The following is a 112,524-nucleotide window of genomic DNA, read 5'->3' as shown; positions in this document are numbered from 1 at the left end:
CGGCGGGCACCATGGTGCGCATGGGCATCACATTAGGGACCACTGATCTGGGCCGTTGGCACCTGGGGTGGGATGAGAGGCCGTTTGGCATAGCTGGAGATTTCAGAAAAAGATCAGCAGTGAAAGCATTGACAATGCTGAATTCAGTAGGAAGAGAACCTAAGATATAAGCCCTGGTATGAGGCCTGAGCTAAAGTAGTGGGCAAGCTTTGCTGATATAAAGCAAAGTTAGTAGAAGTCAGGCTGTGAGCAAACATCATGCTCTACCTGCTTGCAAGCTCACAGAATCTGACAAGAACAGGGCTAATATTGCAGAAACACAAATTCCTAAGATATAAGTGCTAGGTGCAGAGTACTCACCCAAAGACATTCCAGAGGAGTGGTACCAGAACATCCCCAATATCAAGGATGGTACCAAAACATTCCCCAAGGATAACAGGAACACACTGACCTCTTCTAAAAGATAAGGTCAGGAGGACAGTGTAATAAATAAAGATATTTTAATCAAACCAGTATGTACAAGGAAATGGGTAATAACTAGCTATGTCAGGGGGCAGTAACTAACTATGTCAGAGGGGCAGTACGTAATTTGTTTGTATCAGGGTATAAAGATGCATCTCTGAGAGAGTGTCTTGGTCCAGCCGAGGGGGCAATGGAATGTCCCGCCATTCACTGAACCGCATCCATTATCACAGGCATATATGTCTTCGTATCTTCATAAAGTCTGCCAGGTGCCATTACCATGCTTTGTCGACAATAAACCTGGCCTGGTGCCTTCATCCCTTAATGGATCTTGTGGTAACTGGGCAGTTCGCTTGAGGTCTGCTGTGCCGGCTGTCTGCGCAGAGCTGGGGCAGCACACAGGGAGTACACACACATGCGGCTGAACATCTAACCAGACCCATCTTTATGTTTGAGTTAAAAACCCACTGAACTCCATGAGAGAGTCCATATTTCTCAGAGCAATTGGAGGTAGGGGGAGGTAGGGAAGGAAGGAGAGAAGACCAAAGAGGGGGGAACCTGAAGAGAAGGGAGAAAACGAATCATTTCCAAGTTTGAAGATTTAGTTTTTTTAAGGAAATGGGTTTGACCTTTTCAGGATTCACAAAATTGACAGTGTTAAAGTGTCTCAGTAGCTCAAAAAGGCTCTTTTGGGGCTGGGTGTGAGTTTTATTGATTTGTTTGTCGTTTTTCTGTTGGGTGAAATAATTAACAATGCCATCCTTAGGTTTCAGAGTACCCAGTTGATATCAGTGGTACAGGCTACATTTCTCCGAGCAATGGGATTGTCGTTGGGGACCCCATGGAGAGGGGAGCGCAGATGGTGGGACTGGAGTGGCAACCTGAAGATGGTGGAGAAAATTATTAATCTCCCTATCTGAAGAGTATTTCACAGGGTTCTATAGAGAGAGACAAGGCAGGGGAGGGGATATCTTTCATTGGACCAACTTCTGTTGGTGAAAGAGACAAGCTCTGGAGCTTGCACAGAGCTCTTCTTCGGGTCAGTTTATTTCAAGATTTCATTTATTTATTAAGGAAATGGATTTGACATTTTTATGATCCACCCCGACCTCAGGAATGCCTTCCTCTGTGTGTGTGTGTGTGTGTGTGTGTGTGTGAGAGAGAGAGAGAGAGAGAGAGAGAGAGAGAGAGATGTACAGGAGCTCTCGAATCCCTTTTATAAACTGGGAATGCTTTTTTTGCCGGCGTCTTTGTAACCACTGAGATGAGTTACACTGAATGGGAGCTACACCAGCCCCTTGCTCCTTCTCAGTGATATGCTGCATCTAAATGTGCAAGCCTGGCTGGGTCAGATGCTCATATGCTACCAAGATAAAGGCACATAATAAATTAGAGAGCTTAGCATGGCCTCCCCAAGACTGAAACATTTATTCTTCGAATAGAGAATGCACATTCTGAGAATTTACAAACAAATCGGTTAGTTGGCTTAGATGTTAAAAATGGAGCCTGTCAGAACTTTATCACCCCGTGTCAGACCACTTTTTGGATCATGATGAGCTTACGGAAGACTGCAGACTCCTCAGGCATCCCACATTTCACTGATCTCTAATCACAGGCTACATTTGAAGTTTTCTTGTCCTTTTTTTAAAAGGGAGAATAGTAATTTTTTGCCATTATTAATAGATTTTAGGCCCAGAAGGAATGATTATGATAATCTAGTCTGACCCGCATAACACAGACCAGTACAATTTACCTAGTGATTTCTGCATCAAGCCCATACCTTGTGGCTGAGCTAATGAATAGGTCCATCAATAGCTATTAGCCAAGATGGTCAAGGATGCAAGCCCATGCTCTGGGGCCTGATTTAAAGGCCTCAAAGCATGGAGAATTTGCCATATTCCTAGGAGGGTTGTTCCATCAGTTACTTATCACCACCATTAAAGATGTGTATTTTAGTTCTAATCGGAATTTGTCCAGTTTCATCTTCCGGCCACTGGATCTTGTTATGTCTTTTTTTCTGCTAGATTGAAAAGCCATCGGCTATCAGAAATTCCTTTCAAATAATTGGTTCAGTGACAAAAGAAAAACCAAAATGCCAGTGAAACCAGAGAAGAGAAGCAAACAAAAGTTAGCAATAAAAACACTGAAATGAAGGAAAAGAAATCAAACTAAGCTCTTTCTCCCAGCCCCACCCCCAGAAGCCTCTTCTTCACTCCCGGGGTAAAAAATGATGCATTCTTAACCTGCATTTAAATCCTAATGAAGACAAGCTTTACCTTGCAGTAACTGGTCTGGGTAAATCCTCTGGGGGAAGTGGAGTGGGGTCAGATCTGAACCTGGGAAACTCCACTGTCAAGGCCCAAAGCCAGCCAGGCAGCAGTGTGGAGGGAGCCTCCAGGATTGGGGCTTAAATTTAACTCAGATACTCGCTAGTGGCAGGACCGGCTGTAGGCACCAGCCCTCCAAGCATGTGCTTGGGGGGGCACTTTCAAAGGGGTGGCACTTCGCGCCCCTACCCCCCTCCCCCTTTTTTTTTTTGTTTGTGATGGCAAAAAGCCGCAGGCAGCACTGGCCAGAGCCACTCGCCTTGTCAGCACGAGAGCAGGGATCCGTGCCCCCTGCCCAGCCCGGCAGCGCCCTGCACAGCCCACTCGGGCGGGGAAATGCGGCGCCGCCCTGGGGAGACTCAGAGCAGAGCAGCAAGACGCCTCCATCCTCTCTGCATCCTAGGCCCTGCTTCCCTCCCTCCTCGGCTCCTCAAACACGCTGGGAGTCTGTCTCGCCGCTGCTGCAGCCCATGCTCGGCTCCAGAGGCTGCCTGGGAGAATCAGACCCAGGGGGGCACCCGGGAGGTGCAGAGATCCAGCCACTCATGCCCAGGGGGCCACCCGGGAGGTGCAGAGACCCAGCCACTCATGCCCAGAGGGCCGCTAGTGACAAGCCTGGAGAGGCTTTCGAACCAGGTGGCGAGCCGGAGTCTCGCTTGATTCTGCGTTCCAGTTCCCAGGCTGCCTCGGCTCCAGCAGAGGGCCAGTCAATAAAACAAAACACAAAGTGCGTTGCGGAGCAAACCCGGACCAGTTCGGAGCCTGGCCTACGAGGCTGCCTTATGCAGGGCTTTCTAGCATGTGGCTGGCTGCGGGCTGGGGCTAGGCACCATCTGTCTTCCCCCCACCCCACATGCTCGGGAGAGCAGATGCTGACTTTGGGAGTTCCTCCTATTCCTTGTATGGAAAGCGGCTCCCCGCAGGGCTCGCGAAGACTCATCTAACACCCTCCCCCGCTGTGACTTTCCCCAGCTCCCTTTTCTTCTTGCTCATAGCAGAGAAGCAAAGAAGAAATCTCCCAGACTCCGCTGCTTCCCACAACTCACCCCGGGCCGGCTTTAGGCCGATTCAGCCGATTCCCCGGACTCGGGCCCCGCGCCTAAGAGGGCCCCGAGCCTTAAGCACCTTTTAAACTTTTTTTACTTACCCCGGCTGCGGTCTGCTCCAGGGTCTTCCATGGGCCCGCTCCTCTGACCAAAGCGCCGGCGGGAGCGCGGCTGCCCCACAGCCCGGCTCTCCCAGCTGGAGCCCTGACTGGAGTGCGGCAAACCCCGCAGCCCTGCGGTCCCTGCTGGAGCCCCGGCCGGAGCGCGGCAAGCCGCGCTATAACCCCGCTCTCCCGGCCGGAGCGCGGCAAGCCGCGCTGCAATCCCGCTCTCCCGGCCGGAGCGGGACAAGCCGCGCTGTAACCCCGCTCTCCCGGCCGGAGCGGGGCAAGCCGCGCTGCAATCCCGCTCTCCCGGCCGGAGCGGGGCAAGCCGCGCTATAACCCCGCTCTCCCGGCTGGAGCGGGGCAAGCCGCGCTGCAATCCCGCTCTCCCGGCCGGAGCGGGACAAGCCGCGCTGTAACCCCGCTCTCCCGGCCGGAGCGGGGCAAGCCGCGCTGTAACCCCGCTCTCCCGGCCGGAGCGGGGCAAGCCGCGCTGCAACCCCGCTCTCCCGGCCGGAGCCCCGGCCAGAGCGCAAGACGTACCCTACACCCCTGCTCTCCCAGCTGGAGCTCTGGGCCCTTTAAATAGCCCCCAAAGCGCTGGGATAGCGGGGCTCGGGGGGCTATTTAAAGGGCCGGGGCTCCAGCTGCCTCTGCCACCCAGTCCTTTAAATGACCACCGGAGCCCTTCCACCCCCATGTATTCTCCAGGGCTCCCGCGACTATTTAAAAGGTCGGGGGGGGGGGGTAGAAGCAGGGGAGCCCCAGGCCCTTTGAATAACCCCCAGAGCCCTGGAATAGCGGGAGCCTTGGGGGCTATTTAAAGGGTGGGGGCTCCAGCTGCCTCTGCTGCACCCCCTGCCCTGCCCGCACCAGCCCTGCCCCTCCTGTCTGCAGCCAGCTCTGCACCCCGTGCCCACAGCCAGCCCCTGCCAAACCCCCTGCCCTGTCTCCAGCCAACCCCTGCCACACACCTCTGTGGCCCTGCTCAAAGCCAGCCAGCCCCACACACAGCCCTGCCTGCACCAGCCCTGCACACCCTGCCCGCCCTGTCCACACCCAGCCTTGCACCCCCTGCCCGCCCTGTCCACACCCAGCCTCGCACTCCTTGCCCTGTCTCCAGCCATTCCCTGCTGCACCCCCCTGCCTGAAGCCAGCCTGTTCCGCACTCCTCTGTCTCCAGCCCTCTCAACCCCTGCTGCATCCCCCTGCGGCCCTGTCTGAAGCCAGCCTGCCTCACACCCCCGTCTCCAGCCAGCCCCACACCCCTTGCCCTGCCTGCAGCCAGACCCTACCTCCAGTCAGCCCCTGCCCTGCCTCCAACCAGTTTCATGTCCACTGCTGCCCTGCAGTTCCCAGGGCAGTAACCCTGCACACCTGCTTCAATGAGGGGGGCAGGGAGCAGCTGGGACCCACACATATGCACACCTGCAGGGAGTGACAGGGACCCACACATGTGAAATGGTGGTCATTAATAAGTAATCAACAGCGTATATGATGCAATGTACATAATATATAATTATATTATTTATATAGTTTTGGAAAGTAAATAATACATGGAAGAAATAAAAGGCTTTTTTAAAAAAAATTTTTTTTTTTTTTAGTCCTCCCTGCCAGGGCCCCACTGAAAATATTCGAATTGGGCCCCGCACATCCTAAAGCCGGCCCTGCCTCTTCAACACCCCCATGCTCGCCTCCTCCCGCAACACTCCTGATACCCACTATCCTCCTCCTCCACCCTCCTCCATGAATACATCACACCCCGCTTCTCTGCCAGTGTAGAGCCCCCAAGCACCCCCATGCCTGCTCCTCTGCCTGAACCCTCTTTTCTAGATCCCCATCCCTTTCCGGGTACAAGGTTTGAGGGTTAGTCCCTATGCCTTCCATGTGCATTTGGAGCACTAAAGATGGGGTTGCGGTGGACGAGGGGCGAGATTTATGCGAAAGTGAAATAAAAATAGGAAAAACTGTTTGATCCCCAGGGCAAGTGTAAACAGGGATTGCTGCGGTGAACAAGGAGGTCACTTGGGGTGGGGAGTCCAGTGCTGGGGCAGAAGGGGGGGCACTGGTGGGCGAGTAGCGGGAGCCCAGGGCTGGGGTGGGGGGCAACCAAAATCTTTTTTGCTTGGTGCCGCAAAAAACCTTGAGCCGGCCCTATTAGGAGAGCATCCCAACACTGAGAAATCAGATCTGCTGCAATGAACAAAGCCCCGCCCAACAAAGGATGTGTGGATTTGGGAGTCAAATAATAGAATTCAAGTCAACTGTTCACTTTTTTGAAAACAGTGACATTCCCCCTAATCTGACTCTGCTTTTCCCCCTGAGCACTCTTCCCAGCAGAGAGAGGGTCACCTTTCTCATCAGAGCCCCCAGGGGCTGGGAGAACTCACAGACACAGACACAGATACAGCTGATTCTAGCTCAGCCAATGAGACAGAGCCAGGAAGGGAGACACCCAATTTCTGTCCCAGAGAGCTGGAAACTGAGAGTAACTTTTTGTTACTTTTCCCGCCAGAAGCCATGGCTGCAGAGAGCCCTGCAGAAAGTCTCCGGGATGAGCTTTCTTGTCCCATCTGCCTGGAGTATTTCACAGACCCGGTGACTATTGAGTGTGGGCACAACTTCTGCTGGGCCTGCATCAGGCAGTGCTGGGGGGAGTCGGAGACAAACTTCTCCTGCCCCCAGTGCAGAGAAACTGCCCAGCAGAGAAACCTGCGGCCCAACAGGCAGCTGGGGAATGTGGTGGAGTTAGTGAAACGACTGAGGTTCCAGGCGGTGACAGAGCCCGAGGGAGAGAGAGTGTGTGAGCTGCACCAGGAGGCTTTGAAACTCTTTTGTGGGGAGGATCAAACCCCCATCTGTGTGGTGTGTGATAAATCCAAGGCTCACAGATCTCACACGGTGGTTCCCATAGAGGAGGCTGCCCAGGAGTACAAGGTAGGAAACCTCCGCCCAGCATCAGTATTTGCACCTAGGGGGTTTTCAGATCTGTTTCCAGGCCCAAAGTACAGCTACTTATGCAGACATCATGTAGCCTGCGGCCATAACTGTGGGTTCCCAGACTTCCAATGTTTGGGTTTCCTTCTACTGTCACAGGACTCCTATGTCCTGCTGTCATAAAGGATGGGGTGTTTTTTTTTTGCTAACTACAGTGTTGTGATAAAAATTTAGAATGTTACACATGGATCTCTGCTCTGACTTGAGGACTAATTTCCAGGTGTGGGTGGGGGAAAATATTCATTCTCTCGTGATGCCCTTTTCCTGAGCTAATATTTATGTTCCAACCCACGTTCCTGCTGAGCGGGATACACCCTCGCCAGCACTGCCAGCCCCCACTGTTCTAAAATCCTGAGATCTTTGAAAAGATTCAGTCAGACTCTGGGAATTTATCCTCCCACCCTCTGCTTCATTCATTTCAAACTAACGGAGAAATAACTTGATTCTTGGTCCCAAAAAGATGCTGAGGGATGTGAGGTGAGGCAGTGGTGTAGTCAGAGCTCCTGACTGGTGGACAGATGATGAAACCCAGTTTGTGCTCCTAGCCCCCAGGTGTCAGAATGAACTAGGTCTCCTTTGCTACCTGCTGTTTTCCCCCAGATCCTGCAGCATCCGTGGCCTGGCCTGTGAGTTGCCATGTGGGTGCTCTCCTGGCCTGCTGCTGTAAATAAGCTGGAAACGTAAATCCCTGCAGCAACATTATTGCAGGGGGAGAGGGGAAATCATTGTTTCTCAAGCTCCAAAAGAAAAAAAAATTAACAACCCCCCCCCCCGCTCCTCCAATTTGTCTTTGCCCAGGAACAATTTCAGACCCGACTGCAGGCTCTGAAAAAAGAGAGAGAAAAGCTCCTGGTATGGAAACTGACCGGAGGGAAGAGCAGCTCGGAGTACCTGGTAGGAGGGTCATGGAGATGAATGTGTGGGAGGATTGTGTGTCTCTGGGGCCGTGTGCTTCTGGTTTGGGATTGTGTGTGTCTCTCTCTGTTCCCCTCTATGGGCTGGAGTGGGACTGGGACTCCTTGCCTGGCTCTGGGGCTAGGACAGATTCCCCATGAGCTCTAGGCAGCTTGAGACAGGGCAGATGCTGATCGAATCCAGCAGCAGGTGCAGCCTGTGCTCCCCTCTGACTATGATGGAGGGGATGTGGGGTCATGACCCGACCTCCTCCCTGCTGCTCTGGCAGTGCCAAGGCTGCGTTCATGGTCCATCCCCAGCCATCAGAGAGGCCTGTTCGGCTCAGCTTCAGGCTTGATCTTTGTCTGTGTCTGCACACGCTGTCTGTTTCGCTGTATGCCAGGGGTGGGCAAACCGGCCCTCGGGTTGGATTTGGCCTGTCAGGGCTTTGGATCTGACCCATGGGCCTGAGGGACCATGGGCCTGTGGCCAGTGTGTGTGTGTGTGGGGGGGGGGGGGGGGGGCTAGAGGGTTCTGTGTACTGCCTTCACCTGTGGGCACTGCCACCTGCAGCTCCCATTGGCCAGGAACAGGGAACCGCTGCCAATAAGAGCTTCGCGGGAGGTACCTGCAGGCGAGGGCAGCGTGTGGAGCCCTCTGCCCCCCGCTTCTCCAGGGAGTGCAGGGATGTGGTGCCAGCTGCTTCCTGCCCTGGCGCTGGTGCACGCCACTGCCACCCTGGAGCTGCTCCAAGTAAGTGACATCGGGCTGGACCCCGAATCCCAAACCCCTCCTGCACCCCGCAACACACCCCCCTGCCTTGAGCCCCCTCCTGCACTCCGCACCCCGTCCTTCACCCCAACCCCCTGCCCTGAGCCCCCTTGTACACCCCGCACCCCTCCTGAGCCCCAGCCCCTTGCTCTGAGCCCCTTCCTGCACACTGCACCTCCTCCCACACCCTACGTGGCCTCCTGCACCCCAACTTCTTGCCTCAGCCCTACATTCATGACCCTGCATGCAATTTCCCCACCCAGATGTGGCCCTAGGGATGAAAAGTTTGCCCACCCCTGTGCTATAAGGTGCAGTTGAAGCTGTGTCAGTCCCAGAATATTGGAGAGACAGGAGGGAGAGGTGAGATCTTTGATTACACCAATTTCTGTTGGTGAGAGGGACAAGCTTGCACACTGCCCAGAGCTCTTCTTCAAGTCTGGGCTGGAGACCTCTGGGTGGCTCAAAAGCTTCTCTCTCTCTCCAACGGAAGTTGCTCCAATCAAAAATATCACCTCAATCCCTTGTCTCTCTTTCTCTATTATAGATGAGCACTAGAGAGATAATAGCTGAGCGACAGCCAAGTTCTCCTGCTAAGCGCTGATGGTTTCACAGGGCTCTAAAACCCAACTGCATCCTGACGTTGTCTTGGGAAATCACTGTGCCTCATCTGGGCCTGAGACAGGGTTATTGGACTGAATCAGAGTCATGTGGCCTATGGGACGCAGAGATGAAGGGCTCAGAGGAAAAGAACCAGACAGACATTCAATTTGCCTTCCATTCTGATAACTTTTCTGAGCCCGCCTATGGCTCAGATCATAGCACCGATCAGCCCCAAACTGAGCTGGGTCTGATTGGATTGGGCCACACCAGGGAAGCAGCATCTTAGATGTTATTAGAGGGTCTTTCAGTCTCTGTAAATACGCATACATCTCGGATATGCACATGGGAAAGTGATGTGAGCACGCTCCAGGAGACAGTTGCACCTCAAGCCAGAGTGTGGAGTGGTAGCAGTCAGCTGTGGAAAAGGGGCAGAGTTAAGGTTGGGTGGCAGTGTGCTGTGGGAGGCGCGACCTTAACTCTGCATTCCCTTGATTTCAGAGCTGTGTTTGTCTTCGCTTCATTCTTGATTTCATGGTACAAGTTTATGGCCTGGGGCTGCACGAGAGATCCTGAGCTCTGCACTAATACAGTTAGCTTTTAGGCACTGAATTCTCATGTCTTTCCAGAGGTGTGGCTGAGCATCCTTCCAGGGCATGTGAATATCAGGAGCTTCCTCATTGAAACTTGGGAGTTTTGGTTTGTTTTCTTATTTTAATTTGTCTTTTCTTTCCCCCGTTCAGTCTCTCTCAGGAGTCTCTGCTCATGTACTTTGGAGTCCTGTCATTTCTACTGCTGGCAGGACTGAGATTGTCAGAGGTCACTGGTCACAACAGAAACAAACCATGTCAGATGGGAAGAGAATTTAGGGCAAGTTGGGACTTTCTAGGAAAATCTTCTCTCTGGTCAAATGGGGAAAGTTTCTGTCTGTTTTTGAGGTGCTGAATACTTAAAGGTTGCAATGAAATTCCCCCTCCTGCTGACATAGGGCTGTGTGAAATCTCCCTTGCCTGTTGGTGTGTCCGTGATGTGCCCTTTCCCTGTTTGTCCCTCTTCTTTACAGGGAAAGATAGAAGCTGAGAGAGAGAAAATTGTGTCTCAGTTTAAGCAGCTGCACCAGTTTCTGGAGGAAGAAGAGCGACTCCCGCTGGCCCAGCTGGGAGAGCTGGAGAAGGAGATTGTGAAGCTGCAGGATGAAAATATCACCAAAATCGCCATGGAGATTTCACGTCTCAGCGAGCTGATCAGCGAGATGGAGGGGAAGTGCCAGCAGCCAACGAGTGAATTCCTGCAGGTGAGACCTCAGAACCTTGGAGATATTTGGGAAATGGATGAATGGGGAGATCCATATGGCTTGGAGTGCAGAATCCTAACACTACAATGAAATTCACTGTTTCTAGTTTTTACACAGGAATCCGCTCTCGCTTAATGTTACCTCATTTTATTGTTAGGAACTGTACTGTTAAAATGTGAATTCTCTGGTTCATGATCACTTCCACTTGCTTCTGTTTTATTATTCTCTTTTCTATTATTAATAATTTGATTAGGGGCTCCAACAGCTTCTATATCACTTGTAACTGAGCTCTTGTTCTTCTGTCTCCCCCACTCTAGGATGTCAGAAGCACCTTGAGTAGGTACGTGGCTCCATCTCGCTTTCAGGGAGATGTCACTATGCAGGGGAGGGGCTTGAACCCCATTTGAGGCCCACATCTCTTCAGGGCACCACGGCCAACTGTGTGGGGCAGGGTCACCCCTCAGATCCAAATCTCCCCTCTGCTGACTTTACTCCTGGGATTGCAGCAGAGTCCTGTGGCACCTTATAGGCTAACAGACGTGTTGGAGTATGAGGTTTCGTGGGTGAATACCCACTTCGTTGGATGCATGTAGTGGAAATTTCCAGAAACTCCTGGGATTGATGCTTTTCAAGACGCTGAGATGAGGCAGCATGAGGGCAAGTTAACAGGTCCATTAAATCTCTTATGTCCTGGGGAACGGCAATATGGACGCTTCCAGAGCAGCAGTAGTCAAATATGTCCAGCTTGTGTCTGTTTGGAGCCCTGTGTGAGGTGATTTGGGGTTAGTGGTCTCCATCCATTTCTGACTGGGCAGGTGTGCACGCTAAAAAGCTTAGCGGAGTCAATGCAGCTTGTTGGCCCATCTGCCTGCTCCACTTCCCCTCAATGTCATCTCTCGCCAGGTCATGCTGGAAACAAACTGGGCTGCTGCGGGTGAAACTTGTGCTGCCATTGCCTGAGTGGTACCTGCTCTGAGGCCAGGATATATAGAACAATCCAGCCTCCAGGTCCTGCAGTCCAGCAGCTTTCACTGGCATGAAATTAATTTGAAATGAGGATAAACTCATGATTTACAATCAATCAGTTAGAGAATTCTGTTTCTCTCCAGGTGCCAGCAGGGGAAATTCCAGCAGCCAATGGCGATTTCTCCTGATCTGGCAAAGCAACTTGGTGATTTTACCCAGAAAAACATTGTATTAAAGGAGGCTCTGAAGAAATTCCAAGGTACTGAGCAGAGACTGAAAAAGGAAAATGGAGTCTGATCTCTGTGAATGTTGGAGGAAACGGGCTGTGTCCAATTAGCTGCAAATGTAAAACCCAATATAAAAACATGGAAGAAATATAGACGAAGTCTTGAATTAACTAAGCAATTTTTTTCAAGACACAAGATATTTATGCAAAAACAAGCATAGTCTGAATGTGATTCATTGTCACCTTGTTTGCCTTAATTCTTGAGGACTGCAAAGACCTTGGTTGAGATAAATTCTGTGCTAATGCAAAGGGCTCCATCTTCTCTTCCTGAGTCTGTTTCATTCTGGTCTGACCTGTCAAGGACTTTTCTCTTGTAGAAAGGCAAGAAACACTAAATGCCACATAGGCCATGTTTATAACCATGTTATTAGTGCAGAAAGGGGTCCATAAGCCTGATACTAGCCCATCTCCATATGGGCACATTTTCCACTATGTCTCTCTCTGTATTTCTCTCTCTGGGTCTCCCTGCCTTTTTCCCTCTGTTCATGGCCCAGAACTAAAGCACACAGTTGTTCTGATTAATTGTAAAAATCCTGCATGAAACCTAATTTTGATACCATGTAATCTCTTTTTCTCTCCCTCTCCTCTCTAGACATTCTGATGTTTGAACTGCAGACAGCAAGTAAGTGGACCTCTGGCAAAAGGGGGTAGTGGAATGGGTGGGGTTTTAGATAGATTGAGAGAAAAGGACAATTTATGTTTGTGGTGCAGGATTCATTTGAGGAAGAAGCTTCTGAGATTGAACAAAACAGAGGCTCCCTTCTATAGAGTGAGCATTGCAGGGGAGGGGGCTGGAGCACTCCAATCTATTATTAACTCCTTAATTGCTGTGCAGTGAACTGCCTGAGTGAAGGCCCTGACTCCTCTGTTATGCTGAGGAGGTCGGTGCCTGGTCTGACTCTCCCTCGGTGTCCCCTAGGACATCACCCCTTTCTCTGTCTCTCCCTGTAGGTTCCACCTCTCCCTTCTCCCTGGGCTCTAGTGTTGCCAACGTGGCCCCTCCATCCTCTCTATCTTTGGGAGGTCTCCCCTGGTGCTGCCTCCTTCTTGTCTATTCCCCATGGGCTGGGGGCCCCCCTCTTTCCACCCAGGGCTGCTACCTCCTCCTCCCACCCCACCTGGACTAGGGTGTGTGCTCCTCTCTCTGCTGCCTCCTTGATTCCTGCTGACTGCAGTTGTCTCCCCAACAGCTGAGGCTGATGCCCCTTCGGTCCCATCCCAGGCTCAGCTGCCTGCCCCGCCCTGTCCCTGCTGCTGGGAGTGGGTCAGCCCCAGGAGGGGGAGCAGGGAAACGCAGCCAAAACTGTAGCAATTATGGCACCTCTAGGGCCTGGGAGGAAGGAGACCTTGTGAAATCCTGGCTCAGCCCCAGCACAGAGGCAGCTCCTTGGGACCCAGCCAGAACAACCCTCCCCAGGGCCAAGCCCTGCCCCTAACGCTCTGATTCTCTCTCCCCCTCCCCAGTGAATGTGCCTCTGGATCCAGCCACGGTTCCTCCCTGTTCCTATCTGTCTGCGGTTCAGAAAAGTTTGAGACGGCGAAACACACGGCAGCTAGGGCTGCCCTTAGGCATCCGGGCCATATGCAACATGAGCAGCTGTGTAAGGCCCCCCAATATTTGGGGCACCCCTGGGTCGTAGTGTCCACTGTCCGCCTCTTCCTATCCCTGTTCTGACCCTTCCTGCAGGCTCCCACCACAGCTGACTGCTGCAGCCTGGTGAGTCTTTCTCTGGGGGTGATCTAGTATCTTAGGCTTTGTCTACACTGCCAATTGAAGGGCAAACATTTTGTCGTTCATAGGTGCTTAAAGAAGCCTCCCCTTCCCTCCCCCCAGACAAAAAGTTTTGCCTTGGCAAGTGGCAGTGTAAATGGCTCCTTGTCGGCAGGCGCGCTCTCCTGTCCACAACAAGAACCCTGCTCGTAGCAGGTGGAAGTATTTTGTCCGCAAGAGTGCTGACAAACAGGGTTTAGGCTGCCCAGCTCTTAGCGACACGACCATGTCAGCATGGCTGTGTTCCAAAAGCTGTGTAGTGTAGAAAAAGCCTTAAAAATGAAAAGGCCTCTAGTCTGCCAGACCTATTATCACAACATTGAAACTGTTAAAGAGCCATTCAAGTGGTAATGAAGCCATTTAACAGGCATTTGCCAACCCCCTGGTATGTACTGTTCGTTTCTCGATTTACTGACACAAACAGTTGTGCATGATTGTATCACTTCTTGGCCTTTTGGCTAGATGGGTGAAAACATTTATCTAAGGCCATGGCTACACTAGAGAGTTGCAGCGCTGGTGAGGGGGTTACAGCGCTGCAACTTAGGATGTGGCCACACTTGCAAAGCACGGCCAGCGCTGCAACTCCCTGGGTGCAGCGCTGGCTGTACACCCGGTCGAGCCTCGGGTGTAGGGATTCCAGCACTGGTGATCCAGCGCTGGTCAGCAAGTGTGGATGCCCACTAGCGCTCTTATTGACCTCCGGGGTATAAGGAGGTATCCCAGAATTCCTGTCCACAGCAAACCGGAAGAAAGGGAGAGCTCGGAGTTCAGCCAAACTGCTTATTTAAAAAACAAACACAGCTCCTGTTTGCTGAGCGAGCGGAGTCAGGCAGGGGAATTACTTTGGAATGTTCACAGCTGTTTGCTTGAAGAGAGAAACAGCACTCTCACACGGCAGAGAGGGAGGGGGAAGTCCGTGTTCAGCAGTTGCTGATCTGGTCTGACGGGTATTTAGCAGTACATAATTTGCAATTAGTGAATGAGAGAGGAGTGGGGGAAGAGAGTTAGAACTTTTAAAATGATTGAAGGTAGGCACAGTCCTTAGAACTTGCAAGGCAGGGAGCTGAGAACAGTGTTAACTCCAAAAATCCATTCTGTCTCCTCCACGCTCCCTGTCACATTCCACCCCACTCCCCTCTTTTGAAAAGCACGTTGCAGCCACTTGAATGCTGGGATAGCTGCCCACAATGCACCACTCCCAACAGCGCTGCAAGTGCTGCAAATGTGGCCACACTGCAGCGCTGGTAGCTGTCAGTGTGGCCACACTGCAGCGCTTGTCCTACACAGCTGTACAAACACAGCTGTAACTATCAGCACTGCAAAACTGTAAGTGTAGCCATACCCTAAGTTTACTCAGAATATGTCAGTCTACAAGACCTTTGTTTAACATTTTGCTTTAAAAATATCTCATTAGTGAGTTAGTGAAGATTATAAAATCACATCTCTAAAAAATCCCTGAATAGATGTTTAGATGCACAATCATCTTTAGCCTTAAATGCTTGCATCTTCAGACATATCGTTTTTAAATAAATCATTCAAGACCACCCTTATCTAAAATACACATTTTAATTTTAATTACTATACTACAGAAAACTTGCTTCCACAGTCTTCCTGGCCTTTCTGTCCATTCCTTTCTCCCTTCACCCACCCGTTGAAGAAAGCCCTTAAAGGGACAACACCCCTTTCCTTCCAGATAGGGAAACTCATTTGTCCAGCTTTCTTTACTTCTGACTATTTGATGAACTAGTTTTAAGAGAACCCTCCAGCAAAATCAGTACCTTAGTAAGATACAAAATCCTTTGTTATGGCTAAAATCTTTGGAAACATATTTTTGAAAGTTGGTGAAATTTCATAAACATATATATTGTTATGGAGATCACACAACGTAAATTACTGTTCCCTTTTTCTAAAAGCAATGAACATTGTTATGAACACATTAAACTTCTGTGACTGATTAATTTAAAATAATGTCTTTTGTTTCAGTGTGTTAAATATGTAGTGATCTGGAATGAAGGCTTAAGAATGCATTTAAAATATAAAATCAGCTTAGAAATACTGATTAAGAAAATGTAAAACAGAGAAGAGCTGCATCATGTATTCCATACTATTTAATGTTGTATTCAGCAGGACAGATGACTCGCCCTTACCATAGGTGCCAACTTTCCTCGGCGCTGGTGGGTACTCGTGCCTGCCCGCCCCGAATCCAGCCCTGCCCCACCCCATTCCAACACCTTTCCCAAAGTCCCTGCCCCAACTCCACCCCCTCCCTGCCTCTATTGTACCCCTCCCCAAATCCCTGCCCCAGCCCCACCTCTTCCTCGAGAGCATCATGTTCCCCCTCCCTCCCAGCGCTTGCTGCATGAAACAGCTGGGGGGGTAAAAGCGGGCACGTGGCGTGCTTACGGAGGAGGCAGAGGCGAGCTGGGGCAGAGGGGTGGGTCGAGGAGCTGCCAGTGGGTGCAGAGCACCCACCAATTTTTCCCCATGGGTGCTCCAGCCGTGGAGTTTTTGCAAATAAATCTCTGACAAACTTCAGGGCATATCAAAAAACCTGTGGCTGACATTTTTTATTCCCAAGTTTAGTGCTTTTAATTAGGTACCTTCTGCATGTCCAATCTTCACCATGTGGCATGCAGTGGAAAACATGCTCCATTTTCTTTAGAAAGAAACTGTAGAAGAGTGGGTTTTTTTCAAATGTCATTTGCATCATTTGGGTTCATGGATTTGGCTGGAAGGGTGCAGGAGGGAAGAGAGGAAGGAGACAGTGGGGAGAGGGTGGGGCCTGGGTGGAGTGGGGCGGGGCCTGGAGTGGAGCGGGAGTGGAGTAAGAGCGGGGCCACAGGCGGAAGAGGTGGGCTGGGGAGTTGACCTCCCCAAGGGGCAGCTTCACCCACTTCCCATGACAGTAGGTAAGAGCAGGTCGGCTCCCACTCACTCAGCGCGTGCTGCAGTCTCTTTAGGCAGAGGCCGTCTTCACAGAGCCGAATGCGCCAGCACAGCAGGGAGACGGGTACGAGGGTCTGCGGGAGCTGTTACTCTCTGCCGCCGTGAAGCTGGGCGTCTTAGTATCCTTTGCTGCCTCATCTCTCCCCGCCCCCACACTGCGAGGCCTGGCTGCCGCTGGGCACAGGGGCACCAGTTCAATAATATCGTATAGGGCCCCATAAATCCTAAGGGAGGTCCTGCTGGCAGCATCTGCCTGACAACCCTGAGAGATTTGGCACTTAGTTCTGCATGCTGGGCTGTGAGGGATTCACCTCGGGGAGACATGGCTGAGAGGTGGAGGTGTGCGGATGGGCAATTCTAGACTGTGGGGGTGGCCAGAGAGTCTGTGAGTAGAAAGGGACAGATCTGTTTTAACCCTGAGGAGGGGATCTGGGTTGTGGAGCAGCAGCGTGAGGGTCAAATTATCATGCTTTCACTTTCCCTAAGACCACAGTGTCACTGGGCCGGGTCCCCAGCAGGTCTGGGTTTGTCTGGACTATGACCAGGGACAGGTGGCATTTTTCTGTGCTGACAACAAGTCCTTGATCTTCACTTTCCCCCAAGACTCTTTTAATGGGGAGAGAATCCACTCTTGTCTCAGTGTCCGGTACAGAGAAACCCAGTTGAGACTCTAGCCTCTGGTTGTGTTTTATTGTTTCCACAATCATTGGCTGCTGCAGGCGTTTTTGTTCTTTCACCAAGTGGATTCTGTATCTTCAGCTGCAAAGATGCTGAAATTTTTGTGGCTCACAATGGATTATCTTGTCTCTCTTGTTGAGTAAAATACAGCAATAAACCCAGGAGCCATCAGAACTACTTGATAAACTGGTGAGGGGTTTGTTTGCTTTTTCCTGACCTCCTCAGTGGGATTGAGGTGGGTTATAGGCCATTGGACTTGCAAATAAAGCAACCCCTCTGGAATCGCAACAACAGTAATGATCATGTCTCTGCTAGGCCATATTCAGGTGCTTTCACCCAGTGTCTATTGGATCCGAATTTCCCAGCCTGGGCGCATCAAGCATTCAGACAAACAGTGATGTGTAGCTAGTTCCTGGTCCAAAGTTTTCAGTGACCAGGGTCACATGCGTAGATTTGCAACACCTCTACTGGCTGCGTTCAAAAACAAAAGGGCATCATCGTCAGTTCAATGTGACCTTGCACGTATAGTGTGTGCAAGGTTATGCTGTGCAGATGATGCCATTTTACTCTACAAAATAGCGTCTGGACCCTGTTAGTACTGTGTTTTTGAGATTATGACCTCATTCCTATGGTGTATGAGAGGTTGCGCTGTGCAGAGGACACCATTTTGTAGAGCTGGTCTGCTGCGGGCAGGGCCGGCTTTAGGAAGTGCAGAGCTCAATTCGAACAGTTTCGATGGGGCCCTAGCAGGGATGACTAAAACAAAAAAACACTTAAAAAAACCCCTTTCATTTCTTCCATGTATTATTTACTTTCCATGATTATATAAATAATAACAATTATATATTACATACATTGCATCATATATTAATTAGCTGATTTGCACTTTCATATTACGAAAATAATTTGTTTTTTGATAGTTGTACAACTGATTTTCTTCACTAATGTTTATTTTATTAAAATTTATAAAATATTTCCTTATTAATATAAAATTGCCCCCTCCTTCCCCCTCCAGCACCGCCTGGCCCTGTGGAAACAAACCCTCCTTCCCCAGCTCCGCTCCGTCGAAACGAGGTTGAGGGGGGTGGGCAGGAAGAAACGGAACACATGGGGTGACCAGATCACAGCAGTAAAATAGGACCTGCCCCCTCCCTGCTCAGCCCCACCATCACACCCCTCTTCACCACCTAGCCCCCTGCTGGCTTGCTGCATCCCTCCTAGTCAGTCCCCCACCCACCACTTGCCTCCTTTTCACCTTCTCCCTCCTGCCCGAAACCCCCATGCCCGCCCCTAGAACTCCTGCTGGCTCAGTGCTTGCCTCTTTGCCCACCTGCCACTTGCCCCCTCACCTCCCCACCAAGTATAAAGCCTCATTCAAAGACCCAGGGGTCACTATATTACTGCACACAGCAGTCAGTCAATGCAGTTGTAGATAAATCTCTGCATTATGCATTTTTGTATAACTTATATATGACTTTGTATTGAACCTTGGTAATATGTTATAGCAGGCCCCAAAGGTAGTGTAATTAAGGTAAAAAAAATGTCTTTTTGCTAGGAGTAGAATAAGATCTTCCCCCCACTTTGTAATCAGTTGCCCTGTTGAATGAATGAGGTGTGAATTAAGAAGGTGTGGAAGGCAGCACCTCCAGACAGCTGCAACTCTTGGAGAGGGGCTGGGAGCCAGACCAAGGAGAGCTTTGCCCAGGCTGAGTGGGATGGAGTTTGGGTGCTGGGTGCAGGCTCCGGGCTGGGGCACGGGGTGGGGTGCAGGAAGGGTGGAGGGGTGCAGGCTCTGTGACAGAGTTTGGGGGCCGGAGGGGGGTGGTTGGTGCTGGGGGGACAGGAGGGGAGGGGACTGCCATCACATGTGGCTTCCTTCCTCCTCTGTTGCCCCTCACCATAGCCTCGATGGGGAATGGGGCTGCCCCTTGCCCAATGTTTGCAGGAGTGGTGGCTGGGGGGAAACTCAGTGAAACTCTGGTTTTACTCTTTTGTTGATGGGTCACTTTAACCCCTTACACACCCTTTCCCTGCCTCTCTCACCCCCCCTTTTCTACTGGGCTTGTTTGATCTTTTTGGTGGAACCAGATGAAAACCACAAACCCCAGTGAGAGCAACAGGCTGGAAGACTAGACTGAACCCACCACCCAGCCTAGTCCATCCCAGAGCCCAGGACTGAGGGCAATGTCCCCCCATGCCCAGGCCACCTGTTTCCACTCCTGGCCTCTCCCAGCACTGCCAGTGATTCTGTATGGCTACATCAGCCGGGATTTCAACTGGACCCAGCCCCCTGCTAAATTCACCCCTGTTTTGCAACCACTCTGCACCAAGAGCACCTTCCTTCCCTGCCCTAGAGCTGCTGGATGGCTAGAAAGCTGAGCTGGGCATTTGATTGATCTGGAATATTATCATGCCCCCCCCTCAAAATAAACCTTAATATCCACACAGCTTTGGGGGGGGGGAATAGCCCCCCCCCCAAGCCGGTCTAATTTATTGTTGTAGGGCAAACGAAGGAGCCATAATATAATGGAAATATTCAGCCCCTACAGCGGTCTTGCAGCAGGGAAAGCAGAGTTGATGGGAAGGGAACTGGTTCGGATAGGAGCCCCAGTCCCCTTCCTTTGCAAAATAATTTGGAGAGGGGAATCAGATCACTCCGTGCCTCAATTTCCTCTCTTGTAGGGGTGGGGAGATAAGTCTCAGCCTGCCGTGTTGCAGACCTTTTGCATTCTCCTCTCTTGCTGTATTTGATTTCCTCCTCCAAACCTCCCTCTCTCTCTCACTTAGAGTTCACAGCACTAAGTACTGGCTGGGGGCTTTTTTCCTGGGTTACATTACATGATCCTAACTTTAGTTCTGAAATAGACCCAGGCAGGCACAAACTCACCCACCCTCAAACAGCAACACCACGAAAACCACAAAACCAACCCAATATTACGAACCTGCGGGGAATCACAGGGTCAAACACTCGCCGCTGGAAGCCCCAGCAGCTGCTCAGGTGACTGAGGTCTACTGCAGAGATTCCAGTCTCTCACCTGACCAGAAGCTCCCTCCGCGTCTCCTCCAGATAAGTTCTGGGGGGAGGGGAGGGGAAGGAAGGCTGCAAAGCACATATGCCTTCTCCCCCCTGCCCCTTCCCCACTCCTGACCTGCAACACCCACGCAGCTGCCTCTGCCTCAGCCCTCTGCCAGCCAGCGTCTCATTGCCTAGCAGCAACAGCTGCTGCTTCTGGGAGAGACGCTGCCGGCGCGGGGCCCTCTCAGGCGCGGGGCCCAATTCGGGGGAATCGGGCAAATCGGCCTAAAGCCGGCCCTGGCTGTGGGGACAGATACGTTCGAGGACCAGACAGAATGGCCCATGAATCTGGCCCATGGTCCTGTGGGTGAATCTGGCAGATACACAGATGTCAAAGTTACGAGTGGGGCTCTAAAGTGGGAGCTTCAGCCCTGAATTCACAAGCCCACCCCCTTGCCTTAAACTAGTGACTCCTTTGAGCCATCATCGGTGGGAGCCAAATTTAAGTGAAGACACTTCCATACCTTGGACACTGAGCCCTGTGCGCTGGGCTGTGAGGGCTTCACCCTGGGGAGATGTTACTGGGAGGTGGCGGTGTAGGGGTGGGCGATATTGGGCTGGGGGCTGGCCAGAGAGTTTGTGAGGAGAAAGGGATGGATCAGGTTTAACCCTGCAGGGTGGATCTGGGCTCTGCGGCAGTGCAAGGTTAAGTATTTTGCTCTCACCTCCCCTGAGACCTGCCTGCATCTGAATACAACCCCGGTAACATCCTGTTTCTCTGAACTATGAAGGGAGGCAGGTGGCATTTTATGATTCTTATAGTGAGGCTCCGATCCTCACTTTGTCCCTGGCCTCTTTCACTGGGAGAGAATCCTCCCTTGGCTCCAGGTGGGGCCAGGATCCCAGCTCCGATTGTAGGCATGTAGGCGTTGCTAACTGCACCGGAGCAAGTGTGGCCTAGCACAAAAGGCTGTTGAGTTACTGCTGCATGTGCTCACTGCGGTCATGTTGACTGGAGTGAAGGGGAAGGCAGAGATGACCCATGCTTGTCAATTGTGGGGGGGACACAGTGAGGGCGGCCGGCTTCAGCAGCGTTACTGTGTGTGCTCACCCCGGGTGAGCATGTTCAGTACAAGCTGAACAGGTAATTGCGGGGGGAGGAGACACATGACCCCACATGCTCCCCCCCCGACCACGTTGCCTCTAGGTGGGGGCATATCCCTTGGTTCTCAGCACTGCACTATTCCAAGCCACTGCTCCCCAACTCTCATTAGTAGGGTTGCCAAGTTTGTAATATATAAAAACCGGACACACTAGTAGGAGTATTGGAACCTTCCCTGCTTCCCCCCTTCCCTCCAGGCTTCGCCCCTGCCCTGCTCCTTCCTCCTGAGGCCACATCACCTGTTCACTCCTCTTTCCCCTTCCCCTCCTTGTACACTGCTCTTCCCCTCTCCCACCTTCCTGATTCACCTGCAGCCGCCTGATGCAGGTAGGAGGCAGCTTTGGCTGAGTAGGGGCTGGTGTGGGTGATGACTCAGTGCCTCCCCTGCCTGCAGTAACTGGACTTCAGGTGTCCAGTTAGTAGATCTGACCGGACACAGTCGGGTCCCCTTTTTGGCTGGACTTTCCAGTCGAAAACCAGACACCTGGTCACCCTACCTCGCAGTGCATTTTGGGAAAATATTTTGGGCCTTTATGGTTATGTGCCCAGAAGTGGAGTTGCACATGGAGAATTTTGCAGCAGGCCATTTCTGGCTGCACTCTGTTGGGGAGTCACGGATTCTCCCCCCGCCATTTTCTCCCCCGTCCCCTTGTGTGAATGAAGAAGGTTGCAAAATCCTGACATTAATGCCGCTGTGATTTCAGCGAAGGGCGTCATGTCCCAGGGATGAAACACGCTGAAGGGCCTTTTGCTGGTGTCATTCCAACAGGAGGAGGCGGAGGTAGCTCTCATGAGGAGATGGGCAAAGAGTGGAAAGAAGATACAAAATGCAGAGCTTGATCTTTATGCTATTCCTCGCTGGTTGGGCTGTTTTTCCAGTGAGATGCTACCAGCAACCCAGCAGCTCCTAGTGGATGAGAGATCCATTTGTCAATTCCTTGGGTGTGACCACTTCCATAAGAAAGTCCTAGGAGCTGGAGGGAGGGGTGCAGAGGTCTGATGGGGACAGAGAGAATTCTCCATTTCAGTGGGGTTTACGTGGCAATCCTGTCACCAGTTCAGCTTCAGATGTATTTCTCCTATTACAATAAGATGCAGTGGCTGGAACGCTGTCCCCCCTTCCAGGTCCTGGAGTTAGCATCTGCAGCCAGAACCTGCTTCTCCACGGCAACTGCATTTCCTCTTCCAGGTGCAGTTTCACCAGCCCCCCTAGAGCAGTGGCTCTCAACCCTTCCATACTCCTGTACCCTTTTGAAGAGTCTGATTTGTCCTGCATACCCCCAAGCATACCATGTAAAAACGTACAAAATCAGACATAAAAACACAAAAGTGTCATAGCCACACTATTACTGAAAAAGTGCCAACTTTCTCATTTTTACTATATAATTATAAACTAAATCAATTGGAATATAAAATATTATACTTACATTGCTGTGTATAGTCTATAGAGCAGTATAAAGAAGTCACTGTATGAAATTTTAGTTTGCACTGACTTTGCTAGTGCTTTTCCTGTAGCCTGTTGTAAAAGGAGGCAAATAGCTAGAGGAATTGATGTACCCCCGGAAGACCTCTGAGTACCCCCAGGGATACACAAACCCCTGATTGAGAACCACTGGGCTAAAGTACCAGAGAGATGTATTCTCCTCTCTAGGACTGAACGGGGTTGTCCACCAGCACAGTCACACAGCTCCCAGCGCAGCCAGGGTCACCAGAGCAGAGCCCCCAGGGGCTGGGAGTCTCAGATGCAGCTCAGCCAATGAGAGGGCTCCAGGAAATGAAACCTGCAGCTGGGCTGTACCAGAGAAGTGAAACTAACCTGGTCCCACACATCTGCAGTGCAGGGAGCGATGGCTGCTGTGCAGAAACTCCAGGATGAAGCCACGTGTTCCATCTGCCTGGAGTATTTCAAAGCCCCAGTGTCTATCCACTGCGGGCACAACTTCTGCCGGGCCTGCATCAACCAGTACTGGGGGGAGTCGAAGCCAAATTTCTCCTGCCCCCAGTGCAGAGAAACCGCCCAGCAGAGAAACTTCAGGCCCAACAGGGAGCTGGCGAACATGGTGGAGCTAGTGAAACAGCTAAAGTTACAAGCAGGGAAAGAGCCAGGGGGGGAGCGAGTGTGTGAGAAACACAGGGAGCCTCTGAAACTCTTCTGTGAGGAGGATCAAAGCCCCATCTGCGTGGTGTGTGACAGATCCAAGGCTCACCGAGACCACCCTGTGATTCCCATCGAGGAGGCTGCCCAGGAGTACAAGGTAGGAAAACACCATCAAGGATCTGAAACCCAGATGGCAGGAATTGGATAAAATCTGACTTTAGAATTACTAATCTGTGTTCTTTCCTGTAAAGGATTTATTTTTGGTGTACGGGGTCTGTTAGGGTGACCAGATGGCAAGTGTGAAAAAGCAGGGTGGGGAGTAATAGAGTCCTATGTAAGACAAAGCCCTAATATCAGGACAGTCCCTATAAAATGGAGACATCTGGTCACCCTAGAGTCTGTGAATTAGACCTAAATCATGCTGCCTTTTGCCTGTTTAACAGCTCGCTCTCTAACCAGGTTCTGTAGGAGCAGGACAGATTAAAACATTTATTAAAGCTAATTTTAACAAATTTCATAGTACACAGGTTAAGAAAAGCATGTCTGTACATCTGGATATAGTGCTTAGATTATCCACAAATACAGAGTTTGTTTTAAAAGTCATACCATACATATAGCACATAATCCAGCAATAATCCAAATTTAGGTGAATAAATTTAACAACACAGTTTAGATGTTAGCATCCAAGTATTTGGGTGCATCACTCATGAAGAGATATACAGAGAGTGGGTTGTGGAAAGCAAATATATCAATGAGTGAAGATTGTCCCTCAAGAATTGAGAATTTGGGGTAGGTTGTCCATTAGAAACTAGAACCATCAGGGAAGTATTTCAGTCACACCCAAGGAAAAGAAGAATGAATCTCTCATCTGCTAGTAGCTGCTCAGCTGCTGGTAGCTTCTCACTGGAAAAAGAAAAACAGCCCAACCAGAGAGGAATGTATTCTGCCTCTGTCTGTGCGAGTCATTTCAGGCTCCAAAGAGTAATAACCCAATTCTTCCTTCCAAAACATCCTGGCCAATCATAAACCAGCACAGCGGACTATTCAGAGCCTCTCAGTTACATGGATTATCCAGACCAGGGTTGTTATAATGCTGACCAATAAAGCAATCCAGTAAATTGTAAAATGCAAATCTGGTTACGTTCAAAAGTTCCAGGAAGTGAGTTTTCCTACAGACAGCACCAGCAACTCCTATAAAGTTGAATACATTGTGTAAATTATTTCTAAAGTCTGAATCGGATCCATAGGTTTTATTTAAATTATTTTCCGTGAAGAAGACACCCAGGATGCCCCTCCTAGCAGAACAGATCACATACCATGTTTCTTTGCTCAGGAACAAATCTGGACACAACTGCAGACCCTGAAGGAAGAGAAAGAAAAACTCCTCAAATACAGACAGGCCGAGGAGGGGAAAAGCCAGGAATACCTGGTAGGTGCCTGTTATGAATCTGGTGGTATGCTGTGTGGTGTGGTGAAAGGGCAGAATAACATGACTACTGCTTACTGACTAGGGGTGTCTCTGAAGCCCCCCCCTCCATTTTTCCCTCTCTTCAGGGTCCTTTAAGAACTCACACAGGCTTTCTCTGGTAAATGGTACCCCTAGTTTCATACCAGAAGCAGTTTACAATAAGCCAGAGTCCCAAACTAAAGTCCATTAGAACAACACAAAGAAAAAGTCCACACTTAGCTCGAGAGAGAGAGAGAGAGAGAGAGAAAGTGGATGAGGTAATATCTTTTATTAGACCAACTTCTGTTGGTGCAACATACAAGCTTTTGAGAATCTGGTCCACTAAAAAATGTCACCTCACCTACTATGTCTGTCTAATAACCTGACCAGCTATGGAAGATATTTAGCTCGGGCACTTTCTCTCACCCCCCCAGGGCTCTTCTTCCATTCTGGTCAGATCTCCCAAACGTTTCCCCTCACTGGAGCTCTGACACCCACTCCCAAACACAGTCAGCGTTTCCCAGCGCCCTGAGCCTCCTGCTCACTGGGCTTTACTCTCCTAGCTTCCTGGTGTCATGGTCCTGCCAGAGCCTTCCTCTGCAGCTATGTCTACACTGCCGCCTAGGGTCAACAAAACTTTTTTCGCTCTGGGGGGTGAATATTCCACCCCCCTGAGAGACGTTAGTTATACTGACATGTTCACAGCACTTCTCCCACCGACATAGCTTGTGCTGCTTGTGGGGCTGCTTTTCTTATGCCGACAGGAGAGCATAGAGCGCTGTTCATGTAGACGTGGCCTTCCTCTTTGCATTAGCCATTCCCTGAGCACAGCAACCTCTATCTGCTCTTTGTTGGCAATTGCCTGATTCCCCTCAGGTGGGGCTTCTTCCCAAATCTGGATTGGCTTAGCCCAGTGGTCCCCAAACTTTTGAGGGTCATGCCCCCCCCTTATCCCTGTCCATGCCTGCCCCTGCCCAGAGTGGGGCCGTGGCTCTGGGTGGTGGGGAAGAGAGGACGGGTAAGGGGGCGGAGGCTGGGGCCACAGCTGGGGCTGAAGCCGCTGCCAGGGCCTAGGGGTGTGGCCAGAAACAGAGCTGCACTGAAGCTGGGGGCCAGGTGTGGGGCTGGGAGCTGGGGCCGCGGCTGCAGGTGGGACTGGAGCACAGCTGGGGGCAGGGAGGGGCTGAGTGGCACTCCCTGCCCCCCATGGGGGCCAGCCCACGCCATGCTGTGCCCCTGAAGGGTCCTCCCTGCCGCCCCGGGGAGTGTCCCATAGGTTGGAGACCTCTGGCTTAGCCTCACACTCTTCAGCTCATGTGGCAAGTGGCCCTGTTCTGAGGTGTTTCTTGGGTTTGCACAACTGCTCTGTTCCTCTCTTTCTCTTTGCATGCATGTTGGCAGCCGTGTATGTGTCACAGTTGCCCACTTTCACGTGGTAAATAAGCACCCCGACTTTCACAGTAAGCCAAAAATCAAGCTAATCCCATTTCAAAACAAGGTCAAAACAAGCCAATCCCTAAGGACCCAAACCCTCTGTGTGACTAGATCCCCCCCCCCGGCCTGCAGTCTGGGACTGTGGTGGATGTGCTGTGCACCCCTGACTCCCTCCTCCCCTTGCCCCGGCTTGCCGGGAGTTGATCCAAAAAACAGAAACAACAAGCTACAAGCCAAAAACTAGCCAACAAGCAACTCACAAGCCAATTAACAAGCCCAATGTCTGCATTTTTCCCCGCGGGTTTGGCATGTTTGGTGCGTGTGTCTCCTTCATCGTGATTCTCCTGAGTTGTTTGTTTTGATTTATACTGATTTTCACTCCTTCCTTCGGCTTCTGTCCCAGTAAGCCATTGCCCTTGTAGCTCTGAAACCTGCTCTTGGAAGAATCTGGATTGTTGGAGGCCATTGATCAGATGATACATGAAAAGGTAGCAGAAAGGCAAATTAAGGCCCACACAACATTAAGAGACATTATGACCAAAGCGGGAAGCTTTAGGGGAAAACACTGATCTAGTGGCGTGAGGGGAGTTTCTGTCAAAAGGCAGTGAAATTCTCCTGAATGTGCACACCTGGCCACGGAGGTCAATCAAAATATGTTCATTTTAGGGCTGTCAATTAATTGCACTTAACTCAAACGATTAATTTGTTTTGAGTTACCTTGATTAAAAAAATTAATCACAATTAATCGCAGCTTTAATCGTCCTGTTAAACAATAATAGCAATAATACCAATTTAAATGTATTATAAATACTTTTGGATGTTTCCTACATTTTCAAATGTATTGATTTCAATTACAACGCAGAATACAAAGTGTACAGGGCTCATTTTATATTATAATTTTTATTACAAATATTTGCACTGTAAAGAAGATAAAGAATAGTATTTCAGTTCACCTTATACAAATACTGTAGTGCAATCTCTTTATCATGAAGGCGCAACTTACAAATGTAGAATTTTTTTTTACATAACTGCACTCAAATATAAAACAATGTAAAACTTCAGAGCCTAAAAGTCCACTTCTTGTTCAGCCAATCGCTAAGACAAACAAATTTGTTTATCTTTATGAGCGATAATGCTGCTTGCTTCTTATTTTGTAGCCAGTGTTGCAAGGTATTTACATGTCAGTTATGCTAACCATTCGTATGCCCCTTCATGCTTCGACTTCTAGATTACACTATCTTTTGTTAATCTTTTTTTACAGTGCAAATATGTGTAATTAAAAAAACAATGTAAAGTGAGCCCTGTACACTTTGTATTCTGTGTTGTAATTGAAATCAATATATTTGAAAATATAGAAAAACATCCAAAAATATGTATAATAAATGTAAATTGGTATTCTATTATTGTCTTAACAGTGTGATTAAAAGTGCGATTCATTTTTTTAATCTCGCAATTTAATTTTTTGAATCGTTTGACAGCCCTAGTTAATTTACATCTGTGCAAGGTATCCCGCGACATGTCCCCTGCCCTTAGGGTGACCAGATGTCCCGATTTTATAGGGATAGTCCCGATTTTTGGGTCTTTTTCTTGTATAGGCTCCTATTACCCCCCACCCCCGTCCCGATTTTTCACATTTGCTGTCTGGTCACCCTACCTGCCCTACTTTTTCCTTATTTGTGTCTGTCCGTTACAGGAGAAGACAGATGTTGAGAGACGGAAAATCATATCTGAAATTCAGCAATTGCGACAATTCTTGGAGGAACAAGAGCGACTCCTGCTGGCCCAATTGGGAGGCCTGGACAAGGAGATTGTGAAGATGCAGAATGAAAATGTCACCAAACTCTCATTGGAGATTTCCCATCTCAGCGAGCTGATCAGTGAGATGGAGGGGAAGTGCCAGCAGCCAGCGAGTGAATTCCTGAAGGTGAGACCTCTGATTCTTGCAAGGCATTTGGGGAAGGGGTAAAAGATGAAACTCACGAGTCATGGAGTGCAAAATTCAAACCTCAGTGTAGAACTCATAGTGTGTATTTTTAAAACAAATTCTCTATGTTGCTATTAATGAATTTTCCTCCTCCTGTGAGTAGGGAACTGAGACCCAGAGAGATTAAGGGTATGTCTCTGCTGCCAGGAAGGGTGTGACTGCAGCTCAGGTAGACGTGCCTGAGCCAGCTTTGATCTCGCTAGCTCCAATAACAATCGCCATGAAGCCAGAGCAGTGCAGGTGGCACCATGGACTTACTGCTCAAGTACATACTCAGGATCCCGGCTGGGGTGTATAATCCGTGCTGCTGCAGCAGCTTCACTGCTGTTTTGATTGGAGCTAGCTCAATCGAAGCCAGCCCAAGTACGTCTCCACATGCCACTGTGTCTGTGCCCAAGAGCTGAATGGAGATTTCCTGCACCTCAGTCATGTGCTTTGCCCCAAGGCCAAACGTCCTCTCCTCCAAACATCATTGCCCTCTGCTGGCTGGGTAAAGAACCCAGAAGAAGGGCTTAGAAGGCAGATCTGCTAACCGCTACAACACCAACTCAGCAGCATTGGGATGGTGTCTAGCCAGATACCCAGTCCTGTGTGACTACTTCATTCAAACACAGATCTGGGCTGAGGATGATAATTATTAATTACTGTTACATTTATTTGTGTTCCAAAGGGATTGTGACAGGGAAGTACAGTTAACTAAGCAGTTAGGTACAGAGGATATCCCTGAGATTACACTGTTAAATAGAATCATAGAAAGTAGGACTGGAGGGGACCTCGAGAGGGCATATAGTCCTGTCCCCTGCATGGAGGCAGGGCCATGTCTTATCTAGGCTGTCCCTGACAGGTGTTTGTTTAAACTGGCCTTAAAAACCTCCAGTGATGGAGATTCTACAGCCTCCCTAGGTAATTTGTTCCAGAGCTTAACCACCCTGCCAGTTAGGAAGTTTTTCCTAATGTCCAACCTAAAGCTCCCTTGCTGCAATTTAAGCCCATTGCTTCCTGTCCTGTCCTCGATGGTTAAGAAAAATGTATCACCCTTCTCTTCATAACAACCTTCTACATACTTGAAGACGGTTATCATGTCCCCCCCTCAGTCTTCTCTTCTACAGACTAAACAAACCCATTTTTTTTTCAATCTTCCCTCATAGGTCATGTTTTCTAGATCTTTAATCATTTTTGTTGCTCCTCTCTGGACTTTCTCCAATTTGTCTACCTCTTTTCTGAAGTATGTTATCCAGAACTGGACACAGTACTCCAGTTGGGGCCTAATCAGCGCGGAGTAGAGCAGAAGAATTACTTCTCATGTCTTGCTTACAACACTCCAGCTGTTACATCCCAGAATGCTGTTTGCTTTTTTTGCAACAGCATTACACTGTTGACTCATATTTAGGTTGTGGTCCACTATGACCACCAGATCCCTTTCTGCAGTGCTCCTTCCTGGGCAGTCATTTCCCATTTTTTATGTGTGCAACTGATTGTTCCTTTGTAAATGGAGTACTTTGTATTTGTCCTTATTGAATTTCATCCTATTTAATTCAGACCATTTCTCCAGTTTGTCCAGATCATTTTGTATTCTAATCCCGTCCTCCAAAGTGCTTGCAACCCCTCCCAGCTTGGTATCATTCACAAACTTTATAAGTATACTCTCTATGCCATTGTCCAAATAATTTATGAAGATACTGAATAGAGCTGGATCCAGGAGAGATCCCTGTGGGTCCCCACTTGATATGCCCTTCCAGCTCAAGTATGAACTATTGATAACTCCTCTCTGAGTACGGTTTTTCAGACAGTTGTGGATGAATCTTAGAATAGGTTTGTCTAGGCCAGGGTCCCCAACGCGGTGCCCGCAGAGGTATCTAAATGTGCCTGTGTCCTGGCCGGCGGTCGAGCATCTGCTGAAATGCCACCGAATTTCTGTGGCATTTCGGCGGTGACACCTCTCGATGACACCGCTTGCCACCGACAAGCTATGTCATTGAGAGGCTTCACCACCGAAATGCCACAGAAATTTGGCAGCATTTTGGTGTATGCTCGACTGCCGCCACGGTCCTTTGTCTGGCAGCCGCCAGATGAAAAGGTTGGGGACCACTGGGCTAGGCTCTGTTGCTCTAGTTTACTTATGGGATAAATAAAAAAAGTAATGGGCACCAAGATAATTTATTAGCTCTGATTCATGTCACTGTGACACTGAGCTCCTTTTTTCTCTCTCTCTCCCCCCCTAGGATATCAGAAGCATCTTGAGCAGGTACGTGGCTCCTCACTCCCTCTGATCTCTTGCTATGCTTGGAAGGGGCTTGCACCCGCATCTTCCCAGCCACTAACCTTCCCTGCTTAAAAACGTGATGGGTAGAGTTGATTGGGAGGCAGGGAATGGATCACTTGATGGTTACCTGTTCTGTTCATTCCCTCTGAAGCACCTGGCTTTGGCTCCCTCGGAAGACAGGACACTGGGCTAGATGGACCTTTCGTCTGACCCTGTATGACTGTTTCTATGATTAAAAAAAAAAAAAAAGAGAGGGGAATACAAACATGGAAAAGTCATTTTCGTTCCACAAGCTTCAAAAAACAGTGTTTCATTTTCTTTACTTCACCCATTGTCATTTATTTACTTAGGTTTCAAGAGATTTATTCTGCTTTTTTTCCAGTTGAAAAAAAAAGTTGCAAACAAAAGATTGACGAAACCGTTTTCAAAAGTGCCCAAGTGACTTAGGAGCCTGAATAGCACCAGACTTAGACTCCTGGGGCCTGGAACCTCAAAGGTATTTAGGGCCCTAACTCCCATTGATTTCACTGGAAGATAGGCACCTAAATATGTTTGACAGTCTGGGCCTAACCCTTTCCCCCTCTCAGCTGGAGGGAGTACTTGAACTGAGGGTTTCCAATATCCCAGGTGACTACTGTAATCATTGGGCTAGAAGTTCTGAAGGCATCTCTTCTCCCTGCAGCCATTTTGTGTAAGTTCTCCAATAAGCATGGGTGGTGCGTATAAGAGGCCAGGGAAGGCTGAGCCTCCCAAAAAGGCTGGCCATGCAGGGGGGAAGTGGCATGGATGCAGCATGGGTCACCCGTTCGGAGGCGCGCTGGCCAGCCACTGCCTTTGGAGAACCAGAAGCAAAGCTCCATAGAAGTGTGGAGGGCTCCCCCATTGGTGCCTGGATTGTGGCCCTGCCTGCACTCCACCCCAGCCCCACTCGGCCTCTTCCCCCATGGCCCTGCCCTTGCTCTGCCTCTTTCCACCCCTGCTGTGTCTCTCTTCCCCGGAGACCTCACCCTGCCCACCGCTTGCTCCTCTCTTCCCCTCTCCCCCCAACCCTGGATCACTCGCCTAAGGCAGGAAAAAGTGATGGGGCCATGGCAGAGCCAGGGTGGGGCCTTGTTGCGAAGAGGCCAAATAGGAGTGGGGACTCAGGGGCATGGTCTCAAGGGTGGGGCCATGGTCCAGCTGTCAATGGCCCCTGCCCCACTTCTAGGCAGCTTCCGGCAGTCACATGTGAGCCTCTCCAAATGGAAAACTCATGTGCCACCTATGCCAATAGGGACCTGATCTGGCAGAGGTGATGTCTGAGCAAAGTTACCAAATCGGGCCTCATAAGGTTCTTAGGCAGACAAATGCATCTCTTCCCCCAGTTAGTGGATTGCTCTGGGGCTTGGACATCTGAGCACCTGGTGAGAAGCAAGAACATAGGCACCTTCAAAAATGGCAGTGCTGAGCAAATTTAGGTGCCTGTAGGGTTTGGCAGCAACTGGGGCAGGTGGATTGTGGCACCTAAAATCGGGATGTGGACACCAAAATCTGGGATTTGGTTGCTCAAGTAACTTTGTGGATCTGGGCCTACTTGCCCCGAGTAGAGCAAGTTATCCAGCAGGCTGCCCAACTCCACGGCTTTCACTTCCAGGATGATCAGAACATAACGAATGCGAAGGAGTCATGCCTAAAAGAAATAATTACACTGCAAACTGTGATTCTGTAGCAAAGCCTGTTTCTTTCTAGGTGTGAGAAAGGGAAGGCCCAGGCGGTGGGGGAGAGTCTTTCCAAGCTGGAAAACAGAATTGGTGATTTCTCTGAGAAAAGGATTGTTCTGGAGATGATTCTGAGGGAATTCAAAGGTATCATAGAATATCAAGGTTGGAAGGGACCTCATCTAGTCCAACTGCCTGCTCAAAGCAGGACTAATCCCCAGATTGAGTTTTACCCTGGATCCCTAAATGGCCTCCTCAAGGATTGAACTCACAACCCTAGGTTTAGCAGGTTAATGCTCAAACCACTGAGCTATCTCTCCCCCCAAGAAAGGCAAATCAAAATGTCACCATGGGAGGACGTGGGTTCTGGATAAACAGTGTTGATATCAAGCCCAACTCAATAAGAGTAAAAGAATAGGTTATACATTCCCGGGAAGGGCCAAGGGAAGAGAAAATACAATAGAGAACCAACAACAATAAGAGTGACATTTATTATTCACGCTCTCTTCCTTTGTTTCTCTCTCTGGGTATCTGAGCTCCCTTCCCCTATGTTTGTGTCACAGAAATAAAGCACGTCACTTGTAGGAAACCTTGGCATAATTATGAGCATATGAAAACACATCTCTTCTCCCCGTCTTCTCTCTAGACACGCTGGTATTTGAGCTGGAGGTGAAAGGGAGTCAATTTTTGGCAAAGGAGATGGAAAACGTAGGTGAAAAGGGTAAGTTTTCCCAGGGATATTGTAACAATGAGAAGAACCAAAGAGGAGACAGGTTTGTGGATCTGGATTCACTTGCAGAAGAAAAATCTGAGATCAAACAGAGCCAGTTTCCCACCTCATGGCAGTTTCCCACCTCTGGAGATTTGTAGGAAAGGGGCTGGGTGGAGAGGCCATTACTGCTCTAAACAGTAGATGTGATGTACAGATGGGCTGCGAGTCAGTGGTGGGATGTGTCTGCTCTCTTTTGGGACGGGGCGGGGACTGGCCAGCCTGATCAGCCCCCAGTGTCTCCTTGGGGCATGATTCCCATCATTCTCTCTCCTCTAGTCCCATTGCTTTCCTGTCTTTTCCTTCTGGACTCCGATGCCGTATTCCCACACTTCCCATCCTTCCATGGGGTAGGTGCTCTTCTACAGGGTTCCCACTGTCTTCCTTCCCCATAGGTGGTGGGTCTCTCCATCCACCCAGTGTCACTTCCATTTCCCCATGCTGCCCCTCCTCTCCCCTTCCCTCTGGGCTAGCCAGAGGGTTTCCCCAGTGGACAGCTGAAAACACTCCCTCTTTCACTCAACTTTGCCCCCACTCCCATCCTAGTTGTGAGAGTGCAGCAGCCCCAGTAGGAGCAGAAGCAGAGTCGATTCTTACAGCACCTCCGCATGGCAGAAGGGAGCTGCCTTGAAATGGCCGCTCAGCCCCCAGCAGGAGCAGTTCCTTGGGACCTGAGAGAGGCAGGAAATCAGGGAAGGTCCCAGCCAGGACAGTGCTACTGGAGAGTGTGAGAAATGGTCCCAGCCTCCCCCAGGGCTGAGCAGGGCCACCCAGAGGGGGGGGCAAGAGGGGCAATTTGCCCCAGGCCCCGGGCTCCGCAGGGCCCCCCACGAGAGTTTTTCGGGGCCCCTGGAGCGGAGTCCTTCACTCGCTCGGGGGCCCTAGAAAACTCTTGCGGGGCCGGGTCCCGGAGCTTCTTCCACTCCTGGTCTTTGCTGGTGGGGGAGTCCTTCCGCTCCGGGGTGGAAGGACCCCCCACCATCGCATTACCGCCGAAGCGGGACCTACTGCCGAAGTGCAACCCGGTCTTTGGTGATAATTCGGCGGCGGGGGGCCCTTCCGTTCAGGGACCCGCTGCCGAAGTGCCCCGACGACCCGTGGTGGGGGCTCCCCGCCACCAAATTACCGCCAAAGAGCGGGCTGCACTTCGGCGGCGGGTCCTGCTTCGGCGATAATTTGCCGGCGGGGGGTCCCCGCCGCGGGTCTTCGGGGCACTTCAGCGGCGGGTCCCAGAACGGAAGGGTCCCCCGCTGCCGAACAGGGCCGGCTCTAGACATTTCGCTGCACGGGGGGGCTGCCTGCTGCTTGCTGGTCCCACGTCTCTGGTGGACCTCCCGCAGGCATGGCTGCGGAGGGTCCGCTGGTCCCGCAGCTCCCGTGGACCTCCCACAGGTGTGCCTGCGGATGCTCCACCGGAGCCGCGGGACCAGTGGACCCTCCGCAGGCACGCCTGCGGGAGGTCCACCAGAGCCGCCTGCCGCCGATGGCCCCAGGCCCCCGGAATCCTCTGGGCGGCCCTGGGGCTGAGCTCTGCCCCTAACGCTCTGATTCTCTCTCTCCCCCCCAGTGAATGTGACTCTGGATCCAGACACAGCTCATCCCAAACTCGTCCTGTCTGAGGACTGGAAACATGTGAAATATGGAGATGCCTGGCAGGATCTGCCCCACAATCCCAAGAGATTTGATTCTTCTCTCTGCGTGCTGGGCTGTGAGGGATTCACCTCGGGGAGACGTTATTGGGATCTGGAGGTGGGCGAAGGGGGAGGCTGGGCCGTGGGGGTAGCCAAAGAGTCAGTGAAGAGGAAGGGACCGGTCAAATATAGTCCTGAGGAAGGGATCTGCGCTGTAGCTCTGCGCAGAGGTGAGTACTGGGCACTCACCTCGCCTGAAGAAATCCCTCTGTCTCTGAGCTGGGTCCCCCAGAGGATCCGGGTTTCTCTGGATTATGAAGAAGGGCAGGTGGCATTTTTCGATGCTGATCGCAAGTCCCTCATCTTCCACTACCTAATGGCCTCTTTCACTGAGGAGAGAGTCTTCCCTTTCTTCTGGGTGGTAGGAAAGATGTCCTGGCTCAGACTGGCTCCTTCAGAAATGAGGTTTCAAAGCCACGTCTCCAACCGTCATTTTCCCCTAAAAGGTCACAGTCACGTCCGCGTTGCACCCCCAGGGATTCTCCACAGTCCAGAAAGAATGAGCAGCACTGAACCAAACCTAGCTGCTGCCTCAGCAGAGCATGCAACCCCCGCCTCCGGCAACTTGTGGCCCAGTACCTTCCAACAAAGGAAACCAAAACCAAACACTTGTCGCCCACGGAGGTGGGTCCACTGCAATCCAGCCCGTGCCACCTACCCTGTAAGGGGAACAGAGCCCCATTCAGCCCAGGGAGCCACCCCGCAGCCCACAAAAAGGGATAATTTTTATTCCTGGCCCGACTTCCTGAAAAGATATAAATAGTTTCCAGCTGCCCTGCTCCTCACTGTCCCTGTGCCCCGAGGTAATGATCTCGAGTCCCCAGCCGCTCTGCTCCTCTTTGCCTGCTAGAAACTGTCTCCCAGTGAGAGCCCAGAACGAGCCACTTTCTCTCCCTGGAGAGAAGCTGGGAGCTGCAGCGGGATCTAGGCCCATGTGGGCCCTGGCAGCTGGGAGTGGCCAGCCAGGGAGGAGCTGGAATTCTGTTCCTCGCCTTCCAGCTGAAGAATTAGCCTCTCCCCTGCTGCCCTAGGGTCACTCCTTGGGTTACGGGAGTGGTCAATAGCGCTGGGCAGGCTGGGAAGTTGTGTAACTGGAGGGGAGCAGAGAGGGCAGAGCCCCCTGGAGTGGGAGGCTTTGGAGTATCAGTCACATCGTGAACAAGGCTGAGGTTTCTGTAACGTACAGATTAGTCTGCTTATTTTAGGAGCAAGGGGCCAGGTCGCGGCTGTGCAGTGGCTGCTTATTGTGCTAAACATGCTGATTCCTGAGTCCATCCTACTTTGTGTCCACCTGCTTTTTCTCCTTGTCTACAAGACTGTGAACTCTTCAGGGCAGGTGATGTCTTGAAATACAGCACCAGGGGCCCCAGAGCCCAGACTTGTACTGGCACATGCTACCACAGTTCCAGTACTACACAATAACATCAGTGAATGACTTGCCACTTGAAGCATTTCTCTTTCTTTACAGCACCGTTTTGTATTTTACGGGATTTCCCAACCATTAGAAATTAAGAATCCACAGCTACAAAGAGGTTTGGTGGACAATAGCCAGGTTTATTTTCGCAAATTCTCTCTCTCTCTCGCTTTTCTAAATGATTCACACAATCTGGGCCCAAAGAGTTTTTAGAACAGAGTCTCTAGGGGATGCTAAAGGGCTCTCTTGTCTGGGCCATGTAGCATTAAATACAGAAATAAATTCGGAAGTGATCAGAAAAAGAGTTGCTTCTTCTTTGTTTGCCTTTTTTTTTTTAATTGAAACATTCTTTACTCTCAAGATAGGGAATGGTAGCTGCAGCTTGCCAAACAGTGTCCCTCTTTGTCAGTTTAGAAATGGGAGATGTGGACAAACCCTCTTTAAATGGAAAATGAGGCAAACGCCTGTATGCGACTGGTCACCGGGCCCAAGCGATAGAACACGTCATATCTGAATGTCCCCTTCGTTCTTTTGCCTGGGGGCCTGAAGGACATTCATCAGCTCACTGCTACAGCGATGTGCTAGCCATCAAACTTAGACATACCTTTGTAGTTGTTGCTTCCTACCCAAGCCATATAAAAGAAGCAGCTTAGGAAGTATCCTGCCCTGTTGTGCTCTGTTTAGCCTGCTAGATCCAAATCTCGAAGTCTCGATGGACCATAGTCAAGGCCCCGTGTATGGGCCTCAGGACAGACATGGTTATTAATAGGGATCCAAACTAGGACCTTCAGCCCCCAAATTACTTGCTTGTACCCCTGGGGATAAAAGAGTTAGGCCCAGATCCTCAAAGGTGCCTAACTCCCTTTGGTTTCAATGGGAGTTAGGTGTTTAAATACCTTGTGGGCCTTACTCCTTTATGGGTATGTTTGTAACTCCACTACCCAAAATCTGAGCAGATGTGGGGTAGAGGAAGATGTGTTGAGATTCTCCCCTCAAATTGCATCAGGGATAGAGAGGAGAGGGGCTGGGGTCACTCCCACAAGATACCTTCAACCTGTACACCTCTCCCTTCTCCTCTACTGTGACCACAGGACTAGCTGGGAGCTTGCAGCAATCACTCAGGTTGTCTCAGAGCTCCTGCTCCAGCATCCTCAAAAGTCCATCAGTGCCTAAATCATATAGGAGTTAGGCACCTAAATATCTTGGGCCCTGGAGTCTTTCTGTAGACCTCAGCTGGCTGCAGTTCAGATCCCCAGACTGTCCAGGAGTGGGGAAGGTGACTGTCTTGAAGTGAGAAATATTTGAATGGCAGAGATTAGGAGATACGCTTATCGCAGTCTGATTTGCCTCCAGCAGATCTTGCTTCTGATGTTTTTTACTGTCAAGATACTATGCTTTAACCACATTGATCCAAAGCGCTGGTTGGGCAGAGCTCCCACTTCCACAGTGGATTCCAAGTTCCCTCATCAGTTGGGGAAGGAACCGTCTATTGTGCAGAGCCAAGAATATGCTCCAGGCTCAAGGAGAAATAACAATCAGGGCATTTCCCTGTGATGTAGGTTGTATTTTCAACTACGGATTAACAGGACGTTGACCCATTTATAGATAATACGGGTTATAGTCTCACCAGTTCATCTGATCAGAAGATAATAAGGTTCTTGGCCCAGAATCTGGCTACACAGAATTTCCAAGGACCCTCTATAATAAACCTATTGTAATAATAAAGAACATACTTCTAATGTAACAAATGGTCAAACTCATAAGAAAAGATATATGGGCAAGCAATCAGAATAGCCCTATAGGCTACAAGCCCGAATGGGATTAATTACATAACTCAGTAAAGCATTACTGAGTGGGAAATGTGCTAGAAATGAAGACACTTTGGTTTATTTTTGAGGGAAATCTCCAAGATTTCCTAGTATTGGGTAGCAGTACCAGGAAATGCTGGTGAAGACTGACAATCCCGGAGGGGGATTTAGTCCTGTAGGGACCAGATTCTCAAAGGTGCCTAAATCCCTTGATCTGGGCCTATGTTCCTAAAGGGAATGCTTAGATCCTGTCTTTCCCGCAAGCTGACTCCATGCCCACCAGCCAGGCCCATTCTATTCTATTCTATTTAATTTGTCTGAATGAATTTCCCGGTAGCGAAAGGCTGTCAAACCCTGGGAATCCTTATTGGTCTATACCACAGACCCAACACAGGCAGCTCTATACACTCAGTACCTCCTTCAAACTCCAAGCTGGAGTGAGTGAAGGACATGCTGCTGAAGACTTGGAGGTGGAGCCCCGTCCGGTGAGTACAAGCCCCATGTGTTTTTTACATGCAGTTTTTTTTTTAAGTCATCCCTGCCGGGGCCCCATCGAAACTCTTTGAATTGGGCCCCGCACTTCCTAAGGCCGGTCCTGTTGACATACTCTGAGTGCATGGGCGGCGCGTGAACTGCTGGCTGGAGGAGGCTAGCCCCTCCAGCCCCACCCCTTCCACACCCCCCAGAACCCAGAGCCTCCGCACTGCAGCCGTTGGCCCCCGCCCCAGGCTGGCTAGTGCCTACAGCCTCCTCAGCCCCAGAGCGCTGGGAGGGAGAGTGCACAGTGCTGTTGCAGTGCTCTGCATCCCCCAACCCCAGGAAGGTGGGCAGCGTGCCCTCCAGCCCCTGGAGCCCAGAGGCACAGTCAAAGCCGGGGTCTGGGGGCAGAGTGTGAGAGGGGTCACGCCTGGCTGTTTGGGGACACAGCCTCCCTTACCCGCTGCCCCAGTCTCCCTTACCCGCTGCCCTTGCCTGGGTGCTATAAAGTCTGCATGCTTCCTCGGATCGTCTGTGCCTCCTGTGGGTGTGTGAGTGAGGTGCCAGCGTCCAGCTGCCAGGGAACAGCAGGGGCACGGGGGAGCCACTTGGGAACGAAGTAGCCAGTTCATGTTACAGTCAATCCTTCCACAGTGTGTTTAAACAGCGGCAACATCCTCTTCAGCGACCCTCTGATCTCTACTGTCATGAGATGTCCCCATTGCCTTCAGTTACTCACAGGAGTAAAGTTAAGCCCCTGTGTGCAAGTGTCTGCAGGATCAGGGCCTTAGAGAGCTGCTGGCAAGGGGCAGTAAGCCCCAGAGCCCCAAAGGTATTTAGGCACCTCACCCATGGGAGTTAGATGCCTAAATACTTAGGATAATCTGAGGCCTAAAGGTATCCTTTCCAAGGTAGCAGTAACTGCACTCCTTGCCCCCCCCCCCCATCTCTATACTATACCAGAAGGGAGCAGGGCAGGAATTGTTTCTCTCAGAGGGGCTGTCCCCACAATCACACCCCTCCCAGGCCTACTCCAGATGTGGGACAGATCACGCACCAGCTGAGTCTTAGGCGGGAGAGACACAGTGGTGCAGAATTGGGGTTCCCGTCGCTGATACCCCCCCCTCCCCCCGGGGTATCGAGGATGTTCCTGAACCCATAACACTTGACGGCTGGCAGCATACAATGCGCAGCCTTATGGAGTACCCAGGGCTGCACCCTTGAAAGGGGGACAATCCCAGGAAAGCCTGGAGAACTAGTAACCCCATTCAGAGCAGCCACAGTCCTGCAGCAGGGAGCGAGGACCTGGCAGTGCCTGCCCTCTGCAGCTGCTGCAACTGGCTCTGCTCCCTCCTGCAGATCAGCCACTGGCACAGCAACTTCTCCATTGTCTCCCCAGTACTGAGATCTAGGGCACTTCTCCTGGGGTCCCTAGCCTCTGTCTGCCAGGCGCTGGGAGTGAGCGACAGGTAGGGTGACCAGAAAGCAAATGTGAAAAATCGGGATGGGGGTAATAGGAGCTCATATAAGAAAAAGCCCCAAATATCGGGCCTGTCCCTATAAAATCAGGACATCTGGTGACCCTAGCAACAGGGGATGGATCACTTGATGATCCCCTGTTCTGTTCACTCTCTCTGGGGCGCCTGGCATTGGCCACTGCTGGAAGACAGGACAGTGGGCTGGATGGCCCATTAGTCTGACCCTGTATGGCCGCTCCCATGGAACTGGGGGAGGCGGGGCGACGTGCTGGGGGCGAGGACTCGGCGGTGCGGCGTTCGGCCAGGGCGGGCTTCAGCGGCACGATGCTCGGGGGGCGGGGACTTGGGCGACGCGATGCTCGGGGGGCGGGGACTTGGGAGAAGCGACGCTCGGGGGGCGGGGACTTAGGCGACGCGAGGCTTGGGGGCGGGAGTGGGGAGACGGGACGCTGGGGGGCGGGGCGATGCTCGGGTGGGGGGTGACGCACTTTGTTTTCGCTTGGGGCCCAGCAATGTTAGCGCCGGCCGGCCCTGCCCCCTGCACACAGATGGAGTCACGGTTCTCCCCAGACTAGAGCCCTCCCCGGACTGAAACTCTCAGCCGCCGCTCGCAGGAACAGCAGCGAATCAGCGGATCAAAGGGAAACGCCCCACAGGCTGGCGAGAGGCCAAGCCCGAGGAAATGACACTGCGCCTGTCTAGCAGCCATGGCCGCGCGCAGCTCTGTGCTGAGTCTCCAGGATGAGCTCTCCTGTTCCATCTGCCTGGAGTATTTCACAGACCCGGTGTCTATCCACTGCGGGCACAACTTCTGCCGGGCCTGCATCAACCAGTGCTGGGGGGAGACAGGTACCAACTTCTCCTGCCCCCAGTGCAGAGAAACCGCCCGGGAGAAGCTTCTCAGGCCCAACAGGGAGCTGGGGAAAGTTGTGGAGATAACCCGGCAGCTGAGTTTCCAGGTCACAGTAACCGCAGGAGGGGAGCAAGGGTGTGAGACGCACCGGGAGGCCCTGAAACTCTTCTGCGACACGGATCAGCAGCTCATTTGTGTGATCTGCAGAGAGTCGCAGGCTCACCGAGCGCACTCTGTGCTCCCCGCAGAGGAGGCGGCCCAGCAGTACAAGGTAAGGCCTGGGTGTCTTGTGTTGGCATGTAAAATAGTTTTGTTTTGACGATCGTTGTTGTCTATATTTTGGCTGCTGTAGCGCCCCAGTAAGTCCCCACCCGAGACTGTCCCCAGAGTGGGCAGCAGCCGGGCCGCGCTGGACGCTTGGCGTGACGTGAAAAACCAGCTGCCTAGTGACTGAACCCTGACAGCGTCGCTGAAGACAGGGTCTAGGTCAGAGGTGGGCAAACTATGGCCCGCGGGCCACATCCAGCCTGCCCGGGCCCTCCCCTGCAGCCTCAGCAGGCCGCTCTGCCAGTGGTCCGACTCCTGCTGGGCGGCGTGGCTGGCTCCGGCGGGGCTGCGGGCTCCTGCTGCTCTGAGCAGCATGGGAAGGGGGTTGGGTATGGGGCAGGGGTCCCGCGGGGGCAGGGGGCGGTTGGATGGGATGGAGGTCCTGGTGGGGGCAGTTAGGGGATGGGGAACAGGGGGCACTGGATAGGCGTGGGAGTCCCGGTGGGGGCCTGTCTGGGGGTGGAGAGGGGGTGGGGCAGTCAAGGGACAGGGAATGGGGGGGAGGGTTGGATAGGGGGTGGAGTTCTTCTAGGGGGTGGTTAGGGGACAAGGAGCAGAGGGAGTTGGATGGGTTGGGGGCTCTGAGAGGGGCAATCAGGGAGGGGGAAGTGGGAACGGATGGGGGTTGGGGCCAGGCTGTTTGGGGAGGCACAGCCTTCCCTACCTGGCCTTCCATATAGTTTCTCAACACTGATGGCTAAAGGTTTTCCCACCCCTGGTCTAGGTAATGCATATTCCTGGGTCCTGAGGCCAACTAGCAGAGTAGCACTGGTGGTGTAGCACTTAACATGGCTGATTTCCAAGCAGTCTGGCTGGGGTCAATGCCAAATGGGTGTGGTGTTTGCCTCAGCTCTTCCCCTGCTTTTACCACAGCAAAGCAGTGTTGCCGAGGAGAGGAGCTCCTTTACTCTACTGTGGCTCAATGGATAGTGTGTTAGCCTTATAAGAAGCACTTCTTGGCCTTCCTGTATTAGTACAGTCATTCAAAGGGTGTGGGTTCAAATCCCACCAGAGTCAGTTTTAGCTGCTGCCATTGTGGCTTTTACACAATAGATAGGGCCCTACCAATTTCATAGTCTCAGGATTTTAAAAGTTGTAAGTGTCATTATTTCAGCTATTTAAATCTGAAATGTCACGGTGTTGTAACTGTAGGGGTCCTGACCCAAAAAGGAGTTGGGGCGAGGGGTCACAAGGTTATTGTGTGTTGGGGGGGAGGAGGGGGTTGAGGTACTGTTACCCTTACTTCTGTGCTGCTGCTGGTGGCACTGCCTTCAGAGCTGGGCAGCTGGAGAGGTGGCTGCTGGCCAGGAGCCCAGCTCTGAAGGCAGAGCCACTGCCAGCAGCAGTGCCTGGTATGATATGCTATTGCCACCCTTAAATCTGTGCTGCTGCCTTCTGAGCTGGGCCCTCAGTCAGCAGCCGCCACCCTTTGGCCACCCAGTTCTGAACTCAGTGCAGAATTAAGGATGGCAATACTGCTCCCCCCTAAAATAACCCTGCAACTTCCTTCGAGTCAGGACCCCCAATTTGAGAAATGCTGGTCTCCCCCGTGAAATCTGTATAGTACAGGGCAAAAACACACAAAAGACCAGATTTCACAGGGGGAGACCAGATTTCACAGTCCATGACACATTTTTTATGGCTTTAAATTTGGTAGGGCCTTAGCAATAATCAGCCACTTGAGTTCAGCCAAATGGGGTCAAGACAAGGGCCGAAAGGTGCGCCTGGCTACCAGTAGGTAGAAGCTTCTGCCAGCATTTCTGCTGTGCAGGGAAATGTGTTTAACCCCCTCGAGAATTAAGGAAGAAATGGGAAGGAGAAAAAGAAACAAAAGCCTCTTCCAGTGGCTGAGGCCTGGTACAAGCCTTCTGCGGCTGCTCCTTTGCAGCCCATCTGGGTGTCCCCTTCTGGCCTTAGTGGGGTTGAGGTGCTGCCATTGAGCAGTGGGCAGCTGGGGTCCAGCAATCCCTGGCCTCACACTGAAGAGACAAGCGTTTAAGCATCTCCACTAATGTAGGTGTCAACTCTTAAGCTGTCCCACTTTGTGCTGCAGCCCTAGTATTTAGCCTTCTTGTGTGGGTTCTCCTGCTGGGGACAATGGGCCCTGCTGGGCTCCATTTGAGGAGGAAACATGGGCCGGAAAGAATTGCGGCCGGCAGGTCAAGCTCATGTGTCCAGAGGGCTGAGCTGGTGGCCCCAGAAGCTCAGGCCGGTGCTCCGACAAGTAAGGGAGGCAGCTGAGGAGGGTGGCAGGCCTGTGGCCTGGAGTCTCAGGCCCATTCATTCACCTGCTCTTCTCAGGACCCCAGAGAGGTGAAAAGAGGAGGTGGCCAGACACTCGTCCTGGCAGGCTCACCCTACTCTCCTTCTCCCCTCAGAATGGCCACGCTCACCTCTGGCACCTTGATCCTCCCCCCCGGGATCACTCTCCCCACATCCCGAGCAGGGAAGTCCCCTGCGCCAGGCGCTGCGGGGCCCTTTCCCAATTTGTTGGAGGGCTCTGCCCTGGAGCGCAGGTCTTGGGGGAAAAGGCCAAGGCTTGGCTTAAAGGCTGATTTTCCAGAGATGGCAGCCAGGGAGCTGCTTTGCTTGGCACCCAGGCTCTGCTTTCACCCCCTCTATTAAAGTGAAGATGAAGATTAAACCACCTTTAGCCCTTCGGCTCTACAGAAGGTTTCTGTCCATCCTGAGCTGGCTGTAAGACACCTGGGCGAGGATGTGACTGATGTAGCATCTAGTGAATGTCCCCACCTGAGACTGTCCCTGGGGCGGGCAGCAGCTGGTCTGTACTAGACTTTTGGAGCCAGCCACCAGAATCCCTTGCGGGGGCTTGCACCCGGCCTCAGGAGGGAAGTGAAAAAAACATCAGTGTAGACGACTGAACCCTGCCAGTGTCATTTTGGCTGCAGTCTGGCTGAAGACAGGTTCTGGGTAATGCATAGTCATGGGTTTTAAGGGCCATTAACAAGGCAGCATTGGGGGTGTAGTGCTTAGCATGGCTGACTTCTAAATAGTTGGTCTGGGTTTAATTCCCAGCCAATGCTATGTTTGCTTTCATGTTTTCTTCATATCTTCTCCTGCTTTTACCACAGCATTTGCAGTGTTGCAAAGTAGAGAGAGGAGATGAGGTAATCAACTCATCCATGGGCTCTGTGGTGCAATGGAAAGCATGTTGGACCTCTAATGAGCAGTGTATAGTACGGTTTGAGACAGTCTTGGGGTTGGGGGTTCAAATCTCACCGCAGTCTCTTTAGCTGGCTGCCAGTGTGGCTTTTACGGAATAGGCAATCACTTGAGCGCAGCCAACTGGGGCCAAGACGAGGACAGAAAGGCGGACCAGGCTAGCAGGAGGTAGAAGTCTTGGCAGTGCGGGGAGGCATGCTTTCACCCTTAGCACTGGTGTCTTCTGTTGAGCTCAGGGTAGACAAAACCTTTGGGGCTAAAGGTGGCTTAATCTTCGTCTTCACTCGGAATAGAGGGGGTGAAAGCAAGGCCTAGGTGCCAAGCTGAGAAGCTCCCTGGCTGCCATCTCCAGAAAATCAGCCTTTGAGACAAGCCTTTCCCTTTTCCCCCAAGACCTGCACTTTAGGGGGGTCCTCCAGCAGGCTGGGAAAGGACCTCACAGCACCTGGCACCGGGGGCTTCCCTGCTTGGGAGTTGGGGATCCCAGCGGGAGGGTTCAGGTGCCAGAAATGGGCTTGGCCACTCTGAGGGGAGGAGGATCCAGGTGCCAGAGGGAGGCCCTGTCTTGTGTCCTGGGTTCTGTAGAGAGGACAGACTCCTTGATCCCTGCTGAGGAAACTGCCCACAAAAAGTCAATTCCAGCCATGCTATTTTTCTTTGCTCAGAAACAATTCCAGACCCAGCTGCAGACTCTGAAGGAGGAGAGAGAAAAGCTCCTGGGGTTGAAAGTATCAGCAGAAGGGAGAAGCCGGGAGTATCTGGTACATGTCCAATGTTATCAGCCAGCAGAGACACAGGGTGGGAATCTGTTTCCCTGGATGAGTGTGGGGATGGGTGTGTGTGTGTCTCGGACCACTCTGGTGGGATTGCGGGGAACCAATACACAAGTCAGTTTGTGCCTGGGGATGGTCTCACATGGCTTAAACTGACCTTTGGCCTCCCTGAATTCTGGGCCCTACACGCAAATTAGATCAGTCTCGGACCGCACAAGTTGGCTCTGGCTGCCCAAAGGGCCTGAGTAACAGAGACCAGCTGGGATGCAGTGGGATTTTTCCACATGCTGTTGCACCTCTTATCCCATGGGCCGGGAGCAGGACTATTGTGGAATGCCATTCTCTCCTGGTCGAGGCAACCCACAGTACAGGGTTATTCTCAGTGCAGTTTAAGGGTATGGCTACACTTGAAATTTCAAAGCGCTGCCGCAGCAGCGCTGCGAAGTGTGAGTGTGGTCGGAGTGCCAGCGCTGGGAGAGAGCTCTCCAAGCGCTGCACGTAAACCACATCCTCTATGGGTGTAGCTTGCAGCGCTGGGAACCATGCTCCCAGCGCTGTGGCACTGATTACACCGAGGCTTTACAGCTCTGTATTTTGCAGTGCTCGGGGGGTGTTTTTTCACACCCCTGAGCGCGAAAGTTTCAGCGCTGTAAAGTGCCAGTGTAGCCAAGGCCTGAAAAGGCCTGAGAATCGGGCTTCCCGTGTCTGTGCATGTTGCCCTCTGGGGATATCCCTGTCTCTCCATAGGCTCGATTGTGCCAGTGATTTCTGCCCTTCAGTGGGGCTGGACCAGATCCCCAGGATCTCAGAACAGCCCTGAAGGAGTGCAGCAGCTGCTACAGCCATGGGAGCAATGCAATTGCTTCTCTGGCCAGTGCAGGCTGTTGGGTCATGGCCCTGCCTCCTCCCTTCCCAGACATCAGAGAAAGTAGGGCCAATATGGATGTTCTGGGCAAAATCTTCTCTCTGACAACTTGGAGAAAGTTTTTCTCTAAATGGCAAGTGTTGAAGTTTGGATCTGTAATGAAATTCGCCCCACTGCACACTCAGGGCCATGGGAAATATCCCTGACCTGCCTTTTCACTTTTTTTGTCTGTTCATGGCAGGAGAAGACAGACGCCCAGAGGCAGAAGATCGTGTCTGAATTTGAGCAGCTGCGCCAGTTCCTGGAGGAACAAGAGCGACTCCTGCTGGCCCGGCTGGCAGAGCTAGAGAAGGGGATGACAAAGATGCGGGATGAAAATGTCACCAAACTCTGCGAGGAGATTTCCCGACTCAGCGAGCTGATCCATGAGATGGAGGGAAAGTGCCGGCAGCCAGCAAGTGAATTCCTGCAGGTGAGGTCTTGGCTCCTGGTATAGAATTTTGGAAAACAACATAGAAGTGAGACTTGTGAGGTGGGGGTCCAGGATTCAAACCTCCCCCTGTAACTCACTGTATATATTGCTTATATGGAAATCTTCGTTATCACTTCCCTTTGGTCTTCATTTTATTTGTTCTGAATTTGATGACTCATAAGATCGGGGAAAAGGCGCTGCTTAGTTTATAGAGATTTTATTTCTTCATGCACATGTATCTAGAAATGTTTATGGCCCACATCGCTGCGGAGTCTAAGCACTTGAATAGTGAAGGAATTTATCCTGCACTTGGAAGCCTGGGAAATATTGTGTGAATCACACTATTGCACCCATTATAAATCTGGGGAACTGAGACACAGCCAGATGATGTAACTTGCCCAAGTCACTAGGGGTGTCTAGGGCAGTTCAAGGAACAGAGCCTAGATCTCCTGCATCCAAGTTCAGTGCTTTAACCGCAAGGCTGCTGGCTGGAACAGGAGCTTGGGCCCTGTCTTTGCAATGCGACGGTGCTAACTGTGACACCACTGACACACCTCCCTGAGAACGTGGTATGTGCCCCCTCCTCCCGTGGGACATAGAAACAGGTTCCATGATTATGCATTATTCATTCTCGCTGTTATCACTGTGAGACTGAACTTCCTTTCTTCTCTCTAGGACTTCAGAAACACCCTGAGCAGGTACGTGGGATCTTCTCAGTCCCCTCTCACGCTTCACTGTGCTTGGGCCCTTGTCCAATCCCCCTCTCCTTCACAGACAACAGCAAAGCATGCAGGGCAGGATGTGCAGGCTTGGGCTTGATGCTCTTTAATGATTAATCTGAATATAGGAACGTGCTATAAAAACTCCATTGTCCACCTGGCACTCCCTACACTAGGGTTTAGGTCAGGGGTGTGGATATTTCCCACCCCTGAGTGAGGGAGTTACACCCATGTAAGTTTATAGTGTAGACCTGGAATTAATCCAAAAGTGACGGAGCTGTAGTGATCTGTCAACTCAAAGTGTATGTCAGGGTGGACCCAAAGTGCGTTTCAGGATTCTGGCTCTGTCAGATATCAGACGGCAAAGAGATGGAAAATTTTCCTGTGACATTGCTTTATTTCCATCCTTCAGCTTCCAAGCCCACAGGACTGAGCTTTCTTGCAGGTAGCATTTCCAAGGTGCAATAAGGCGTTAACCAATCCTTTGTATTGTGATGTTTCTTGATGGCCCATCAGATTTTGACAATTCTTCTGTGTAGGCTGGGAGGACGATTCCCATGCCTGGGTTCTCAAATTCACAGCAAACATTCTCAAAGTTAGAGAGCAAAAGCTACATGTTTTTATAGCATGGAATATTGACATTACAAGTGAGATTAATGCATGCAGCAACTTACCAGCATTTCACAGAATCAAAATACTAAATACATTCTTGTAAGACTAATAGCTATTCTGAGCAAAACTAACACGCAAGTGAACTGGTCTGGTCTGAAGCTATGAGTTAGCCAGTTCTTTGCTAGTGCTGGGCAACAGCTGGCATCTGGCCTGCCAGTATCACAGGGGTCACTGTGACCATTGGTTGGGCTGGACCTGGTCTGAGGTTGGGTCACACAGAGGGTACGTCTACACTGCGAGATAATTCCGATTTTACATAAACTGGTTTTATAAAACAGATTGTATAAAGTCGTGCACACGGCCACACTAAGCACATTAATTCGGCGCTGTGCGTCCATGGTCCGAGGCTAGCGTCGATTTCCGGAGCGTTGCACTGTGGGTAGCTATCCCATAGTTCCCGCAGTCTCCCCTGCCCCTTAGAATTCTGGGTTGAGAGCCCAGTGGCTGATGGGGCAAAAATCATTGTCGCGGGTGGTTCTGGGTAAATTTCATAAGTCATTCCTTCCTCCGGGAAAGCAACGGCAGACAATCATTTCACGCCCTTTTTCCCTGGATTGTCCTGGCAGACGCCATAGCATGGCACCATGGAGCCCGTTCAGCTTTTTTTTTTTTTACAGTCACCGTATGTATACTGGATGCCGCGGACAGAGGCGATACTCCAGTGCTACACAGCAGCATTCATTTGCTTTTGCATGATAGCAGAGATGGTTACCAGTTTATGGTTTCTAAAAATAGTCAGTCCTGCCTAGAATTTGGGGCAAGTGTACTAGAGAAGCAGTGTATCAGAGAGTACAGCTGCTCTGTGTGAGATCCTGCAGAAATGATGAACTACATGCCATTCACGGGGGGTGCCCCTGCAACAACCCCACCCATTGCTTCCCTCCTCCCCCAATCTTCCTGGGCTACCATGGCAGTGTCCCCCCCATTTGTGTCATGACATTATAAAGGATGCAGGAATAAGAAACAGTGACTTGTTAGTGAGATAAAATGAGAGGGAGGCAGCCTCCCCATGCTATGACAGTCCAGGCAGGACATTAAGCGGCGTGGGGGAGAGGAACCCAGCATCCCGCTGCTATGATAGTCCAGGCAGTACAGAATCTTTTCTTTACACCAGAAAGGGAGGGGGCTGATGGAGCTCATCCCGCCGTGGCTATGATGAAGACAGTTACCAGCCGTTCTGTACCATCTACTAGGAATGACCAGGAATCATTCCTATTTTTACCCAGGCGCCCCTGAGGCCAGCCAGGGGTATTCAGCAGTTATCAAGCATGTACCGTCTGCCACCAGGGAGGGGAGAGGAGCAGATACTGCTCTTCACTGCTGCAGCATCGCGTCTACCAGCAGCATTCAGTAGACAGAGGGTGACATTGAAAAAAGTCAAGAAACGATTTCTTTCCTTTTTCTGTCACGTGGGGTGGGGGAGGGAGTAAATTGACGAGCTATTCCCTGAACCACGCCGGACAATGTGTTTGACCCTACAGGCATTGGGAGCTCAGCCAAGAATGCAAATACTTTTCGGAGACTGCTGGGGACTGTGGGATAGCTGGAGTCCTCAGTACCTCCTCCCTCCCTCCATGAGCGTCCGTTTGAGTCTCTAGCTTCCCGTTACGCTTGTTACGCAGCACTGTGTAGCCTGTAGATTTTTTTTTCAAATGCTTTGGCATTTCGTCTTCTGTAATGGAGCTCTGATAGAACAGATTTGTTTCCCCATACAGCGATCAGATTCAGTATCTCCCGTACGGTCCATGCTGGAGCTCTTTTTGGATTTGGGACTGCATTGCCACCCGTGCTGATCAGAGCTCCACGCTGGGCAAACAGGAAATGAAAATCAAAATTTCACGGGGCTTTTCCTGTTTACCTGGCCACTGCATCTGAGCTGAGATTGCTGTCCAGAGTGGTCACAGTGGTGCACTATGGGATACCGCCCGGAGGCCAATACCGTTGATTTGCGGCCACACTAACCCTAATCCGATATGGTAATACCGATTTTAGCGCTACTCCTCTCATTGGGTAGGAGTACAGAAACCGATATAAAGAGCCCTTTATATCGATATAAAGGGCCTCGTAGTGTGGACAGGTACAGCGTTAAATCGGTTTAACGCTGCTAAAATCGGTTTAAACGCGTAGTGTAGACCAGGCCAGAGAAATGTGCTCAACTTAATAGCTTCCACAGCCCATCGGCTTCCACTGACATGCGACTGATATTAAATAATGAATGCCAAAGTAATGAAGAATAGCGATTAAGTAATCAAATGATGAATCAGAACAGCTTATCTCCTAGGTGCGAGAAGGGGCAGTTTCAGCAGCCAGTGGAGATTTCTCCTGAGCTGGAGAAGAGACTCAGTGATTTCTGTCCGAAAATCTTTGTTCTAAAGGAGACTCTGAAGAAATTGAAAGGTACAACCAGGAAGGGATCTGGGAAAGGAAATAAAAACTTGTCTCTAGAATTGTGGGACTTGCTGAGCAGTGACCAATCAACTGCTAATTAAAAAATAACAAAAAAGAGATAAATCAAAATTCTTGAATGAGGGGACTGAGCTGGAGAATTTTTTAGGGCAAATGAAATTCTGATTTAGAAACAACCATAATATGAATATGAATAATTGTCACCGTAACTCATTTGCCTGAATTATAGAGGAATGCAATCTGTTTGGATGAAGCAAGCATTACGGCCATACAGAGTGCTCTGATCATGTTCCTGCCTAGGTTCAGTTTCAGTCTGGCCTCAGTAGAAATTCTCTACAGATAAATAAAGTTCATGACTTTATTTATGAGAGGACAAGTCTGATGCACGAAGTTGTCATGGAGTTTCTGGGCGATGCTTTGGAACTGCTCCCACAAAGCCAATCAGGACTTTGGGGAGCCTCCTCTCCCTTGGAGCAGACTGTCTTCAGGGCAAGAAGCTTACATGGCTTCACCTTCCTGGGTCTGACCTTGGAGCATTCAGCGTATGCCACTCTGTGCGCTTCCACAGCGAGTCCACCCAGGCAGGGGTCCGCCCAGTGCAGAGGGTGCTGCACACAGCCTGCACTTTGCAGTCAGATGTGACTCTCAGCCAGCCAGTAAAACAGACGTTTATGAGATGACAGGAACATGGTCTAAAACAGAGCTTGTAGGTACAGAGAACGGGACCTCTCAGTCAGTCATTTTGGGGCCCAGCAAAGCAGACAACCCCATCTGCCCTCACTTCCCGTCCCCAGCCAGCTCCAAACTGAAACCCCCTCCAGCCCCTCCTTCTCTGCTGTGTTCCTTTCCTGGGCCAAGAGGTCACCTGACCTCTTTGTTTTCCCACACTTTTAGCACCCCTTTGCAGGGGAGATGAGCCCAGTCCATTAGTTGCCAAGAGAAAGAGTGTTGGCCAGAAACTGAGGCACCCACACAGTATTCAGAGGGAACATTAAGAACAGTCCCACTTTGTCACATCAGTCCTCCTTACGCTATATTAAGTGGACTTAAGTCATGCATAGGTTGGTCATTCCACATGGAAGAGGGGAGACATTTCACATTCACTCTTAGGCCTTGTCTACACTACCACTTTATAGTGCTGCAGATTTCTAGCTCTGGGGCTGTGAACCTCCCTCGAGAGCTGCACATTTCAGCACTGTAAAGTGGCAGTGCAGACAGTGCTCCAGCACTGGGAGTTACTCCCCTCATGGAGGTGGGTTTTTTAGAGCACTGGGAGAGCTCATTCCCGGTGCTGACATACCCAGACAGAAAGAGAAACTAAGGGTATCTCTGTCCCTTTCCTTCTGCGTTTGGCCCAGTCCTCGAGCTCATGTATCCTGATTATTTGTTAAACCGTGACACCAGTATTAAAACTGGTCAAAACATTTCATTCAAAAAAAGTTTGATGGAAAATCCCCTCTGCTCAAAAAAACCCTTCCAAATCCACAAAAAAAACAAACAGAAACAACCAAACAAACCCTCCTGATTTTGTTTGTTTTTTCCCCAAAAAAGAATTATCTAATTTTTGATTTTCCAGGTTCCCCCCACCCTTTTTTTTTTTTTTGGCACTGAATACAAGGGGGGTATTTTTGTTTTGTTTTTTCACTTTTACGTTTTTCTTTTCCTTTTGCCTCTGGGTAATATTTCAACACTTCTCACCGTGTCCCCAAATTCATCCCAGCTCTGGCTATGGACGGCAGAAATCACACCATAATGTGACAGCATGACATCTCCTCTTTCTCCTCTCTCTCTAGATACCCTGCCCTCCAAACTGGAGAGAGAATGGGGTGAGTCTCTGGGAAAGGAGGGGCCAGGGAAGAAGGCTGCAAATGGGAGGAGATCATAACAGTTAGTGTTGGTGACCCTGGATTCACTTGCAGAAGAAGCTTCTGAGATCAAACAAAGCAGAAGCTGTTGTGACTAGAGAATGGGCATTCCAGAGAGGGGGATGGCTTTAAACGCTCCAGTATATTAACTCCTTAACTAGTCGGACCGAGCCCCTTGCTGTCTCCAGTCATCCTCTTCGATCTCTCTTCTTCTTGCTGGGTTGTGGGGTCTCCCTTCACCCTGACCTTGGGGACTCCTGGGTGCTGCCCCATCTTGTCCACCCTCTCCAGCTGGTGCCGCCTCCTCTTCCTCCCCTTGTGGACTGGGGGCTTTTTCTTGTCCTTGCCATCTGTCCCCCGTTCGCTGGGGTGGGGTGTGTGTGTCTCCTCATCCCCTCTTCCGTCTTCCACGTGCTGCTGACCCCTCCCTCTGTCCCACGCTGAGTGTCAATCCCAAGCCCCTTCCTTCTGGAGTGGGGTTTGCACACCGTCCCTCCTGTGTAGAGTCCTACTGAATTCACAGTCACAGACTGTGAAATCTGATCTCCCCCGTGAAATCTGGCTATGACAGGGGAGGAGCAGGCCTGGGGGTGCCCCAGCCTTGGGCTCCCACTGTGGGTCAGGCTCCAGTGTCTAGTCTCAGTCCAGGCTGGGGACGGGCAGGACTTCCTCTTCTCCTGCAGGGGCTGCACTAAGAGGTGGGTCAGACCCACCTCTGGGAACCTCCCCCAGCTGCAGGAAGCTCTGCAGATGCTGGCTGGGACAGCTCCTGACCCAGTCAGGAGGCTGCAGCTCTAGCTTTCAGCCTCTGACCCAGGCAGGGAGGCTGTGGAGAAAACCCAGATGGATGATAACTCACCCCATTCCATACCCTGTGACCCTCACTTCTGCGCTGCTGCTAATGGTGGCACTGGTGGTGGTGCCCAGCCAGCAGCCGCTGCTTTCCAGCTGCCCAGCTCTGAAGGCAGCACTGCCGCCAGCTGCAGCGCAGAAGTAAGGGTGGCAATCCCACAACTCCCCTGCAATAGCCTTGTGACCCTCCATGACCTCCTTTTGGGTTGGGACCCCCACAGTTACAACACTGTCAAATTTCAGATGTAAACACCTGAAACTGTGAAAATCCCATGACTGTGACATTGACCAGAGTAGGGCTCTACCAAATTTATGGTCCATTTATGTGCCATCTCCTGCTTCCTCCCTCCTGGCTGGCAGGGATGAGGAGGCATCTCCCAGCAGCCCTCCCTATAGGCGCCAACTCTGTGGGTGCTCTGGGGCTGAAGCACTCACAGGAAAGCAGGAGATGGCACATAAATGGACCATAAATTTGGTAGGGCCCTAACGCTCTGATTCACCCCCCCACCCAGCGAATGTGACTCTGGATCCAGACACGGCTCATCCCGAACTCGTCCTGTTTGAGGAACGGAAAGGCGTGAGGCGGGGACACACGCGGCAGCATCTTCCCTACAATCCAGAGAGATTTGACGCTGAGCTCTGCGTGCTGGGCTGTGTGGGGTTCACTTCGGGGCGACATTGCTGGGAGGTGGAGGTGGGAGATGAAGGGGGCTGGGCTGTGGGGGTGGCCAGAGAGTCTGTGAGGAGGAAGGGAGAGTTCATCTTTCAACCCGAGAAGGGGATCTGGGCTGTGGGGCTGTGGAGGACTCGGTACTTGGTTCTCACCTCTCCTGCGACACCCCTGTCCCTGAGCTGGGTGCCCAGGAGGATCCGGGTATTTCTGGACTATACACAGGGGCAGGTGGCATTTTTTGATGCTGATAGTGAAGCTCTGATCTTCACTTTCCCACCGGCCTCATTCATGGGGGAGCGAGTCCACCCCTGGCTCTGGGTGGAGATGGGATCGCAGCTCAGGCTGTGCCCCTGAGACGCAGGATGAAATTCACCACAGCATCTTTCCTCTAGGCAGAGGCTCCCTCGGCACCTGGCTCCTCATCGCTGGGACTCTGGTCAAGTGTAGGAAGCCTCTGAACTGACGTTGCTGGGTGTGATTAGGGCAGAGAGCCCAATCCTATTGTCCAGTCTGGTCCTATCCACTCTGATTCTCCATGATTCTGGAGAGCTCGGGCAGTCTGTTGGGCAGATGGAGGGAGAGGAAGCCTGAGGGTAGGGATAAAGGTGAGGGCTGGAGAGCAGTTTTACTCCAGTGACTTCACTCCTGATTTACACTAGGGTGGGGGAGGGGAATCAGCCCCAGTGACTCCTGAGGGGGTCACTCCTGATTCACACGGGAGTGAATGAGGCCAGGAGGGAATCACCTCCAATGGGAGTGACTCCTGATTGACACTGCTGTGAATGAGAGGGGAATCAGTCCCAATTATTCCAATGGGAAACATGGCTAGAAAAGGTTAAACATCCCATGGTTTTTTGTATTTACATATGTATGAGTAGGGTCTACAATGAAATCAACAGTCCCTGTCTATGCTGTATTCTGAAAATTCAGAGGTCAAAAGAAGATCCTATCACTTAAATGAATTGTAAACATGGGGTATCTCAGTATTCATCTCTCTGTGAAATGTACTGCGAATGGTGGAGGAACAAGCAAATGGCCTTGTGTTAATTCGTATAGCTAAATACAGGTGATGGACCTCCTTCAAAGTCATCCTAATTACTTCCTGTTCCCTGAGGAATTCCAACTTGTCAGAAGACATGAAATTGTAAAAAAGATCCTTGGATCCTGATTCTGTCATCTCAGATCTGCTTAGACTTCATCAGGGGACGTTTGAGTCGCAGGATTGAGGTCCCAGTTTTGCTGACACTCACTGAAGGTGATATTGGACACTGGACTATAATCCTTGGACTCTTTGCAACCACAGAGCTCACCATCTCTGCCATGAATCTGCACCTCAATAAGTTGAACTCATGTCTGTATGTATATTGATCTTTTAACCATACTCTCTCTCTCTTGTTTTTTTTAATAAATTTTAGTTTAATTAATAAGAATTGGCTGTAGTGTGTATTTGGGTAAGATCTGAAACATGCATTAACCTGGGAGGTAACGTGTCCAATCCTTTGGGATTGGCAGAACCTTTTCTTTTATATGATGAAATAAGATTTACAGAAATTTTCATCGTATTTGATATGGGTACCTGGATGGAGGCCTGAGGCTGGATCACGTTAAGATAACTGTGTTGTTTGGACATCTGAGTAACCAGTGAGGTAATGAAGCTGTTTTATGCTCTCTTGGTAAATCTAAGTATTGGAATATCCACCAGTTTTATGGGGATTGTCTGCGCCATTCTTTGCAGTTCACCCTAATCGAGTGACCACAGCTGGCCCCCACTAGGACCCGGGTCACACTACTCCTGATTGACACTGGTGTGAGTGAGAGGGGAATCAGCCCCGGTGACTCCAATGGGAGAGACACTTGATTGATACTGGTGTGAATGAGAGGGGAATCAGGCCATGTATCTTGTATCCTGCCATGAGTTACTGGGCATCGCTTTATGTGAAGTCAATAAATAATGCTAGCACAGGTGAGTTCAATGGCAGATGCATTCACTGTATGCCAGTGCTGCTCCTGGCCCAGCATGTCTTGGCAAGGGTGACTACAGCTGTGGAACGGGAGAGACTGGCCCAGTTTGTCTTGTCCGGGTTAGTGTGATCTGAGTCGAGGACTCTGAACAGGATTCCCCTTTCTGTGCCTGTGTGTTTCTGTGGTGCCAGCTGCCCCTGTCCCAAACCTACATGGGCTGTAGCTGCATTCAACCCTGCAGCAGCTGCCATGATGGTCTTTATTCGGTCAAGTCTGTGCAAGGACAGGCTGCCTCCAATGTGACCCCACAGGGTGTGATACTGTGAGACGGTTACAATGAAGAAAGGCATCCTAGCTCAGGGCAGGCTCCCCCAACGAGCAGGCTTCCAATCGGGGTCACTGGAACAGGAGGGGCAGGTGACCGTGGCCCCATCACTTTTATAAGTGGAGGGAGTCTGTGGGAACTAGAACCACGAGCACCAGAAGCTCCCTAGAAGTGGGGTGGCCACCGACACCTGGACCACCCCTACCCCCGTTCCAGTGTCCCTGGCTAGAACCCAGGTCTGTGGGCCAGCCGGCCTCTCTGTACCTCTACAATAGGACTGTGTGCATTATCCCATTGCCACTGTGGAGAGAAACACCAGGAGGAGTTCCAGGAACCGTCAGCACAGCAAGCAGGACTTCCCTGCCAGCTGTAGTGATGAACCCGCCTCTTTGCCTCCTCTTGGATGCCTGACCTTGGCTCTGACGTCTGGTGCCTGACTTTGGCTCTGACCTTTGGTGCTGTTCTTGGCCTCTGACCGCCACTGCTGTCACTGCTAGGCCTGACTTCCACTGCTCTGACCATTAGGCCATGAGCACCCAGGCCCTGGTCATGAGACTAGCTCCTGCCTCTCAGAGAGGTGCCTAAGCTACAGCAACAGAAAACCCCCTTCCATGGCTGTAGGAAGCATCTGCATGACACCACTGCAGGGGCCCAGCTACAGCGCTGTAGCTGCGCCACAGTGATCCCGCAGTGTAGACGTGGCCAGTCTCCTGGAGGAATGGACCACTAGCAGGTACAGGAGTAAAACCCAGAGCAACTCAGATTGTTTCTGGGGGTGGGGCAGGGGGGCGACACTGGGGTCCAGCAGCATTTAGCTGGGTGTGCAGCCTGCCCACTACTAAGCTGCACCCAGAGAGTGAGGCTGTACTTTTCTACCTTCTCCTGTTCTTCCCTGAGCGCCCTCCACCCACTTTTGTGGTCATTTGTCTTGCTTTGTGCGATTAGTGAGAGAAAAAGGGATGAAGCAACAGAGGGAATAGAGTTTCTTTAATTTTCTGCCTAGCTGGAAATGTCTGCTTCATGAACATTCCAGACATGTGGGCCTTTGGTTTGCGCAAGCAGAGGCCACGTCTACCCTACAAAATTAAGTCAACCTAATTCACATTGGTGTACAGCCCCCACAGCAATTACACTGCGTCTTGGTCCTCGTGTCAGCAATGCGCGTCCTCACCGGGAGCAGTTGTACCGATTGTACTGTTGGCGTGGGGCATTGTCGGACGGCTCCTGGAGGCCAGTAGCAGTCGATGGAAGCAATGCAGTGTCTGCACTAACACTGCATTAACCTAAGTACATCAGCCATGACTCTATGCTGCCCATGGAGGTGGAGTTATTAAGTCACCATAGCAGGGCAGTTTAATCAGCGGGAGCGAAATTTAGTGTAGACACTTTCATACTTAGGTCAACATAAGCTGCCTTACGTAAACTGCCCAGATGGAATGACCAGATTAGAGAGAGACAGAGAGCGCATACCGCCAGTGTCCGCATACCATGCTGGGGGCTGTAAACAAAGAAACTATTATTTCCTTTTGTTTCTGGTTCCTCCTTTGTTCAGAGAAACAGGATTTTGTATGTTCTTTGTCAATAAACAAAAATACATCGGCGAAAATACCAGACTCCATCATCAATGTCTACTCCCATCCAGAACCTCCCCAGGCCCTAAACTTCTACTGTGGCCAGTTGCCAGTTATGTCCATCCAGACCCAATCTGACCCTGATCTGTTCACATATTGCAAACCTTCCTCACTCTGGCCTAGGGTTACCACCTTTGAAATGGAACAAACCCAGCACCCGCCCCCTCACAAGGCAAGCCCACGGCAACCCCAACCCCTAACCACAAGGCAACCTTGCACCCCCCCCCAACAGCCACTTATAGTATGTAGAGAGAGAGAACACATATAGATAAGATTGGTAACATCATTGAAAACAAACAGGCCTTTGTTTTATCAGCACATTTTGCCAGCCAGTCTTTGTAGTCTGTTTTGTTTAGCCGGTTGCTATTTTTCCTGGCAACAGGCATATGGATAAAAAAAAATGCCCAGGTTGGCACAGGCACAGAAACTAAGGGTGCAGGGGGTGCTGTAGCACCCCCAGGTTTTACATGGGGCTCTGCTCCCAGCCCTGCATGTAGGTCCCGGCTGCCAGCCCTGAATCCGGCCTTTGCTCCTGGCCCCTCACCCGAGGCTTTGCTTCTGGCTCCCCACGTGGGGTCTTGACATTTTAATGAAAGGGGTTCACTGGTTGTTAAAGTTTGGGAACCACTGATCTAGCCCAATATCCTGTCTTCTGACAGTTGCTAATGCCAAGTGCCCCAGAGTGAATGAACAGAACGGCTAATCATCAAGTGATCCATCCCCTGTTGCCCATTCCTGTACCCAGAAAAGGTATGATCCTTTTCTAGGGCTACAGAACTTGTACCACTGCAGTTTAGGTTTGATCACTATTGCTTTCTCTAGTATTTCAGAGGGCAGGAGTCATCCCTGATGCAGATGCCTCACAAGAGAAACAGACCAACTTCCTCCGCCCCATGAAAAAATCTCCAAACTAAACTTGTGTGCATGTCACACACCCAGCAACTGAAAACTCTCTCCACCCCTCAATTGCTTTCTCTTGGCTCAGGACCAAATCCAGGCCCATTTGGAGGCTCTGAAGGAAGAGAGGGAGGAGCTGGAGGAATGTAAAGATATGGAAGAGGGTAGAAGCCAGGAATACCTGGTAGGTGCCCATTATTATGACCCAACAGGGACATGGGTGCTGGGGGCTCTCTCCCTGGGTGGGTGTCACCCTCAGAATATCAGGGGATTGTGTGTGTCTCAGTGAGTACGTGTCACCGAGCACGTCACCTGTTGGGATTGTGCATGTGGGAGCATGGCCCTCTGTAGGGCTGTCCCTGCCCCTGCAATAGGGCTAGGTCCAATCTCCAGCAGCCATGGGCAGCTAACTACAGTCACCAAGGGGGGTGTTGTGAACTCTGCCCTGAGCAGTCCAGGGTGTAGGCAGGGCCGGTGCATGGATATTTTGCGCCCTAGGCAAAACTTCCATCTTGCGCCCCACCCCCGCAAAAAAAATTAACATACATTATACACAATACACGGTCACAGAGTAACATGTTATAATTTAGAATTTATGTTTCCGCGCTTTAAGTTTAGCAAATTTAGAAACAAGTTCCTCCAAGTCAATGCTGTGAGCAATGTCATGTTCTAGTGACAAGGTAGATAGCCCAACAAGTCTTTGTTGCAACATTGATGTTTGCATGTATGTTTTTATCAACTTGAGCTTGGAGAAGCTTCGCTCACCACTGGCCACAGAAACTGGGAGAGTCAAGAGGATGCAAAGAGCAATAACTGTGTTAGGGACAGTATCTGTCAGCTGGGGGTCGGGGGGTTTCCAGCTCAGAGGGACTGACTTGGAGCTGGGGGTCAGGGGTGTGGGGGGGATGGGGTCGAGGGGGTTTCCAGCTCAGAGGGACTGGGCTCGAAGCTGGGGGTCAGGGCTGTGGGGGGGATGGGGTCAGGGGTGCCTGGGGGCACCGGGGCAGCTCAGCTTTGCAGGCTGCCTTTCTCTCCAGCCATCCAGGCACAAGGGGAGCAGGAGCAGGGACCAGCCAAGGACCAAGGGGGCAGGAGCACAGGCACCTGAGGCCAAGCTGTGAGGAAGCACTTGCTTACCTTGCCCAACGCATGAGCATCGGGGTCCTCTTTCTTCCTCCACTCCACCAGACCACCACTGAGGCTCTTTTCTTCTCCATGCCCCTCACTGGGGCTGATGTGGAGGCTGAGCCGGGGGCAGCCCCCGCTTTCCTCCAGAAGCCCTGGTGTTGCGCTGCCCTCGCAGGGCTCCTGCCACGTGCCCTAAGCAGAGCTGTGCAGCTCTGCCCAGCTGTCGGCGGGGCCGGCAATGAGAAAAATGGCATAGGCTGGAGCCCCTGCTCTGGGAGGGAGAGGGATTCTGAGCCTCTGCCTGCAGCCCAGGGATTCCCCCGGGTCACGCCGCTGGCAGCCCGTACCTCTGGGCTGCCACGGCAGCGCCCTGACCCAGGGTAGGCCCTGGGCTGCCGGCTGCCGTGGCTGCGCACTGACCCAGGGGACCCCCTGGGCTGCCGGCTGCCGCAGCGGTGCACTGACCCAGGGGACCCCTTGGGCTGCCAGCTGCCGCAGCGGTGCACTGACCCAGGGGGGCCCTGGGCTGCCGGCTGCCGCGGCGGCATCCTGACCTGGGGGACACCCTGGGCTGCCGGCTGCCCGCTGACCCACAGGGGCCCCTGGGCTGCCGGCTGCCGCGGCGGCGGCCTGACCCAGGGGACACCCTGGGCTGCCGGCGGCCGCTCAGACTCCCTCTCTGTCCCAGCAGCAGCAGCTGCTCAACCATTTTAAAAAAAATTTGGGGGCGCCGCTTTTTGACGCTCCCAAATCTTGGCGCCCTAGGCAACCACCTAGTCTGCCTAAATGGTTGCACCGGCCCTGGTGTAGGGCCTTTGTTTTGCTTCCCTCCCCATTGGGGGAAGGGGGCGAGTATTAATCTGGAGCAGGTTACCACCTCCCTGAAAAATGACTAGCTTAGGGCTTGTCTACATCACAAAGTTGCAGCGCTGGTGAGGGGGTTACAGCGCTGCAACTTAGGAGGTGTACACATCTGCAGGGCATCACCAGCGCTGCAACTCCCTGTTTGCAGCGCTGGCCGTACTCCCGTTTTGTCTCGCGTGTAGAGGATCCAGCGCTGGTGATCCAGTGCTGGTAATCAAGTGTAGACACTTACCAGCGCTTTTCTTGACCTCCGTGGAATAAGCAGGTATCCCAGCATACCTGAGGAAGCCTCTGGTAATCAAGCTGGTCTCCTTCCCCGGTTTGCTCTCGCATTCCCCGAACAAGCAGGTCTCCTTCCCTGCGGTTTGCAGGGTGGTTCAGGGAACGCGAGAGCAAACCGCGGCGAAGCTGGTCTCCTTCCCCGGTTTGCTCTCGCGTTCCCCGAACCTCCGTGCAAGCAGGTCTCCTTCCCTGCGGTTTTCAGGGGGGTTCGGGGAACGCGAGAGCAAACCGCGGCGAAGCTGGTCTCCTTCCCCGGTTTGCTCTCGCGTTCCCCGAACCCCCCTTGAAGCCGCCCAACAGCGCTGCAGTATGGCCACATCTAACACCACTTGCAACGCTGGTTGCTGTAAGTGTGGCCACTCTGCAGCGCTGGCCCTATACAGCTGTACTAATACAGCTGTAACAACCAGCGCTGCAAAATTTTAGATGTAGACATACCCTCACAAAATCAGACATAAAAACACAAAAGTGTTGCAGCGTGCTTTTACTGGAAAATTACTTCCTTTCTCATGTGTGCTATAAAATTATGAACTAAATGGTGTCCCTAGGTTGAGGAACACTGATGTAATATACAGAGCAGTACAAACCAGTCATTGTCAGTATGAACTTTTATTTTATACTGATTTCGCTAGTGCTTTTTATGTAGCCTGTTATAAAACTAGGGCATATATCTAGATGAGTTGACATAACCCCTGGAAGACCTCTGCGCACCCCCAGGGGTACATGGACCCCTGACAGAACCATTGGTCTGGAGTCATTCTTGCGTGTTTTGGCAGTCCCAGGATAATAAGCAGCCAGTCAGCTGTACTGTAGGCACTCTGGAGAAGCTAATGCTCTTTTCTAAGGGCTCTGAAACCTGCCTGCTTCATAGACTCAAAGACTTTAGGGTCAGAAGGGACCAATATGATCATCTAGTCCGACCCCCTGCACAAAGCAGGCCACAGAACCCTACACATCCACTTCTATAACAAACCCCTAACCTATGTCTGAGTTACTGAAGTCTTCAAATTGTGGTTTGAAGACCTCAAGCTGCAGAGAATCCACCAGCAAGTGACCCATGCCCCACGCTGCAGAGGAAGGTGAAAAACGTCCAGGACCTCTGCCAATCTGCCCCGGAGGAAAATTCCTTCCCGACCCCAAATATGGCGATCAGCTAAACCCTGAGCATGTGGGCAAGACTCACCAGCCAGCACTCAGGAAAGAATTCTCTGTAGTAGCTCAGATCCCACCCCATCTAACATCCCATCACCAACCACTGGCATACTTATCTGCTGATAATCAAAGGTCAATTGCCAAAATTCCTCAGATTGTGCTGCAATTGGGTGTGTCTCATATGGGGTGGATTGATTCAAATCACCAGGTGGGGAGGCCTGGCTTTAAACCATCCGTTTGAATCAACTTTCTTTTGTACTTCACTTATTTTCTGAAGAAAGGGGCATTCTCACTGTTTGAGAGCACCACTGAAACATGCAGATTTACAGCTCAATAGAGCCTTTGCACTAGATTTGGTACCTTCTTTTGCACTCTCTGTACATTCATATATGCAATTGCATAGCAAGATATTTTCAGATTCTTATGAATTGTACATTTTTAGTGTGTTAGAAACTGGGGACTGATATATTGCTTATTTACTAATTAACTTTTTGTTCATGTTTGTCAAGTTGCATTAGGAAGGTAACTGGAATTTAGTTAAACGCACAAAACAGCATATGCAATTTATTTATTAAAACAAAAGCACCTTACCTAAACATTTACAACTACATTATAATCAATTTAGGCCTTAATATATTTTGTATTAAATAAATGTTTCATTTTAAACAGGTTTATTTAAAAAAAAAGATTAAAATAAAAAAAATCCAGTTTAAATCAAAATCAATTTTTCCTCTTAATTAAAAACTTCTTTATCATTGACTTTTATCCATTCTGGTCTCATGGGGCTGCAGGACCAAATGTGAGGTCACTTCTGCTGGGGGTTCCCCAGATTCAGCACCCTCAGTAAATCAGCATTGCTTAAAGTTGACAGATTCCACCTGGAAATTATTATTTTATTTTACAGTAGTCAGGCTGTGGCTTGGCGAACTTAATCTGCAAACGGGGGATATTGGAGTTTAAGATTAAATGTATAACAACATTTTGTGGCTTCTGTCCAAAGCTCATGGCACACAGCGGAGGTTCCTCACAACTCTCCAGCCCCCCATCTCTGAGGGCCACTCTCTTGTCCCCCTCTATTTCAGGGACTCCCTGCAAATCCCCCAATCTCCCCCATGCCAGCAGCTTTGGGTGCACCCTCATTAACCCTTAACCCAATGGCAGGGTCCCTTAAACCTCTCCCCTCCACCAGGGGCTCTGGCTGCACCCCTCTCCACTCCCCCGTTCTCTCCACCATGTGCTCTTTCTTCCTCTGCCCCAAAGTACTTTTCTTCCCCTCCCCCTGCATGGGAAGGGAGGGAGAGAGACAGCTGGTGCCTCTCTGCCTCACCTGGGAGGAGGCTTAAAAAAAGCAGGATATTAGGAAGGAATGAAGGGAAACTTCCATTATTTACAATCAGAAATCCCATTGAGTTGTCACTACAAACCATAATGGAGAAGTGTAGCATGGCCTCCCGACTTCAGCTTTGTTGACTGTGGGCATTTCAATCCCTTGGACGGTGGTGTTTGCTAGTTGTAAACTTGCTTATCTACTTTGTGTTTGAGTTTGTTGCTCTCCCAGTAAAGATGTTAAGGAGGTCCTGGGCTCTGTGCTGTGTTAACTGTGAAATGTCCTAGGAAAAACCTCTCAATAAAATCTGAAACTCTAGGAACAATTTGGGAAGCTAAACAAACAGGCACAAAACATAATTGTTAGCAATTCAACAGGTTTACATGGGAAGAAAGGAAAGAACCAGCAACTGCAAAATACAAAAATCACATGAAATCTATTTTTTAATGATGATTTTCATCCACCCTGTCTTTTTGAACTATCTTTTTGCCCCTTTTTGCAGGAGCCGACTAAGGCTGAGAGACAGCTGATTTTGGTTCTGTTTCAGCACCTGCACCACTGTCTGGAGGAACAAGAGTGGCTCCTGCTGGCCCAGCTGGTGGAGCTAAAGGAAGAGATTATGAAGATACAGGAGGAAAATATCACTACACTCTCAGGGTACGTCTACACTACAGGATAATTTCGAATTAACTTAAACCGGTTTTATTAAACAGATATTGTAAAGTTGATTGCACGCGTCCGCACTAGGCACATTAATTCGGCAATGTGAGTCCATGGTCTGAGGCTAGCATCAATTTCCGGAGCGTTGCACTGTGGGTAGCTATCACTATAACTATCCGGCCAATAGCTTTGATTTGCGGCCACACTAATCCTAAATCGATATGTTAATATCGATTTTAGCGTTACTCCTCTCTTTGGGGAGGAGTACAGAAATCGATTTTAAGAGCCCTTTAAATTGATTTAAAGGGCATTGTAGTGTGGACGGGTACAGCGTTAAATCGATTTAACGCTGTTAAAATCGGTTTAACAACATAGTGTGGACCAGGCCTCAGAAGAGATTTCCGTCAATGGAGGGGAAGTGCTTGCAGCCAGCGAGTGAGCTTCTGCAAGTGAGACCTCAGATCTTTGCAGGGAAATATAGAGAAGGGGTAGGAGATTAGAGCCAGAAGCCACACAGGACTGAAACTTCATAGATCTCACTATAGGTGGTTAAGTATAAACTCTCCCCTGTTTTCCACGGCTTTATATGATCATTATTTTAGTTCATTTTCAAGCTGTGATTTGTAAGGGTGCTGAGGTCCTAGGAGAGGGGTATGATTGCAGATATTTTAAATTCTTTGCTTTGAAGCCTTCCTCTCCTGTTCCGTGTTGGACACAAAAAGATCTCAGGGCATGGGCACTGACTCCATGGGTGCTCTCGGGGTGGAGCACCCAGGGGAAAAAATTGTGGGTGAGCAGCACCCATTGGTTGGCCCTGCCAATTAGCTTCGCACCCTCCCCCCCCAGTGCTTCCCACCCGCTGTTGATTAGCTGTTCCAGAACGTGCAGGAGGTGCTGGGCGGGGGGGGGAAGCAGGGGCAGGAAAAGGCGGGGTGCATTCGGGGGGGAGGGGGCAGAACAGGATGGGAAGAGGTGAGGCGGGAAGTGGCAGAGTGAGGACGGGGTGTGTTTGGGGGAGGGGGCAGAACAGTGTGAATATAAGGGGCGGGGGCAGGAAGAGGCGGGGCAAAGCCGTGGGTGAAGGGATGGGGCCTGGGGCAGACTGGGGGTCGAGCATCCCTGGGGAAATGAGAAAGTCGGCGCCTGTGAGTCAGGGCACTGCTTGAAGGCAGATGTGCTAACCCTGATGCCACTGGCATTTTACTGCAGGCCAATGGCTCACCTCTCGTGTACATGCACAGCTGCAAAACAGAGGTGGCGTTACTGTACAGCCACCGAGCTGTGCTTCAAAGGGACGAACTGGCTGCAGCTCAGTGAACATCCTGATGGTTGTGTGGTGCCGTGTGTAATTGATCACTGTTATGATTATTATCAGCTTGGGAATGAGCTTCTTTTTCTCTTCCTCCCTCTTAGGACATTAGAAACGCCTTGATCAGGCACATGGCTCCTTCCAACTCTCCCCCCCACCGCCTCCCCGGCACTGTGCTGGGAAGGGGCCCAGGCATCGGCAAACTGCCCAGGGAAGTGGCATAGTTCATACCCTCTTTGACCTTGGTGGCACAAAATCCTGGGGTTGGGGCCCTGTGATCCATCCTCCTAAAGCAGTGGTCCCTAAACTTTTTCACTTGCGCCCCCCTTATCTGGTCCATGCCCCCCCACGGGAGCTGGGGTAGAGGGGTGATGGGGCACGATAGGGGAAGGGGAAGCTCCATTCCAGAGGTGGGGAGGTGACTGGGACAGGAAGTGGGAGCCACGCTCCGGGCAGAATGAGGGAAGCCTCCAGCTGGCTCTGCATGCTCCTCCAGGCTTCAGCAGCAGCTGCTGGTCTTCCCAGCCCGTGGTGGTGGAGGCCGGTTACTAACTGGGCTTTTAGTGCTGGGACTGGGGGGCCCGGGCCGGAGCGGAACTGCGGGCAGAGCAGGGCTGGGTGGCTCTGGGCTCCCTGGGCTAGCCTCATGGGCTCCCTGTTGGCCCTGGGTCAGTGACTGTCTGCCCACTTTAGGCCCCTTCACACTGTCCAAGGGGTGAAGTTGAAAAGAGGCCTTGGTGCACATAAAGCTCGGCCCAGCTCCCTTGTTTCATGCGCAGGTTTCAGGAACACTCTTACCAGCCCGTCAGCTGACACAAGAATCCGTCTCCACGCTGGAGTGCAGAAAGCACCAAGAAGCACTGAGGACCAGCGCACAGACCTGAAGCTCCACAGTGAGTCAGCAGCGATGCCCTGGGGAGAGGCAGGCTGATGACGGGCTGCAGAGACGGGAAGTAGATACCAGGATGTCGTGAGCGGATGCCAGGCAAAGCCCTACGTATCTGCCTGGGCAGCAGAAGAGGCAAACTGGTGGGCAGAGGCTCTGAGTGGAGGGAAGAGATTTGGGAACAAAGTGGCCAGTTCGGAGTCCAGCAAATCCAGCCCCAGTGGGGCAAAATGGCTGCAATGTGGTATTATCCAGCTGGCCGCAGCACGTGGGGGGCAGTGCACAGATCCATTGAAGGGCTGCAGCAATTCCCCCCCAGCGGGCAGAGGGGGTGTGTGCAAAACGCGTCCCCCAATAACACCCCTCCCTGGGCTGCTCCTGGCTGGAGCAGTTCATGCAACAGCCTGGGCTCAGGGTGGGGCGGGGTGGGCCTCCAGTGCCTGGACTGTGGCCTGGCCCATGCTCTGACCCCGAGGTCCTGTCCTTGCTCCCCCTCTTCCTTCAGTCCCCACCCTCGCTCCACCTCCTCCCTTGCCTGCTGCTTGCTCCTTCAGAGGAGCAAGTGGCAGGTGGGCAGGGCCTCGGGGGAGGAGGCGGAAAGGAGTGGCGGGTGGGTGGGGCCTCGGGCCCTGCTGCCTCCTCACCAATCCCACCAGGTCCCAGCTGCCTCCCCAGGCTCCCCACCCATCCCGCCATTGTCTCTGGCCCTCACGCCTCCCTGCCCATCCCCCTAGGCCCCTGCTGCCTCCCTGGGCTCCCCACTCATCCCCCCAGACCCACGCTGCCTCTCCAGGATTCCCACCACTCCCCAGGCCTCTGCTGCCTCTCTAGGCTGCCCACCCATCCCCCTATCCCTCCTGGCCCCCGCTGCCTCCCCAAGCTCCCCACCCATCCCCCCATCATCCCTGACCCCTGCTGCCTCCTTGGGGTCCCCACCCATCCCCCATCATCCCTGGTCCTGATGCCTCCCCACCCAGCCCCCATTGCCCCTGGCCCCTGCTGTCCCCTCATCCATCCCCACATTGCCCCATGTTCCCACAGCTTCCCCGGCTACCTCCTCCTGTCACCCCTAGTTCTCACTGCCTCCCCATCCCCCATTGCCCCAAGCTCCCTTACACAGCCTCGGACTCCAGGCCTACCCTGATCCTTGCCTCTTGACCACGGCATTCTGGGTGGTTGCCCACCTGTAAGGCTGACCCTGCACGTTTCTCTTCTCAATGTTACATTTCTGGGGAGATGAACGTGGGTAATATACAGTTTGGGTTGTGACGGGTCCCCAGAGTTCCATACAGCTGTTGAAAAGTGGAGTCGTTATGTTCTTATCCTGGCTCTGAATTAGCCTGGAAGCTCTTTGGGGCAGGGCTGCCGTAGATGTTTAAAGGTATTCAGGCCCCTAACTCCCATTGAAATCAGTGGAAGTAAGGCCTCTAACTACTTTGGAGGAGTGTGGGGCTTGTTCTGCATGACTAGGGTTACCAACTTTCTAATCGCACAAAACTAAATGCCCCTGCCCTGCCCCTTCTCCAAGCCGCCCCCTTACTCACTTTCACTGGGCAGGGGATTGGAGTTGGGGTGTGGGAGGGGGGTGAGGGCTCCAGCTGAGGGTGTGGGCTCTGGGGTGGGGTCAGAGATGAGGGGTTTGGGGTGAGGGGGAGGTCTCTGGGCTGGGGCAGAGGGTTGGGGTGCAGGGGAGGGGGGTAAGGACTCCGGCTGGGGGTGCAGGCTCTGGTGTGGGGCTGAGTTCTGCATCCTGATTTTATCTACCAATAAGAAAGAGGCTAAAGCAATTACCAGGTAGGGCAACCAGACAGCAAGTGTGAAAAATCAGAACAAGGGGTGGGGGGTAATAGGAGCCTATATAAGAAAAATTCCCAAAAATCGGGACTGTCCCTATAAAATAGGGACATCTGGTCACCCTATTACCAGGGGTGGGGGACGAACCCCCCCTTTGGGGAGGCTAGGTCAATGGCCCCGCCCCTTGAGCTCAAGCCTCCACCAGCTCGAGCCCCAAGATGTCCCCCCTGCGACCGGAGGAGCCCTGGCCCATCAGCCTCACCCTCCAGGTAAGCTGCCAACACCCCCAAGCACCGAGCGGGCCACGAGCACAAAGCTGGGCCACTAAGCTAACCCCCTTCCTGGACCAGCCTAAGTGCTGCCCCTGGCCGCCAGTGGGCCTGAGCTCCAGTCTGCTGGCTGGAGCTGAGCCCTTGCTGGCTTCTGGGTAGAGGGAGAGGGAGGGCGGGGCTCCCGGGGAACATCAGCGGGATAACAGCCTGGGTCAGGGGACACTTAGCCTGCCCTGGTCCTTAATACCTGCCACCCATGGCAGTTACCCCAGAAGCTCCCTGTCACTCAGTGGAAAGGACTGTGTTTTCTCCATTAGGTGTCAGGGCCGAGCAAGAATGTCCCAAGTTCATGTGCTCCAGTCAATAAATAAAAAGCCTCCAGTTTGAGCTGGCAGCAGCAGAGGAGCTTCGGGCCAGGTGCTGGGTTTGGAGAAGGATTTACATTCCCTGCTGGGCAAAGACCATTTCCTGCCAGTAGAGGAGAAGCTTGTTTAAATTGGGAAAGGCCATGGGCCACTGAAGGTCGGTCTACACTGCCTTGTAAACCCAGGTCTCCTCTGACTCAGGTCTGCTGCTTGAGCTGTGTCCACACTGCACCATGACAAGGCTTGGACCCGAGCCACAACAGGACTCGGGTTCTGAGCTATTCCCGTAACGGGGCCCTAGACACTCACTGACCCGAGTCACACTGATTTGTGTGTGGACGGAAATGGGGCTTGGGCTCAAACCTGAGTCACAGCCCAAGCTTAGTGTGCGGTGTATACATACCCTGTGTGGCGTCAGCTCTCCCCAGTCCTGTTGAGGCCTTTCTGCATTGTACTGAAGCCACAAGGGGGTCCAGGTGGAGCTGTGGCCAGCTGGGTGGGAATGCATATCAGCTCCACTATGTCCTTTAGAACTTACCCAGTGAAGAATGCACTGCTCTGGGCCATGGTACCCTTCTGTCATAAACAGATAGCTAAGGGTTAATGTCTCTTACACCTGGAAAGAAGTACCTGAAACACCTGACCAGAGGACCAATCAGGAAACCAGACTTTTTCAGATCTGGGTGGAGGGAAGTTTGTGTGTGAGTCCTTTGTTCTTGGGTCTTCTGCCTGTACTCTCTCGGCTATGAGAAGTGATTTTTTCTGTCTCCTGCCTTTCTAATCTTCTGTTTCCCAGTTGTAAGTACAAAAGATCAGATAGTGATTTATGTGTTTTTTTGTATTTACATGTCTATAGTTGCTGGAGTGTCTTGAATTGTATTCTTTTTGAATAAGGCTGTTTATTCATATTCCTTTTAAGCAATTGACCCTGTATTTGTCACCTTAATACAGAGAGACCATTTTTATGTATTTTTCTTTCTTTTTATATAAAGCTTTCTTTTTAAGACCTGTTGGAGTTTTTCTTTAGTGGGGAACTCCAGGGAATTGAGTCTGTGCTCACCAGGGAATTGGTGGGAGGAAGAAGTCAGGGGGAAATCTGTGTGTGTTAGATTTACTAGCCTGACTTTGCATTCCCTCTGGGTGAGGGGGGAAGAGAGATTAGCTCTTGGTACTTCTGTTTTCCAAAGCTGGAAACGGGGGAGGGTGGAATCCCTCTGTTTAGATTCACGGAGCTTGCTTCTGTGTGTCTCTCCAGGAACACCTGGAGGGGGGAAGGGAAAAGGTTTATTTCCCTTTGTTGTGAGACTCAAGGGATTTGGGTCTTGGGGTCCCCAGGGAAGGTTTGAGGGGACCAGAGTGCCCCAAAGCACTCTAATTTTTTTGGGTGGTGGCAGCTTTACCAGGTCCAAGCTGGTAACTAAGCTTGGAGGTTTTCATGCTAACCCCCATATTTTGGATGCTAAGGTCCAAATCTGGGACTAGGTTTATGATATGAGTGGCAGCGTTTGTGGGAAAGATAGAATCCAGAAGCCAGTAGGAATATTATATTTTTCTTTTCTCTGCTAGGGGCTTTTAAGCAGAGAGGAACGGTTTGGTTTTAAAAGGAACCAGAGAGAATTTTGCGCGCCATCTGGGTGTCTGCAGGCAGCCATAGCCAAGGGAGATCTCTAATGGTTCCAGCCTGGAGGTCTGATCTGGTGCAGGGACCCTGGGACATTACATGGATAGCCCTGCTTTCCTGGGCATCCCCTAGCATCCATGCGGGATGCCATAAGTCCCACGGCTCCTGCTGTCTGGCCTCTGTCATAATTCTTCAGGGCAGGAGATGCAGGGGGGCGAGGGATCTGACTGGGGATCATTGGCTTTCCCCAAACGTCTGATATATTATCACTAAGACTAAAGATTTTGTCATGGGCAATAAAAAAAAAATTCACGGAAGCCGTCCATGACCTGTCTTACTTTTACTAAAAATATCCCTACAGAATGGGGAGCCCAGCTGCGGGTCCCCACACTGCCTGAAGAGGTTAGGCAGCTGCAGGGGCTGATCCAAACTCTGGGCGCCCCCACTGCCTGTGGGGACTGGGAGCTCCAGGGTCCCTTCACTCGGAGCTCTGGGGTATCCCTGCCACCTGTGGCCGCTGGGAGCTTTGAAGGACCCCCAGTGCTTGCTGTGGCTCAGAGCTCCTGGATCCCCTGCCCCCTGTGGAGGCTGGGAGCTGCAAGGGGCCTCACTGCCTGTGTTGGCCAGGAGCTGTGTCGGGAGTCCCGCTGCCTGCAGCAACTTGGAGCTCCAGGGGGGCCCTCACTGCCCATGTCCACTGTCCATCTCCAGCTGAGGCCCTGCTGCCTGCAGCTGCTGGGAACTCCGGGGGCCCCCTGGCACCTTTGTACACGGGGAGCTGCGGAGTCCTCCCGTTGCAGCAGGCAGTGGGGGGGACCCTGCAGCTCCCGGCCAACAGGGCTAAATTCATGAAGGTCACTGGAAGTCGCAGATTCTGTCACTTCTGCGACCTCTGTGAAAAAATCTTAGCCTTAATTATTACTGAATGTTTCATTACCACTTTGTGTGCCTCTGTGGGCACAGATTGCACTGACTTCAAGCCTTAACACTCAAGGCAAACTTTGCAAATGCAACGGATTGAATGAAGGGGTTTAAGATTTTGCTTTGAAGTCCTGCTCAAAACTTCCTTCATTGGGGCCCTTCCTCACCTGACACAGAAAGGATGGTGGGAGAGGAGGTGGAGGGTCTGTAGGAGATAAAGTAGAAAGGGCAGAGCTTAGGTCAGGGGTTGGCAGCCTTTCAGCAGTGATGTGCCGAGTCTTCATGAATACACTCTAATTTAAGGCTTCATGTGCCGGTAATACATTTGAACGTTTTTTAGAAGGTGTCTCTATAAATCAGTCTATAATATATAATAAAACTACTGTTATATGTAAAGTAAACAAGGTTTTCAAAATGTTTGAGAAGCTTTATTTAAAATTAAATTAAAATGCAGATCTTATTAGTTTAGTGTGATCCTTGCCCTTGCATTTCCAATGTCTGGTATTTAGATACTTTAAGCTGCACACAGGCTTCTGAGTTATAAGTTGATAACTGGTTGGCAGAAGGTCAGCAGTTGGAACCCCTGAACGGCAGCTGAAGTGAGTGGAGCTGGCGGCTGGTAGGGCTGAGCAGGGCCGGAAGCCTGGACCCTGTCTGGCAGGGGGCCTGTGCTGGAACTCCAACTGGAAGCAAGGTGAGTGGGGCTGCGGAGGGGACCTCAGCTGGCAAGGGGCCAGCAGCCAGAACCCCAGAGCAGCAGCGGGCTGAGCAGCTCAGCCTGCCACCACTCTGGGGTTTCCACCACTGGCTCCTGCCAGCTGGGGTCTCAGCCCGCCGCTGGCCTGGGGTTCCTTCCCCCAGGCCAGCAGCAAGTGCTGAGTGGGGCTGAGGCACGGGGGGGGGACCCTGGCTGGCAAGGGGGCCAGCAGCGGGAACCCCAGAGCGGCGAGCTGAGTGGCTCAGCCCGCCCCGCATGCCGTCAAAAATTGGCTTGTGTGCCACCTTTGGCACGTGTGCCGTAGGTTGCGGACCCCTGGTTTAGGTTATTTGCATGACCTTAACTGTGCATTTCAATTTTGCCATGTTTTGGAAGGAGTTTGCCTTGGTATATAAACAGGATCAGGGCCTATTTTATGTTTGTCAGTTTCTTATATTAAATAAACAGTAACGTCCAGTGGGCCCATATGTATTAGGTTTAAATGGCTATTTTATATATTTATTTTTGAAAAAGTGACAGTGTTCTCTCAGGGTTTTTCCTCTTAAAGAAACACAGAAAGATTTATCACCTTCCCCCCACTTCAGCACTGCTCTTTGCCTGGGGGAATTTAATATCGGTCCCTTCACAGAGAGCTTTGCATTTCTTTGCACAGTCTCCAGAGCCTGAAAATCAAACAGGCTTCCCCCCCAGCTCAGCCAATGAGATAGACCCTAAGTGAACAAACACCCAATTGCGGCTGCAGTCTAAAGGCAGGAAAGTGAAATGAAACCTGTCACTTTCCCCTGCTGGGAGCCATGGCTGCAGACAGCCCTGTACAGAGGCTCCAGGATGAAGCCTCTTGTTCCATCTGTCTGGAGTATTTCAAAGACCCGGTATCTATCCACTGTGGGCACAACTTCTGCCGGGCCTGCATCACCAACTACTGGGAGGAATCGGATACCAACTTCTCCTGCCCCCAGTGCAGAGAAACTGCCCAGCAGAGAAACTTCAGACCCAACAGGGAGCTGGCGAAAATTATCGAAATAGCCAAGCGGCTGAGCTTACAGGCAGCCAAAGGCTCAGGAGGCGAGCGAGTGTGTGAGAAACACCAGGAAACCCTGAAGCTGTTCTGCGAGGAGGATCAAGCCCCCATCTGTGTGATCTGCCGAGAGTCCCAGGCTCACAGAGCTCATATGGTGGTTCCCATAGAGGAGGCTGCCCAGGAGTACAAGGTAGGGAAGCCCAGTCTGTTGTAACAGGCAGGAGTTTAAATAAGTAAAGCATCACATAGAATGGGATCTTCCACTGTGAATTTCTAGACTTGCACATATTTAGGGTTCTTGCTAGTTTAATCTGAATGCCTCATTTCCTGTGTGTGTATATATACACACACATACCATTAAGAAGACAGGAAATGACACACTTACGTTAGTTGATCTCTGTTCTCAACCTCTTGCTGAATAACGTCTGGGAGTTGGATCAAAGTGACGCTGAACTTTTGCTACCTAATAGTTCTGTTCAAAATGACATGCTCAGGAGCTGAATAAAACCGACATCACTAATACAGGGCCCAATTCAGCAAAACACTTAGGCACGAGCTTAACTTTAAGAGCATGAATTGTCTGACTGAAGACAATGTAGCTATTGCCTTAATCTAACGCGGTGGTCACCAGCCGGTAGATCGCGATAGACTGGTCAATCCTGGAGCCTCTGCCAGTCAATCGCGATCTCTGACTGCTAAAAGTCTGGCAGCACAGTGGGTCTAAGCAGGCTCCCTGCCTGCCCTGTCCCCACGCCATTCCCAGATGCATGTGTCTGCGGCATCTGAGGGGAAGGGGCAGTGGGTCTCTGTGAACTGCTTGCGCCTGCAAGCACCGCCCCTGCAGCTCCCATTGGTTGTAGTGCCCGGCCAATGGGAGCTGTGGAGTTAGCACTGGGGGGGCAGGGCCAGTGGCAGCGCAAGGAGTTGCCTGCTGCCCTCTCCCCCCTGGGCTGCAGAGATATGCCAGCTGCTTCCCAGAGCGCTATGGGACCAGGACAGGCAGGGAGCCTCCCTTAGACCCGTTGCACAGTCAACTGGGAGCCACCTCGCACCCCTTCCTGCACCCACACCCTGCCCCAACTCAGAGTCTCCTCCTGCACCCAATCTCCCTCCCAGACCCCACACTCCCTCCCTCCCTCCCACTCCCCAGCCCCAGCTCTGAACCCACACCCAAACTCACTCCCAGAGCTTGCACCCTCACTCCCTCCTGCATCCCAACCCCCTGCCCTAGCCTGGAGCCTCCTTCTGCACCCAAGCTCCCTCCCAGAACCTGCATCCCTCCCTCCTGCACCCCAATCCCCTGCTCCAGGCTCAACCTGGAGCCACCTCCCACATGCCAAATCCCTCCGCTCCAGCCCAGAGACTGCACCCTCTGCACCCCAACCTGCTGCCCCACCCCGGTGAAAGTGAGTGACGGTGTGGGAGAGTGAGCAAGGGAGGGAGGGAGGGAATGGAGTGAGCAGCACGGGGCCTCAGGGAAGGGGTGGGTAGATCCTGGGTTGATCTTAAATTCAAAAAGCGATCTTGTACGTAAAAAGGTTGGAGACCACTGATCTAACACAAGCATGTGTTTCAGTGTTTTGCTGAACAATGGCCATTCTTTTCCTTTCTCTGCGTCACTCATTTTATTCCTGACACAGGAATCACTCACTTCTTGGTTCCCAAACATGTGATGTCTCAGAGGCCAGGGGGCCAAGGATCATACAGACCAAGATTGTAACATCAGTAACCAGTAAAACAGTCCAGTGAATTGGAGGAGACAAACCTGGTGGCCAACTATGCATGGCTGTAGAATCATTTTCTCCTTTTGAGTTAAATCAGCTGCAAAGAGTTTAAACAAATGCAGTCATATCCATGCAGCTGGGATGTAGTTTGTAGGGACTGGATTCTCCCTACGCTGCTATCCAAAGAAGGGAAAAAAAGTTAAACACCCAACATTATTTCTTTGCTCAGGAAAAAATTCAGATCCAATTACAGATTCTGAAGGAAGAGAGAGAAAAGCTGATGGGATTGAAACTGACCAAAGAGGCAAGAATCTGGGAGCATCTGGTAGGTACCAATTGTTATTATCCAGCAAGGACATGTAGGTGCGTGTCCCTCCCAGGGTGGGTATCTGGTAGTGTGGCGGTGGGAGAGTCTGGGTCTCATGCTGTGACCACGTGTCACTGAGTGAGATCCTGTGTTTCTATGTTCCGCTTTGGTGATGTCCCATCTCTGTCGGCTGGATTGTGGCAGAGACTGTGTGTCTTGTACTCAGGCTGGTGAAAATGCCCCTGGACTCTGATATGTGAAGGGGGAGAGATGCAGTGTGTAATCCTGGGCTGGCTTGCACCAGGCATGAGGCCATGGCCTGGCTGCCTCCTTTCCCTCTCCTGAGCAGCCAGAAGCATCGCATCTGCTCCAGGGGCACAAGGCAGCTCATGTGATACAGAAAGTGCCTGTTCTCCCCCCGTCCCTGCTGAGTCCAGGCTCAGTCTGGGCCTGTGTGTCTGTGTTTGGACAGGCTGTGAATTTCTGGGGGTTCCTGTTTGCACCCCTAGATGTCTACATGTTTGGGCATCTCTGGTAGCTGGGCAACTATCTGGATTTCCTGAGTTAATGTATTAGCGCAGGGGTCGGCAACCATTCAGGAGTGCGGTGCTGAGTCTTCATTTATTCACTCGGATTTAAGGTTTCGCGCGCCAGTCATACACTGTAATGTTTTTAGGAGGTCTCTTTCTATAAGTCTATAATATACAACTAAACGATTGTTGTAGGTAAAGTAAATAAGGTTTTAAAAATGTTTAAGAAGCTTCATTTAAAATTAAATTAAAATGCAGAGCTCCTCGGACCAGGGGCCAGGACCCGGGCAGTGTGAGTGTCAGTGTAAATCAGCTCGCATGCCGCCTTCGGCAAGCGTGCCATAAGTTGCCTACCCCTGTATTAGAGGGTTAAGCTGTCTGTTGAGTTCTCTTTTGTTTCATTCTTTTTTGTTTGTTTGCTTCCCCCAGCCTCTCTCACTCTCAGTGTGATCCAGGTCTGTCTACACAGTAACTAGACACCCATGGCTGGCCCGTGCCAGCTGACTCAGGTTCGCCGGGCTCAGGCTGTGGGGGTCTAGGACCCTGAGAAGTGAAGGGTCCCAGAGCTCAGGCTCCACCCTGAACCCTGAAGTCTACACAGCAATGAAACAGCCCTGCATCCCAGAAGCACTGACTTTCTGTTTTCCCTGGGGGTACTCAACCCCCGCTCTGCCCCACGCCCACCCTCACTTCCCCCCTTCCCCCAAGGCCCTGCCCCATTCCACACCCTCCCCCGAGTACGCCCCAGCCTCGTTCCTCCTCTTCCTGTCCCTGCTTCTCCCCCTCCCCGCCCCAGCGCATCATACACGCCACTGAACAGATGATCACTGGCGTGTGAGAGGCGCTGTGTGAGGAGGAGGAGCTGATCAATGGGGCCGCTGGTGGGTATTGAGTACCCACTTTTTTTCTCTGTGAGTGCTCCAGCCCTGGAGCACCCATGGATTTGGCGCCTATGCTGCAGCCCAAGCCCTGCGAGCCCAAATCAGCTGGCACAGGTCAGCTGCAGGTTTTTCTTTGCTGTGTGGATAGACCCTCAGAGTCCTGTCTTAACTTCTCCTTCAGGGACCTACCTGAAAGGTCACAGACTCTCTCGTGTCAGGCTCATAGACTTACCAGTCAGATTACAGCCAGCAGGGAACTGTAGGAAAATCTTCCCCCTAACAATACTGGGAACTAAATAAATTCCTGGAGAATTGGTCCATCAATGGCTATTAGCCAGGATGGGCAGGGATGGTGTCCCTAGCCTGGTTGCCAGAAGGTGGGAATGAGTGACAGGGGATGGATCACTTGATGATCACCTGTTCTGTTCATTCCCTCTGAAGCACCTGGCATTGGCCATTGTCGGAAGACAGATCCTGGGCTAGATGGACTTCTGGTCTGACCCAGTCTGGCCGTTATGTATTTATGGGAAAGTTTCTCTCAAGCACTATTTAAGGTTGCAATAAAATACCCCTTCCCCCTCCCCACTGAGTACCCAGGGTCTCATCTGGAGCTGCCATGAATTGGCAGAGCTACCTTGATGTTTGTAGAGTTAAACCAGCTGAAGATCTGGCCCCAGGTGACTCACTCTGTGGGGCCTGCCCTGCCCTTTCCCTTCCTCATTACAGGAGCAGGTAGAAACAGAGAGGCTGAAGATTCTGTCTGAATTTGAGCAGCTGCGGCAGTTCCTGGAGGAGCAAGAGCAACTCCTGCTGGCCCGTTTGCAAGAGCTGGACAAGGAGATTGAGGAGAGAAGGGATGAAAACATTGCCAAACTTTTGGAGGAGATTTCCTGTCTAAATGACATGATCAGCGAGCTAGAGGGGAAGTGCCAGCAGCCAGCCAGTGAATTCCTGCAGGTGAGATACTGGATCCTGGATACACAAGAGCCTTGGAGTCCAGGAGTCAAACACTAGAGTAGAACTCACAGGTTATGCAGCTGAAATATAATTTTTGACTCTTTCTATCCATTAGTATTGTTATTTGCTTCATTGTTCAGAGAACCTGGGTATTTTAAATCAAATATAACCTAAGTACTCAAATGTCCCCCATGACCATCGGATCTGCATGCCTCCCCAAAATTAATGCATTGATCCTCTTCTTAGGGAAGTATTATTAGCTGTAATTTACAGATGGGGTGGACTGAGGCAAAGAAACCTGGATCCCAAAGGGACTTGTCATTGCAAGGCCTAACTTTCAGGGCCTTAGAAAATCACTGTAACAACAGTGGGATCCACAACGTTAGGCCCCCAGACTCCCTGCATGAGGCACTGACAGAGCTAGGCACCGAAGAACGGGAGCCACAAAAGCCAGCATGCTAGGCAAGAAGCCGCCGAAGCCGGCCGATGGGAGATGCCGAGGAGAGGGGTGTGTCTCATGCCCATCACTCTTACAAAGAGAGGTGCCCAAATCTGGACTGCAGGGGAGGCGCCTGGCTCTTGCAAATGGGAACCCCTTACCTGGAGACTGATGGCTTCCGGTGCTTAAATCGTTCTTGTGGAAAAGAGTCAGGTGGGTAACTAGTGCCCAATAAATCCACGCTGGTGGCAGAGCTGGCTTGCCCTTGTAACCTTTAGCTCAGTAATTCGGGTACTCAGTCGGGAGGTAAGAAATTCTGGTTCAATCCCTGTCTGATGAGAAGAAGAGATGTGACAGGGGTTCCCCACCTTAGAGATACATACCCTATCCCCTGGCCTAAAGAGCGGATTTCAGTTTGCTTCTCTTTGAGCCTACTCAAAGGAAGGGGCACAATGGACTAAGCAGTTAGGTACAAAGAATAGCCCTAAGGTTATATCCTGAATTCATCTAAACAGCTACCGAGATTGGTTTGCGTTGCATCTCGTTGATTTCACTAAGATTCCTTCTCTCCCTTCCCCTTCTAGGATGTCCGAAGCACCTTGAGCAGGTATGTGGCTCCTTCTCACTCTCACTCACAAGTTTCCATTCTGTTCTTATTATCGGTTTGTATTGTGTTAGTATTTAGGGGCCCCAAAGCACAGACTAATAGGGCTTCATTATGCTAGGCAATGGACAAAAACGTAACAGACACTCCATGCCATAGGCACCGATTCCATGGGTGGTGTGTGGCTGCAGCACCCACGGAAGAAAAATAGAGGGTGCTCAGCACCCACCGGTGACCCCGCTGATCAGCTCCTCCCCCTCCCTCCCAGCAGCTCCCGCCCACTGCGGATCAGCTGTTTGGTGATGTGCAGGAGGCACTAGGGTGGAGGGGGCAGAGAGAGGGCGGGGCGCACTCAAGAGAAGGGGTGGAATGGGGTGGGAAGAGGTGGGCCGGGGCGGGGTCTTGTGGGAAGGGATGGAGTGGGGCAGAGCGTGGGCTGAGCACTCCCAGGAAATGAGGAAGCCAGCGCCTGTCCTGCCATACACCTCACTGGGAAAGAATCCCTCCTTCCTTGCCCTTTTGACTAGGACAAGTGTCGGTGTCCTATGCTCCATAAAGCCCTACCTTGCAGGTCCCTCCGAATGAGGAGACCCGGGTGCTTTCCTCCTCCTAGAGGGAAGGCAGAGTGAATTTCCAAACACACAGTGGCTCTCGTAGTGAAACAAGATTTATGTGAACATAGAGCAAGAAGATCATTTTTAAAAAATTGATGATCTCCACATATCTATGTTTATATCTTTACTGGCTGAGAGCAAAATTCTTGGCTACCTGATAACTTTTGGGTGATGCATGAGGCAAGCTGGAGCTGTGGCGTTCTCTCAGTCCACTTCCAAGCGCTTAAATGGCCACATCACAAAGATGTACAGCACAGACATCATATTTTTTGCCCACTTATTGGTAAATCGCAGCAGGAAAGCCAAGGATGGAATTGGCCATGGGTTCAGACGGGTTTTGTCTGGTCCATATATAAAGCACAGGAATAAAACTCTGTTAGGGAAGCTTCAACTGAGGGCTTGTCTACACAGCCATCTTACAACAATGAAACTTGCTTGGTCAGGGGTGTGAAAAAACACACCCAGTGGTGAGCTGGAGCCAGTTTACACTGGTTCGCGGAAACTGGTTATTAAATTTAGAAGCCCTTTTAGAACTGGTTGTCCTGCGTGGGACAACCAGTTCTAAAGGGGCTTCTAAATTTAACATCTGCAGCAGGTAACCTGGGGAGGGGGACACACAGGAGAACCGCTCCCCGCCCTAGCTCACCTCTGCCTCCCTGGGCCTGAGCGTGAAGCCGCCGCTTGCTTCTCAGCCCTCCCAGGCTTCCTGCATGAACGGCTGATTTGCGGGAAGTGGGGGGTCTGCAAGCTCAGCCTGACCCACTGCTCTAGGCGCTGCGCAGTGACATGGCCCGGCTCCAGCCGAGCGGCACGGCTGTAGCGCCGCCAGCCACCTCCAGGCAGCACGGAAAGGGGGCAGGGAGCTGTGTTTGCGTGTGTGTGTGTGGATAGGGCAGGGGAGTTCGGGGTGGTGGTTGGGGTGGAGGGGGTGGATAGAGGTCGGGATGGTCAGAGGGCAGGGAACGGGGGGTTGAATGGGGGCAAGGGTCCCGGAGGAGCAGTCAGGAAGGAGGAGGGGTTGGATGGGGCTGTGGGAGGCAGTCAAGGGCAGAGGTTCCAGGGGCGGTCAGGGGACACGGAAAAGGGGTGGTTGGATGGGGCAGGGGTCCCAGGGGGCCATCAGAAATGAGGAGGGGTTGGATAGGGCAGTCAGGGGACAGGGAAGGGGGGTGGATGGGGAAGAAGCCCCGGAGGGCGGGGGCGGGCCATGACCCTTTTGTGGGGTGAGAAGGGAACCGGTTGTTAAGATTATGGCAGCTCATCACTGAACACACCCCAATGAGTGATGCAAGTTTCAGCGCTGTAAAGCAGCAGTGTAGATAGTGCACCAGTGCTGGGAGCTACTCCCCTCGTGGGGGTGGTTTTTTTATAGCGCTGGGAGAGAGCTGGAGCTGGAGCCGCGACTACACAACCACGTTAAAGCACTGCCACGGCAGTGCTTTAATGTTGGTAGAGGAGACATACCCTGAGGCTGGGATACACAAAGGCAGTCTAGGGGTAGAATCGTGGCCCTGCTGAAGTCATAAGAAATTTTGCTATGGACTTCACTGGGATCAGGGTTTCACCCCAGTCCTATCAGGACAGCGGGGTTCTGTAGCATAAAAGTCATGGGGAAAGAATTTTTTTTTTAAAAAAAGCAAACAAACAATGGAGAATAAGGCATAAACTAAATAATGAATTAGAATCGTCTTTCATTCCAGGTGTGAGCTGGGGAAGGTCCCGCAACCGGAGGAGGTTTCTCCTGAGCCAGAGAAAACCCCCAGTAGCATCTCTCATAAATATATTGCTCTAAAGGAGACTCTAAGGAAATTCCAAGGTACAGAGAAGGGATCTGGGAAGAGGGGAACTTGACATATGACAGTGGGAGGAGATGGACCAATTAGCTGTTCATGTAAAGTTCAGACAATAACAGTAAACCATGATGTTGTGATTACTGAACTCTGTCAGGGCCTAGAGCAGGGGTTCTCAACCATTTTTTGGCTAGAACCCCCTTTGAAAATATTTCAGGCTCTGATGACCCCCTCAAAAAATGATGACCTCCCTCCACACTGCGTCTTCCTTACTTCTGTGCTGCTGCTGGCGGCAACGCTGCCTTCAGAGCTAGGAGCCACACCCACCACTCTTGCGAGCCCCCCCCCCAGTGGTCTTGCGATCCCCTTTTAGGTTGGACCTCCGCAGTTTGGGAAATGCTGGACCAGAAGAGATTCCTTGGGACTAGAACATGGGATGAGAGCTGGTTGGAAAGTGAGAGATGTTTTGTCTCTCTCACACACACACTTACTTTTGAAAATGTTTCTTTACAAATAATTCATAAGTATTATCGAAATTTCTTTTTCCCATGGGGCAGTTGTATCCTCCCCAATGCCCTCATCTACCATTCCTGATCCCTCCTTTCACCCTGCACCCCTCTGGGCTATCCTTTTCTCTACTTCTACCTCTTGGCTGAGGGACCCACCCAGGCTGCTGATGCTGGTGTCCCTCCTCTGAGGGCCGGCCTTAGGGAAAATGGTGCCCTGGGCGCATGGGAGGCAGGTGAACCCCCCCTTTGGGGAGGTTAGCCTCTCGGCCCTGCCCTCTCTGTGCTGACGAAGCCCTGAGCACCCCAGCCGCACCTAGGGTGACCAGCCAGCAAGTGTGAAAAATCGGGATGGAGGTGGGGGGTAATAGGAGCCTATATTAAAAAAAGATCCAAAAATTGGGACTGTCCCTATAAAATCGGGACATCTGGTCACCCTAGCTGCATCGGCCCAAGCTGCCCCAGCCAGCCCAGCCCCTGGCCTCCAGTCTGAGCTAAGTCCCTGCCGGCTTCAGGGGAACGTAGGTAGGGCCTTGGGGTGGAGCATGGGTGGGGCCCCAGCCTGGGTTAGGGAGGCTTAGTCTCCCCTAGCCTTTGATATCCACCGCCTGTGCCTGGGCAAACTTGTCTTTTGGTGCTCCTGGCCCTCACATGTGCCCCACCACCCTATTGCCCGACCCCACTGGTCCCCCCCATCCAGGCCCCGCTGCCTTCCCTCAGTGCTTAATTTGTATTGAAAGAGGTGCCGGTGCTCAGCCCTGGCACAAATTAAGCACTGGCTGTCGGCAGGACAGGGGGTAGGAGGTACCAGTCCGGTGTCCCCTTAAATACCAAGCCTTGGGCAGCGGCCCAGCCCACCCACCTCTAAGGCCGGTCCTGCCTCCACTCTCCCCAGCTCTGTGGCTAGGAGTGGGGCAGCACAGTGGGAAGCAGAGAGGCAGAATCTGCAGCCAAAACTGCAGCTGTGACAGCACCTCTAGTGCCTGGGAGGTGGGAGCCGCAGTGAAATCCCTGCTCCGCCCCAGCAGAGGCAGCTCGCTGCAATCCGGGACAGAGAAGCAGGAAATTAGGGAGCGTCCCAGCCAGGATGGGGCTGCTGGGGAGTGTGAGAAATGGTCCCAGCTGCCCCCAGGGCTGAGCTCTGCCCCTAACACTCTGATTATCTCTTGGTCCCCCCCCAGTGGATGTGACTCTGGATCCAGACACGGCTCATCCTCGCCTCGTCCTGTCTGAGGATGGGAAAAGCGTGAGATGGGAAGACACGCGCCAGCATGTGCCTGACAATCCCAAGAGATTTGATTCTTCTCGTTGCGTGCTAGGCCTGGAGGGCTTCTCCTCGGGGAGGCATTACTGGGAGGTGGAGGTGGAGGATGGGGGAGCCTGGGCTGTAGGGGTGGCCAGAGAGTCTGTGAGGAGGAAGGGACGGGTCAATGTTAACCCAGAGGAGGGCATCTGGGCGGTGGGTCAGTGTGGGACTCAGTACCTGGCTCTCACCTCCCCCAAGATCCCCCTCTCCCTTGCTGAACGGCCCAGAACGATCGGGATTTATCTGGACTGCGAAGAGGGGCGGGTGGCATTTTTTGATGCTGATAATGAGGGCCCAATATTCACTTTCCCACCGGCCTCTGTCCCTGGAGAAAAAATCCTCCCTTTACTGTGTTTGGGGAGAGCATCCCAGTTCAGACTGTGTCCCTGCATCACAGGGTATAATGTAGAGCCTTAGAAATACACATGGTTAGCCTCACAGAGCCCAGTTTGTCCTGGAGGCCAAAGGGTATTTGTGCATGTCAAACCCAAGAGAAAGGGAAAAGGCATTGACCTGTCTGTGTGTCCCAACACTGATTCTGCAGGATTCTAGTAGTTTGCAGGGGCCTAGACTGGGACGGGGGCAACCAGAACCAGAAATGGGGCATTGGAGAAGGGTAATTGGATAGGGGGGAACGGGGAGGAGGTGGATACTGGAGAAGTGGACCTGAAAGGGTGGGAGCTAATTAATAATCTCCAGTTTTGAATGGGATTTTACAGGTGCATTTTTTAAAAAAGCAAATGGATTCTATGTTCTTATGATCCATGGAATAATTGTATTAAAGTGAATTGTAAAGTCCTCAAGGGTCCTTTTTAATCTCCCGGTGGATTTAAAAAGAAAACAAAATGGATTAAGTGAAACTGCAATAAGGGAGGCAGTGTGTCCAAGTGGATACAGCACTGGATTCAGGAGAGCTGGGTTCTCTTTCCAGCATAGCCACTAGCCTGTTAGAAGAGTTTGGGCATGGCTTTGTACTGCTCTCTCCCCATCTGTGAAATGGGGCTGATGCTGTTCTCCTTTGTAAAGTGGTCTGAGATCCTTGGTTGGAAAGTGCTGTCCGAGAACTCTATAGAGGCTTGCATCAGTGTGACTGAATCCATTTCAAGCAACACCCCTTTAGCTGAGACTGTGAAATGCTGTGTGTAGACAAGGCCATGTGTGCATCACGCTTGTTAGCAGAGACTGATACTGGGCCCTTGCTCAAACACAGCACTATCTTCACTGAGGGACAGGAGCTGGTTGTGTCTGATGTATTAAAGCGGAGCTCCAGACCTGTCCCCCTCCCCTCCCAAGGTTTATTCCATTGGATGCAAAACACAGACTCCCAAACGAGTGAAAGCTTGTGTCCCAGGGGCAATCAAGAACCTCCAGGATGAGGAAGCAGGAGATTGGAGATGGATGGCATGGGAGAAAAAATATCCCTTGGATTTCAATGTACTGCTACTCTAGCTCTGACAAAGGAAGGAAGAATGGCCGTGTAGTTCAGATGTTAGCTTTGGACTCAGGAGATGCAGACTCCTTTCTTGGCGTTGCCTCAGGATTCCTGTGTAATTTGAAGTGAGTCATTAGACCGCTCCATGCCTCAGATTCTCCAGCAGGAGTGTGGGGATTGCACACTTTCCTGAAGTCACAGAGGTTGTGGGAGGTTAAATTAGTTTGTGCATGTGAGCTACCAACACTCTCCAAGATGAGACAGCAAAATGGTCTAACAGATAGTTTGAAAGTGTGAGTTCTCCACCTCGTCGCAGCGATATGGGGGTTATTGGAACAGGAAAAATGTCCGAAACTTCCAAACGGAGTGATAGAAAAAGACAGAAATTAGAAAAATTCCCATATACAGGGTGGGGAAATGTAATTCACCTACTAGATTTATATGGGTATTTAGCCTGTATGTATGGTGTCTATGGCTATTTTGGATATATGGGATTGTGCTTGCACATTTGCATCAGCGTCTCACACGCCCACTATGCTGATGTCTCATGCATATCTCTTAAATATATAGTTATGTTCACAGGCGCCAACTTTCCCATTTCCCCAGGGGGTGCTTTATCTCTGCTCTGCCCTAGGACCTGCCCCTACTCCACACTGTCCTCCAAGGCCCTACCCACCTCTGGACCCAGAGAGACAAAAGATTCCTGCCTTATGCCAAAGCTATAAAAGGGGGTGAAGCAGGACAAAGGGGCTGCCAGTCATGAGAAACCCCCTGCTTACCACCTAAGATGTCTGCTGGAACTAACAAGGACTGTACCAGGGGAAAGGATTGGGCCCAGACTAGGAAGGAGTCCAGTCTGTGGAAAAAACTGTGAAAAATGGAAAAAAAAATCTTGTGTCAAACTGCAATGCTGTTATAATTTTGGTTAGGCTAGGTAACAAGGAAAAACTAAGGTGCTGAGCTGTTTTTAGTTAAAGTCTGCAGCTTTGGGGGTGTGGCCCAGAGCCTGGGTCTGTGTTGCAGCAGGCTAGGGTGTCTGGCTCAACAAGGCAGGGTTCTGGAGTCCCAAGCTGGCAGGGAAAATGGGCTCAGAAGTAATTTCAGTCCCAAGGGGATCTCTGTGACCGAACCCATCACAGTGGCGTTGTCGAGCAGGATATGTGCCCAGCTGATTGCTTTGAGATACTGGTAGTGATTTTTAAGTGTGTTGTCTGGAGGACAGACAAAGTGCTTATTCGGGAAAGGAAAGATGACTCCTTTGCTTGCAAAATGACTGGGAAAGCTCTGGATACATTCAGTCAGATGCCTATTGCTGAGGCTTCAAACTATGGTCTATTTAAGGAATTGGTTTTGAAACAGGTTCAGATTATGCCCAAAACCTACAGGGTTAAATTCACAACTCTTTCAACTCCCAGGGCCCTTCTACAGCACAGATGATTTGTATACACGTTCACCGTGAGCCAAATTGGCAGGTTTCCGGGAGCCCTGTGCGTCCTATGTTGTTTTAGTCTCCCTGCTGATTTATTAGGAGACTAAAAGATGGACCCCAGAACTGAGGCAGACTACGGAGACCGCATTCTGAGAAAACAATGGTGAACCTCCAACGCCAGCAGTGTGGGCCACGTAGACAGGTAACCAGCACCCACAATCTTGACAAGCTTTTTTCCAGAATAACTCATCTTTTGGAAAAATAGGTGGAGCCTTTTTGACAATCTGGCTAAAGATTTTAGTGCCTAACTGGGAGCCTAGTTCTTCTGAAAATTTGTCCCTAGTGGTGGGTGTGAGACCTTCTGAAAATTCTGGCCAATGTGTCTGGAAGCTCCAAGAACCATCACAACTTTGATCATTTACTAGAAAAGTATGAACAAAACCTTCCTTCCTTGACCTACAATCAGCTTGATTCCAGGCTGAGGTTTCAAGAGAATTGATTTTATTCTTAGATGCAATGCGAAACAAATACCCCCCTATAGACATTGGAAAAGGGAGTCTGAGCAAGAGGGTAACCATTGGCCTAGAGGTGAAAGGCCCATAGCCCATGCTCAGAAGTCTTCAGCAGCTAGATCTTAGGAATGGAAAAGCTTAATGATCTTTCTCTGGGGTGGTTACTTCCAAAGACTTGTATATAGCGCTGGGTGAAAGATTTTTGGATGAATATTCTATTTAGTGAAATATTTTGGTGGACCCAAAATGATTGTGTGGTTTCAGCAAGAAAAGTGAAAAAAAGAAAAAGATCTGCAATGTTGTTCTAATTTAGATTAGGCTAGGTAACAGGGAAAAACTAAATTGTTTGCACAAGTGCGTGTATTTGTCTGAAAGGGTGTGGAGGCTGGGCTTTAAGGGGAAGAGAGCCATATTGTAGTAGTTGGTAGCTTTTGCTTTCCCCAGGGCCTCCAAAGAGTTTTCGAACATTCTGGAGGAGGCCAGGAAGTTGCATCCTTCATGTTGAAGGAGAACTTCAGAAGGAAGGGTAGACTTTTGTTGAAGAGAGTAATTCCCTGACCAAGAAATGAACCCCAGGCCTTGGCAGTGAAAGCACCATATCCTAAGCACTAGGCCACCAGGAATATTTCCTTTGGGTTGTTGGGCTTGACTTTCTAGACCTACTTTCTGTCCAACTGAGGCCATTTGTTCTTCTTCAAAGGAACAGGCTCTCCTCTGAGCTCTGAGCTCTTTGTTTCCTTACGGTTCCCTTCCTATTTTTAGCACAGTCAACTGATATAAAAGAGAAACAGAAAATATATTAAAACAATTTCCAGTATTGTTATACATTGAGGCCACGTCTTTTTGTTTGTTTGTTTGTTTGTTTAAAAAAAACAGTTTCATTGCAATTTTGTTTTACTCTCCAAGGGCTTACAGAAATGTAGGAGGGATGAATAAGATGTGGTTGGAATCATCAGCCTCAAGCAATCTCCACCCCAATGAAGAGGGCCGGTGGAGGATTTGAGAAAGAAGCAGTTATCTCACCTACTGAGCACTGGCGAAGTTATAGAAAGAAGTAGAGAAGCTCTGGATCCCTGATGGGGAGCAATCAGCTTCTGAAAGGTTACTTTTTCCCTCTCTTGCCTGGGCTAGAAGAGCCTCAACTCTCTTAGAAGCATAGAGTTGTAAATTTGTCTTCTCTTCATGACCTACTAAAGGTTCCAGATAGCCTCAGCTGGTTGAGAGAACAAAGAGTGGATTCCCTTGTGCCCTGAGAACATAAGGGAGAGAGTAATGTTTAAGAGTGCAAGATCAAACACCCAATGTGGGGCTCAAACCCACAACCCTGAGATTAAGAGTCTCATGCGCTACCAACTGAGCTAGTCAGGCTAGGCTTGCAGGTATAGCAAAGGCCCAGAGAGTGCAAAAGAAGAGCGAAGGAAGTTTCTTTGCATGCTGAGATTCCACATTGGGTGTTTGATCTTGCACTCTTAAACATTACTCTCTCCCTTATGTTCTCAGGGCACAAGGGAATCCACTCTTTGTTCTCTCAACCAGCTGAGGCTATCTGGAACCTTTAGTAGGTCATGAAGAGAAGACAAATTGACAACTCCATGCTCCTAAGAGAGTTGAGGCTCTTCTAGCCCAGGCAAGAGAGGGAAAAAGTAACCTTTCAGAAGCTGATTGCTCCCCATCAGGGATCCAGAGCTTCTCTACTTCTTTCTATATCTTCGCCAGTGCTCAGTAGTTGAGATAACTGCTTCTTTCTCAAATCCTCCACCAGCCCTCTTCACTGGGGTGGAGATTGCTTGAGGCTGATGATTCCAACCACATCTTATTCATCCCTCCTACATTTCTGTAAGCCCTTGGAGAGTAAAACAAAATAGCAATGAAACTGGATTTTTTTAAAACAAACAAACAGAGGTGGCCTCAATGTATAACAATACTGGAAATTGTTTTAATATATTTTCTGTTTCTCTTTTATATCAGCTGACTGTGCTAAAAATAGGAAGGGAACCGTAAGGAAACAAAGAGCTCAGAGCTTGTGTTAACCTCCTTTGAAGAAGAACAAATGACCTCAGTTGGACAGAAAGTAGGTCTAGAAAGTCAAGCCCAACAACCCAAAAGCAATCTCCCTGGTGGTCTAGTGGTTAGGCTATGGTGCTTTCACTGCTAAGGCCTGGGGTTCATTTCTTGGTCAGGGAATTACTCTCTTCAACAAAAGTCTACCCTTCCTTCTGAACTTCTCCTTCAACATGAAGAATGCAACTTCCTGGCCTCCTCCAGAATGCTCGAAAACTCTTTGGAGGCCCTGGGGAAAGCAAAAGCTACCAACTACTACAATATGGCTCTCTTCCCCTTAAAGCCCAGCCTCCCCACCCTTTCAGACAAATACACGCACTTGTACAAACAATTTAGTTTTTCCCTGTTACCTAGCCTAACCTAAATTAGAACAACATTGCAGATCTTTTTCTTTTTTTCCACTTTTCTTGCTGAAACCACACAATCATTTTGGGTCCACCAAAATATTTCACTAAATAGAATATTCATCCAAAAATCTTTCACCCAGCGCTATATACAAGTCTTTGGAAATAGCCACCCCAGAGAAAGATTATTAAGCTTTTCCATTCCTAAGATCTAGCTGCTGAAGACTTCTGAGCATGGGCTATGGGACTTTCACCTCTAGGCCAATGGTTACCCTCTTGCTCAGGTGGCTACTGATGAAAGGCAACGGGGTTTAGTGGCAGATCCATTTCAGACTCCCTCTTCCAATGTCTACAGGGGGGTGTTTGTTTCGCATTGCATCTAAGAATAAAATCAATTCTCTTGAAACCTCAGCCTGAAATAAAGCTGATTGTAGGTCAAGGAAGGAAGGTTTTGTTCATCCTCTTCTAGTAAATGCTCAAAGTTGTGATGGTTCTTGGAGCTTCCAGACACATTGGCCAGAATTTTCAGAAGGTCTCACACCCACCACTAGGGACAGATTTTCAGAAGAACTAGGCTCCCAGTTAGGCACTAAAATCTTTAGCCAGATTGTCAAAAAGGCTCCACCTATTTTTCCAAAAGATGAGTTATTTTGGAAAAAAGCTTGTCAAGATTGTGGGTGCTGGTTACCTGTCTACGTGGCCCACACTGCTGGCGTTGGAGGTTCACCATTGTTTTCTCAGAATGCGGTCTCCGTAGTCTGCCTCAGTTCTGGGGTCCATCTTTTATTCTCCTAATAAATCAGCAGGGAGACTAAAACAACATAGGACGCACAGGGCTCCCGGAAACCTGCCAATTTGGCTCACGGTGAAGGTGTATACAAATCATCTGTGCTGTAGAAGGGCCCTGGGAGTTGAAAGAGTTGTGAATTTAACCCTGTAGGTTTTGGGCATAATCTGAACCTGTTTCAAAACCAATTCCTTAAATAGACCATAGTTTGAAGCCTCAGCAATAGGCATCTGACTGAATGTATCCAGAGCTTTCCCAGTCAATTTTGCAAGCAAAGGCGTCATCTTTCCTTTCCCGAATAAGCACTTTGTCTGTCCTCCAGACAACACACTTAAAAATCACTACCAGTGTCTCAAAGCAATCAGCTGGGCACATATCCTGCTCGACAACGCCACTGTGATGGGTTCGGTCACAGAGATCCCCTTGGGACTGAAATTACTTCCGAGCCCGTTTTCCCCACCAGCTTGGGACTCCAGAACCCTGCCTTGTTGAGCCAGACACCCTAGCCTGCTGCAACACAGACCCAGGCTCTGGGCCACACCCACAAAGCTGCAGACTTTAACTAAAAACAGCTCAGCACCTGTCTCCAGCACCCAGACACTCAGCTCCCAGTGGGATCCAAAATCCCAAACAAATCCCTTGTACTCTCTATAAAGCTTACACAGGGTAAATTCCTAAATTCTTCACCCTCTAGATCACTGACAGAGAGATATGCACAGCGGTTTGCTCCCCCAGCGATTAATCAGTTACTCTGGGTTTATTAAGAAACAAAAGTCATTTTTATTAAGTATAAAAAGGAGGAGTTAAGTGGTTTCAAGTCATAATAGACAGAACAAAGGAAGTCACCAAGCAAAATAAAACAAAACCTAAGCCTAAGACATAAAGAAACTGATTCCAGGGAATAGCTCACTCTCAGAGGTGGTTCCAATCAGCTTCTTTCACAGACTAGACTCCTTCCTAGTCTGAGCCCAATCCTTTCCCCTGCTACAGGCCTTCTTACTTCCAGCAGACATCTTAGCAGGGGTTTTCTCATGACTGGCAGCCCCTTTGTCCTGCTTCACCCCCTTTTCTAGCTTTGGCATAAGGCGGGAATCTTTTGTCTCTCTGGGTCCTCACCCTTCATTCTAAATGGAAAAAGACCAGATTTAAGATGGATTCCAGTATCGTGGTCTCTGTAAGACCCCTAGTCTCCATTCTTCCTGGGTTGGCCCACACGTACACAGGAAGGTTTGCATGTCAAAAAACCATTTACAACCAATTGTCTGGGTCAATGGGAGCCGTCAAGGTTTTCAGCCACCATTAGTGGCCCATGCTTTGCACATTTACAATAGGACCTCAACCCTGGTTTTCTTCAACATTGTATGAGCCGCTCAAGGAGGCCAAGACAGTGTCTCTCTTTCAACATCTACATCACATCTGGTTTTTAGACACCATCACCCTCATCTAAAGTTGCAGGTTTCCTACAACCCTGAGCGTTCTAAGGTGTTCTAATCTTCCCCCTCACTTATTAGGGGAATAAAAGATGGACAGTAGGATAGAGGCAGAATAGAGACACTTAGTTTAACGAGAACCTCAAACTCCCGCACGGTGGGCCGCATAGTCAAGCAGCCAGCACTCACAATTGGTACCGGCCTTGTTTGTTTTTTCTTCCAAAATAGCTCAGCACTCAGGGTGTTGAGCCCTTCTGGAAATCTTGCAAAAGAGTTTGGAGCCTGAATGGGAGTTGAGTTCTTATGAAAAGGAGGTTTTTGTTTTGTTTCACCAAGAAAATTGGAGGAAAAAGATTAATCTAAGGTGAACCTGGATGTTTCTTGCTGTTTTCGTTCAGCTCCACTAGGCTGTTTCGAAAGCTGGTTCATTCCCCATTACAGAGGGTCCAAGCAGAGAGAGTGAAGGAACCCCTGTGCTCAGCATCACAAGCTGAGCCCAAAGAAAAGCATTGAAAGACACTCAAATGACGCTTTAGGTTCATCCATCAGAATGATAAGAGCAAGACAAAGAAAACTCAAGAGGAAGAGTCCTCTGCTTTCATTTACCCCCTCGCAACCCTCTTGACTTCTTCTTCTGCCTACCTAGAGGCTCGTCCAGGAAAATCACTCAGCTGATTATAATTTAGGCAGAGAAACCCAGGGAGGGCTTGTGCTCCCCCTCCATGTGAGCGGATAGCATTCTGACTTCGTCTGCGGGGTCTCTCAGCTTTGGCTTCCCCAGTTTGTCAACTCGGTGCAGGCAGGAAGCAGGCTCTCCACGGCTTTTGCAAGCCACTTTCTGTCCAAATTGGGAAACCAGTCCAGTCTCCATTCCCCTATGAGAACACGAGCAGAGAATGAAGGAACTCCTCTGCTCAGTTTCACCAACTGAACCCAATCCGAGGCATCAAAAAAAATGGAATTATGCTTCCCATTCCTCCGTCAGGATCACCAGGGAAACACGCAAATATCCCAAGAGGAACAATTCTTCTCTCTTTTATTTACCCCCAACGCAATCCTCTCCGCTTCTTCTGCCTCCCTCGAGGCTCTTCCAGAGACAAAAATCATTGAGCTGATAGGATTTGGGGGATAGAAAGTGAGAGAGGGAGTTTGATACCTCCTGAGAGGATGTTGACACGATCGAAGACCTCTCTCGGTTTTAGAAGCCTCCTATCCTGGCTCTTCTGTTGTCAATTCTGTGCCGTCAGGAAGCAGCGAAAGCAGGGTAGGTAGGGTACCTGTGACGTTGCACTCCGTACTTTTTATGAAAATATGCTTTTAAGGGTGAGTATGATGTAACTGGAATCTGCTTTATGCAAAAGGTCTCTTGTAAGGTATCATAACAAAGGTTCTAAGCTACTGAAGATATGCCTCCTATTTGTATGCATGTCTCCTTCTTGTATCTGAAGCTGGAAATATGAAGTCTAACTCTGAGATCCTATTGTAATTATGCAAAATGTGGGCCATTAATGGTGGTTTTTATCCTTGATGGCTCCCATTGACCCAGACAATTGGTTGTAAATGGTTTTTTGACCTGCAAACCTTCCTGTGTACGTGTGGGCCAGCCCAGGAAGAATGGAGACTAGGGGTCTTACAGTGATCACAATACTGGAATCCATCTTAAATCTGGTATTTTTCCATTTAGATTGTTCCTGAACGGCCTCACAATTTGCCAGTGTTTTTATGACTTACTCAGAACAACACTTCCTTGGGTCTTGTCCCGTAGCGGCCTTACTCTACTTGCACTACGTTGATGACATCTTCATCATCTGGACCCACGGGAAGGAGGCCCTTTTGTAATTCCACAAGGATTTTAACTATTTCCACCCCACCGTCAACCTCATCCTGGACCAGTCCACACAGAAGATCCACTTCCTGGACACTACACTGCATTTAAGCGATAGTCACATAAACACCACCCTATACCAGAAACCTACTGACCGGTATACTTACCTACAGGCCTCCAGCTTTCATCCAGGCCACATCACATGATCCTTTGTCTATAGCCAAGCCTTAAGATAAAACCACATTTGCTGCAATCCCTCAGAGAGAGACGCACACGTACATAAATAAGTAATACCCATCTGGGGTATTGAAGAAAGAGACTAACAGAGACAAAAGGGTACGCAGATGTCACCTACTACAAGACAGGCCCAACAAAGAAAGTAACCGAACGCCACTAACCGAACAGCCCCCAACTAAAACCTCTCCAGCACATCATGAAGGATCTACAACCATCCTGAAGTGCCAGTGTCTTTAATACAATTAAGTTAATTTGTGAAGATTCAGTAAAGTAGAACCTCTTCTCTATTTCTTTATCAAACTACATTTGTTGTGTCCGTATAACCAAGAACATAAAGAGCCCAGCAGAACAGGGGGTGACATGATCCCGGTTTGTGCATACCACACAGGGAGATTTCTGGGCACAGCGGGCCCTTTAACATCATGGACCCAGGCTGGGAGCTGACGAGACAAATTCAGACTAGAAATAAGGGGCAAGGTTTTTGCAGGGAGCGGACTCCCCACTGCCAGTTTATCTAGGGCTGTGGGGTATTTACAGACACTTACAGTCTTTAAATTGAGCTTGGACATCTCTTTAAAAACACACTCTAGCTCAACCAGCAGATATGGGCTGGATATAGGACTCCCTGGCTATGATGCACTGTGTTACACAGGAGGCCCTTCTAAATGATCTGAACGCTCCCTTCAGAGACCTCCACAAAAGGTCAGACCACTGGGTCCCTCTTGCTCAGTCTCCCCAACCCCACTACGGTCACCCTGGAGCAGACCCTGGGTGTTCAACAGACTGTATGAAAAGTAGGGGTTAAAGTTCCCTTCATTTCCCCCTGACCCCATCAGCTATGGGCTTGTCCCCTGACATAGCACAGTTCAGACCCCTTATATCCTCCCCCTGGTCAGGAGCGCTGCCAGCTTTTTTGGCACCCTAGGTGGCGGAAGGTCCCGCCCCCGAAATGGCACCACTGACAGAGGCAGCAGAAGGTCCCACCCCCGAAAGACCACTTACGACGGGGGCGGCTGAAGATCCGGCCACCATGGTCGCCATCCCCCAAATGTTAACACCCTAGGTGACCGCGTAGGTCACCTAATGAGTTGCGTCGGCCCTGCCCCCGATATAATAGGATCCTCGCCTTAGCCATATAAATGCCTGGCCTTGCTTTGAATTCTGTGGTGATCTTGGCCTCACTGAGCTCTGGTGAGGGTGAGTCCTACAGGGATCTCACCTTCACGCCACCCCAAGAACACCAGACCACCAGGGTTGGGATAAAGCTGTTTTCAGCCTGAAAGGTCCAACTCTCAGCACAAGGCCATCTGCTGGTCCTGTTCCTGAACTGTAGATGGTACAGATAGGTCCCTTAGGCTGGGAGCCTGGATTCCTAGGTTCTATCCCAGCCCTGAGAGGGTAGTGGGGGCTAGTGAGATAGAGTGGGGGGGCTGAGAGCCAGGACTCCTGGGTTCTCTCCCTGGCTCTGGGAGGGGAGGGGCAGGAGAGTTAGAGGGGGGAGCCAGGATTCCTGGGTTCTGTCTGAGCTCTGTCACTTACCATGTTATCGCCTCTTCGGTGGGTATTTTCATAGGGTGCCCTTGCTCCGACCAAGCCCCTTATCACCCCTTGGGATGCTGCTTCAACAGACCCCGGCACTGCAGCCCCTCACTCACTCTCATTGGCTGGCCGGGCTCCCATGGGCAGCACCCCTGTGAAAGCGAAAGAGGAACTAGAAGTTGCAGGGAGGGGGAGGGTACAGGGCCGGTGCAACCATTTAGGCGACCTAGGTGGTCGCCTAGGGTACTAGGATTTGGGAGGTGCCATTTTCTCTAGCAGCGAACGCGGTGGCTGGATCTTTGGCTGCCCCGGTCGCCGCTGGCATTTAAGCGGAGGGAGCTGGGAAGTGCAAGGAGGGCCACCTGCAGCAAGTAAGGGGGGGGGGGAACGGCACGCAGGGGCTCCTGGGCTCTCTTTGGGGGCAGTGAAGGTTGGTCTGGCCTGGAGAGATGGGGCCAGGATCACTGGGGGGCCTGCCTCCCTCTGGGTGAGGCGGGCGGTTTGGGTCACTGGGTGTCTTTATCTGGATGAGTTGGGATGAGGGGGTCACCGGGGGATTCCCATCTGGGTGAGGCCCCTAGGCAGCAGGGAGGGTCTGATGGGGGGTCACTCCCAGGTCAGTCACCCCCCATTCCCCTGCAATGACTTGCCCCCTCTCTCTGTCCAGGCCCTGTCAGACCCAGATACACCCCAACAGCCTGTGAGTAAAACTCGGGGTACCAGCCCTGATCCCCTGTGCCATGGAAGGGAGCGAGGATCCTGTGGGGGAGGGGCAGTGGGTGAACATGGCACTGATTCCCCCAGGGAGGGGAGTTTCTGTGGGGGGATCCCAGCCCTAACCACCCCCTACGCTCATACACTGATGCCACCGCTGGGCTGGTCTCTTCTGTCTCCCCAGCAGCAGCTGCAGAGGATGCTGGTCCCCGTGCCGCGTCATGATGGGAGGGGCCCTGTTCCCACGGATACCCAAATGTGGGACCCTGGCGCTCAATACAAAGTGACCCTGCCCCAGCTACACACCCTTCCAGCCCTGAGATCCCGACCCGCACGATCCTCCCGCCCAGGGCACCGGGCTCCGCTAGCATCTTACTCATGCATGATAGTGACAAAAACTTGGCGGCATTGGGAGCTCTTTGTGACAAGGGGCATTGGGGACCGTCTGTTACAGGGATGGGGGGCAGGGGCTGTGTTACAGGGATTTGGGGGTGTTGGGAGCTGTGTGTTACAAGGATTTGGGGTTGTTGGTGGCTACTTGTTACAGGGATTTGGGCTCAAACACCTTGAGGCTTCTGTTTCTGAGTCTCACAGGTTTTTGTATCTCATCTCCCTGCCCAACTGCCATGGGGCCCTTTCCCAGGCTGATGCCCTGCCTGGCCTTTGCCCCGGGGTCCTGCCCTGAGATCCCAGCTGTGTTTCCTCTGCACCCACTCATGGAGCTAATTCACTCCCTGACTTCACGGAGTGTTTTTGCACAGATGATGCCCGGGTTTGTCTTTTACTATTTAAAACAGTGGTCCCTAAAGGCCCTGGTGGAGATCAGGGCCCCGTTGTGCTGGGCACTGCCCAGACCACAACTGAGATCAGGGCCCCGTCGTGCCAGTCACTGCCCAGACCACAACTGAGATCAGGGCCCTGTCGTGCTGGGCACTACCCAGACCCTGACTGAGATCAGGGCCCAGTCATGCCAGGTGCTACCCAGACCCCAAGTGAGATCAGGGCCTTGTTGTGCCGGGTGCTGCCCAGACCCCGACCAAGATCAGAGCCCCGTCATGCCCACACCTGCAGTGAGAGACAGACTCTGCCCCGAACAGCTCACCAAATAAACAGCGCAGACAGTTTAAGGACCCGTCCCTTGTGTCCCAGATCCCTGTACTCTGGTTCAGCATCGCTCTGAGATGCAGGGCCTGGTTCCCCTCTCATGCAGCCAAGCCTCTCCGCACCCAGCTCCCCTCTCCCCAATGCTGTCCCTGCCAATTCACTCTGGGGGCAGCAAGTGGGGAATCAGCTTCTAAACCCTTGTCCCAGTCAGATGTGGGCTCTGGCTCTGTTCCCTGCTGGCGTCCACCTCCCATGGATCGCCCCAGCCCTGCTTCATCAGGGTGGATGAGCACGGCGCGTCCCACCCCACTGCCTGGTGAACTCAGGGACCAGACACAGTCACTGTTGGTAATGGTCACGTGTGGGTGCGGAGCAGCTCTTGCCGCTGGGGAGTCCAGCCAGCTGCAGCCCCCTCTCGCTGGGCCGGTCCCAGAAAGCGCTGGGGTCACATTACTGTAGGACATGCCATAAAGAGATGGTAAATCTCAATGCTGATTTGGAGCTGCCCCCAGGCGCTGGGAAGCCCCCACTACTGCCCTGGCCCGCAGAGAGTGGGGTTCCTGGCTGTAGCTGGTACCAGTTACTGGTTGCAGTGTAAGATGAACCAAGGCCTCGGCATGCTCTCAGTGTGGTGAGTCACGTCGATAACCTGCTGTCCCTACCATGGCAGTAACTGTTGGTCTCTCCTGGTGTGTGTTAACTCCGTGTGCTGAGTGGTCTGTGTCCCGGTCCCAGGAAAAGCTCTGACCTCCTCTGGCCTGTCCATCTCCTGTCCTGGAACCAGCCCCAGAAACGGTGCATCGACTACCAGGAAAACTCTCTTCAACTTCATAGACCCCCTGAGACACAACTGCCCCTTCGCCACCCCCTGCTGACAAGGCAGGGCAATAGCTGTGCCACGTCAGACTCAGGGGCCCGTCTACCTCGATGTCCACCCCACCTGCCCTGGAACAGACCATGGGTCCATCCAGTCTGATAAATACATACCCCCACCTCCACCCCCCGACACACACTGGACAATGGGTCCATCTTAGTCAGTCTCCCCCCTCTGCTGCCCTGAGAAGCTGTGTTGGAGCTCAGCCCCTATGAATACCCCCCACTGACCCGCCCAAGTGGGGTGAGGTCCCAGATGGGGGAGGCTCCCCTTAGCCTGGCTTCCCAGACTAGGAGAGACCGGCCCAGGGCAGGATCCAATGCTGCCCATAGTGACTATCAGGGGTGGCTCTAGGGATTTTGCTGCCCCAAGCATGGCAGGCAGGCCGCCTTCGGTGGCTTGCCTGCGGAGGGTCCACTGGTCCTGCGGCTTCAGTGGACCTCCTGTAGGCATGCCTGCAGAGGGTCCGCTGGTCCTGCGGCTTCGGACCTCCTGCCGGCGCACCTGCAGGAGGTCCACTGAAGCCGCAGGACCAGCGGACCCTTTGCAGGCAAGCCGTCAAAGGCAGCCTGCCTGCTGCCCGCGCGATGACCGGCAGAGCACCCTTTGCGGCTTGCCGCCCCAAGCACGTTCAGGACTTGCTGCCGCCTGGTCCATGGGGTTGCGAAACAGGAGGGACAGGGTTTGTGGTCAAAAACACTCACAATCTGCTTCCTCCTGGCTAATGTGCCAAATTGATCTATTGCAAGGGTAGGCAACCTATTGCAGGGGTGGCACGTGAGCTGATTTTCAGAGGCACTCACACTGCCCAGGTCTGGGGGGTTCTGTATTTTAGTTTAATTTTAAATGAAACTTCTTAAGCATTTTAAAAACCTTATTTACTTTATATACAACAATTGTTTAGTTACATATTATAGACTTATAGAGAGAGACCTAAAACATTAAAACGCGGAACCTTAAATCAGAGTGAATAAATGAAGACTCGGCGCAGCACTTCTGAAAGGTTGCAGACCCCTGATCTCTTGGATGCTTGAGGCGCGCTCTTTCACTTTTTTGTATGTAAATACCTGAAAAGGGAGATAAGGTTTGAGGGTACAGAGAACACCCCTGACCCCAAGGTGATACCAGATACAGATACACCGGGCAGGAAAGTCACTCTGCACCAGCAGCCCCTCCTTGCCCCAGCGGGAGAGCGGGAGTGGCAGGGGGGACTGCGAGTCCCATAGCTGCTGCCTTCTCCCCCCACCCCCCGCTTTGCTTCCCTGAGCGCCTACTTGAGCAGAGCCAGCTACAGCCGGGCAGTGGCTGAGTCACATTCAGTCTGTTCCGATCCCCACTCCATTGATCAGTTGTTGCTTCCCACCCCACTCAGCCCCCGGTTCCCACTCAGTCATTCTGGATTTCAGCTCCCTCCCCCCCACCCTGGCAGCACCCCTCACCTTCCACTTTCCTTGTTCTGCCTCCACCCAGGAAGGGGGGAGGGGCAGCACAGGGAAGTGCAAACAGAGTGGGGCTATTTGTGGGCGCTGCTTCATCCCCACAGCTGGAGCAAGCTGCAGCTGGTGGTGCTGAGCAGGGGAATTACTGCAAACCCAGTGACCCACAGAAAGCAGGAATAGTAGCTTGCGGGGGGCACTGACCCCCCCCTGCACTGGCACACGCCCGCCAGCTCAGTGCCCTCAGGTGGAACTGTCTCTGTCAGAGGGATTTGCTCTGCCACAGCCAGGGACGCAGATCATTACTTGTACACTACGAAATTAGTTCGATTTAATAGAAGTTAATTTTTTAGAAATCGATTTGATACAGTCATTTGTGTGTGTCCCCATTAAGTTCATTAAGTCGGTGGTGTGCGTCCACAGTACTGAGGCTAGCATCGACTTCTGGAGCATTGCATTGTGGTAGCTATCCCATAGTTCCCGCAGTCTCTGCCTCCCATTGGAATTCTGGGTTGCGCTCCCAATGCCTGATGGGGCAAAAACAATGTCGCAGGTAGTTCTGGGTACATGTCGTCAGTGCCCCCTCCCCACCCTCCATTCCTCCCTCCGTGAAAGCAACGGCAAAAAGTCATTTCTCGCCTTTTTTCCTGGGTTACCCATGCAGATGACATACCATGGCAAGCATGGAGCCCACTCAGCTCACTGTCACTGTGTGTCTCCTGGGTACCGCTGACAAATGCGGTACTGTAGTGCTACACAGCAGCAGCTCCTTGCCTTTGCAAGTTGGCAAAGACGGTTACCAGTCATACTGTACTGTCTGCTGCTGTCTTGTCGTTGCTCCTGGCTGGCCTAGGTGAGGTTGGTCGGGGGCACTTGGGCAGACATGGATGCTCTTGGCTGGCCTCGGTGAGTCAGTCGGTGGCACTTGGGCAAAAATGGGAACGACTCCCCAGGTCATTCTCTTCTTTAACTTTTGACTAATGGAGATTCAATCCTGCCTGGAATATCAAGCAAGCCTACTAAAGAACCAGAGAGGCAAACGGCCGGTCTAGGGTCAGAGCCACAGACATCCCACAGAAATGATGAGCTGCATGCCATTCTAGCGGGTGCCCCTACAACTACCCCAAGCACTGCTTCCCTTCTCCCCCACCTCTCCCGGGCTACCTTGGTAGTTATCCCCCCATTTGAGTGATGAATTAATAAAGAATGCATGAATTTGAAACAACACTGACTTTACTGCTCCTTACTATTGCCCAGGCTTCATGAGCCATGGCAGCAAGGGGTAGGCTGGGATAGGTGCGATCGTGTGGTGCTGCCTACTGGGAGAACAGCCTGAGGCAGAAGCCTCCAGCTGGCATGATATTCCAGGCAGGACTGAATCTCCATTACACAAAACTTAAAGAGAGAATGACCTGAAGTCATTTCCATTTTTGTCCAGGCGTCCCCGACCGACCTCACCGAAGCCGGCCAAGAACACCCATGTCTGCCCAGGCGCCCCCGACCGACCTCACTGAGGCCAGCCAGGAGCACCCATGGGACTACGATGACAGCTACCGGGCATACTGCACCATCTGCCGCCCGCAAAGCAAGGCAAGGGGATGCTGCTGTGTAGCACTGCAGTACCGTGTCTGCCGGCAGCACCCAGGAGACATACAGTGACAGTGAAAAAAGGCAAGAAAAGATTTTTTCCCGTTGCTTTTATGGAGGGGGGGCCCTGATGACATGTACCCAGAACCACCTGCAACAATATTTTTGACCCATCAGACATTAGGAGCTCAACACAGAATTCAAATATTTGGCGGAGACTGAGGGAACTTTAGGATGGCTACAGCCATCAGTCACCCCTCCTTCACTGAGAGCAACAACTGAGAATTGTTTCGCGCCTTTTTTCCGCACAGACACCATAGCACGGTAAGCATGGAGCCCGCTCAGATCGCTATGGCAGTTATGTGCACTGAAAACATCACGTGCATTGTCCTGCAGTATATGCAGCACAAGAGACCGTAGCAAAGGCAGGATGGTCATGAGAGTGATGAGGACATGAACACAGACTTCTCTAAAAGCATAGGCTACGGCAATGTGTCCATCCTGCTGACAATGGGGCAAGCTCAAGCCATTGAACGCCGATTCTGGGCCTGGGAAACAAGCACAGACTGGTGGGACTGCATAGTCTTGCAGGTCTGAGATGATTCACAGTGGCTACTAAAATTTCGCATGCGTAAGAGAACTTTCATGAAACTTTGTGACTTGCTTTCCCCTGCCCTGAAGCGCAAGAATACCAAGATGAGAGCTGCCCTGACAGTTCACAAGTGAGCGGCGATAGCCCTGTGGAAGCTTGCAACGCCAGACAGCTACCGGCCAGTTGGGAATCAATTTGAAGTGGGCAAATCTACTGTGGGGACTGCTGGGATCCAAGCAGCCAAAGCAATCTTTGACCTGCTGCTATCAAGGATAATGACTCTGGGAAATGTGCAGGTCATAGTGGATGGCTTTGCTGCAATGGGATTCCCTAACTGTGGTGGGGCAATAGACAGAACGTATATCCCTATCTTGGGACCAGAGCACCAAGGCAACGAGTACATAAACCAAAAGGGGTACTTTTCAATGGTGCTGCAAGCACTGGTGGATCACAAGGGACGTTTCACCAACAGCAATGTGGGATGGCCAGGAAGGGTTCATGATGCTCGCGTCTTCAGGAACACTAATCTGTTTAAATGGTTGAAGCAAGGGGTTTACTTTCCAGAACAGAAAATAACAGTTGGAGATGGTGAAATGCCTGTAGTTATCCTGGGTGACCCAGCCTACCCCTTAATGCCATGGCTCATGAAGCCATACACAGGCAGCCTGGACAGTAGTCAGGAGCTGCTCAACTACAGGCTGAGCAAGTGCAGAATGGTGGTAGAATGTACTTTTGGATGTTTAAAAGCAAGCTCGGGCAGTTTACTGACTCAGTTAGACCTCAGTGACACCAATATTCCCATCATTATTAGTGCTTGCTGTGTTCTCCACAATATCTGTGAGAGTAAGGGGGAGATGTTTACGGTGGGGTGGGAGGTTGAGGTAAATCATCTGGCCACTGATTTTGCACAGCCAGATACCAGGGTGATTAGAAGAGCACAGCAGTGCGTACTGCACATCAGAGAAGCTTTGAAAACCAGTTTCATGACGGCCGCTCTAGGGTCAGAGCCACAGACATCCCACAGAAATGATGAGCTGCATGCCATTCTTTTCAATGGTGCTGCAAGCACTGGTGGATCACAAGGGACGTTTCACCAACAGCAACGTGGGATGGCCAGGAAGGGTTCATGATGCTCGCATCTTCAGGAACACTAATCTGTTTAAATGGTTGAAGCAAGGGGTTTACTTCCCAGAACAGAAAATAACAGTTGGAGATGTTGAAATGCCTATAGTTATCCTGGGTGACCCAGCCTACCCCTAATGCTATGGCTCATGAAGCCATACACAGGCAGCCTGGACAGTAGTCAGGAGCTGCTCAACTACAGGCTGTTTGTTTCTCCTTGATAAAAATCTGCTCCCTTGGTTCACTCTACTTCCCTGTGAATAAACCGCCTTTCCCTCCCTTCCTTGATCACCTCTTAGAGAGGCAATAAAGTCATTGTTGTTCAAAATTCATGCATTCTTTATTACTTTATCACATAAATGGGAAAATAACTGCCAAGGTAGCCCTTGGGTGGGGGAGGAGGGAAGCAACGGGTGGCATGGTGGAGGATGGGAGGAGGGAAGGACAAGGCCACAATGCACTTCAAAGCTTATTGAATGCCAGTTTTCTGTTGCTTGGGCAGTCCTCTGGGGTGGAGTGGCTGGGTGGCCAGAGGCCCCCCACCGTGTTCTTGGGTGTCTGGGTGAGGAGGCTATGGATCTTGGGGAGGAGGGCGGTTGGTCACACAGGGGCTGCAGTGGTGGTCTGTGTTCCTCCTGCTGCCTGTCCTGCTCAACAATACACCAGAGAATATGAGTTTGATCCACAAGTAGCCTAAGCATTGCTTCCTGCCTCCTTTCATCATGCTGACGCCACATGTCCTCTCACTCGTCCCTCCTGTCCTTGTGTTCATTTTGTGCTTTCCTGTACTCTGACACTGTCTGCCTCCGAGCATTCTGCTGGGCTCTTTCAGTGTGGGAAGACTGCATGAGCTCAGATAACATGTCACTGTGAGTGCATTTTTTTTGCCTTCTAATCTTCGCTAGCCTCTGGGATGGAGATGATACAGCAAGCATTGAAACATTTGCAGCTGCTGGAGGAAAAAAAAGGGAGAGTAGTATTTAAAAAGACACATTTTAGAGAACAATGAGTACACTCTTCCATGGTGAACCAAGCTGTTAACATTACATAGCACTTACTTGGGGGGTGGGTCTTTTGCTCATGGTTTGTGTTATGAATCCTGTTTGTGGTGTTTCCCCAACATAATGCCGCATTGTTTCCTTCCTTTATTAAAAGGCTTTGGCTACACTCAGACTCCGTGTTTGTGAGAGGGGAAGTATTGCCTCATAGAGGTGCCCAGGGGGGAGGTATGTAATTGTCCCAGGTCACTGGGTGGGGGTTTGAGTCGATTTTGCATTGTGTTATTGAAACGGAACACCTAGATACTGAACCCGGCCCTTGTTGCTGCCAACTCTGATGGACAGGAGGGTTACATAAGTTTAAAATAAATTAGTGTTGTTGTAAATAATGCCACTGCTTGCCCAAATGGTCACTTTGGCTGCTGTGGGATCCCCAGTCTCTTTGTTTTTGGGGCAGGAGTAATAAAGGGTTGTTATCCTGGTTCTGTGAATCAAGGACAGTAGAACTGTACTTGGTATTTTATGACAAAGGGACTCACCCTCAACTAAGCAGCACTCACTAGGCAAGGGATATGGGTTCCAAAACCCAATGTGTGTGTGGCGGGGGGAGGGGGGGAAGAGGGGGCGGATGGATGAATGAGGTAGGTAGGTAGGTAGGTAGGTAGATAGATAGATAGATAGATAGATAGATAGATAGATAGATAGATAGATAGATAGATAGGCAGGCAGGCAGGCACTGGCACCTGGTAGTGTGGGTCCTAAATATCACTTTGATCCCTTCTCTCTCCACTGTGTAATAACAGAGCTAATTTTGACTCCACTAGGAGTCTTGTTACATGCTGAAGAGCTGAAATCTGATACCTGAGTCTAAGTATTAGGCCTTCTTTGGACTAGTGGTGCACCAGCACTGAGGATCCCCTAATTCCAGCTAAACTCGCTAAAGAGCTGAAGTTACTAAAAACTGAGATCACTGAGAGCTGTGTTAAGTGCGCGGGGGGCCTGAAGACAAGTTGGTGAGTGGCAAGCAGAGCAGACAGCAGACCAGCTGGCGGAGTGGCGCGGACAGCAGGCCAGCTGGCAGTGAGGACTGCAGCAGAACCCCATGGAGAGGCATGGCACTTGGCCGTTAACCTGAGCAGCGCAGCATGTAAGATGCCCCCCGCCCCACCCCCATACCTCCCTCCACTTCCACCCTGCCTGAGAGGTAAACTCCACAGATGAACTTCTGAACTCTGGGGACTGCACTGACCAAGGTCAGAAACTGTAGGTGGGGTGACTGTTAGGTTGCTGGACTTAAGACCCTGAGGGGAAAAGGACACTGCCAAACTTACTTGGGGGTTGGTCATTTGCTCATGGTTTGTTTTATGAATCCTGTTTGTGGTGTTTCCCCAACATAATGCCATGTTGTTTCACTCCTTTATTAAAAGGCTTTTGCTACACTCAGACTCCATGCTTGTGAGAGGGGAAGTATTGCCTCTTAGAGGGGTCTAGGGGGTGATGTGTAATTGTCCCAGGTCACTGGGTGGCGGCTCGAGCTGGTTTTGCATCATGTTATTGACACAGAACCCCTAGATACTGAACTCGGCCCTTGTTGCTGCCAACTCAGATGGGCGGAAGGGTTACATTTTGGGGGTCTCGTTCGGGATCCCTGGATCATTACCCCTCACAAGCACCTGTTGAGTGTTCCACTGCATTGGGAAACAATTGTGTTTATATGTTGAGGAAATTACTGTTTGTATAATGGCTAATAAGTTGGACTTGTTGGGCCTCGATCCTGCAGCCTCTAGCTCAGGGGCTGCAGCCTCAGCCGATGATTGGGCAAAAGCACTGGGGCAAACACTGGAAAAGATTGTGCTGGCCCATGCTACGTCAAACTCTTGTTGTAAGTTAAGGTTATTTGCTGGAGAAGAGGAGTTTGAACCCTGGTTGAAGCATACCACCAAAATGCTGCAGGATTGGGCACTACCCGATGCAGAAAAGTGAAAATATCTAATAGAGAGCCTTAGTGGCCCAGCATTAGATGTGATTCGCACCCTGAAGCTCATTGACCCTGGGGTCAGTGTGAAGGACTGCCTAGAGGCCCTTGATCATACCTTTGGGAGCATAGAGGGCCCTGAAGACAGTTACTATAAGTTCCTTAATTCCTGACAGCAAAGGAGTGAGAAGATTTCAGACTATATACAGAGGCTGGAAAGTCTGCTTCAGAGAGCTGTCATGAAGGGAGCAGTGACTGCTGAGCAGATGGGTCAGACCAGACTGGCTCAAATTGTAAGAGGAACTCAGGCCTGGTCTACACTATGCATTTATACCGAATTTAGCAGCGTTAAACCGATTTAACCCTGCACCCGTCCACACAACGAAGCCCTTTATATTGATATAAAGGGCTCTTAAAACCGATTTCTGTATGCCTCCCCGACGAGGGGAGTAGCGCTGAAATCGGTATTGCCATGTCGGATTAGGGTTAGTGTGGCCGCAATTCAACAGCATTGGCTTCCGGGTGGTATCCCACAGTGCACCATTGTGACCGCTCTGGAAAGCGATCTGAACTCGGATGCACTGGCCAGGTAGACAGGAAAAGCCCCGCAAACTTTTGAATTTCATTTCCTGTTTGCCCAGAATGGAGCTCTGATCAGCACGGGTGGCCATGCAGTCCCAAATCCAAAAAGAGCTCCAGCATGGACCGTACAGGAGATACTGGATCTGATCGCTGTATAGGGAGACAAATCTGTTCTATCAGAGCTCCGTCCCAGAAGACAAAATGTCAAAGCATTTGAAAAAATCTCCAGGCTATGACAGACAGAGGCCACAGCAGAGACTCAACACAGTGCTGTGTGACAAGCGTAACGGAAAGCCAAAGAATCAAATGGACGCTCATGGAGGGAGGGAGGGGGGACTGAGGACTCGAGCTATCCCACAGTTCCTGCAGTCTCCAAAAAGCATTTGCATTCTTGGCTGAGCTCCCAATGTCTGAAGGGTCAAAAACATTGTCACCAGTGGTTCAGGGAATATGTTGTCAATTTGCCCCCCATCCTGCCCACAGAGAAGAGGGAAAAAAAAATCTTTTCTTGCCTCTTTTCAATGTCACCATATGTCTACTGGATGCTGCTGGTAGACAGGGTGCTGCAGCACTAAACAGCAGCATCCTCTCCCCTCCCCTCCCCTCCCCGGTGGCAGACGGTACAGTACAATATGACTGATAGCGTCCTTGTCATCATCCTGTGAGTGCTCCTGGCTGGCCTTGGTGAGGTTGGCCGGGGGCGCCTGGGCAAAAATGGGAATGACTCCAGGTCATTCCCTTCTTTAAGCTTTGTGTCCTGGAGATTCAGTCCTGGCAGATGGTGCAACAGTGCTGGTAAACATCCTCATCATAGCAGCTGGAGGCTGAGCTCCTCTCTTCCCCTCACCTTTTAATGAGTAATGGAGATGTCCTGCCTGGACTATCATTGCAGCTGGAGGCTGCCTCCCTCTCATTCTATCTCACTAAAAAGTCAGTGTTTCTTATTCCTGCATTCTTTATTACTTCATCACACAAATGGGGGGATAACTGCCACGGTTGCCCAGGAGGGGTGTGGGAGGAGGGAAGCAATGGGTGGGGTTGTTGCAGGGGCACCCCCTAAAATAGCATGCAGCTCATCATTTCTGTGGGATATCTGGGGCTCTGACCCGGAGCGGCTGTGCTCTCTGGTTCTCTAGTAGACTTGCCCCATATTCTAGGCAGGACTGACTCTATTTTTAGACAAAACATAAAGAAGGGAATGACCTGGGAAGTTATTCCCATTTTTGTCCATGCACCCCCGGCCGACCTCAGCGAGGCCTGCCAGGAGCACCCACGACAGCAGCAGAGGGTACAATATGGCTGTGGCTGGTAACCGTCATTGCCAATTTCCAAAGCAGCAGACAGTGCAATAGGGCTAGTAACCATCTCTGCTACCTTGCAAAGGCAAATGAATGCTTCTGTGTAGCACTGCAGTACCGCCTCTGTCAGCAGCATCCAGTACACATATGGTGACAATGAAAAAAGGCTAAACGGGCTCCATGGTTACCATGCTGTGGTGTCTGCCAGGGCAATCCAGAGAAAAAGGGCGCGAAATGATTGTCTGCCGTTGCTTTCACGGAGGAAGGATTGAGTGATGACATTTACCCAGAATCACCTGCGACACTGTTTTTGCTCCATCATGCTTTGTGATCTCAACCCAGAATTCCAATGGACGGGGGAGACTGCGGGAACTATGGGATAGCTATGGGATAGCTACCCACAGTGCAACGCTCCAAAAATCGACACTAGCCTTGGTACATGGAAGCACACCACCGAATTAATGTGCTTAGTGTTGCCGCGTGCACTCAACTTTATACAATCTGTTTTAAAAAACTGATTTCTGTAAAATCGGAATAATCTCATAGTGTAGACATACCCTCAGTATCAGAACCTGATTCTACTTCATCTCCGGCTAAGAGAACGGCAGGAACATCCCCCAAGTTACTCCCAGCTGATAAAGGAGATCAGAGAAGAGGAAGAAAGGCAGGTTGCCAGTGAGTTTTGGGAAGCCCAAACATTGGAGCCAGCCAGCACACCACTACAAACGGCCAGTTTACTGATGGTGAGCACCACAGAGGAACTTGCCCAACAAATGCAGGTCCTGATAGAACCGGTAGCTGAGCTGCAAAGTTCCATTGACCGAGCTAAGATTTCCAGGAACAGGAGTCTCAGACTGGTGATGGAGAAGTCAGCATTTAGAGCCACCGTCCCACCCCAGTGAAGGGGGAAAGGACAATTCTGCTACCGGTGTGTTCAGGATGGACACAGTGCTGCCAAGTGCCATAATGAAGAGAATCTCTCCTTAGTGTATGGAAAGCTGAGGATCAGTTGGGAGAGATCTGGTAGCTTCCAGAGGGTCCGGGAATGGGGACCATCCAGACCTGCAGGTTTTGAAGATCCCCTCAGAAGGGATTGTCCAGCTGGGATCCCCACAGGACTGATAGGGCCTCGAGCAGAGGTCACAATGAGGATTGAAAGGGCGGAGTGTAAAGCCATGTGTGACGATGCGGTTCTGGCGGGACCCAACTGAGAATGCCAATTCAGGACCAATTGCTCAAACAGGGCAGTCACAGCCCTAGGCTGGGGTTTTTCCACCTCTAAGGCAAACCAAACCAGCCAGACAAAAATGACTTCGGTTTCACTCCACTGGCTAACCACAAGTCACACAAGCAATTTCCTTAGACACTCCAGTCTCCCAGTATCACCACCAGTATCACCCATCCTGGGGATGAATGGTTATGAAAACCAAGACCCCAGTAAAAGAAAAAGGTTCTCTCGATCCCAAAGGACCAAGCCCCAGACCCAGGTCAATATACACATCAGATCTTACCCACAAATCACGCTGTTGCCAATCCTTTAGAATCTAAAATCTAAAGGTTTATTCATAAAAGGAAAAAGATAGAGATGAGAGCTAGAATTGGTTAAATGGAATCAATTACATACAGTAATGGCAAAGTTCTTAGTTCAGGCTTGTAGCAGTGATGGAGTAAACTGCAGGTTCAAATCAAGTCTCTGAAGAACATCCCCCACTGGGATGGGTCATCAGTCCTTTGTGTAGAGCTTCATCTTGTAGCAAAGTCCCTCCAGAGGTAGGAAGCAGGATTGAAGACAAGATGGAGATGAGGCGTCAGCCTTATATAGGCACTTCCAGGTGTAAGAACACTTCTTTGTTCTTACTGTGGAAAATTACAGCAAAATGGAGTTTGCAGTCACATGGGCAAGTCCCTGCACACCCTGCTGAGTTACAAGGCGTAACTCAATGGGTCAGTTGTGTAGCTGATGGTCCTTAATGGGCCATCAAGCAGGCTAAGCCGAGCTAACACCAACTTGTCTGGGGTGTTTCCCAGAACTGCAGCACCAATTTGAAATACAGACAGTATACAGCCAATATTCATAACTTTAACTATAAAATGATACAGACATACGGACAGCATAATCGTAATCAGTAACCCATAACTTGGTCTTAGACACCTTATATGACCCCCTTTACATAGAATTTGGTGCCACTATAGGACCTTGGTTGCAAACTATGTTCTATATGGTCCCAGTTTATATCAATAACGTTACACCTTGCTTGACACTGGATCTCAAGTGACTATTATATTTCAGTCATTCTACCAACAGATGCTTAGGCACCTGCCTATACAGCCACTGACTGGCACTAGTCCGTGTGGCCTCAGCATGGATGAATACCCCTACCAAGGGTATGTCATAGTGCACCTGGAATTCCCAGAGGAGGTTGCTGGGGTAAGGGAAGAGGTAGACACAGCTGCCTTAATATGCCCTGACCCTAAAGGGATCACTGATGTGTCTGTGCTGATAGGGACCAACTCCAGTCTCTTCAAGGTGCTCACGGATTACTGCAGACAACGGGTTGGGGACCAGTACCTGAGTACCCTGATGATCCATACACTTTGTGCTGAAACCTATAGGAAGATTGAGAGAGCTAAAAAGGAGACATCTGAGCTACCGATTGGGGCACTGAAGTACATGGGCACAACCCCCTTAGTAGTGCCTGCAAGGACAGAGCAAGAAATGCTTGTCATGAGTACTAGGCTGAAAGGCAGTAAAGGGGCATTAGCAATGGTAGAGCAGCCGGCTGAAGGAGAGCTCCCGGAAGGAGTGCTGGTCCCCAGTGGAGTCATAACCCTACCTGCAAAGCCCAGAAAAGGTGACTATACTGATTGCTAATGAAACAAGTCGAGATGTTGTTGTAAAGCAAGGACAAAAGATAGCAGACCTCTTCAAGCCTGAATCAATTGTAAAACCCCAGTGTGAGACTCAAGTTCCGACAATAGACCCAGCAAAGTTTGACTTTGGAGATTCACCATTGTCCGAGGAGTGGAAAGATTGCCTGAGGAGGAAACTTTGTGAAAGATCCAAGGTATTCTCATTGCATGAGTGGATGTGGGATGTGCAAAATGAGTAGAGCACAACATCAGACTACTCGACCTTTCAGGGAAAGATCTAGGAGACTTGCTCTCTCTGACATGGAAGATGTGCGACAATATCTTCAGGAGCTGGCTGTGAATGGCTTCATTACAGAGTCCCGCAGCCCATACACCTCACCCATTGTGGTGGTCCGTAAAAAGAATGGGAATATCCGGATGTGTATTGACTACTGCACCCTAAACCGCCGTACTGTGGTTGACCAGTACACAATGCCCTGAGTCCAAGATGCCTTAGACTGTTTGCTGGGAAGCCAATGGTTCTCTGTGTTGGATCTTCAGAGTGGATACTACCTCTGGATGAAGAAGATAAGGAGAAGACAGTCTTCATCTGCTGTGACGATGCTGCCCATGGGAGCCAGGTGAGGTCACTCAATCAAGGTGAACTGTAAACCAAACAGGGCAAACAAACCCCAGAAGCTGGTGGTTATTCCAATACTTAGATTTACCAACCAGCACAAAACAGCTTCTATAGTACCTCACCGGTTACTTAAAAGTCCAAACAACACAGTTCCCTTAAAGTGCCCAGCCTCAGGCCTCCATCCAGACACACATGTCAAACATATGATGATGATTCCTGAAAATCTTATCTCATCATATAAAAGAAAAGGTTCTTCCAATCCCAAAGGATCAGCCACATACCCAGGTCCAATTATAAGTTAGATCTTACCCAAAATACACGCTATAGCCAATTCTTATTAACTAAGTTAAAATGTATTAAAAAAGAAAAGAGAGAGAGTGTTGATTAAAAGATCAATATACATACAGACTTGAATTCAATTTTTGAGGTTCAGATGCATAGCAGAGGTGAGCTTGTAGTTGCCAAAAGTCCTTTTAGAAACAGTCCATAGGTTACAGTCCAATGTCCATATTCAGGAAGGCTCCAGTCAATGACTGGGGATCTCAATCCTTGTGGCTTAAAGTTTCCCCCTCTTGAAACCCAAAGCAGATCTGAAATGAAGCAGGATTGTGTCCCAGGGTTCTTATACATTTCCAGTAGCCTTTCGGCCTGAGAAAACAATAGGCTTAACTCCTTCTCCCAAACATCCTGGCAATTAGCACAGAGTAATTTATCCATTAAACAGTTCAAATACAGGTTACCACAACCTTCAAAGAGACACATAGATAATAATACTATTTCACTGAAGTATCATCATAAATGTTAATATTCCTTTTTTGATCTTTGAATTAAAACTATAGCAATAGACAAGACTTGTTTGCTTACATCACAAGACCTGAGCAAACATCTACCCTTCTACCTCTAACAATGCAGACTTGCATTTCAAAACTCTACTCATTTACATATCTTCCTAACCAGTCCTTAAGGTTCACCCATGGGTCAGGTCAGTCGGTGAGGTGAGTTAATTAACTCTTTCTGGCCTTGTCATCTTTGAATGAGATTATATTACACTCATAATGTCACATCTGCCCGTTAAAGTTTTATCAGTTCGAACGCATGCCCCAAGGGATTTCTGGAGCTCCGGCCACATTTCAATGTCTTATGGAGAAAGTTGTGGGAGACATGAATTTACTGCAAGTGTTAGTTTATTTGGATGATCTGATTGTGTTTGGAAGAATCTTGGAGGAGCATGAAGAAAGACTTCTTAAAGTGCTTGGTAGGTTGGAGGATTATGTTTGAAGCTTTCAATTGACAAATGCCAGTTCTGCAGGACCTCAGTGAAGTATGTGGGTCACATCGTGTCCCAAGACGGTGTGAGTACTGATCCTGATAAAATAGAAGCACTCACTACATGGCCGTGTCCAAGTAACTACACAGAACTCAAGACTTTTCATGGGTTTAGTGGCTACTACCGCAGATTTGTGAAAAACTATGACGCAATTGTAAAATCTCTGAATGATCTTACCAGGGGATACCAGGCCAGCAAGAACAAACCTAAGACCAAGAAAAACGGGTCCCCTGTGCAGAGACACTATAACCCCTTTGAACCATTTGGGCCATGGTGGGATGAGAGATGTGAAAGGACTTGTCAAGAAATCATTACTTGCCTAACTCATGCCACGGTCCTGGTCTTTGCTGACCCAAGGCAAGCCATTTATCCTGCATACTGATGATAGTTTGGAGGGTCTGAGAGCAGTAGTGTACCAGGAGATGAAAGGCCAACGTAAATCTGTAGCCTTTGCCAGCCGAGGACTGTCTGATAGTGAAACCCGCTATCTCACCCACAAACTGGAGTTTTTGGCTTTGAAATGGGCCATCACTGAGAAATTTTGAGATTACTTGTATGGTGCTAAGTTCCAGGTGTGGACAGACAACAACCCACTGACCTATGTGTTAACAAGTGCTAAGCTGGATTCTACAGGGCAAAGATGGGTGTCTGCTTTGGCTAGCTATGACTTCAGCATTCAATATCGATCAGGGAGAAGCAATGTAGATGTAGATGCATTGTCCAGGCATTCACAGGCACCAGGAGTTGCTGTGATACCCACAGATGGAGTGAGAGCTATTTGCAGTGTGAGTCGCCGAGAGCCAGAGGCCCATGAGAGCCTTCATCGATGTGCTGCAGAAGCTTTGGGCCTGCCCCCTGAATGCGTGCCTTCTGCTTCAGTGAACTATGTTGCTTTGGACCAATCTCCCTTGCCCATGCTCAATGTGGCTGACTGGCAGGAAGCCCATCTGCAAGATATTGTCATTCGTGATACATTACTTGCCAAAAGGGAGGGGCGAGGCCCAGCTGCGGTTGTCCCACCTAACCTGGAGGGCAAACTACTATTAAGAGAATGGACCAAACTAAAACTGATTCAGGGAATGCTACACCATGTGACCACAGACCCTTTACAAAAGCAACGGAATCAACTAGTGCTGCCGAAAGAGTACGGAGCCCTGGCCATGAGGGCCCTGAATGATGACTTTGGACATTTAGGGCTGGAGAGGACCCTGGAACTTATTCGTAGTAGGTTCTATGGGCCCCAAATGGCTGAAGATGTTCACAGGAAATGAGAGACCTGCGCTCGATGTGTTCAAAGGAAAACTCTGCCCACGAGGGCTGCATATCTGAAGAACATCACCAGCAACAAACCTCTGGAGCTGGTTTGAATTGATTTCTTGTCTTTAGAAGTAGACAAGAGGAATACTGGGAACATTCTAGTAGTGACCGACTGTTATACACGATATGTGCAGGCATATCCCACATGTGATCAGAGGGTCATCACTGTCGCTCGAGTACTG

The 112,524-nt window shown here is 50.8% G+C and overlaps 3 protein-coding genes, 1 long non-coding RNA gene and 1 other non-coding gene across 10 annotated transcripts; 3 read left to right on the top strand and 2 right to left on the bottom strand.

Annotated features, from left to right (window-relative positions):
- The first annotated feature begins 6,441 nt into the window (after positions 1–6,441).
- Positions 6,442–36,410, top strand: LOC115640974 (zinc finger protein RFP-like). 2 transcript variants are annotated; one of them, XM_030544037.1, is made up of 7 exons: positions 6,442–6,876; positions 7,735–7,830; positions 10,262–10,492; positions 10,810–10,832; positions 11,602–11,717; positions 12,337–12,366; positions 13,209–14,016. In XM_030544037.1, the coding sequence occupies exons 1-7, from the start codon at positions 6,460–6,462 to the stop codon at positions 13,382–13,384; spliced, it is 1,089 nt and encodes a 362-aa protein (XP_030399897.1). In that variant the 5' UTR covers positions 6,442–6,459; the 3' UTR covers positions 13,385–14,016. The 2 variants fall into 2 exon arrangements, with proteins under 2 accessions (XP_030399897.1, XP_030399896.1); XM_030544036.1 differs by lacking the exons at positions 10,810–10,832; positions 11,602–11,717; positions 12,337–12,366; positions 13,209–14,016 and adding exons at positions 30,503–30,525; positions 32,272–32,387; positions 32,887–32,961; positions 34,577–36,410 and having other exon boundaries at positions 6,457–6,876.
- LOC115640977 lies at positions 32,749–52,033 on the bottom strand. Its single transcript, XR_003997995.1, has 3 exons — positions 51,466–52,033; positions 43,099–43,104; positions 32,749–32,761 (listed from the first exon to the last, which is right to left on the bottom strand). It is a non-coding gene; the product is annotated as an uncharacterized LOC115640977 (long non-coding RNA).
- On the top strand, positions 40,334–54,918 carry LOC115640975 (zinc finger protein RFP-like). 4 transcript variants are annotated; one of them, XM_030544041.1, is made up of 8 exons: positions 40,335–41,001; positions 44,906–45,001; positions 46,120–46,350; positions 47,026–47,048; positions 50,011–50,138; positions 51,941–51,973; positions 53,377–53,558; positions 53,930–54,918. In XM_030544041.1, the coding sequence occupies exons 1-8, from the start codon at positions 40,585–40,587 to the stop codon at positions 53,993–53,995; spliced, it is 1,176 nt and encodes a 391-aa protein (XP_030399901.1). In that variant the 5' UTR covers positions 40,335–40,584; the 3' UTR covers positions 53,996–54,918. The 4 variants fall into 4 exon arrangements, with proteins under 4 accessions (XP_030399900.1, XP_030399901.1, XP_030399898.1 ...); XM_030544038.1 differs by having other exon boundaries at positions 40,336–41,001; positions 53,377–54,918; XM_030544039.1 differs by having other exon boundaries at positions 40,337–41,001; positions 50,023–50,138; positions 53,377–54,918.
- Positions 54,919–72,408: 17,490 nt separating this feature from the next.
- On the top strand, positions 72,409–83,108 carry LOC115640976 (zinc finger protein RFP-like). 2 transcript variants are annotated; one of them, XM_030544042.1, is made up of 6 exons: positions 72,409–72,862; positions 74,626–74,721; positions 76,841–77,071; positions 78,095–78,117; positions 80,429–80,544; positions 82,206–83,108. In XM_030544042.1, exons 1-6 carry the CDS (start codon positions 72,446–72,448, stop codon positions 82,745–82,747), a joined length of 1,425 nt encoding a protein of 474 aa, XP_030399902.1. In that variant the 5' UTR covers positions 72,409–72,445; the 3' UTR covers positions 82,748–83,108. The 2 variants fall into 2 exon arrangements, with proteins under 2 accessions (XP_030399902.1, XP_030399903.1); XM_030544043.1 differs by lacking the exon at positions 76,841–77,071.
- Positions 83,109–86,998: 3,890 nt separating this feature from the next.
- On the bottom strand, positions 86,999–87,071 carry TRNAK-CUU. The gene has a single exon. It is a non-coding gene; the product is annotated as a tRNA-Lys (tRNA).
- Positions 87,072–112,524: the final 25,453 nt, after the last annotated feature.

Source organism: Gopherus evgoodei, unplaced genomic scaffold, assembly GCF_007399415.2.
Source record: "Gopherus evgoodei ecotype Sinaloan lineage unplaced genomic scaffold, rGopEvg1_v1.p scaffold_32_arrow_ctg1, whole genome shotgun sequence".
Taxonomy (NCBI): Eukaryota; Metazoa; Chordata; order Testudines; family Testudinidae; genus Gopherus; species Gopherus evgoodei.
The sequence above is the reverse complement of the archived record's forward strand: the minus strand, read 5'-3'. Positions and strand labels throughout refer to the sequence as shown.

Bases quoted from the DNA above. Each gene is read 5' to 3' on its own strand.
- LOC115640975 (XM_030544038.1), top strand. From the start codon at position 40,585: ATGGCCGCGCGCAGCTCTGTGCTGAGTCTCCAGGATGAGCTCTCCTGT. The intron at 41,002-44,905 runs GTAAGGCCTGGG...TTCTTTGCTCAG, and splicing joins AGGCGGCCCAGCAGTACAAG to AAACAATTCCAGACCCAGCT. The intron at 46,351-47,025 runs GTGAGGTCTTGG...TCTTCTCTCTAG, and splicing joins CAGCAAGTGAATTCCTGCAG to GACTTCAGAAACACCCTGAG.
- LOC115640976 (XM_030544042.1), top strand. From the start codon at position 72,446: ATGGCTGCAGACAGCCCTGTACAGAGGCTCCAGGATGAAGCCTCTTGT. The intron at 74,722-76,840 runs GTAGGTACCAAT...TCCTCATTACAG, and splicing joins CAAGAATCTGGGAGCATCTG to GAGCAGGTAGAAACAGAGAG. The intron at 78,118-80,428 runs GTATGTGGCTCC...CTTTCATTCCAG, and splicing joins GTCCGAAGCACCTTGAGCAG to GTGTGAGCTGGGGAAGGTCC.
- LOC115640974 (XM_030544036.1), top strand. From the start codon at position 6,460: ATGGCTGCAGAGAGCCCTGCAGAAAGTCTCCGGGATGAGCTTTCTTGT. The intron at 6,877-7,734 runs GTAGGAAACCTC...GTCTTTGCCCAG, and splicing joins AGGCTGCCCAGGAGTACAAG to GAACAATTTCAGACCCGACT. The intron at 10,493-30,502 runs GTGAGACCTCAG...CTCCCCCCCTAG, and splicing joins CAACGAGTGAATTCCTGCAG to GATATCAGAAGCATCTTGAG.